General features: G+C 40.7%; 3 protein-coding genes across 4 annotated transcripts; 2 read left to right on the top strand and 1 right to left on the bottom strand.

Annotated features, from left to right (window-relative positions):
* The first annotated feature begins 69,786 nt into the window (after positions 1 to 69,786).
* On the top strand, positions 69,787 to 88,159 carry LOC140734408 (endothelin receptor type B-like). Its single transcript, XM_073058313.1, has 8 exons — positions 69,787 to 69,938; positions 76,086 to 76,614; positions 79,305 to 79,417; positions 80,396 to 80,600; positions 82,742 to 82,891; positions 83,904 to 84,037; positions 85,646 to 85,754; positions 87,080 to 88,159. The coding sequence occupies exons 2-8, from the start codon at positions 76,159 to 76,161 to the stop codon at positions 87,224 to 87,226; spliced, it is 1,314 nt and encodes a 437-aa protein (XP_072914414.1). The 5' UTR covers positions 69,787 to 69,938; positions 76,086 to 76,158; the 3' UTR covers positions 87,227 to 88,159.
* Positions 88,160 to 88,885: 726 nt separating this feature from the next.
* Positions 88,886 to 118,021, bottom strand: polr1d (RNA polymerase I and III subunit D). 2 transcript variants are annotated; one of them, XM_073058316.1, is made up of 5 exons: positions 117,907 to 118,021; positions 115,906 to 116,003; positions 111,749 to 111,825; positions 101,709 to 101,791; positions 88,886 to 89,006 (listed from the first exon to the last, which is right to left on the bottom strand). In XM_073058316.1, exons 1-5 carry the CDS (start codon positions 117,952 to 117,954, stop codon positions 88,950 to 88,952), a joined length of 363 nt encoding a protein of 120 aa, XP_072914417.1. In that variant the 5' UTR covers positions 117,955 to 118,021; the 3' UTR covers positions 88,886 to 88,949. The 2 variants fall into 2 exon arrangements, with proteins under 2 accessions (XP_072914417.1, XP_072914415.1); XM_073058314.1 differs by lacking the exon at positions 117,907 to 118,021 and adding an exon at positions 117,642 to 117,710.
* A 729-nt stretch (positions 118,022 to 118,750) lies between these two features.
* Positions 118,751 to 137,254, top strand: sybl1 (synaptobrevin-like 1). Its single transcript, XM_073058312.1, has 8 exons — positions 118,751 to 118,853; positions 122,971 to 123,134; positions 127,173 to 127,230; positions 127,609 to 127,746; positions 131,301 to 131,391; positions 133,089 to 133,156; positions 133,851 to 133,943; positions 135,018 to 137,254. Exons 2-8 carry the CDS (start codon positions 122,989 to 122,991, stop codon positions 135,081 to 135,083), a joined length of 660 nt encoding a protein of 219 aa, XP_072914413.1. The 5' UTR covers positions 118,751 to 118,853; positions 122,971 to 122,988; the 3' UTR covers positions 135,084 to 137,254.
* Positions 137,255 to 144,179: the final 6,925 nt, after the last annotated feature.

Raw genomic sequence — 144,179 nt, 5'->3', positions numbered from 1 at the left:
TAGCCGGATTCTAGTGGGACTACCATTACCTCCAAGTTCCTTTTGTAGTCCTGATAAAGAAAAATAGGTCATAAGGTCAATAGGTCAATATTCTGCAACTTCCCACTTAACAGTATTGCAGGAGTATCCATGCTACAAAATAAAATCAGGCACTATGACTAAGCACGGTGCATCCCCCGCCAATAAACTCAATCTATGGGTGTTCAACACATTTTGCCAACAGAAGATCAGTGAAAGATACCACCTGCCCCAGTAGTTTGCCACTTTCACCGTCGCAGACATCAGATCAGCCTTCCTGAGGCTTATCCCATGGCTCTGCTGGTGGGAGTACTTGCAGACACCTTTAACTTCTCCCTACTCCAGTCTGAGGCTCCCACTGGCTTTATCACCCTGGTGCCAGAACGAAATAAAGTAACGTTTCTTAATGACTACTGCCTAGTGGCTCTAATATCTATCAGTATTAAGTACTTTGAGAGGCTGGCCAACAAATATATCAACCAGACAACCTCCACCCCTCACCCACCCTGCAGTCTGTTACTGAATCAGAATCAGAATCAGGTTTATTATCACTGACATGTGACATGAAATTTGTTAACTTAGCAGCAGCAGTTCAATGCAGTACATAATCTAGCAGAGAGGGAAAAAAATAATAAATAAAATAAAACATCATAATAAATAAACAAGTAAATCAATTACGTACATTGAATAGATATTTTAAAAATCTGCACAAATAGGAATACTGTATATTAAAAAAGGTGAGGTAGTGTCCAAAGCTTCAATGTCCTTTTAGGAATCAGATGGCAGAGGGGAAGAAGCTGTTCCTGAATCGCTGAGTGTGTGCCTTCAGGCTTCTGTACCTCCTCCCTGATGGTAACAGTGAGAAAAGGGCATGCCCTGGGTGCTGGTGTTCCTTTCTGAGACACCGCTCCCTAAAGATGTCCTGCGTACTTTGTAGACTAGTGCCCAAGATGGAGCTGACTAGATTTACAACCTTCTGCAACTTCTTTCAGTCCTGTGCAGTAGCCCCTCCATACCAGACAGTGATTCAGCCTGTCAGAATGCTCTCCACGGTACAACTATAGAAGTTTTTGAGTGTATTTGTTCACATGCCAAATCTCTTCAAACTCCTAATAAAGTATAGCTGCTGTCTTACCTTCTTTATGACTACATCAAAATGTTGGGACCAGGTTAGATATTCAGAGATCTTGACACCCAGGAACTTGAAGCTGGTCACTCTCTCCACTTCTGATCCCTCTATGAGGATTGGTATGTGTTCCTTTATCTTACCCTTCTTGAAGTCCACAATCAGCTCTTTCATCTTACTGACGTCGAGTGCAAGGTTGCTGCTGCAGCATATCTCACTCCTGTACGCCCTCTCATCAACACCTGAGACTCTACCAACACTGGTTGTATCATCAGCAAATTCGTAGGCATATTTAAGCTATGCCAAGCCACACAGTCATATGTATACAGAGAGTCGAGCAGTGGGCTAAGCACACACCCCTGAAGTGCACCAGTGTTGATCGTCAGTGAGGAGGAGCTGTTATCACTAATCCACACAGACTGTGGTCTTCTGATTAGGACGTCGAGGATCCAGTTGCAGAGGGAGGTACAGAGGCCCAGGTTCTGCAACTTCTCAATCAGGATTGTGGGTATGATGGTATTAAATGCTGAGCTATAGTCAATGAACAGCATCCTGACATAGGTGTTTGTGTTGTCTAGGTAGTCTAAAGGCATGTGGAGAGCCATTGAGATTGCGTCTGCCATTGTGGCGATAGGCAAATTGCAATGGGTCCAGGTCCTTGCTGAGGCAGGAGTTCAGTGTAGTCATGACCAACCTCTCAAAACATTTCATCACTGTCAATGTGAGTGCTACCAGGTGATTGTCATTAAGGCAGCCCACATTATTCTTCTTTGTTAACCTGAAAAAGGTTAACATCTCTGTAACAAATGGATAACAAAAGCACTTATATTCCCTAGTTTATTGATTGTAGCTCCATTTTCAAAACCATAACTCCAATGAATTAATTTCCAAATTCCTAATACTCTATGCCCTCTCTACAACTGGATCCTTGGCTTCCTGACCAAAAGACCACAATCAGTAAGGATAAACAACAAAACTGCAATACGATTATCCTCAATACTGGTGTCCCTCAAGGCTGCATTTTCAGCCCCTTACTATACACCCTATGTACTCACCTCATGTTTGCGGCTAAATTCTGTTTACAAGTTTGCACCATCATAATGGGCTGGATTCAAACAACAAGAGACTCAGTACAGAGGGAGATAGAGAACCTGGTGGTGTCAAGATAACAAACTTTCCCTCAATGTCAGCTAAATGAAGGAGCTGGTCACTGACTTCAAGAAGCAGGGTGGATTATCAATGTTTATATAAGTGATGCTGAGATGGAGATGGTGGAGATCTTAAAATTGGGTGTGACAATTGGTCCTGGTCCAGCCACGTTGATGCTACAACTATTGCCTCTACTTCCACATAAGGCTATGGAAATTTAGCATTCCCAGATATGCCACATTTGGCAAGGCAGCATGGCAGTATAGCAGTTAGTGCAATGTTTTAACAGAAATTAGCAATCAGGGTTCAACTCCCGTCTCTGTCTGTAAGGAGTCTGTATGATCTTCCTGTGGTTCTCCTTTGACTGCTCCAGTTAAGTCCCACATTCCAAAGATGTACAGGTTAGGAATAGCAAATTGGCACCAAAAGCATGGCGACAGACACGGGCTGCCCTCAGCACATTCTTGGACTGTAGTGGTCATTGATGCAAATGATATATGTCACTAATTGTTTTCATGAACCTATGACAAATAAAGCAAATCTCCATTTTATGGCTTTCGAAAATATTTACAGATGTATCAGAGAAAGCATCCTATCCAGATGCATCCCAGCTTGGAATGGCAATTGCCCTGCTGAAGATCACAAGAGACTTGTAAAGAATTGTGAACACAGCCCAGTCTGTCACACAAACCATTCTCCCTTTCACAGACTCTGTCCACACTTGCTACTGCCTTGGAAAAGCAGCCAACATATTCATTTCTCCTCTCTGCCTATGTGGCTGTGGTACATCCAGGTGGGGTGCATTATTTAGCACATCTGTAAAAACTGATGAGAGTCATTCTCCTATTTTCCCCTCCCCCTCCACTGGGCAGAAGATACAAAGGTTTGAAAGCACATGCCACAATGCTCAAGAACTGGATCCTTGAACGGACTTCTCATCTGCTGAAAGATGAACCCAGTATCCAAATCTACTTCAATGAGGATCTTGCACTTTATTTGTGTATCTGCACTGTAACTGTAACACTACATTCTGCATTCTGTTTTCCAGTTCACTACCTCAACATACTTACCTATAGAAATATCTGCATGGAAGGCACAGAAACAAAAGTTTTTCATTGTGTCTTATTTTATGTGACAACAGTAAACCAATTCCAATTCTGCACAAAACCATGCAAACGGTTCATTTGAGAAGCCAAATCACCATAACATTCTCAAGGGTAATAATGAAGAGTGGGCAGTAAATACTGGTCTTGCCCTGAGATTGGCGACCATTACCTAACTCTCTATTTAAGAACACCGAAATCCTTTCTCTCGCTGCTGTTTATATCCTTAATTTAAAATTGCAGCTTCAGGTTCTAAGAAGTATCTGTGAACTGAACTAGATCAATAAGAGTTCAAGAAGGATATCTTAAACACTTTATGTCTGATATTCATGCACAGCTCCTAATGCTTTTAAGTTAAAGCATTCCTTCTTAACTTCACCAAGAGGCTACAAAAACTATCATATTTCCTAAAGTATATGCAGGTTAGTTCTCAGTTGACATTAGCCATTATGCACAGAGCAGTATAGAAAAATAGCAAGTCTCATAGTGAGCCTTCAAATTGCTGAAAGAAATACAAAAAAAACTGCCCATGGAACAAGGCCAAACAGCTGTGGCACAATGGGTGGTGACTGGCAAAATGATCCTGGCAGACAGCAGTGGGTCACATGCTTCGTACTTCTGACCCTTTTTATTCCAAGCTGACTTTCTGAAACAGACAACCTAGTGTATGAGAGAGTCAGGCCAGAGAGCAACACCACTCTCACATGTACTCAAACATCAATTACACGCGTGACTAATGTGCACAGCGTACTTGAACTCAATAGTTTGCTATATCTTTGTTTCAGATGCCTTGTCCTGTGTTGTCCAGCAAAAAGAAATAAGCTAATTAGTGTACACTGAATTGTGTATGAATGATTTATTTATTCTTTCAGACTTCAGTAACATATCAATAGAGGTCCTTACTAACACACTCCAATAAGTGTCCGAGAAATGAACTTTCTTGGCCATTTTGTTATGGGTCAATCTTGCCATACACTTGCAAAGAAGCCAGAAGCTGTCTGAAGACCAGAAACAGAATTGCAGGAACAGAGGCGCACAGTACTGCCTTTGGAGAAATCAGAGCAAAGTGACAGATGCAGAATGTTAAACAGAACATGGGAAGTACCTCACAGGAACAGGCCCATTGGCACAATATATCTTCACCAAGTATAATGCCAAATAAAAAGTAAATTTCATTTGCCTGCATATGATCCACATTCCTCAATTCTCTGAATATTCTTCTGTCTAACAGCCTCTTAATTACCACTGTCATATCTGTTTACACTGCTACCCCCGGCAGCTCACCGCAGATATTTACCATTCTTGGTGTAAGGAACTTTCCCACACATGTCCTCTCCCCATCTCACTTCATGTTCTCTATCACTGAGAAAAAGATTTTGTCTACCCTGGCTAAGACTATCATAATTTTGTAAACTTCTATCAGATCTCTCCTCAACCTCTGACAGATAGAGAAAACAACCCAAGTTTTTACAATCTATCCTTACAGCCTCTATTGTCACTACGTGGAATCACTGATCTCAGCAAGGCTGATATACACACGGTAACAGAGAGTTTAGTTAAGTATTATGTGAAACGAATCCAAGTTGTTCAGTCTGCTTCTCCACAGGTTTCTGCTGTTTGGAGCGATCCTGGTGACTGACTGGATCCTGGTAAAGAAGCCACACAAGAAACCACAGGGCACTTGATGGGAAGGACCTTATCAAGTGTTGCTGATTACCAACTCAACAGTAAAAGATGAAGGAAAGAGTAAATGGATACTCGCTAGCCACTACAAGTGAGATGCAGTCGTGCCAGATAGAGACAACAAGCACTGAAGTTAATGTGCTAGTAACCTCTGACTCAGTTCCTACACTGCTGAACTACTGTGAGCAAATCACTAACAAGCTGACAGACTGATATCAAAGTCATTAACTACAGGATAGGATATTTACTCCAAAGTTGTTTGTTGTTGTATGTTGATCACTCTTCCTTACTCACAATGTGCTAATTGAGAAGACTCATAATGTGTTCTTACAAGTATCGGATGACTATCAAAGTTCAAAGTAAATTTGTTATTAAAGTACATATACTACCTTGAGATTCATACTCTTGCAGGCATTCATAGCAGAGCATAGAAATACAATAAAATCAGTGAAAACCTATACACAAAGACTGACAAATAATCAATGTGTAATAGAAGATCAACTATGCAAAGACAAAATAAAACATAAATAAGAAATAGTGAGAGCATGAGTTGTACAGTCCTTGAAAGTGAGTCCATAAGTTGTGAAATTATCTCTGCTGGTTCAGGAGCCTGATGTTATAAGGTAATAACTGTTCCTGAACCTGGCGGTGTGGGACCTAGGGCTCCTGTACCTCTTTCCTGTTCACAGCAGCGAGAAGAGACCATGTCCTGGATGGTGGGGGTCCTTGAAGATGGATGCTGTTTTCTTGTGGCAGTGTTCCTTGTAGGTGTGCTCAATAGTGGCGAGAGCTTTGCTTATGGTGGACTGGGCTTTGTCTATCACACTTTTCCATTCTTGCCATTGGCATTTCCACACCAGGCCATGATGCAACCAGTCAAGATGCTCTCCACTGAGTATCTATAGAAGTTTGTCAAAGCTTTCAAAGACTTGCTAAATCTGCTCAAGCTTCTGAAAAAGTAAAGGCACTATCATGCATTCTTTGTAATAGCACTTACATTCTGGTCCCAGGACCAATCTTCTGAATTGGTAAAGTCAAGGAATTTAAAGTTACAGACCTTCTCCACCTCCAATCCCTTAACAAGGACTGCATGAATTCACAGATCCTGTTAATGCCTCTAACTGTTGGAAATGTCAGTATTTATCAGGCACTTAAAAATACTCACCAATGCTAGCCATTCCTGTAGATCCAGAACAAATATGTCCTTAAAGCATTATCACCATCCAGCAATAGTGACATCATATGCCTGATTCACTACTCTCAAGGAAGGTATAAGTGCATAATGATCATGCCCCTCACACAACATCTTGAACCACATCATCTGAGCCACCATAATCAGCATGACCTAGTGAGTTATATCAAGTCTGATCCTACTCACACTTTTTCTAAGTTTATCGCTATGCCTACACCTATTGTTTGTGACAAAGCTATTAAATCCTTTCCAGTGTTCACTATAAAAGCCGCCTTTTGCGTGAGTTCAGGAAGTAATCTCCCAGTAGGGCATAGTTTATCAGTTATACTTTACATTGTGCTAAATGGAATAATGTTTACTGACAACATCCACCAACAGAATATTACAGTTCAACAAGATCCTAGTCAGTCAATAAGAAATGGTTTATGTTCAGGGAATAACACACGTTTTATGTGCAGAAATTGACTTTCTATCTCTCTCCCCCACATAATTGGTTTCCATCTTGTTATTTGGGTTATGTTTTTCCTGCGGTGAGACATACACAAACTTTATCTTTTCATCCTGAATCGAGATATAAGCAGAACCATTCAGAAGGAATTCATTTTGTGGCAACTTTACTGTTACATGGTGTTGAAAGAACTGTAAGAGAAACTTAGAGTAAGGTATGATACAGCTGGTGCTTTACAGAAAGTAACAACAGAAATGGCTGCAACGCGTAAGATCATATCATAATCATATGGCATATGATCTTCTCCTAGCAGCTAAGGGAGTGCAGTTATGGGTGAGGAGAGTTATGCTATACTTACATACTTATGAGTCTGAATACATAATTGATTCAGCTGATCATATCCAGAAGGTACATCAATCTGATGGATGGGATTTCTTCAACTGGAGTCAATCAAAGCGAGAAATCCGGGGTTACTCACTACTACAAATTATAATAACTGTCCAGGTGTGCCTTAACATCTTAATTACTTGTACAAAAGCCATCATTAATAAAGCTGCACAAACTCATGTGGGTGTACTTACTCATAGTGGGTATTCATAAGGACAGACATAAGGATGATTGATCTGTCTAGGACATAATTGTATGAATACCCTTTGATGTTTTCATAACTCCAAGTAAATTTTTGATTGTTTTCACTTGACACAGGTACAGCAAATTTTTCTGCTTCTGAATTTTCAGATGTAATGACCTAAATGTATGATTTAGAATCAAAAGTGGAATGTTGAACTAGAATCTAAAATTGTTAATTTTCTTGTAGTTTATTGTGCATATATTTATATATAATCACCTATGTGAATTTTCAGTAATTGTCATTTAGCTAATTCCATGTTTTCCAGAAGTTTCTCTGCAGGCTGGCTCATGCCACTGAACCAGACTATTTCATAGGTTTCTTCTTATCAATGGAATGTCCTTTATCTGTCTAGTTTAAATTAGGTTTTAGTACAAAATGACCACAACTTTGTTTTTCTTTGTTCTTTTCATTGTTTGATCTTTGTTCTTATAACACCTGATAATATGGTCATTACCAACTATTTTTTGTCCCTCGTTCTTCTGAAGAGCCATTGGATCATTACATCATTAGATCCAATACTCGTAAACCTCTTCCGCACACATTTCAAAGCCTCCAACATACTTTGGAGACACCAGAAATGCACACAATACTCCTAACCAAAGTTTTATATACAGTAGCTGAAAAATGACTTTGCTTCTTTTACAATCAATGCCCCAACCAATGAGTTCAAGCATGTCATTCACCTTCTTTACCATCCTAACTACTTCCATGGCCACTGTCATGGAGCTATGGAGATGAACCCCAATATCCTCCTCTACGACAATGCAGTTATGGTTCCTGCCATTAACTGTATACCTTCTACTTTCTTTTGACCTCCCAAAGCATAACACCTTATAGTTGCTCTTATTAAACTTCATCGGCTATTTCTCTGTACATATCTATATACAGTATATATCAAAAATGTTAAATTAAATAGGCAGTGCTAAAAAAACCAGAATGGGTTCAATGTCCATTCAGAAATCAGATGGCAGAAGGGAAGAAGCTGCTCCTGAATCATTGAATGTGTTCCTTCAGGCTCCTGTGCCTTCTCCCTGATCATAGCAAAGAGGAGAGAGCACGTCCAGGGTGATGGGGGTCATTTTTGAGACATCACTCCTTGAAAATATCCTGAATGCTGGGAGGCTGGCGCCCATGATAGAGATGACAGAGTTTACAACATTCTGGAGCTTATTTCGATCCCTTACAGTGCCACACCCCCCTCCCCCCATACCAGAAGGTGATTCACTCAGTCAGAATCCTTTCCATGGTACATCTGTTGTGCAGTCCCATTCAGACGTAAAGATTTAATCACTATTTCTTACTCTTGTGGGATAACATCTCTCCTGACAAAGGATGGGAGTGGTGGTCACTCTGCTTGGCTAACAAACAATCTCAGTTTCTGGGGCCTCCTCCATGGTGACTGTAGGAGTTAACTCTGGCATTGTGGGAAGCGGTGCTGACAGCTCAGGACACCATTCTTCTGGATGTGTTGGCATTGTGTCTGATAAGCTTCAAACGGTTTCAAAGGTACATTTAATGTCAGAGAAATGTATACAATATACATCCTGAAATTCTCTTTCTTCGGAAACATCCATGAAAACAGAGGAGTGTCCCAAAGAATGAATGACAGTTAAATGTTAGAACCCCGAAGCCTCCCCCAGCTCCTCCCTCCCACACATAAGCAGCAGCAAAGCAACGACCCCCCCACCAGCAAAAAAGCATCGACAGCCCCCCCCCCCCCCCGAGCACTCAAGCATGCAGCAAAGCATCAATAAAGACACAGGCTTGCAGTGCCCCAAAGACTATTCATTCACCCAGTGATTCGACACACCACAGGCTCTCTCTCTCCCTAATAAGGGAAAAAGAGGTGTCCCTGTTTCGCAGCGAGAGGGGAGACATAACAAACAGCTAGCTGATTTATGACGTTAAAAGTCTGTTGCATCGCTTCTTCCGAGCTCTGTGCCCAAAGAACTCAGGTCTCTGGACACACAGCCAGCAGCCAGCTTGCTGCTTACGATCTTCCATCTCCCACGACACACCAATTTCCTGCAGTGGCACCAACCTCGAATCCACCCGCCTCCAGAGCCATGAAACCCCAGAACCCTGAAGGTGCACTGGTCTTCTAGGCCGCACCTTTGGCATATCGAATAGCGGCCAGTCGCGAGACCCCAAGAGTGAGCCCCATTCCCGCAAAGAACTGGTCAGCATGCAACTCCAGGTCAGGGTCTTCAAAAGAACCCTGAAAGGGAAAAATGGAGATATTAAAGAGAGAAATAGAGCTGTTTCCGAAGATGCAAGCAAAGGAGTCACTGTTAGGCAATATCGTTCTCCTAAGCTCCTTCTCCCTAAACCAGATGAAGTGGATCATAATGTGTCAGTACAGTGTTTGACTTCACCATTTCCTTTACCTTTTGGAAAGCCTCCTCGCACTGCTTCCTTCATTGCCATTTCTTCAAGATCTGCAGTAATGAGATAAATGGGTGGAGCACAGTAGTCCAGTTGGCAGGAACTTGTTAAAGTAATTGACAAATCCAAAAAAGGAGCACAACTATGTCATGTCCTTTGGCCTTGGGACATCCACTACTGCTTGAATTTTCCCAGAACACTTGCATTATTCTTGTGGGTCAATGGTGTGGCCACAGTAAGTGATGTCGGTTTAAAGAATTCACTCTTGTCATGTTATGGTTAAGTCCGTTATCTTCTAATCTTTTAAACACTGAGATATTGGATATATTGCTTGTCATCTTCACTGCTAACAATGATGTCATCCAAATAACACTGAGTGCCTGGGCAGCATTGCAGCACCTGGTCCATTGCTTTCTGCTAGAGTGCAGGTCAGATGTTACTCTAAAAATAAGCCTATTATAGCAATAAAGCCCTTTATGAGTGTTTATGGTGAGAAACACCATCTGTAGGTAGGCCTCGGTTAAGTCCATTTTGCTGATGTACATTCCTCCAGAAGGTTTGCAAAGATACCCTCTATCCTGCACAGAGTGTATTGATCTACTTTCAGTACTTGGTTGATGGTGACCTTAAAGTAACCAGAGATTCTGACAGACCCATTCTTCTTGGCTACTGAGACCATTGGCATTGCCCAAGGGCTCCACTAAACATTGGAAAGAATTCCTTCTGCCTCCATGCCATCTAGATCACTGATTACATAAGGAACTGGAAGGGTTTTGCAGAATTTCATTTTCATTTGCCACTACTTTTCCAATGCCATTCTTGAACACTGCTGTGGCATCACCCAGTACTTTTCTTATTTTGCTTGCAGTTGACACTATTATAGAGGATCTGGAATGCAAATGGAGGATGGATCTCCAACCACATTGTAGTTGTCTCAGCCAATCACATGCCCACAACACTGGCCCTCTATTTTTTTTACCACACACAAGCCCAATATTGGCTGTTGGTTGTTGTATTTCAGTGTTAAAAATGTCATTTTATTAGGAGCTATCCTTTCTCCAGTGTAAGTTCTTAGTTGGATATTTGCAGGCTTTAGTTCAGTATCCTTGAAATACAATTCAAACTCTATTTGTGGAATGACTGAAACAACTGAATCAACATCCAATTGTATTTTAATTAATTTGTCATTAATTTCTGATGTAAACCATATTTGCTTGCCTAGTATTAGTTTTCATATTGTAAATCTCAAGGTTACCCAATCCTCTGCCATTATCAGATTTTTCATCAACAGAATACAGATTAGTACTCTTTTTGAAATCACAACTTGACTCTTTAGCTTTATGTCTTCCCTGTACAGTCCATTTGTGCCAGACATGTTCTTTGTATGTCTTCTACTTCGTTGCATTTCTGCAAGCATATCTTTTAAATATGCAGTGGTCATGCGTATGTGAGATCTGCCACAATGGTAACACAAATATTTTGGCTAGGGTAGTTTCTGTTTAGACATCGCAATTTTGATAACATTCACTTTCATTCCTGACTACAACTCAATTGTATCTCTGCAGTTTCCATTAGTACAGCTATTTCAACTGCTCTCCTAACTATGCTTCAGTTAGGAGCCATTTTGAATGCTTTCATGTAATATTCCACAAACTAAATGTTCTCTCAGTGCATCATTAAGCGCATTATCAAACTGACAATGCTCAGACAACTTCCTCAATTCAGCCATATAAGCTGAATGGACTCCTTTCCTTTTGCTTCTGCTTATGAATCCTAAAGTGTTCTACAATCAGCAATGGTTTGGTTCTAAATATTCCTGCATTACCTTCACAATATCAGCAAAGCTCATTTCAGCTGGCTTGGTTGCAGCAGTCAAACTCCTAAGCAAATTGTATGCCTTTAAAGACAATGCACTCAGCATGGCGCGTGGCCTAGTGGGCAAGGTATCAGACTAGTAACCTGAAGGTCACTGGTTCGAGCCTCAGCTGAGGCAGCGTGTTTGTGTCCTTGAGCAAGGCACTTAACAACACATTGCTCTGCGACGTGACTGGTGCCAAGCTGCATGGGTCCTAGTGCCCTTCCCTTGGACAACATCGGTGGCGTGGAGAGGGGAAGGCCTGCAGCTTGGGCAACTGCCGGTCTCCCATACAACCCTGCCCAGGCCTGCACCCTGGAAACTCCAGGCGCAGATCCATAGTCTCTCGACACCGATGGATGTCACCAAACTCAGCAAAAGTGGTAATTATTTCTCATTGGTTATTCCATTTGCTTTAAAACGCTGCTCAATCCATTCAGTATGCAATATCCATTTATCTCTTGTGCGATGGAACGTGTCTACCTTTCTGATGTAGCCAGCCATTTCTGCTTTTACTATTGTTATCATATGGTACTCACTGGTTTTGAACCTATGAATTTGTCTGTTCTCTGCCCTTGCTTAAACTCAACTCTGTTCTCTCTCCATTCCAAAGAGACAGGTTCTGTGCTGCTTGGTTTTTAACTCAAACGTCTCACTGCACTTCAACAGGTAGGTAGTCGTCTTGAGTTCAGTTAAAATTTCTTTGCCACTGTTATGCTTTGTAACTTCAAGGCATAAAACTAATTGCAAGAAAAAGCAAGGAGCCAAGAGAACAGGCCTTAGTTTTGTTTTTATATTTTACGCAAATATCATGTGGTAACATCATGGCAAATGCAATTCATGTATCTTTACATATAACCCATATGAATTATTTAAAAGAAAATGAGTGCTTAATCAAACAATATATTTACAATATTACTGAAATATTAAATCTACAACTCAGAAATCAGGAGGTAACACATTTGGGAGAAGGCATAGAATGCCTGCACAGAAACAGATGAAACATTTCTGCAGCCTCAATATTTGGCATTCACGCACATGCTGATATGAAGCAATGAAACTAATATTGCTACAACAGGAATGCCAAATTCTTTTAGGCAATACACTCTGATTAAATGATGGAGATTTAACTCTCTGGTTAGAAAGCTAGCATGCAAGCAAATATGGTGGGGCATATTTCTATCACATTTAAATCAATACGCATTATAGTGAAATTGTCATCAGTTATTTTATATAGATGAGTCACTTAAATTCATAACTTCCTGAGACTGATTACATTTCTGATCCTCAGTAATTCCCAAAAAGTCCAAATTGAGCAATGGAACCCATAACATGAGTCACACAAACTATTTGGACCTCATTCACTGATCAGGGATCTAGAAGATAACTCAAGCAAATATTCTAATTAGACCAAGATGTAGCTACATCTTTTTTGTTTTGTCTAAGTTAAATGTCAGTACTCCACTAAGTACCTTTTTTATTAACTGGGAAACACTTGGCTTGTGTGGCCATGGTATCTAGCTGCATAATTTGTCGTCAGCTTCAATGTTGTAGATAGCAATTCAAGTGTTGAATACAAATTTATTATTTGATTGTTTGCCTAGTGCAGTTGATTGCAATGTAATTGATTAGATGTGGGAAAATGTCCCTCCCCGATTTAACCTCCTTCCTTATGCCTCTCGTCTGGGGGTTCTGCTCTGTCACTTACAGACAACAGAGTGCAGAAATGCACTCTAACTGATTTTGCCTTTCTATACTCACCCACGTTAAATAGTGATTAACTGTAATTTATCTTCACTTTTATTAATGAATAGCATTCTCTGCTGGATGTCTGCAGATTGCCTAGCAACTCCTTATCAAAAACGCGTTCTCCATTGCAGATGCTCGGGGGATGCTGGTGTTATCTTGTGGAGAAGGTACAAACATATTTTATTTCGATTTCTTTCTTTGCTAAATTGGCAAAGAAATAAACTAATTTTTAAGGCCAAACTGTAATCTCTATACACAACACAATATAGAAAAACCAAAAAAAAATGTATCAGATGTGCGATAGAACACCATCAAAAATTATATGAACATAAAGCACAATTGGTATTTCACTCAAAATGTTCTGGAACCTGAAGTTTTTGAGCGTATTTGTTGACATACCAAATCTCTTCAAACTCCTACACTGATATACAGGAGGTCACACCGGGAGCACCGAACATCTTGCAGATGCCCCCATTCCCATTCTGATACGTCCAGCCATGGTACACTTATCCTTGCAAGCGGAACAAGTGCTACACCTGCCCCTACACCTCCTCCCTCACCAGCATTCAGGGCATAAACAGTCCTTCGGCGTGAGGTGGCACTTCACCTGAGAGTCTGTTGGGGTCATATACCGTGTTCGGTGCTCCCAGTGTGGCCTCCTGTATATCGGTGAGGCCCGACGCAGATTGGGAGACCACTTCGCCGAGCACCTATGCTCCATCCACCAGAAAAAGCAAGATCTCCCAGTGGCCACCCGTTTTAATTGCACTTCCTATTCCTATTCCAACATGTCCATCCATGGCCTCCTCCACTGTCGTGATGAGGCCACACTTAGGTTGGAGGAACAACACCTTATATTACGGTTGGGTAGCCTCCAACCTGATGGCATGAACATCAATTACTCAAAATTCTGGTAAGGCCTCCCACCATCCCCCCTTCATCATTTCCCATCCCCTTTTCCCTCTCTCACCTTATCCCTTGCCCGCCCGTTGCCTCCCTCTGGTGCTCTTCCCCTCCACCCTTTTCTATCTTCCATGGCCTTCTGTCTCTTTCACCAATCAACTTCCCAGCTACTTACTTCACCCTTCTCCCTCTAGGTTTCACCTATCAGAATCAGGTTTATTATCACTGGCATGTGACATGAAATTTGTTAACTTAGCAGCAGCAGTACAATGCTGCAGAGAAAAAAATAAAAATAATAGAAATAAATAAAATAAAAATAATAATGATAAATAAACAAGTGATATTGTATATTGAATAGATTACGTATATTGAATAGATTTTTTTTAACGTGCAAAAACAGATATACCGTATATTAAAAAAAGTGAGGTAGTGTCCAAAGCTTCAATGTCCATTTAGAAATCAGATGAGAGGGGAAGTAGCTGTTCCTGAATCACTGAGTGTGTACCTTCCGGCTTCTGTACCTCCTACCTGATGGTAGCAGTGAGAAAAGAGAATGCCCTAGGTGCTGGAGGTCCTTAATAATGGACACTGACTTTCTGAGACATCCCTCCCTAAAGATGTCCTGGGTACTTTGTAGGCAAGTGCCCAAGATGGAGGTGACTAGATTTACAAACCTTCTGCAGCTTCTTTCGGTCCTGTGCAGTAGCCCCTCCATACCAGACATCCTGTCAAAATGTTCTCCACAGTACAACTATAGAAGTTTTTGAGTGTATTTGTTGACATGCCAAATCTCTTCAAACTCCTAATAAAATATCACCTCGCACAACACGCTGGAGGAACTCAGAAGGTCGGGCAGCATTCGTGGAAACAAACAGCCAACATTTCGAGCCGAGACCCTTCATCCAAGAAAATATCACCTTATGTTTCTCTTTCCCCTCCACCCACCTTTTAAATCCACTCCCTAGCTTTTGTCTCCTGTCCTGCCGAAGGGTTTCGACCTGAAATGTCAACTGGACTCTTTTCCTAGATGCTGCCTGGCCTGCTGAGTTCCTCCAGAATTTTGTGTGTGCTGCTCGGATTTCCAGCATCTGCGGATTTGTGGAGCAAGTAGAACCTTATCCAACAATGGTCTTCATGATGATTCTGGACAGGGTTTAGCCCTGAGTCTCAGTTATGAGTGGCTATCCTCAGAATCATTCACTTCACACCAAACAGAGAGTAAGGCATTACTGCAACAGTAACATCTGTGGCAGGGTTACATAACTTGTTCTGTCAAAGCCAGTGAATGCCTTTTATGAAAGCATGGGGGCATACTTACTTCTGAGTGTTCAGACTAAAGGGAAGAGAGGGGCAAGATTTCTACAACAATTTAATACTTTGTAGGGTACCTAAGCAGATGTCACAGTGTGGAGGGGCAAGGGTGCTGGGGGAGGACACAAACACGTTTTGTAAGGTTAACTAAATAGAGTTTATTACTATTTACAAGGAGAGCCGTGGCACAAGGATAGAACAGAGAGAAATCAAGGAGAGCAAAGAGGAAGCGGGAATAGGCGTAATGGACGAGGACTGAGGCCCGGGACTAGGCTGGGACTCAGGGTCTGGGGGCTAGGACTTGGAGCACGGGGATCAGAGCCAGAACTCGGAACATGGACCTTGGAGCCAGAACTTGATACTTGGAACACCAGAGCCAGGACTGGAGCACAGGAACACAGAACACAGAGCCCGGACCCCTCCTTGGGGTCAGGACGTAGGGCCGGGGCTTTACACAGAGTCAGGACCCCTCCTTGGGGACAGGACGTAGGGCCGGGGCTTTACACAGAGTCAGGACCCCTCCTTGGGGACAGGACGTAGGGCCGGGGCTTTACACAGAGTCAGGACCCCTCCTTGGGGACAGGACGTAGGGCCGGGGCTTTACACAGAGTCAGGACCCCTCCTCGGGGCTTTACACAGAGTCAGGACCCCTCCTTGGGGACAGGACGTAGGGCCGGGGCTTTACACAGAGTCAGGACCCCTCCTCGGGGCTTTACACAGAGTCAGGACCCCTCCTTGGGGACAGGACGTAGGGCCGGGGCTTTACACAGAGTCAGGACCCCTCCTTGGGAACAGGACGTAGGGCCGGGGCTTTACACAGAGTCAGGACCCCTCCTTGGGGACAGGACGTAGGGCCGGGGCTTTACACAGAGTCAGGACCCCTCCTTGGGGACAGGACGTAGGGCCGGGGCTTTACACAGAGTCGGGACCCCTCCTTGGGGACAGGACATAGGGCTGGGGCTTTACACAGAGTCAGGACCCCTCCTTGGGGACAGGACGTAGGGCCGGGGCTTTACACAGAGTCAGGACCCCTCCTCGGGGCTTTACACAGAGTCAGGACCCCTCCTTGGGGACAGGACGTAGGGCCGGGGCTTTACATAGAGTCAGGACCCCTCCTTGGGAACAGGACGTAGGGCCGGGGCTTTACACAGAGTCAGGACCCCTCCTTGGGGACAGGACGTAGGGCCGGGGCTTTACACAGAGTCAGGACCCCTCCTCGGGGCTTTACACAGAGTCAGGACCCCTCCTTGGGGACAGGACGTAGGGCCAGGGCTTTACACAGAGTCAGGACCCCTCCTTGGGGACAGGACGTAGGGCCGGGGCTTTACACAGAGTCGGGACCCCTCCTTGGGGACAGGACGTAGGGCCGGGGCTTTACACAGAGTCGGGACCCCTCCTTGGGGACAGGACGTAGGGCCGGGGCTTTACACAGAGTCAGGACCCCTCCTTGGGGACAGGACGTAGGGCCGGGGCTTTACACAGAGTCGGGACCCCTCCTTGGGGACAGGACGTAGGGCCGGGGCTTTACACAGAGTCAGGACCCCTCCTTGGGGACAGGACGTAGGGCCGGGACTTTACACAGAGTCAGGACCCCTCCTTGGGGACAGGACGTAGGGCCGGGGCTTTACACAGAGTCGGGACCCCTCCTTGGGGACAGGACGTAGGGCCGGGACTCATACACGGAACACAAATGACAATCCATTCGAGTAGCGGCAAATGGCCTGCCTACTGTGTTGGATACAAGACCACACAACAATGGACAGTACTATAACTAGGCCCAAGTTTGCTCCAAGCAGCGGGAGCTCTTGACCCACCCTGACGGGTTAACCTTGCCCGGACCTGATCTGGCAAGGGAAGGCGGCTTGCGGGCACTTGCTTCAGGAGGAGACTTGGCTCGCTCCGGCAAGAAACTTAGTTGGCTCTGGCTAGATGACTTTGGCTCGCACTGGCTTCGGTAACTTCGTTAACGCTCCATAACGCTCTCGCACTGAACCACTGAAGCCGGAGACTTATAAACTGCCAGTTCGGTCGAGAGTAAATTGCCTTTAATCACCAAGCCCAAGGGACATGGGAAAACAGGGAATTAAAGGGAAACAAGGAGTCAACGGTAACACAAACTAGGTAAATTTAAAGGAAACCCAATCCGGACCATGACAGCAAAGTGTTTGTATATATGGCAATGAACAACCTGCTGAAGGATTTCAGCATGTCAAGCAGCAGCTTTGGAGGCAAATGGACTGTCAACATTTTGGGTTGAGACCCTGCATCTCACAGGATGTGTACAGAAGTGAGATAAATCAGTTGGCTGAGTAGGGTCGCAATAACAACCTAGTGCTCAACGTTCGCAAGGTCAAGGAATTTGTTGTGGAATTCAGCAAGGGGAAGTAGGGAGAACACAAGACAGTCTTCACTGAGGTGGAAAGAGTTCCTGGGTGTCAACATAAGACCATAATATATAGAGCCATCAAGTCTGCTCCCCCATCTCATCATGGCTGATCCATTTCCCTCTCAGCCCCAATCTCCTGCCTTCTCCCCGAATCCCTTCATGCCCTGAATAATCAAGAATCTATCAACCTCTGCCTTAAATGACCACAATGACCTGACCTCCACAGCTGCCTGTGGTAATGAATTCCACAGGTTCACCACTCTCTGGCTAAAGAAATTCCTCCTCATTTCTGTTCTATATGTACGTTCCTCTATTCTGAGGCTGTGTCCTCTGGTCTTAGACTGTCCCACCATAGGAAACATCCTCTCCACACATCCACTGTATTGAGGCCTTTCAACATTCAATAGGTTTCAATGAAATCCCCCTTCATTCTTCTGAATTCTAGTGAGTACAGCCCCAGAGCCTTCAAACATTCTTCATATGATAAGCCTTCCAATTCCAGCATCATTTTTGTGAACCTCCTTTAAACCCTCTCCAATGTCAGCACATCCTTTCTTAAATAAGGGACCCAAAACTGCTCACAATACTTCAAGTGAGGCCTTATAAAGAATTAACTTTACATCCTTGCTTTTATAAGACCATAAAACCAAATATAGTAGCAGAATTAGGCCATTTGGCCTGTCAAGTCTGCGCCTCAATTTCATCATGGCTGATCCATTTTCCCTCTTAACCCCAATCTCCCACCTTCTCCCTGTATCTCTTCATACCCTGACTAATCAAGAATTTATCAACCTCTGCTTTAAATATCAAGTCAAGTCAAATCAAATCAAGTTTACTGTGATTTAACTATATACACGTATAATGTCAAATGTGACGTTGCTCTGAACCAAGGTTTAAGCGTTGTAGTATACGTAACACACAAAACACACAACTTATGACAGTAAGGATGAAATCTACAGATGGATTACACATAAGTAAACAAAGTAAAGTGCATAAATTAAATATTGAAGGCCACATAACAAATTAACTAGTGACACTTTGAATGCGATGCACCAGGGAGTTCAGAAGCCTAATGGCCTGAGGGAAGAAACTGTTTCCCATCCTGACCGTTCTTGTCTTTATCAGAGCATCTGACTTTCCTGCCTCGTGGTAGAAGGTCAAAGGGGATGCTGGAAGGATCCTTGATACTATACAGGGCCCTGCGTACACAGCACTCCCGAGGAGGAACCTCACTTGCCTCAGTTTCCTTAGGAAGTAAAAGCATTTTCCCCTACACTATCATGCTATTCTATCTTGGGGTCAATAGAATCATTGGATCTTTGCAAAGCAAAATAAAGCCTTCCTGACAAAAAGAAGTTCACAACTGGAAAGAATGGCTTTGTTTACCTGATTCATCTGACCCCTTTATAAACCACGCATTACCGAATCACAGATACAAGAGATAATCAAACTGTGAATGAAAAATAGTCACCATAATTACAAGCTGGTAAAGTCAGGAGAGTCAGGAGGCAGTGTTTAAGTATGGTCACAATGCCTAGGGGAAATCTTGGAGCTGGTCTCTAAAATAATATCCTTATGCTTTACAACAAAGGCAGAGATAATCAATAAGCATGAAGCAAGACCTAATACTTGTATGTGGGCCTCAATGCTTTCTAAATGATAAACTTGTACAGCAGCTGAATGCCCCAAGGAGCTGGAGAGTTATATCAATATCACAACAAAGCAGAACACCATTCCATGCTTTCAAACTGTAATACAAGCTCCAAATCTCAGTATAATTATCTGTCTGTTTTACAACTTCACATAAAAAATAAAATTTAGTCTCGGGTACTAAATGAATGCTCAATTTGTTCTCACCCAATAAGAAGACAAAATTTATATTCCACTTCAGTAACTGCAACGGATGCCCAGATATGCACCCAATATTTCAGCTCTAACATACTCAATACCTCCCACAAATTTAATACAAAATGTTTGCTCATTTTATTGAGCAATAATCAATACCCAGAAAACCTGACTGGCAATCTGAAAACATAACATGCAGCTGCTAAAAATCTAAAGACAAAGACAAAACACTGGAATTATGTTAGTTTGGATGAATGGCATTCAATCTGAAATTCATAAACACCAGAGATTCTGCTGACGATGGAAATCTGGAATTATAGACAAAATGGTGGAGGAACTCAGCAGGCCAGGCAGCATCTATGGAGGGGAATCTACGGAGGAGTTGCTATTTCAGGCCAAGATCCTTCATCAGGACTGGAAATGAAGGAGTAAGAAACCAGAATAAGAAGGTGGGGAGAGGAGAAGGAGTACAAGCTGGCAGGTGACAGGTTAAACCAGGTGAGGGAGAAGGTGGTTAGGTGGGGAAAGGATGAAATGGAATTAATCCATCATCTATGTCCCTTCAAGAAAAGGTAAATAATTTTCATATCTAGACTTCCATATGACACTTAGCAGACATCTCTAGTAAATACTTACATACAACATTCACCTTTACATATGCAATCTATAGTATCCTCAAAGAGCCTGAATTTTATTTATTTACATTTGTCTAATTTGTTGGAGATAACTTGGAAAATGTGTAGCTTGGGTGGTTTATGCTTGGGCTGAGTTGTTCTCCGATCTTGGCAATCCACTTCAAACGTTTTATCCTCAGTGCACAGTGCTTGCCTAATTTGTACATAGACCATTAGGCTAAATGGACACATGGACTTCTATGGAACCCTGGTTTCCCAAACGCTCAGTGAGTGTTAGAATGAATTCAGATGGTGCTTCAGGCATTCACGAATCACAAGGTTTATTGCTCCCTCAATGTGGAATCTGTGGTCAACCATGAGACACATAGAGCATTATGTTCTATTATGAGCATCACACTTTAGGAGAAATAGAATCACTTTGGGGGAGCGTGGAGAATCACAATTACACCATGAGTTCTCCGAGGATAAGAGAATTGAGTTATGTGGAGAAACTAGCAATCTCTTGTTGAAATTAGGTATCGCCTTTCTTTTCTCTCTTTATACTCAGTGTCTGATCTGTGGAGTTTTCCCAGTATTTTCAATTTTCATTGTTTTCTTCTATCATTCTTTTACTAAAAATAGATTTAACACTGGATTCTTTATGTTAGATCTGTAACATACTGAATAATATAAGAAATCAGTTCTGGGTGTTTTTTTTAGATCATCCCTATTTTGAGCATCAACATCTGTAGGTTAATTATCCTCAACATTAATAATAACTTAGTTCTACAAACTTTTCTAACCTGCTGACAAAACTCTTCCCCATTATTTTCTTGTTGTGCTTAACGCATTCCGATACATACTCCTTTACAGTTTCTTCCTGAATTGAAATCAAAAAGAACTAGCTTGAAAGACAGGTCATGTGCTTTTAATCTCTATGTAACTAAATGTCAAAGTTTTATAAGTAAACAGAAAAGCATAGCCCTGCAAAAGGATGCAGCCTATGAAATTCAACCTAGCACCTCGTAAACATTAGCACAATGCAGTTGAAGCACAAGATGCACACAGAGTGACATCATTCATCATTTGATGCTTGTTTGGAGCATTGTGATGAGAAATTGAGCACTTTTTTGTTGTGGAAAAATCACATGTTTTCATCAGCACTATTTAAAGGCAACTCAACCACTTGACAAGTCCATCTGCACCCTGCTGCAAGTGTTTCTAGTGACGTCTTGTTGATTCTTAAGGATAATGCAAGTGCCCACAGAGACTTGGGTGATATACACTGTTCATCTATTTATCTGTTCTATTGTCTCACAGTTATTGATGTTTCTGTTTACTTTGCAGAACAAGATGCAGCCATAGAAGTTTGGATAGGTATGGAGGACTGTAGTCCGAGTGCAGGTAGATGGGACTAAGATGGCAAAGTCTAGGGGGGCCAAAGGGCCTTATTCTGCACTGCAATGCTCTATAACTCTATGATACTGTAGGTATCAGAGGCAGGACGTGTGTGCCATGAGACCTCCAAAAAAGAGAGCTCCTGTGCCAGATACCGTTTCTCACATGTACTCCCGAAGGTTCACTCTTAACTCCAGCTCTTCAAAGAGCATTATATCTAAAGGCTAATATCTTCCAAGTCACTCTGCGACCTCTGCACAAACAGATGGTCAGCTCTGTCCAGGGTGGTTCATCATCACCTAATGTTCCTTGCTTTAAGTCATTCCACATAACATTGGCTTTTCTACACCATATTTCCTATTTTGTTGAGCAGTAGGCAATTCATTGGCACTCTCTGCAAAGGGTAGGGAACTTTATCCACTCTTCTTTGAGCACATGCCACCAGTTCATCATTTACTTATGAGGCCTATTTTCAGGACGTAATAATGTACTCAGGTGATGCTTTAAGCTACAATGAAATACAATATCAGCACCTCTTCAACATAAAAAATGTGATCAGCCATGAGTTCAAAATAAAATCTCACAACCAATTCCATGTATCCCGGAAGTTTGAAAAACGGTTTTGCTTTTAGGTAATCCACAGAGCCTGCCATATTCCTGTCATCTTTCCATATAAAAGCCTGGATCTAGAAAGGCGGAGGTGTGTAAAGAGTTCATTCGGACTAGCACCAGTCTCATAGTTTCTCTTTCTTTCTGTGCTTCAAATAATGCATCTAAGCACTTTAAACTGATTGTTCCAGATCAAACAGGAGTCTATTGGAGGTCCTCAAAATCTAGTTCCAGTGTATACATCATTCTGAGGATACTATGGGGGGGGATGACACTTCATCATTTACTTCATTCTTCATAACCTTCCCATGAAGAGAGTTCAGTCTTTTCCTGATTCTCTACAACAGAGAAGGAAGTGAAAGAGGAGCATTTGGTAAAAAACAGCTTTACATTTGGCAGAGGAGGAAAAAGTTATCCCAATATTCACATTTTGTCTGCCTCAATCGAATTCTCTGGAGATTTTCCGGAGAACCCAAGAGGTACATCCAAGTGAAATGGGAATGAATGGGTAAATGATGGATTAGCAAATCAGCTTTCACTAAAGGGCCAGCAGGTCAGAGGTTTTATAACCTGGGATGGGTAAAAACAGGGGGGAAGGGGTGAAGTAAAGAGTTGGAAAGTTGACTGGTGAAAGAAATACAGGGCTGGAGAAGAGGGAATCTGATAGGAGAGGGAATCTGATAGGAGAGGACAGAAGGCCATGGAAGAAACAGAAGGGTGAGGGGCACTAGAGGGAGGTTATAAGGTGAGAGAGGGAAATGGGAATAGGGAAAGGGCGAAGGAGAGGAAGAGGGGAATTACCAGAAGTTCAAGAAATCGATATTCATGACATCAGATTGGAGGCTACCCATACAGAATATAATGTGTTTCTCCTCCAACCTAAGTGTGGCCTGATCATGACAGTACAGGAGGCTATGGACTGACATGTTGGAATGGGATTGGGAAATGGAATTAAAATGGATGGTGACTGAGAGATCCTGGTTTTTCTGGCGAATGGAGCATAGGTGCTCAACGAAGCGGTCTCTTAATCTACACCAGGTCTCACCAATATACAGGCCGCCACAAGGGGAGCACCAGACACAATAGATGACCCCAACAGACTCACAGGTGAAGAGTTGCCTCACCTGGAAGGACCAGTAAAGGGGGTTTCTTCTTTTTCTTTGTTACTGCGTATTTTAATCAAAATGGCTTTTTTGTTTTGTTAAAAGTAGGACTGCTTCTTTGTTGCGAGAGAGTGCTGGAAGCTTGTTTGGGTTAAAATTTACTGATAACGAGAATAGTATTCCTTTGTTAACCAATTGGGATTAATGTTGTTCGAGTTCAGACTAGCGCTGACGAAATGGTGGTGGGACCATGGGTTGTCCATACTGTTTGGAGAGTGAGGAGTGACAGGTTGGGATGTTTCAGCAGTGGTAGGCTCCGCCCAGTTGTTGGAATAATGTCCAGTCCTAAAGGGGCAGAGGCGTGGGCAGAGCGGACCTCTCAGTTGTTGGGTGAGTGGCAGTGCTTGGCTGAGGGAAAGCGACAGGGATTGGTTGGAAGTTTGAGTAAGCGGGCTGGTGGCATTGTTAGAACTGTTGGATACAATTACCTCGGGGTGACAGCTGTCAGTTATGTGAAAGTGTGGGAAAATGCGTGTGGTTCGACTGGAAGTCAAATGCCGCAGCTGGGGGGGCTTGTGGCAGGAGGTTGGTGGAAAGTTTTTAGGGTATCTTTTTTGGCTAGGGGGGCAGATAAATTGCTTGCAGTGCCAGGGGGATCTGTCAAGGGGATCAGCTCCTCCCTCAGTAGTTCAGTTGATTCGAGAGGTGTCGGGAAACTTAGAGGAGGCCCAGTGGGGGAACAGCTTGGGGTCTCTGGGGGAGCACGTTCCCAGCAATGTACCAAGGAACTCCCGAAAGGAACAGACCCTATTCCTGAAGGCTTAGAGAGACCACGTACTCTGGTGTCATTACGGATGGATGGAAGCCACGTTAAAGCCATCCTCAACACCGGGGCACAGGTCAAGTTGCTGTACAGTTTGTTTTACAACCGTTATTGGAAGCATTTACCCTTGACGACATTGAGGGCATTGGAGATTTGGGGTACCAGTGCCGGTGGTTATTCAGACGACGGTTATTGGTCAGAGAAAATGGAGTTCTCAGAGGCCAATGTGGGGGTGCCTGAGGTTCGTGAATCATTAATGCTGATGTGTCCGGATACTGTTGAGACGGGAAGTGTTTCAGTTCTGGAGAGGACCAATACCCTGCTGATGGGCTTGGGGGCCTGCCCGGAGGAGGCGGGTGAGAGCTGTTTGGAGGCATTGTCGATGCACCCAGAGTTTCGAGCTGCTTGTGCAGACGTGTGTAGAGCATTGGGCCGGTACCGAATTTAAACGAGAGCCGGTGGTGGTACGGCCTGGGGGAAGTATCTGAGGGTGAGACCCTCTTAGCAGACGCTGCGAAATACCACGAGGGAGGGGTGTTGACCGCTGAAGACACCTCGGTGAGAGAGAGATTGCGGCGACTGGCCCCTACAGCCGTGGGAGATGTAGGCAGCGTATGTGTAGATTATATTGCGCTGAAGAGGCGCACTGTCAGTGACCAGAATACGGTCCTGAGGGTCGAAGAGGTGATGGCCCATCTGAGTGATGCAAAGTGGTTTAAGGTGCTGGATCTGAGGAGTGGATGTTGCCAGATCCCGATGAGTGGGGCCGACAAGGAGAAGATGGCCGTTATAAGTTCCCTAGGATTCTTCCGGTCTGAAAAGATGCCACAGGGCATATCCGGAGCCCTTGCAACCTTCCTGCGGGGCATGTGGAAGACAATGGGGGATGTGGAGGTGTTTGGAGTTTTGGCGTATGTGGATGATCTCCTGGTATTTGGATTTGCCTCGGGAGAATATGAAGTGAGGTTGTTGCAGGAGCGGCTGAGAACGACAGAGTTAGAGTGTTCTCTGGACACGTGCCAGGGCTGGCGAAGGTCGCAGCTCGTGTGTGACTGTCTCTACGGAATCAAGTTTGAAATGAAGACGGAGAGACTGGAGAGAGTGATCTGGAACCAGTGGGAAGACTTACAAGTTGGAGAAAACAAAGAAAGTTGTCTGACTGAGGGCAACAGCAAACTGAGAACCTGGAGAGGGGAGTTTGCAGAGGTGAAGAGATTGCGGACAAATCTCGGAAGAGGGAAGTGGAAGCTTGAAGGGAACCTGAAGATGACCATCGACAGTTCAAATTAAGTGCAAAGCCTGAAAGTTGATCTGGAAGAAGTCATGAGGAAGAAAAAGCTGGAGATAAGAGCAGTAAATACTGAACTGGAGGCTGACCAATCTTTAACTGCTGCTTTTCAGGTCGGGGTGGAAGAAGCTGTTGGAGTAACTGCGTCCCAGTTTGGCGGGGCTGAAGGCTGCTCCCCCTAGACGAGAATGAGCTGAGTGAGCCAGGGGGGTTACAGACCGTTTGGGACCCTGAATGGTAGTGAGAGAGGAGACGTAGGGACAGGTATAACACAATCCGTTTGTAAGGATAAATGCCAGGAGGGAGATCAGTGGGGAGGATGAATGGACAAGGGAGTTGGGTAGGGAACAATCCCCGTAGAAAGCAAAACGTGGGGGAAGGGGAAGATGTGTTTGATGCTGGGATCCCATTGAAGATGGTATAAGTTCTGGAGAATTATATGCTAGACGCAGAGGATGGTGGGGTGATAGATGAGGAAGAGGAACCATATCCCTGGTGGTGTGGCAGGAGGATGGGGTAAAAGCATATGCGCGTGAAATGGAAGAGATGCAGTTGAGGGCAGTGTTGATGGTGGAGGAAGGAAAGTCCCAGTTGAAATCACCACCCATTAACAACGTATATTCATTTAAATCCGGCAATAAAGCAAATACATTTTTTAAAAAAGAAGTAACATCTACATTAGGTCCATATAGGTTAACCAGAACAATTTTTCTATTACAAATTGCTCCTTTAACAATTAAAAATCTACCATTAATATCTGACACAATGTCTTCTTAGATAAATAAAATATTAGATTTAATAAAAATAGATACTCCTTTTGTTTTATTTTGACAAGTAGCATGAAATTGAAGGTCCTTCCACATTTTAAAAAATCTATTTTGATTGCCTATCTTGGTATGCATTTCTTGAGCAAAAATTATGTCGGGTTGGAATCGATTAATAATTATAAAAGTCTTCTTTCGCTTAATAGGATGATTCCAACCACATACGTTCCAACTTATAACATTCATCAGTTTAGTTACCATAAAAAATTTTAAATTTTATTTAACATATAAATACATGCATACCAGTGCGGGCTAATCAAAACTGGCATTGATAAGTATAACCATATACAAAACATGCATGCTCCAGAACTCCGTAATGGGAAAAAAAATACAAAAAAAAACTAAAATTAATCTTACAGTTAATCCTATAAATCAAAACTAACCCTAATCCTCCCACCACCCCAAAAAGCCTGAAATTCGGCAAAAAAAAAGCCAAAATGCATCCCCATAGAGTAAAAAAGAGAGCGACTCCGCGAGCTGCCCATTTTATAATAGTAGTTTTTAAAAGCTTTCCTTAATTCCTCCCCCCAATTACAAAGAAAACAACATACGGCCCTACAATAGAAAAGCCCTGCAAAGGAAAAAAATATTTTGCTAAATATAAAAAGCCAAACACTACAAAGCAACACACCACCATATCAAGTCATGTTAACTGGTTCTTCTGCCCACTTACAGGCCTTGCTTCTAACTGATATATATGCAATTTAAATATCAACTTGCTTTAATGCCTTCCATTACATTACAGAGTAGTATTGTGCTGGAACAATGGACACTGGTAAGGCTAGGAAATCATTAAAACATGGAACAAATTCCCAGCTGAAATGGCTAATACAAGAGGGCACAATTTTACGGTGATCAGAAGAAAGTATAGGGATCTTAGAGATGATTTTTTCAGTCATAGACCAGTGGGTATGTGGAAAGATCTGCCATGGGTACTCATAGAGGCAGACGCAGTAAGGACATTTAAGAAGCTCCTAGAGTACAGTTAGACGAGAAGCTAGACTGGACTGCCAACACAGATGCCTTGTGCAGGAAGGCACAGAGTCGACTGTACTTCCTTAAAAGGTTGGCGTCATTCAATGTCTGTAGTGAGATGCTGAAGATGTTCTATAGGTCAGTTGTGGAGAGCGCCCTCTTCTTTGTGGTGGCGTGTTGGGGAGGAAGCATTAAGAAGAGGGACGCCTCACGTCTTAATAAGCTGGTAAGGAAGGCGGGCTCTGTCGTGGGCAAAGTACTGGAGAGTTTAACATCGGCAGCTGAGCGAAGGGCGCTGAGTAGGCTACGGTCAATTATGGATAACTCTGAACATCCTCTACATAGCACCATCCAGAGACAGAGAAGCAGTTTCAGCGACAGGTTACTATCGATGCAATGCTCCTCAGACAGGATGAAGAGGTCAATACTCCCCAATGCCATTAGGCTTTACAATTCAACTGCCAGGACTTAAGAACTTTTTAAAAGCTATTATTAATGCTTTTTGAGATAGTGATTTAGATGCATATCATATCTTTTTTACTGAGTTAAGTATTGTATTGTATGTTATTAGTTTTGCGACAACAAGTGTATGGGACATTGGAAAAAAGTTGAATTTCCCCATGGGGATGAATAAAGTATCTATCTATCTATCTATCTAATGAAAGATGAATAGAATTCTCTACAGGACAGAAGCATTAGATTAATCATTAAGTAAATTGAAAGGTGAGCAGAACATCATGGGCCAAAGGGCCTGTACTGTGCAGTTTTTCTCTACAACATCTGGCTCCCCATATCCAGCATAAAAGTTCAGAGAAAAAACATGTTTATACTTAATCCTTAAAAACAAGCTGGGGAAACACAGAAACAACCTCCAAAGATGCCAAAACAATAAAATTAAACAAAGAGAAAAATGCTATGTAATCTCTAGTGAAGAAAAATCAGCACCATTTTCCATTTAACTGACCCGCCCAATGAAAAACTGTTTTTTAAAAAAACTAATTATCTATCGACTAAGCACTCCCAACTATATAAGAAAAAGACCTTATGAACTATGGAAACTATCACTTAATTAATGAAAAAAGGAGGATAAAAACAAATAATCAAACAATCTGTCCGTTGTGTTAATTCGCTCAGTAGACCAAATAGATTTCAGAAAAGTCATTCATCATTCACATCAAAAAGTTCACTTCTTCTTTAAATGGTCGATCGATCAAAGGACATCTTAAGCAAATCAGTAATATTCAAAGCTTATCTTCTTTCTGAATTAACAATTATTCAGCAGACCTAAAACCATTCAAACCTCGGCTACAACCGGAATAGAGTTAACATAATCCAATGCCTCTTTGGGGTCCAGAAAAACAGGTGGAGTCGAATCTTTGGGAAATAATTTTAATCAGGCTGGATATTGAAGTGATGGGAATAATCCCTTATCATAGGCTATCTTCATGGTTGGAACGAATTTAGACCGCAGGTCCATAACTTCCCATGGATAATCTTCATAAAAACAAATCTCGGAACCTTTAAATTTAAAAACTCTGTGCTTCCTTGCATATTTTATGATTTGGTCTTTAACTTTAAAATGAAGGAAACAGACCAAAACTGACCTTGGTTTATCCCAGTCCCGAGATTTCGGAGTGAAAATTCTATGCACTCTTTCGATGTCGGGAGGTTGAGGAAAAATATCCGGAATCAGAGATTGAAACAAGTTAGCAAAATAGTCTATAAATCTCCAATCTCAGATCCTTCCTTCAATCCAACAATTCGAATATTATTCCGACGAAATCTTGCTTCCAAAATGATAATCTTATGTTGAGACTTTTCCATGCCAGCCAAAATCTCCGCGATTTGACGCTTTGCATCTTCAGGGGCAAAGTTCAGAATTCAGGGAAATAATATTTTCCTGCACAAATTGAAAACTCTCTCATAACGACTTCATCTCAGAAGAGGTAGCATCAAGTTTTACCATGTTGTTGTCTATTTTCTTGTCGAGACCCATCAGCGAATGTTCTAGACACTCAGCCCAAGCTGGTGTTTCCTCTGATTTTTTCCCCTTTCCATTGCTGGATTCAGGAAGCCGCTTTTCACTTCTTAAAGATTGTGACACAGTAACAACTATTACCCTCTAAGATCCGACAAATAAAAGTTAAAAATTCAAAATTTAAACTGGGGAAGAGGAAGAATCTGTGTGTCACTCCATTAGACAGTAGGCGGAGTCTCCCCCACTTCCCATTCCTATTCCAACATGTCCATCCATGGCCTCCTCTGCTGTCACGAATAGGCCACACTCAGATTGGAGGAGCAACACCTTATATTGCATATGGGTAGCCTCCAACCTGATGGCATGAACACCAATTTCTCAAACTTCCAGTAATGCCTCCTCCTCCTCCTCCTCTTCTTCTCTATTCCCCATCTCTTATCTGTCTCTCACTTATCTCCTTGCCCGCCCATTGCCTCCCTTTGGTGCTCCTCCCCTTTTTCTTTCTCCCAAGGCCTTCAGTTATTTCCTACTAGATTCCCCCTTCTCCAACCCTGTATCTCTTTCACCAATCAACTTCCCAACTCTTTACTTCACCCCTCCCCCTCCTGATTTCACCTGTCACCTTGTGCTTCACCCTCCCCTCCCCTCACCCTCCACATCTTTTTTTCTCCAGTCCTGCTGAAGGGTCTTGACCTGAAACATCTTCTCCATAGATGCTGCCTGGCCTGCTGAGGCCCTCCAGTATTTTGTGTTTGTTACTTTTTACTATAGACTTTATCTCGCATGAGTTAAGAATTTGAAGAAGTACTCTTCAATCTCCATTTGTCTGCATGAGTGAGCTCCACCGATACTGACGAAGCTCAACGTGGTCCATGGTAATGAAAATCAGAAGCTAAAACAAAAAAAAATGCTGCAGAGACTTAACAATTCCCCTTTTCAGCTTTTATCTCTCTTATCCCCTGCAGACAAGTCCCACTATCTTACCGTTATACAGTCCCAGCTGAGAACTGTCCTCACAAGGCCATTTTGACTCATCCTAACCTAGACTTCCCTTTTGTTCTACGCATCCATCCCCAACCTTCCCTCCTACTGAAAACCTATGTGCGTCTCCAGCGAAGGATCACAGACCCGAAACGTTGATTGTTCCTTTCTCCACAGATGTACAGACTTTGAATCTTTGCAGCCCGGCATTTTCTGTTGTTATCTAAGATGCATTGCCCCAACACACTGATGCAATCACTAAGAAGGCATGCCAGTAGCTATATTTCATTAGGAGTTTGAGGAGATAAGGCATGTCAACAAAGAGTCTTAAAAATTTCTATAGGTGTACATTCTAACTGGCTGTGTTACAGCTGGATATGCAGGCTCCAGTGCAGGGGACCACAAGAGGTTGCAAAAGGAGATACACTCAGGCAGATCCATAATGGGTGCAACCCTCCCCACCATCAAGGAAAGATTCAAGAGGGAATCCCTTAAGATGGCAGCATCCATCACAGGGGCCCCTCACCATGCAGAAATGCCCTATTCTTGTTACTGCCATCAGGAAGGAGGTACAGGAGCCTAAAGACCTATACTCAATATTCAGAAACAGCTTTTACTCCTCCACCATCAGATTTCTGAATAGTCCATGAATCTTTAAATACCAATTTGTTTGATTTTTGCATTATATTTTGCAATGTAATTTTATGTCTTTGCACTATACTGCTGCTGCAAAACAACAAATTTTGCCTCATCCAAGTCAGTGAAAATAAACCTGATTCTGATTTTGATCCTAATGTAGGCATTTCATTGGCACTCCATTTGCCTCTCTGTGCATTTACTCATTCCAATGCAATAGGTACAATCTATAAAATGAACTATAGTATTCACTTAGACTATTCCAGTAGGATCAGCTAATCATGATATCTACCACCAAGAACATGGAAGGGGGACAAAGTGGAAATAATCAGAATCATAATCAAAACCAGCTACTCCAAGTTACACAATAACTTGTTTGCAAATACGCACTCTATCTGTTCCTACATTGTTGTTGGATCTAAATCCTGTACTTCTCCGTGCAATAACCTTTTGAGAATACCTTGTTATAACTCAAGAGATTAATTCAGCATCACTACCTGGAGGACAATGTGAGATGGGAAGTAAATGTTGACCTTACCAGCAGCAGCATATCCTGCAAAATGAATAAGTATAAATCCTTTGTAACAAAGTAAATGGAATCATTTCCTTAACTAGAAATGAATCTACAGTTCAGATGATTCTGACTTTACGCTGAGTATCATCATCAAGATTTATGTTTAAAGTTCGAAGTAAGTTTATTATCAAAGTATATACATGTCACCATATACAACCCTGAGGTTCATTTTCCTTCAGGCATACTCAATAAATCCATAGAATAATAACCATAAAGAATCAATGAATGACCGCACCAATTTGGGTATTCAACCAGTGTGCGAAAGACAACAAACTGGAAATATTAAAAGAAATTAATAATAATAATAATAATAATAATAATAATAATAATAATAATAAATAGATAGATAGATAGATAGATAGATAGATAGATAAATAAATAAACAAGCAAGCAATAAGTATCAAGAACATGTGATGAAGCATCCTTGAAAGTGAGTCCATTGGTTGTGGGAACGTTCCAGTGATGGGGCAAGTGAAGTTATCCTCTTTAGTCCAAGTGCCTGATTGTTGAGGGGTGGTATTACCAGAATTTCTCAACGTACACAGAAAAGTTCTTTAGTTGAATCAAGGTGTTTAATTGATCCTTAGCAAGATAATGAATAATGATAAAAGGTGATGTCTATCATCAAGGATCCCCACTATCCAAGTCATACCCCCTTCTCTCTGCTACTATTGGGCAGGAGGTACAGAAGCCTGAAGTTTCACACCACCAGGTTCAGGAGCAACAACTTTTTTACAACCATCAGGTTCTCGAACAGCCTGTACAACCTTAATCCTACCTCAACAATGGAACCCTATGAACCACTTCTTGCACTCTCATGGACTTGTCTCTGATTTTGTGCTGTGATTTTCCTCACTGTCTTGTATACTTTGTGTTTTGTGTGTTGTCTGAATCTACATGCCTGTAATGCTGCCACAAACAAGTTTTTCCATTGTTCCTGTATTTCACCATCAGATTTCTGAATGGACATTGAACACATGAACACTACCTCAATACTTTTTTCTCTCTTCTGACAGTAATTTATTTAATTTAACTTTATATATATATATATACTTAATGTAATTTACAGTTGTTATTATTATGTGCTTCTTGCAGGATGAACAAAAAATACAGATAATTGCTTTTCAAATATGATTTACCTTCACATCTTCTAATCATCTACATTTCTTGAAAGTGAACGGCATAAATTTAGTTAACCACAGAATCATCTTATAATGACAAATTTCACAAACACTGAATCACTGGGGTGTACTTATTCAAAGTGCCAAAAGATCCTCTGTCCCATATGGCTCATGCTGAAATCCAGCATACGTGTCTTTTTTTACAGTTTTGTTTGTCATATTATTGGAAAGACTTCATTATATTGTAAAAAGTGAACAGAAAATTTAGCAAGATGGTTGATTACAGGGAGAGGTTGGATAGCCTCCGACTTTATTCCTCGGAGCACAGAAGCTTGAGGGATGAATTGTACAGGTGTATAAAATCATATGTGGCATAGATAGGGCAAACATTCACAATCTCTTTTTTCCCCAAGAAAGGGAAGCTAAAACCCAGAGGTTAAAGGGGAGGGGTAAAAGATTCTTGAGGAACCTGAGGGAGAATTTCTCACAGGGGGTGGTGCATATATAAGTTGCTAGAGATGATGGTTTAGGCAGATACAATAACAAAATTTAAAAGCTTTTGGATAAGTGATTTGATGGGAAATAGGCCAAATGCAAACAAATGGGATTCACTTGTGGGCACTATTGTTGGCATTGATGAGTTGGTCTGACGGGCATGTCGCCATTTTGCATTACTCCCTGAACAACTGAGGATCAAAAATTGCCCCTTTTAGTCTCTTTCCAGAGTCATAATTGGAGAACAGGAATCCCTTGCACCAAATCCTCTCCATACAGAGGATTTTAGCTCCCTTTTTAATAGAAGACATCAGCATTTACTTGCATCATAAATATGGCCATTAACCTTGGGAGCCATCAAATCTAACAGATCAAATTCTGTTAATTGAATACAACTGATGTAATAGATAACAATGATGAACAGTAGATGTGAAAGGAATAGTTGACTGGATAGCTAATGGAGTAGCTGATGTTGAATTAAATACTAGATAATTTTATACAAGAAGAAATACCCTTGCTTCCACTCATTCTTCAAGTTTCCAATTCTTTCCTGCAGCCCTTTTTGGGCTTTTCATTAGCAGGTTGTCTATTATGTAACAAACATAAGATTATTTCATTTGACTTGATGGCTACTCCAGACACAAACCAACTTCTACAAAGTTTCAACACAATGCAAATTTTTCAAGTATTCTTTAGTTGGTTGAAAATTTTAGAGAGGCCCTGCTATGCTCACGTATATGCAGATTGTGATTTATTCGGTCACATGTGTGACAAATTTTTTCTAATGTAGTTAACAGTTATTCATAAACAGGATATTGTGAATTTATAGTTCAATTTCTCCTCTGGGATAGGAATCTATCTTTAACAACCCTGCAAAATTGAAGCCTGATATTTTCTCTAAATTTTAAACTTTATAGAATGCAAACCATATTAGCTTTATAATTCCCAAACAAAAACATTATTGTATACAGTAAGTTTGTGAAAAGAAGTGAATTTGCAAATTAAAAAACAAGCATTGATGTTTAAAGATAAAGAAATAAGATTTCAGCTCTCCATCAATCATATTCTGAGGAGACATTAGCATAAGAATATCATTAAAGATCTAGGATATTATGAATAATTTTAAAATTTCTTTTCTCAAGGACTGGAAGCAGAAATGATGCAGTAATAATAATAATAACAATAATAAATAATAACTTTATTTATATAGCATCTTTCATACATTAAGATGCAGGCTCAAAGTGCTTTACATAGATTGTAAAGATAAATCAATATAGTTGTTATAGTATAAGACAAAATTAAAAATCATAGCTACAGACAAAATTATATACATTAAAATTTAATTGAATATACCAAATTATGTAAATGTAATCAATATCAATAAGCATTAAGCGATCCTATGAATAGGCCACAGTAAAAAAGTAGGTTTTTAGAAGTGTTTTGAGATGTTCCACAATACTAGACAGGCGTACAGTATCTCATTCGGTAGAGTATTCTAGATTTTTGGTACATAACAGCAAAAGGCCGCATCATCAGTTCTTCTCTGCTCAGCTCCAGGAACACTGAGCAAACCATATTTGTGGATCTAAGATTACAATTAGATATGTGAGGGGATAGACACTCTTAAATATATGGAGGAGCTAGATTATTCAGAGCCTAATATACAATTAAGAGTATTTAAAATTGATCATAAAGGACATAGGCAGCCAGGGTAATGATGCCAAAACAAGTGAAATGTGCTCAGATTTTCTTTTTTTGGTTAAGATTCTTACTGCTGCATTTTGAACAATCTGCAGCTAATTTCTATATTTCTTAGGCAGTCCTGAAAATGGTGCATTACAGTGGTCTAATCTGCTAAAGATAAAAGCACAAAGGAAGAAACAGGCTACCTCATCAGAAAGAACAGCGGGAAAAATTTGCCAGTATTATCAATTATCATCTACACTAGTCAGCTTAGAGTAACTCTGGGATGCAAATTTAGTTGTGAACATTGGGTGGTCTGCCATAAATTAGCAGAAGGAAGAGGCATATAAAGTGGGAAAATGCACTTAAGCGGAAGTTATGCTGATATCAGCAATTGACTACTAAGTGTTTGGACAATGATAGCAGGATCCTACCATGAAAAGAAATATGTCTGAGCTGATATTCAAATGCTGTCTCCGAAAAGTCATTACAAAATTATGTAGCAGATGGCAGGGCTAATTGCCAAGGGGAAAACCAATTGCTATTCTTCAGAATAAAACTGGAGACATTGCTTCAACAATGCAAAGTAGCTGAGATAAGTGGCAAATGCATTAACCTCTGCTTATATTGCATGGGTGATGGAAGTCTAGTAGCGTGGCTTCACTCCAATGACTGGTATTCAGGCCTGATGTGATTGATAGGCCAAATGAGGAAAATATCCATTAGATTCCAAGATCATCAAAGAGAATGCGTAGAATGTTCAATGTACTCCCTCTCTCCAAGAGGGAGAAATATTGCAAACTCAATAAGTCTACGTTTTTGGGAAAAAACAGATATCATCATTTCACCATTGACAATGCTTTCAACGAACATATCTGAAAGTTGCCATTTCTTCACTCAGTCCCCTCAGATACATCCAGAGGCAGAAAACTCTCAACTGGTGAAGGATGTAGAAGTGTAATGGCTTCTTTGTAATGTGTCACTGCTAAGGCTAATGTAATGGCTTCTCTGTAATGTTCACTGCTGAGGTAATGGTTTCTCTGTAGCAGCAATGTTTGGGGTTGGCTAGAGATAACGGGGTTTTGGAATGCAGGGGTTAGCCAATGAGGAAATGTTGTTCTTTCTTGTGTGTCTGGGAGCCGGATTTTTCGCGGTCTTTTGTCGAGGAGAGATGAAGAGAGAAGACACAAATGGAGAGATCTGGTAGACTGCCGGACAGGGTGGACTCGGAGCGAGGGTCCGAGGGGCAGCGATGATTGAAGGAGGATTGGCGAAGGGGAAACTGTGAGCTCCAACTTTGTGCACAGACTGTTTAATATTAAATCTTACATTTGGGCCCTTTTCCTTTTATATTTTCTTTCTCTACTAACCATATAGTCAAAGTAAGAGTTACAAAGCTTAATCATTTAATCGCAAATGAGGGGTGATTGATAAGTTTGTGGCCTAAGGTAGAAGACGTCAATTTTAGAAAACCTAGCACAGTTATTTTTCAACATAGTCCCCTCCTACATTTACACACTTAGTCCAGCAATCGTCGAGCATACGGATCTTGGATCTCCAGAAACAGTCCACAGCATGGGTGTTTGATAAGTTCATGGCCTAAGGTAGAAGGAGATGAGTTATACAGCTCTCGTTACATGCAGATGCAGTTCAACTCTTTGAGTGATAATGCAGAAAGTTTGAAGTTAATAACTCATCTCCTTCTACCTTAGGCCATGAACTTATCAATCACCTCCATGAGCTATTAACTGATGAGTTATTAACTTCAAACTTTCTTCATAATCGCTCAGGGTGTGGGAGAACTCAGGCAGCAGGGTACAGTCCTCGGTAGTAGTCCCCTGCAGTGAAGTGACCACAGACAGCCTACCCCAGGAAGTGGTAGAGGAGACTGCAGCAGAGTTGAGAACGGAGATACGTCGCCTGTTATCAGCGGGTGTGACCCCCCCCCATGTGATGGAGCTGATTGGGGGGGGGGGATTCCCCAAGGGAATGAACAACGTGGAGGGCTGCTGGCAACAAGTGTCATGCCAGAAGGAGAGTGAGCCCCCGGGTGCCTCAGCAGGGAGATTCATTGGGCAACTTAGAGGGGACACAGTGAGGGAACGGCCTGGTATCTCTTGGGGAACACGATCCCAGCAATGTACCAAGGAACCCTCGAAAGCAAAAGACCCTATTCCTGAAGGCTTAGTGGGACCACACTCCAGTGTGTCACTACGGATAGAGGGTATTTACACTAAAGCCATACTTGAAACGAGATCGCAGGTCACGTTACTGTACCATTCGTTTTACAACCGTTACCTTTGACACCATTCAATGCACTGGAAATTTGGGGTCTCAGATTTGGTGATTATCCATACGAGTTTTTTGTCAATGAAACTGGACTTCTCAGAGGCCGATGTGAGAGTGTCTGAGGTTCTTGATACAGTGGTTTGTCTGGACCCTGTCGAGACGGGCGGCGTCTCAGTTCTAGTGGGGACCAACACCCCTCTTGTGAGGAGGCTCATGGGGGCCTGCAAGGTGAGAGTTTTTTTGGGGACATTGTCCGTGCACCCAGTGTTTCGAGCTGCTTTTGAGGAAGTGCGTGGCAGCAGTGGGCCAGATACTGAATTCAAACGACGGACTGTGTTGTTCACCCAGTTGAAGCCAATGGGAGAGTGATGGGGCCTCCCAAATTTCCCAGAGTGCCTGAGGGCAAAGCCTTCTTAGCGGACACTCCGGAAGACCACAAGGGGGAGTCAGGATTTCCTGCTGGGCTACTGGTGAGGCCCAAATTGCAGAAGCCCTCAGTTGTACAGGTGAGCAGGATAGCAGTGATCGTCAGGAACACTACGAAGAGGGAAGTCACCTTCAAGCGGGGGTGCCCCTGGTGCATTTGTTCCCAGTGATGGTAATGTCTAGCGCCGGGGAGAAACTGTTGGAAAAGGGGGGAAAGTTGACCGCTGAGTCACTCAACTGCGGGGACTCCCCGGTGCCTCCAGGTTGGAAAAGGAGGCTGGTAGAGAAGATGTTGAAGCTGGAAGGTGTCTATTCCATTGGCGAGTTTGATGTCAGTTGTTCCAAGAACACTCGTCACACTATCTGGGTGACCGAGGACACCCCATTTAGAGAGAGGTCGCGGCGACTGGCCCCCGCAGACGTGGAAGACTTCTGGCAGCATTTGTGTAAGTTGGAGGAAGCTGGGATCATCACTGAGTCCTGAAGCCCCTAGTTGTAGTGGCCCTGAAGAAGAACGGGAAGGTACGGATGTGTGTGGTCTATAGGACTTTGTACAGGTGCACTGTCCCTGATCAGTATACGGTCCTGAGGGTCGAAGATGCGCTGGCCTGCCTGAGTGGCACGAAGTGGTTCAGTGTGCTGGATTTGAGGAGTGGATATTACCAAATACCGATGAGTGAGGCCAACAAAGAGAAGACGACATTTATATGTCCCCTGGGATTCTTCCCGTTTGAAAGGATGCCCCAGGGCATATCGGGAGCCCCTGCAACCTTCCAGCAGGTTATGGAGAAGACGGTGGGAGATATGAATTTGCTTGAGGTGTTGGTGTATTTGGATGACCTTGTAGTATTTGGATCCACCTTGGAAGACCATGAAGCGAGGCTACTGAAGGTGCTCGGCTGCCTGAAAGCTGAAGGGTTAAAACTTTCCCTGGACAAGTGCCAGTCCTGCCGAACGTCTGTTAGCTATGTCCGACACATAATCTCACGGAATGGAGTAGCTACAGACCCGGTTAAGATAGAAGCAGTGACCACTTGGCCGAGGCCCCAGACTGTGAGCGCTCTGTGCTCGTTCCTTGGGTTCTGTGGTTATTATTGGAGATTTGTGAAGGGCTACACCAAGGTGAGTCACCCCTTGAATCAGCTTCTGTGTGGGTACCCTCCTTGGGGAAGAAAGGGAGGGGGGAAAAGGACAGGAGGGTGGAGAATATCTTAACCCGTTGGAGCCCTTTGGACAGAGGTGGGATGTCAAATGTGAGGTGGCCTTTCAGTCACTGAAGGAGTTGCTGACCCAGGCACCGGTGCTGGATTTTGCGGACCCTTGATTGCCGTATGTACTGCACACAGATGCCAGCCGAGAGGGGTTAGGGGCTGTCCTGTATCAGGATCAGGGCACCGGGTTGAGGCCTGTGGCGTTTGTCAGCTGGAGTTTGTCGCCCTCTGAGAGAAACTATTCCACGCACAAGTTGGAATTTCTGGCGTTGAAATGGACGGTGGTGGATAAGCTGAGTGACTATCTCTACGTGGCCAAGTTTGAGGTGAGGACGGACAACAACACCCTAACGTATATCCTGTCCTCGGCAAAAATGGATGTCACAGGCCATCGGTGGTTGGTAGCGTTGTCTGCCTATGACTTCAGCCTGAAGTACCGGCCGGGGAGCCGTAAAGTTGATGCTGATGCTTTGTTAAGATGAGTGCATGAGGGACTGGTCAGGGATAAGGTGTGAGAGAGCGTTCACGCCCCTGGGGTGAAGGCCCTGTGTCAGTTTGCAGAGGAAAAGGAGAGACCGGATCGAGCAGTGGATCAATTGGTGGCTTCTGATGACGCTGTCCTCCAAGTTTACTGTCACCTGACTGCTCTGAAGACCAATCAGCTGCCGGAATTCAGCTCTGGGGAAGTGGCTGCTGCTCAGAGAGATGATCCGGGCACTGGCACTATTTGGTCCGTGGTCGAAAAGGGAGACATGGCTCAGGCGGAGAAGACAAAACACGTTTCGGTGCCTCCATTACTAAAAGAATGGCCTCGGTTGGAGTTGAAGAACCAGATCTTATACCGGGTCACGTCACACCCGGACCGACCCCGGCATTGCCTGCTGGTTCTGCCCAAGGAGTATCGTAGGATTGCGTTGAAGTTACTTCATGATGATTCTGGACATTTGGGGGTGGAAAAGACCTATACATTGCTCAGAGACCGGTTTTACTGGCCCCGGATGAAGTCAGAGGTCGAAGAATACTGCAAGTCATGCATTCGATGCGTACGGCGGAAGACACTGCCTATGCGGGCAGCTCCCTTGTCCCACCTGCAGAGTGTGGGGCCTCTGGACCTGGTGTGTATGGATTTCTTGTCAATAGAACCCGATGCCAGCAACACGGCGAATGTCTTGGTCATCACCGACCACTACACCAGATATGCTCAGGCTTTTCCTACTAAAGACCAGAGGACGACTCCAGTGGCAAAAGTGTCATGGGAGAAGTATTTCATTTATTATGGCCTTCCCAGGCGAATACATAGTGACCAGGGATGGGACTTCGAGAGCAGACTCATCTATGAGTTACTGGGCATGTTTGGAGTCGAGAAGCCGAGGACCACGCCCTATCACCCACTGGGTGATCCCCAGCCTGAGAGGTTTAATCGGACCTTGCTGGACATGCTTGGAGCCCTGGAGATCAGCAAGAAGAGCAGGTGGAGTCAATATATTGGGCATCCAGTTCATTGTTACAACTGTATCCGAAATGAAGCTACTGGGTACTCGCCATATTATCTGATATTTGGGCATGAAGCGAGGTTGCCCACTGACCTTTGTTTTGGGACAGACGAGGGTGACTTACCACTGAAGCCTTATCTGAAGTACGTGTCTGATACGAGAAGAGAGCTGAAAAGGGCTTCTGAATTGGCTGGGGTCGCGGCCACGAAGCAGAATCGTGGAAATAAGAGGAGGTATGATCCGAAGGTGAGGTTCTCCCAATTCCTGCCGGGAGACAGAGTTCTCATAAAGAATTTGGGGCTACCTGGAAAGCACAAGATGGCTGACCGCTGGGCGGCCACGCCCTATGTGGTGGAGAGTCAGATGCCAAACCTACCAGTTTTCCGGGTGAAACTAGAGGAGGGGAATAGGCCTGTCAAGATTCTCCATCGGAACCACCTGTTGCCCCAGGACAAGGGTGCAGGTAGACCCAGAGCCTGACTTGGAGACTACACCTAGTAAAAAGGACTCTACGAAAACGCAGGGCGATTGCAGGGCCTACAGCAGGACAGGCTGGGCTGGACCCCACCCCGGAGAGGGATACTGATTCAGAGGATGATGATCTGGATGTGCGGTACATGCTGCATTTTGCTAACTCCCCATTGATTGAGGAAGAGACTCCTGGCCCTTCTCCCACTGAGTCAGGTAAAGTGTGGGGGGGGGGGCTATCTGTGGGCAGCCTGGGTTAGAGCAGGACCCTGAAGGAGAGGAAGCAGGGCCTGAACACAGGACAGAGGGCTCCGAGTTGCAGGGAGGCACGAGTGATAGATCGGAGAAGGACTCACCAAGCAGACCCAAAGTATCCCCAGTAGCGTCTGAGCCTGAAGAGTTAGGTGAGGAGGTATGGAGGTCTCAGAGAATTAGGAAACCACCAGATAGGTTGGCCTATGTAGCGCCTGGGGAACAGGGCGTGATTCCTACTGTCTTGGGGAGCTATGTCACTGCCTTTTGCACTTGAATTGGGCTTTGTGTTTTGCAGGAAGGGTTGGCGAATTATCTCAATGTCATAAGGGCATGACTAAATTCAGTAGGGGGAGAATGTAATGGCTTCTTTGTAATGTGTCATGGCTAAGGCTAATGTCATGGCTTCTCTGTAATGTTCACTGCTGAGGTAATGGTTTCTCTGTAGCAGCAATGTTTGGGGTTGGCTAGAGATAACGGGGCTTTGGAATGCAGGGGTTAGCCAATGAGGAAATGTTGTTCTTTCTTGTGTGTCCGGGAGCCAGGTTTTTTCGCGGTCTTTTGTCGAGGAGAGGTGAAGAGAGAAGACACGAATGGAGAGATTTGGTAGACCGCCGGACAGGGTGGACTCGGAGCGAGGGTCCGGGGGCAGCGACGATCGAAGGAGGATCGGCAAAGGGGAAACTGTGAGCTCCAACTTTGTGCACAGACTGTTTAATATTAAATCTTATGACTTGGGCCCTTTTCCTTTTATATTTTGTTTCTCTACTAACTATATAGTCAAAGTAAGAGTTACAAAGTTTAATCATTTAATCACATATTATGTACTGTTTGTTATTTCAGGATACTGATTATTAACAGGGGACACTTTGCGCAGCTTCCACGCAAACAAGATTTCTTAAGTTTGGCCAGGCAGGGGGTTATCACCCCCTATATTAAGCCGCTAGGCAAAGCAAGTGTTACAGAAGTATAAGGGCCCAAACTACAGACAGATATATTTATTTACAACCAAAAATTAGCAAGCATCATACTGTTCCTAATAATTATTTGAGGTTAGGCAATTTAATTCATATATATTAATGAAAGTTACTTTGTGCATTATTATTATGAATGATCAGTTCCAAATCATTGCTGCCTGCGTCCTAATTAACACTGCTCAATAGCCCAATTTAATTTACCTAAATTAGCTCCAACTTCCAGACCATCTTAATCCTGGGCTCATTCAGGATTTGACAATGCTAAGTAATGACCATCTCTGTTCTTAGAGTTTCATAATCAGATGAAGGAGTCTGCCGCTTATCTGAACAAGGCTTCTTGAGTTCTACAATAACAACCTGCAGCTTTTTGTTCCCCCAAAATGTATTGAAGTGTCATAAGTGCCTCAGCAGCATAATTAAAGAATGACTTATTGCCAAGCCAAAACATACAACCATGAGACCTAGGAGCAGAATTAGGGCATCCAGCCCATCAAGTCTGCTCCACCATTCCAATCACGGCTTACCTCTGAACTCCATTCTACTGCCTTCTCCCCATCCCTATGACTCAAGACCCTATCAACATACACCTTAAAATACCCAATGACCCAGTGACTTGGCCTGCAGTCATCTGTGGCAATGAATTCCACAGATTCACCACCCTCTGGCTAAAGAAATCTTTTCTCATCTCTGTTCTAAATGGATGCTCCTCTATCCTGAGGCTATATTCTCCCTCACTATAGGAAATATCCTCTCTGCATCCACTTTGTCTAGGCCTTTCAATATTAGATAGGTTTCAATGATATCCCACCTCATTCTTCTAAACTCCAGAGAGTACAGGCCCAGAGGCATTAAACACTCCTCATATATTAACCCTTTCATTCCTAGGATCATTCTCGTGAACTGCTCTGGACCCTCTCCAATGCCAGCACATCTTTTCTTAGATAAGAGAACCAATGCTGGTCACAATACTACAAGTGTGATCTGACCAATGACTTATAAAGCCTCAACATTACATACTTGCTTTTGTACTCTAGTCCTCTTGAAATGATGCTTACATTGCATTTACCTTCCTTACCACTGATGAACCTGCAAGTTAATCTTCAGGGAATCCTGCACGAAGACTCCCAAATCCCCTTTGTACCTCCGATTTTTAAACATTTTCTCCTCATTTAGAAAATAGTCCACGTCTTTATTTCTTCTACTAAAGTGTATGACCAAAGCTTCCCTACACTATATTCTATTATCATTTGTAACTCCAGAAACTAATCAGAAGGAGAACACAGGAGCTGGGACATATGTGTCTACTTCGTTTTTACTTTAGTGAGGTGCAAATATGACGTGGTGGCATAATGTCCTATGCCGTGCATGGACTTTTACATATAACCTGTAATGAATTATGTAAACAACTGAGAGTGCTGAATCAGAAAATATATTTACAATATTACTCAAATATTAAATACACGACACTCCTCCCTGCTTAGCTATAAACTCCAACTCAATATAAAATGCATCTCAACTGATATACATTTAAAAGTGACTCTGCTTGGCAGGAGAGGCTTTTAGCTCTGTAACAATTTAAGGTCTGAAGCCTCCTCAGTGGTGATTGCAGGAGCTACTCTGGACGGCAGGAAATGGTTCTGACAACTTTGAACATCATTCTTCCATAATATTGACTCTACTCTCCTCACCTGATCAATGTGTCACCTCCAGATGTAATCCACTGTGTAGGAGAGTGGTCCAGTTCTGGACTTAATATTTCCAAGTATCCATGTCAGGACTCTTGTCCAGGAGTGAAATGTCAAACCTGTTATTTGCCTTCGCTGTTTGTCCTGCGTACTCCTGAGAGTGGGTTTGAGGAGATCCAAAGGGGCGACCCAGGAACAGCTCAACTGATGTGGAGTGTGTTGCACTGCGAAATGCAAAGAGGAAATTTGCAAACTTCTGATTCAGTATCAATGTAGAATGTTGTGCTGACATTGCTCGCAGTGCGCTCTTTAGACTCTGGACAAACTTTTCCATCAAGCCATTTGTAACTGGGTGGTACAGTGCAGATGTCATATTACTTCTATTTGTTAGTTTTCACAATGCAAATCTCAAGGCTACTCAGTCCTGTGTCACTTTAATTATCAGATATTTTCATGAACAGCATGCAGATTAGTGCTCTTTTTGAAAATGCAACTTGATATTTTATCTTTTTCTCTTCGCTGCACAGTCCATTTACTTTTGTCTGCTTGGCATACTCTTTGTACGTGTCCTACTTTGCTGCATTTTCTGCAAATTTTGCCTTTAAACCTCCATTGGTCTGCTGCATGTGAGCCCCCACCACAATGGCAAAACTATTTATCTGGGCAGGCAAGTTTCTGTTCAGACACTGCAATTTTGCTCCAGCTCACTTTCATTCCGAACTTCAATTCAACTGCAACTCTCAGCTGTTTCCATTAATACTGCAATTTCAACTGTTCTTTTACATATGAGTTGTGTCTCAGTTAGGAGCCATTTTTTAATGCTTTCTTGTAAGATTCCCCAAACTAAACAATTTCTCAGTTCATCATTAAACCCACTACTGAACTGACCTAAAAACCTAAAGCATTCTGCAATCAAGAATGGTTTTGGTTCTAAATATTCCTGCTTTACATTCACTTTATCAGCAAAACTCATGTGGATTGGTTTGGTTGGAACAGTTAAACTTCCATCAATTGCACCCAGCAAAACTGGCACTCATTTCTCATCAGCTATTCCATTTGCTTCAGAATACTGCGCAATTCATCCAGGATACAAGATCCAGTTATCTATGATGCAATCAAACATGTCAATCTTTCCAAGCCAGCCAATTCTGGTTTATGATTATTATCATTCTATACTCACTGTTTATGAACCCATGAATTTCATCAATTTTCTGCCTTTTTTAACTCAACCACCTCTGTCCCCGTCTGAGGAAAAAAAAAGTTGCTGCACTTGTTTTTAACTCGAATATTTCTGTCCCCTCTGAAGAAGAAAAGTGCTGCACTTCAGCAGGTAGATAATTGTCTTGGGTTTATTTTAAAACTTATTCATTGCCACTGTTAAGTTTTGTGACTCCAGAAACTATTTGAAAGAAAAACATGGGAGCTGGGAAATGTGTGCCTACTTCATTTTTACCTCAATGAGGCATGCACTTCAGATGTGGTGGCATAGTAACTTATGCAATTCACATACTTTTACATATAACCTGTAGAGAATGCTAAATCAAACATTACTCAAATATTACTGAAATAGTAAATACACATATGCCATCTGCTACTTCTTTGTCATTTCTCCCAGTCTGTCAAAGTCCTTCTGCAGAACCCCTTCTTCCTCAACACTACCTGCCCCTTCATCTATCTTCATATCATCTGTAAACGGCCACAAAACCATCAAATCCTTCATCCAAATCATTGACATACAAAGTGAAAAAAGCAGTCCCAACTTTGCACCCTGCAGAACACCACTAGCCACTGGCAACCAACCAGAAATGACTCTCTTTATTCCCACTTTTTGCTTCCTGCCAGTCTGCCAATCTTCGATCCATGCTAGTATCTTTCCTGTAGTACCATGGGCTTTTATCTTCTTAAGCAGCCTCATATGCAGCACCTTGTCAATGGCCTTCTGAAAATCCAAATAAACAAAATCCTCTGACTCTCCTTAGTCTATCTTCCCTGTTATTTTCTTGAAGAATTCCAACAGATTTGTCAGGCAAGATTTCCCCTTAAGGAAACCATGCTGACTTTGGACTACTTTATCATTTGCCTCCAAGTACCCCAAAACCTCATCCTTAATTAACAGACTTGAATATCTTTCCAACAACTGAAGTCAAGCTAACTGACCTATAATTTCCCTTCTTCTGCCTCCCTCCCTTCTTTAAGAGTGGAGTGAAACTTTTAACTTTTCAGTCCACCAGAATCACTCCAGAATCTAATTATTCTTGAAAGATCACTACTAAGGCCTCCACAGTCTCTTCAGCTACCTCTTTCAGTGGCCTGGGTGTAGTCCATCTGGTCCAAGTGACTTGTCTACATTCAGACTTTTCAGCTCCCCAAGCACCTTCTCCTTAGTAATAGCAATGACACTAACGTCTGCTCCCAACACTCTCACTTTTCTGGCATTCTGCTAGTGACTTCCACAGCGAAAACTGGGGCAAAATACTTATTAAGTTTGTCCGGCATTGCTTTGTCCCTGTTAGCAACTCTACCTTATAGATGTTTAAAAGATTTGTATAACGCTCAAGTTATCAAGGGGTTATCTAGAGGAGAGAAAGATATAGGAGAGACTGGAAAGGAAATGTCTAAGCTTAACGTCCTATACAGGTGCCAGTTAATATGTCCAGCAGGGGTTCACAACCTGTGGTCATGGATCCCTTCTTTAATGGTATTGGCCCATGGCATAAAGAAAGTTTTGAAAATCCTTATGTAGGGGAGGTGGTGTATGCATAACGTGATGTGCGACTAAGGACGACCAGGGACAGGTAGGGGACGAAGAAATCCCGCAGGTGGCCGATGGGAGGCTTTTTCACGGACACAAATAGAACATGCAGAGACATAGAAACGGGTATCCACCTCCATGGAAGGCCACCAAAAGTGTCTTTTCAGGAGAGCCAGTATCCGATCACTCCCGGTGTGGCAGGCGAACCGAGGTGTCTGCCCCCACTGGAGAACCTGAGATCTGACAGAATCGGGCACAAAAAGGCGATTGGCGGGTCCATTGCCTGGGTCAGGGTCATCCTGTTGGGCTTCCTTTACTATGGACTCAATCTCCAAGTGAGGGTTGCCACCACACAGGATGGTGGGAGGATGGTCTCTGGGCTGGAAGTATCCTCCTTGGAGTTGTATTGGCGGGAGAGCGCGTCCAGATTCCCGTTCTTGGACCCTGGACGGTATGTGAGGGAAAACTTGAACCATCCAAAAAATAATGCCAAACAGATCTGGCGGGAGTTCAAACGTTTGGCGGTCTGAATATATCCCAGGTTCTTATGATCAGTCCAAACAATAAACGGGTGTTCCGCCCCCTCCAGCCAGTACCTCCACTCCTCCAATGCTAGCTTGACCGCCAGTAGTTCCCGATTCCCCACGTCGTAATTCTGCTCGGCGAAGGACAGTCAGCGAGAACAGAAGGCACAGGGATGAAGCTTTTCATCCGGACTTGATCGTTGAGACAGGACTGCTCCTATCCTGAAGTCAGAGGCATCAACCTCAACAATGAATTGACGGGAGGGGTCCGGTTGGACCAGGATGGAAGCGGTTGTGAAACACCTCTTCAGGTCAGTGAATGCCGAATCAGCCTCGGGGTCCCAACAAAAAGGTGTTGTAGGCGAGGTAAGTCGGGTAAGGGGCTCCACCACCTGACTGTAATCCCTGATAAATCGGCGATAGAAGTTTGCAAAACCCATAAACCGTTGAAGTTGCTTGCGGGTCGTGGGTCTGGGCCATTCTTCCACTGGCCAGATCTTCTCGGGATCTGCCCTCACCTGCCCTCACCTGCCTGCTCTCGATGATGTAGTCCAGGAAGCTGACCGAAGGGACGTGTAACTCACATTTCTCCACCTTCACAAATAACTTGTTCTCCCACAGTCTCTGGAGGACTAGACGGACGTGGCTGGGGGCTGCTAGAAAATATTAAGATATCACCTATGTAGACCAGCACAAAGTGATTAATAAAGTCTCTCAGCACATCATTGATTAGGCTTGAAAAACGGCGGGGGCATTGGTGAGGCCAAACGGCATGACCAAGTATTCGAAGTGGCCCAAAGGTGTATTAAAGGCCGTCTTCCACTCGTCTCCCTCCCTCATTTTGACTAGATGGTATGTGCTACGAAGGTCCAACTTCAAGAAGATGGTGGCTCCGTGAAGTGGTTCAAATGCCGAGTTAATGAGGGGTAGTGGGTACTTACTTTTAATTGTTACATTGTTTAGGCCTCGGTAATCAATACAGGGACAGAGCGACCCAGCCTTCTTCTCTACAAAGAAGAAACTGACGCCCACCAGGGAGGATGAGGGTCGAATAATGTCCGCCGTGAGAGATTCACTAATGTATTTCTCCATGGCCTCTCTCTCAGGACGGGACAAGTTATACCAGCGACTGGTAGGTAACGAGGCCCCAGGGAAAAGGTCGATAGTGCAGTCATACGGGTGGTGTGGAGGCAGGGAAAGAGCCCGTCGTTTGCTGAATACCTGTCCCAGGTTGTGGTATTTGGCAGGGACTCCAGACAAGTCGAGGGGTTCCAGGACAGGCGGGGTCGCAGTAGCCTCCCTACTGCCGACTGCAGACAGGTGGCGTGGCAAAACAGGCTCCAGTTGGCTATCCTCCCCGTAGACCAGTTGATGTAGGGGTTGTGGTGGTTCAACCAGGGGTACCCTAGAACTACAGGGGCTTGAGGAGAATGGATTAGATTAAATTGTACCTTCTCTTGATGGTTTCCAGACAGAGTCAAGGTCAGGGGTGGCGTACAGTGGGTGACCCAATCTGCAGTTTTCCGTCCAGTGACCGGGCCTCCAGAGGGGTACTTAACGGCTCCCGAGGTATTCCGGCTTGGGAGGCTACATCCTCATGTTGCAGATTTCCCTTGGCACCGGAATCCACCAAGTCGGATAGGGACAGGGACTGTTGTCGATAGTCCATGGTAGCTGGGACCTGCATCCGTATATGGGGGACTGAAGGGAGTATCATCTGGCTCACCAGGATCCCCCTTTCAACTGGTGCCCTCCCTTTTGGCCACAAAGGACAGGTGTCCCGGCTAGCCGCAATAGTAACAATCCTCAGCTCTCCACCTCCAAAGTCGTTCAGCAGGGGAGAGATGGTTCTGTCTCAGCTGCATCGGTTCTTCCCCCAGGGTGGTGAGGACAGTCGGAGTAGGAGCTATACTTGGAACAGTTGGGGAAGGGAGGCTGGCTGAAGATGGTAAAACGGGCCGTGGGATGACCCGAGGAGCGGGGCGACTGGTCTTTTCTCTCAGACACTCTTGCAGTCGATTACCTAGCCTGGTGGCTGGAGAGATCAGAGAGTCCAGGCTGTCTGCATCCTCCCTCGATGCCAATTCATCTTTTATCTTATCTGAGAGGCCCTGTCGGAAAACTTCCCGTAGAGCCTCATCATTCCAGCCAGAGTTGGCCGCTAATGTTTGGAACTCCATGGAGTATTTTTGCTACGCTTCATGAACCCTGACAGAGTTAGCAAGCGCTTAGCGGCACCCTTACCATGAATGGGCTGTTCAAAGACCTTCCTCATTTCGGAGATGAAGGAGGGGAAGGAGGAACAGACCTCTGGTCAGTTGTCCCAGATCGCGGTGGCCAATGCCAAGGCGTCCCCTCGTAACAGCCCCATGATGTATGCAATCTTTGATCTGTCCGAGGTGTATGTACGTGGCTGTTGCTCAAAGACCAAACAGCATTGTAATAAGAAGGCCCAGCGCTTCCCTAGGTCCCCAGTGCAGGGTTCCGGTTCGGATACATACAGCTCTCGAGGGGATTGTGTTGCCGATCCAAGAGGCATCGCCATCCCAGGCTGCGTGGTTTGGTCAGTCAGGGTTCTTGGAAGGGACGGAGTAAGGGAAGCGGATACCCGGTCAACCTGCTCACTGACCTTCTTCGCATTTGTGGACAGCGCACGAAGGTTTTCCATGACCCCTCTGAGCAATTGGTCGTGGGCGCCCAGTAGGTAGCCCTGGCTGCCGAGAGTCTGTTCCACGGGGTCCGTGTCCACTGGGTTTATTCTTGGCCAGTTCGTTCTGTTGTAGGGACGAGGCAGAGGATGAATCCAAGTGTGGAGGCAGAGTCGTGAGGCGTTAGCACCGTCACAAGCGGGGAACCGGTATCCAGGAGAGTCTTTACACAGAGACAGGGTTTACATAGAGTATCCAGGAAATGATGCGGAGCTTAGAACTGACAGTCCTAAGGAATCAGGAAACGAGTTTACTCACACTAGAGTCGACCAACGAACTGGCAAAGCGTGGCTGTGACGCTCAAATTTTACCCTATGTTCGCTAATGGGAACCAGGTGTGCTGTAATTAGTGGAACTGGGGATGACTGGAATTCAGACAAGGGGATTAAGGGTTAAGGAGATATTAGCAAGATGGGGAATTGCCAGATGGGACCATGACAACTGCTGCCATGACACTATCTCTGATTAACCTCTTTTGCCTCCCTCCCTATCCTTTCTGAACCATCTAAAGCCGGGCAGTTGAAGCAGCTATTCCTGCCCCTGCACCATCCAAATCTCTGCAATGGCCACAACATCATAGCTCCAAGTGCTGATCCATGCTCTAAGCTCATCTGCTTTATTCATAATACTCCTCGCATTAAAATAAACATATCTAAAATCATCGGACTGAGCACGTCCCTTTTCTATCACCTGTCTATCCTCCCTTTTGCACTGTCTCCAAACTTTCTCTATTTGTGAGCCAACCTCCTTTTCCTCCGTCACTTCAGTTCGGTTCCCACCCCCCAGCAATTCTAATTTAAACTCTCCCCAGTAGCCTCAGCAAACCTTCCCGCCACGATATTGGTCCCCCTGGGATTCGTGCAACCCGTTCTTTTTGTACAGGTCATACCTGCCCCAGAAGAGGTCCCAATGATCCAGAAATCTGAATCCCTGCCCCCTGCTCCAATCCCTCAGCCATGCATTTATCCTCCACCTCATTCTATTCCTATACTCACTATCACGTGGCACAGACAGTAATCCCGAGATTACTACCTTTGAGGTCCTGCTTTTCAACTTCCTTCCTAACTCCCTGTAGTCTGTTTTCAGGACCTCCTCCCTTTTCCTACCTATGTCGTTGGTACCAATATTTACCGCAACCTCTGGATGTTCTCCTTCCCAGTTCAAGATATCGTGGACACGATCAGAAACACCCTAGACCCTGGCACCTGAGAGGCAAACCACCATCCGTATTTCTTTCCTGCGTCCACAGAATCACCTGTCTGACCCCCTAATTATAGAGTCCCCCATCACTACTGCCATCCTTCTGAGCCACAGGGCCAGACTCTGTGCCAGAGGCACGACCTATGTTGCTTCCCCCAGGTAGGCCGTCCCCCACAACAGTACTCAAGCAGGAGTATTTCTTGTTAAGGGGGACAGCCACTGGGGCACTCTCTAGCACCTGCTTCTTGCCCTTCCCTCTCCTGACTGTTACCCACTTCTCTGTCTCCTGGGGTCCTGGGGTGACTACCTGCCTATAGCTCCTCTCTATCACCTCCTCACTCTCCCTGACCAGACAAATGTCTTCGAGCTGCAGCTCCAGTTCCCTAACACGGTCTCTAAGGAGAAGCAGCTCGACGCACCTGGTGCAGATGTGGCCATCAGAGAGGCCGGGAGTCTCCAGGACCTCCCACATCTGACACCGAGCACAGAAAAACAGCCTCACACACATACTCTCTGTCTGTACTTTAAACAGACAACCTACCTGGCCTCCACCCGTTATCGCCAAAGCCCCGCTGAGCCAAAGCCTTCCTACTCTGTCTCCCTCTACTCTGTCGCCCACTCCTCCGACGCCCACTCTGTAAATCTGTCTTCCTTGTAAACTCTCCCGCTGTTCTCACTGGCTGGCTCCACGCACTTGCACAGTCGTGACCCGTTCAAACTGCTGAAGAAATAACCGTCACCTTTTCAACTCTGCTCACTTGTAAACTCTTCCGCTGTTCTCACTGGCTGGCTCCACACGCTTGTGCAGCATTGCTAAAGTCCATGTAAAATCAGTGAAAATTCTACTCCTAGCCAGACTATGAAAAATTAAATTGAATAGACCGATAAAACAGGATCTGTGTTTGGAATGTATGATTAACTTGCACCTAATTTATCTGTTGATCCTTAGCAATATGCTTTCAATGACTGGATAGTCATAACTATCCAGATGTAATGGCCTCTTACTTCTTCTCACTTGCCTATCACCTTCCCCTGGATCTCCTCCTCCTTCCTGTTCTCCTATGGTTCACTCTCCTCTGTCACCAGATTCCTTCTTCTCCAGGCCTTTATCTTTTCCATCCGACTGACTTCACCGACCAAATTCTAGCTATCCTCCTTTCCCACCCCCAACCTTTTTATTCTGGGACCTTCCCCCTTTCTTTCCAGTCTCAGCCCAAAACGTTGACTGCTTATCATTTCCATAGATGCTGTCTGACCTGCTGAGTTCCTCCGGCATTTTGTGTGTGTTACAGTAATATGTTGTAAGAACTTATCCTTGGGCGCTGGTATAAGTGTTGCCCTTTTGAAGCAGGTGGGAGTTTCTGAATACAGCAATGAGAGATTGGAAATATCTTTGAACACCCTCCCCAGTTGGTTGGCACAGGTTTACAGAGTCCTACCAGGTACTCCATCAGGCCCTTCACCTTAAGAGGGCTCACCCTCTTGACATACAGTAAGTATTGGTATAGCTCCAAAAATACTCAAAAATTTCTACAGATGTACCATGGAGAGCATTCTAACTGGCTGCACCACCGTCTGGTATTGGGGGACGGGGGGACGGGGGGTGGCATGCTCCTGCACAGGATCAAAGTAAGCTGCAGAGAGTTGTAAACTTAGTCAGCTCCTTCATTCAGGGCATCTTCAAGGATCCATGCTTCAAAAAGACGACATTTATCATTAAGGATCCCTATCACCCAGGACATGCCTTGTTCTCATTGCTACCATCAGAAAGGAGGTACAGAGTGTGAAGGCACACACACATCAGTTCAGGGACAGCTTCTTCCCCTCTGCCATCTGATTTCTGAATGGACATTGAACCCATGAACACTACCTCACTACTTTTTTATTTTTATTTTTTGCACTACTTATTTACTTCAAATATTATATATAAATACACACATACATTTACTGGAATTCATTTTTTTATTATTTCTCTGTTATTGTGTGTAGCATTGTACTGCTGCCGCAAAGTGAACAAATTTCACAGTATACTCTGGTAATATTAAACCTGATTCCATTTACCATTCTTAACACATCATTGTTTGATTCCGTTTCTGAAGTGGTTCAAGTTCAAATTAGTCAGCAGTGACTAAAGGCAGCCTTCTTCGCTAAATTTAAAATGTCATCTTAAAGATCTTTGAAGTATGCTGGAAGCCAGGGCAGCTGAAACAGCACATGATCCTGCACTCAAACCAAACCTGAATATCCAAAGCAAACATTAAAGCAACGATGAAAAAGGCAACGTTGAAAGAGAGAATATTAATATTGAAAGAGAGAATATTAATATGCAGCAGCCTCTCCAGACTCTGGATTGGGGATTGCCAAACGTTATGTGGATTTTCTATTGTAGTCTGTTTTGTCATATGCTTTTGTGATATCATTCTGGGGGAACGTTGTCTCATTTTTTAACTGCATTGCATTTGTGGTTTCTAAATGACAATAAACTGAATCTGAATCTGAAAAAAAAAAAAGAAAAAGAAAAAGAAAAAGGCAACGGTTGAAGTCAACATGAGGAGCAAGTCCAGCAATGTGAATGTATCACAGGAAAATGTCCGATGAACTTTGAATTTGAGAATGCAGGGAGGAGGTACAGAGGAGTTCTAGGAGAAATTATTATCAAAAGGACGTGGTACTAACTGCATGGTGATATATAGCCCTGGGTAGAGATTCCTGAGCTGTTATAGTGCAAATGTTGTACCCGATGACAGATGATTTGAGGACAGAGAATGTGTCATGATGGACAAGTCAAGTAATTACAGACTTAATAGCAGTGGGGAGGGGATCAATGGAAAAATCTGAGTCACACAATTAGCCTACACTTAGAGAGGTAAGGATTGATCAGGAATATTCCGTATGACTTTGTTAAAGGAGGAACCTATCTGACAAATTTAATTGAATTTTTTGAGTAGGTGACAAGTGTGTCAAAAGGGATAGCATGGTTGATTTAGTCTTCAGTGAGGCCTTTGACAAGATCCCATATGGGAGATTAGTCTAAAGGTAAGAGACCAAGGGATCCAGGGCAATTTGGCAAACTGGATACGAAAATAGGTTGGTGAAAGGAGATACAGGATGATGGTCACGAGCTAGTTTTACAATTGAAAGTAGTGTTCAGGGTGAAGGGCGGGAATTGGCAATGGGATATGTGCTATTTGTTCCATGCATTTAACAATCAGAATGTGAATGCAGAAGTTATGATTAGTAAACCTGTAGATGGCACTAAGATAGGTAAACAACTAAGATGTTGTTGATAGGTACAAATCTGATCAACTACATAATTGTATTGATAAATTGTTAAGAACGACAGAGAAATGGCAGATGTAGTTCAATCTTGAAAAAATGTGAGGTGAAATATTTTGGGAGGACTGATGAAGCTAGGATGTACATGCAAAATCAGAAGCACTGAGGAACACGGGCAGCTTGATGTACAAATCCAACATCCTGAAGTCAGCAGCACAAATAAAAAAGGTGGTTAAGAGTGCGTATGGGACTCTTTCCCTCATTAGCTGCAGCATGTATATAAATTATTAGTTAAGGCACAACCAGAGAACGATGTATAGTTGTAGTTGACATACAAGGATAGGTAGCAACTACAGAGAGTGACAAATTCAGCCAACCCTTCATGGGCATCAGCCTCCCCACCATCTTAAAAAAGCAACGTCTTGAAGAAGTGACATCCATCATTAAGGACCACTACCTCCCAGGACTCTTCTAGTACCACCATCAAATAGGAAGTATAGGAGACTGAAGACAAGTATTCATCATTTTAGGAACAGATTCTTCCCCTCGGTCAGTAGATTTCTGAACTAATAATGAACCCATGAACACTACTTCTCTATTTTGGGCTCCTTTTGCAGTACAGTACTTATTTAATTTTTAATATATATTTCTCATTGTGATTTATAGCATTCATGCATTGCATTGTACTGCTGCCATAAAAGAACAAATTTCATAACAGTTTCAGTAATAATAAACCTGACCCTGGTTTGGAAAGATGTAACCCGTCTGGATGGATTGCAGAGGAGATTCACCAGAGTATTGCCTAGAATGGGGCATTTCATCTATGAGGAAAGACTGGATAAGAGGGTTGTTTTTTCACTGAGGGCTTTCTCAATGAAAGTACATGCAAGTATGAGGAACATAATAGCGAGAATTTCCATCCTCAGCAGGGTAACATTCTGAGGAATCGAGCAAAGCAGCAGTAACATATTGTGGATCAGAGAGGGCCAGAGGGAGAGAAGATAGTCGTCCCACAGCTGGGTGACCAAATCATGGTAGCTTTCGCTCCCAGGTGGATAGGACGACAGAAGGTGCTCCAGACAAATGACGTCTGTGTTTATGTACAGACCCAGAGAGGCAGCCAGCGGAGACACTGGACTCCAGTTAAAACTTGTCAAACACCTTCTTGTCACCCTCACAGACAGAACAAGGGATCAAGTCTACCCACCCAGTAACGGTGTCATCGCAGAGAATCTAAGTGCTGAGCGCCAGGCTGCTGTGTCATGTCTGACCACACCTGATGGAAGTAAACCCACTGATCAAAGAGAACAGAAACACAAATGCAGGGGGAGGGGGAGGGAGAGGGAGAGAGGGAGAGCATGTCAGCGAGCTGTGACTAAAGTTTAAAGTATAACAATAACTGTACTGGAGGCTGATTCTCGGAGGAAGATGATCCGTTTTATAGATTCGAATAGAGGTTGGGGAAGGTAGATGGGAAGGGATCCACTTTAAGGCAGAGATATCAAGTTCCACAACCTCGAGAAAGGGAGAAGAAATCTCACAGAGTTGGAAGGCAGCTACCCCAGCTGAGTGGGGAGCCAACACAAACAAGCTGAGCCCTTTCAGTGGTTGGACCAGCGATCGGAAGGATTGCCCAGGAGGGTGTGCCACTGGGGCAGGGTATTCGAATAGAGACCACACAAAAAGCCTGGATAGAACCATAGAACCACAGAACATTACAGCACAGAAACAGGCCTTTTGGCCCTTCTTGGCTGTGCCGAACCATTCTTCTACCTAGTCCCACTGACCTGCACCTGGGCCATATCCCTCCAAACCCCTCTCATCCATTGTTGGTTGTCAAGACCATTCCGATAATTTCCTGTCATGGCATGGAAAATGAACAGTTGCCAATGAATCTGAAAGGAAGTTCCCTTGCTGTGGTGCTACCCACAGATTAACTGCTGACAGCCACTACTGAAAGCTTTAGCTATCAGAGACTGAAGGGGCAAAGAGGATGCGATCAAATTTCTGGAAGTTTTTATTGCCATTTTGTAGATAACCAATTAGGGACGTTAGATAGAGTAGATATAGGTATACAAAGGTTGGTAATTGGGGAAGGGATCTGAAGTGAAGGGCATTTTTGTTGCCCTGCTTAATCAGATCCTCCTTAAAGTAGGGCCTTTCTGGGACAGATTTCTCTCCAGGAGCCGGGGGGGGGGGGGGGGGTGTACATTAGGGAGTATGTGAATATAGCAGATGTTAATTTAAACAAGAACCAGGCTTCAGTTCTTATTGTAAGTATAAGTAAATTCAGGAAGCTTGCAATTAGCCTTCATTTTTTTTTAGTAAATTGAAGTTAAAAGCACGAACTGCTCCACAGTCTAAAGGATTGTACCTTTGTATATGCAAAGGCCAAACATTAAGGCAATGCATCAAACCAAGCAACATGGCTAAGTTACCGGTACCTCAAAGCACTGGAGAGACGGTACCAATGACATCACTGTCATGTTCTCCAAATCCTTTGCCAGGCTAAGGAAACCAATGTCAACATCCTTTTTTCAACTCTTTGTTCCCATCATCAAGATTCTCATTACATCCATCAGCTCCGATGGGTGGGCTGCGTCATTCTCATACCTGCAACACTCTTAAAACACACGCTATTTCTAAACCTGCCTTGAAAAAACATGTAAATTTCTTCAGTGACGTGGGAATCTCTTACCCATAGCCACTCAAAATGGAAAGAGGCTACCCTGTAGCACGCTGAGTACCTTAAGTCTCTTCATTGAAAGAATGAAGAAGCCATGCAAAAACACCAGAAGGAAGTCACTCAAACACTCACTCTATCAAGTCTCATTCCTCTCTATATCAAAGTCTACTGATCCCACACTGGCTTCATCACTTGCCGCAGATATGAAATGGAAGCAAGTCATTCTTGACGTTTAAGGACAGCACGTGTGAAGCTCATCCAAAGAATACCTTAAAAAAGATAAAACTCTCTCAAGTAGCAACCTATTTGAGATAATGCCTCAAACTTAAGGTTTCCAATAAAATATTTAATAAATAAATTGTCTGATTGTATAATTTTTCACAAAATAGAACATCCACATATTCAGATAACTCATCTGACATGAAATGGGGATTAGATTTAAGCATTACAATATTTATTACAAAACCGCTTTTGTGATAAGATTACTAAATGTAGTCCTATGACTGGTGTGATAAAGGATGTCTGATTTTGTTAAATGTAATCAGAGTGTTTAAACAATGCTCCCTTTGTGTTAGTAGTAATAAACTCAATCCTATGACTGTAACAACTACAAGAAAGCTTCATAAATTGATTTCATGGAGCGTTGTTTCTTTATAATAAACCATTCAAGAAGGATTACTATCAATACATCTATCAAATATTTATTACTGGAAGCAAAGTGTGTTAGGTTCTGTTGAGTAAACGTATTGCACTGAGATATGTACAAATTTTAAATATATTCTCTTTATATTTAGTGCATATAGGAAATCGATCTATAGCTAACTAATGACCACAAAGATATAGTACATTGAGGAAACCAGCTTTACTGAAAGGACAGATTTGCAAGGGAAAGGATGAATTCTTCCTGACAATGAACAAATACTTACATGTTTAGTTGTTTAGTTCCCAGAGAGCCCAACTCAATCATCTCACTGAAAGGCAATTATGGAATCCTTTCAAACATTTACATTATAAGTGAGGATCCTTATTCTGTTTGAGCAGAGTCTCTTTGTATATACTGTAAGTTGAGTTCAAGATGATTTTGTTGAGGGGGAAATGCCAGTGGCTAACCTGTAATTTGATGTTTGTGACAATGCATACTGATACCTGGTTGTTGAACCTGACTCATGGGGAGATGCTGAAAAACTTCCATTTATAGAACTTCTCTCAGGACCATCTTAAAATTCTTTATGGCCCAATTCGCATTTCAAGTACTGCAACATCGACTAAGCATCAGAAGTGTAACAGCATCAATCGTATAAACTGGTCATTTTGGTTCCAAATTGGTACGCCAGGCCACAATTTTCCAAAAACTAGCTAAAAATGAAGTATAAAATCATCAAGGCTCAGTTTTAACACCAGCCCTTTGCCCGTATATTGCTTATTTCTGTGTACATGCTTTAGTTGAAAGATAGGTATCATCACTGGCCCAGATGTATTCAGATTTTCTAAGGAATAATGAGTGAAGTGAATAGATCAGAGAAACCCCAACCACAAAACTTCTCCAGAAGCCTCCAGCAGCTGACAAAATTCCTCACTCCCTGTTGATGGCTGTCAAAGCTATCAAATATCTTTAAACAATTAAAATATTAAAAATAAAATATACTGAAAAGGCTTAAGATTTAAAACATGGATGACATTTCTTTAAAATTTTGGTTATTTGTACCCTCTTTTTTCCCCTCAATCCCCACTAAAATGAATAAGCTCATGGATCCTGCATCAGGTACACCAAGAGTAGATTCCTCAGCATTCTGGTAAGATTTTTTTCAATCTCAAAACCTTATGATGCAGTGCAACTGTGGGATGCTGAGAAAAGGTTACAAACCCACATTATAAAAAAATCATCTGGTTTTTATTTTATCAAAAAAAAAGCTTCAGCAAGATGAAAAAAGATGTCTTGCAAGAAGTACTACAAGTAAATAAATAAATAAATAATAAATAAACCACAGCATTTATTCTACACAAGTAGTTCACACAACTAGGAAGGGCATAAATACTACCCAATCTGTGTTAGTGAGGTTTATTATGAAATAAATAACAACAGTTAAAGGACTCCCTACTTATCAAATTATACCATGTGACGTTTACATCCAATTCCAGTGCTCATTTCATCATCCTATCCAACAGAAGCATCAAATATGTTGTGGACCATGACTACTGGAGTGTCAGCATCGATTATTTGTACAGGAACACAGAACAGTCTGACACACAGACCACATCTTTGTACTACTTAATCAAAACTAACACTGACTCAGTGCATGTGAATGGAATAAAAATTCAGCAGATTTGTTATTTCTTCACCAAATTATTGATAACAATCTGAAACCTAAAGGCTGGCACTGGAATCTAGAAAACAAGAAGAGCTCGGTAGGTCAAGTGGCACCTGTGAAAGCAGAAGATACACAGTGACATTTCATGTTCAGACCGTGCATCGAGTTGAGAGGGAAGAGGAAAGAGTGCCAGGATATCGAGCTATGGGGGGGGGGGGTGCTGCTGGGTGCTGAAAGGTGTTAAGTATGACTAGTTGGCGAGTGGATGGTGGATAGGTGCAACCAGATGAGTGGAGGATTAGGAAAAGCTGAATGAATAGAGATGAATAGAAGGTGGACAAGTGATCATAATTTGTTTCGTAGAGGGTAGTAGTGGTGTCGAACGGGGAAATGTGGGGAAAAAAGGCTCAATTACATTTCATGAGCTCTAGTTGTTATAAGGTGCTCTTTAAAGCTATTATAATTGATCAACCAGAAAAGAACACTATGACAGTTATAATGTTTGGACATAGAAGAATGCCCGCAACATAATGCCTCTATTTGCTAGATGTATGGTCCACAAAGGGCTTAGTCAGACACTTTGTTGCATATTTAAAGCTAGCCATGCCAACTCTAACACAACTTTGGAGAACTTTCCACCAAAGTTTATTAGATAAGTTAGAACAATGGGAAAAGCCCATTACAATTATGGCAGAAAAGGCTACCTGACATTCAGCTAAAGGGCAGCACCTCCAGCAAAACCACACTTTAGTTGATAATAGGTTCACATTCAATCCAGCTCAGAGTAGGTGTTGAAGTACTGGGGTGTAAGCTGAACCAATAATCAACTAAACTATGGGCAAGAGTTTCACCGACAATCTAAGCCCAGACAAAATTCAGAGGTTCATAGAGTTATACAGCTCAGAAATAGGTCCTTCACCCAAATCATCTATGCTGACAATGGTAGCTACCTACACTAATCAGATCGGCCTGCATTTGTCCCATTTCAGTGTAAACTTTCTCTACCTATGTACCAAATGGCTTTTCACCTTGCTACCACCACTTCCTCTAACACAGGGGTCACCAACCTTTTTTGCACTGTAGACCGGTTTAATATTGACAATATTCCTGCAGACCGGCCAATGGGGGGGGGGGTGGTGTGGGGGTTTTGAGTGTATAAAATCATTGCAACACACCAGTGAGAAGACAAGGTAAGGGCCAGAGGCCCCCATACTGGGGCCGCGGCAGTTGCAGTCCAGAGAAACCCCCCCCCGTCCCCGTCCCCGGTCGGTAGGTAGGATCTATCAGCCAACAAAAGTTTGGCTCGAGGGATGACTTCCAGTAGATCGCAGCGAGGCAGCTGCTCTGCTACTTATGAAGCCCTGAACCCGAATTAGGTCATTTGCGAATATTTTAGGACTGGGTTCCCCACGAATATTCGGTGTGCTAAACAAGTTTAGAGGCGGCGCCCATCTGTCCGCACTCCAGGCCAGTAGCAACGGCACTTCTCGCCAGCCGCGCGCCCAAGGCCAACCAGTGATCCCTGACACTAGGGTATTACTGCGTTTAGGCGACTGATGACCTCGCGTGCATTCAAGTTCAACAGTGGGTGTGACAGGGAATGAGGAAAGGTGCAGCTGACTCATATCGTTTCATATCGCCAAATCATATCGTTCCTTTGCGGTCCAGTGGTTGGGGACAACTGCTCTAACACAGCTCATTCCACATATCCATCATTCTGTGTGAGAAATTTGACTATCAGATCCCCTTTCAATATGTCCACTTTCACCTTAAATCCACACCTATTTGGACTCCCCTACTCTGCATTCATACAGATACTTAGATATAATTTTACTTCATTCTTCACATCAATAAATTGGCTGCTTTAACAGAAATGTGGCCAGAATAAAGCAAAATTCTAAAAAACCTTGTTCTCCAACAATTCCTCCAACTGCAGCAAAACATTTCTCTTCCTAAACTCCAGTTTGGCTTATTGCTTACAGATATTATTGCTTTCAGTAAAGCAGTGATTGCAAAAGATCATATAAAACTAGGTCAACTTCTATTAGATATTGTGGTGCACACCTATATGATAAAAATATTCAGAGTGACTCACGGCATTTGAGATAATTTGCCAATTCAGACTGTTTTTCAAGAAACTTCCTGTTCTATATAACTTTTAATTTTCTGCACAGTCCATCTTCTCTGATATTAGGTCCAAACATTCAGCTGCTTTTCTCACTAAATTAATTTTTTCTCCATCGTTTGATAGAAAAAAAAATTAAATCCAAAACTTCAAAAAGCCCTTTAGCTTAAAAATGGGAGCTTTTACAAGAATTACTCCTTGTAATAGTGATCAGGGAGGCACAGAGAGAATCTGCAATTACAGGTAAATACCTTCATTGTCTCAACAGAAGAACATATGAACTTACACAACCAGTATCTGTGTGCACACCAACTAAGTTTTCCTGAACTTCCACGAACGGTCAAAGAACAGAAAAGATATTACCAGTTAAAAAGTAGTTTTCTGCTGCAAGCAATGTAACGTGTGGAGCTATTTCTTTTAGAGTAATGATGCCACTGCTGAGCACAACGTATTGATCTATGTATTGTTCGCTCTCTTGCTTGCTGCAATATTAATACACCAGTTAAAGCCATCTCCCACATACGTGCTTCTATTTAATTCACAACAAATAATGCACAGACACAACAAATTGGCAACGAGTACAATCCTGAATATTAGAAAATATCATGAACTGCACCGACATTTACAAGACAAAACAGCGAGAATTAAACGGCACGGGAAAGCCGTCACAGCTGCTGTCAAACACGTGAGTACAGTGCATAGTAAGAGTGAAAGATGTGCTGAATCTAAAGTGAAAGTAATGTGGCAATGGCTTCAGTCTGGGAAGTTGACAAATTTGATAGTGCTAATGAAGGCTGGGAGTTGTACATCGAGAGGGTTAAACTGTATTGTAACACGAACAATGTGGATGAGCAAAGAAAGCTTGATGTGTCTGGTTTAAAACTGACACTGGAGCTGGGATCAAGGTCAGCTTTGTCTATGATTCCAGAGGCTGACTACAACAGACTGTTTTCTAAGGAACCATTAAAGCTCAGTGATGCTAAAGACCTACACAAGTGAAAAAGTGTCTCCCAAAGGCAAACTGAAAGTGAAGGTGACATATGGAGGCCAAATGCAACAGTTAGAGCTTTATGTGTTGAACAGTGGAGGGCCAGCACTTTTCAGAAATAAATGGTTGAGAAAAATCCAACTTGGCTCTCAATCAAAGCTCTCATGTGGCATCAACAGGCAACTGCAGCCAAATGGTAGCACTAACCAGAGGCTGGCACAGCTGCTTAATGCTAATCAGAAGGTATTTGAGGAGGGAATGGATAAACATGCTGCCCCCATCCTGAAGACTATCTTCACCAGAAATGGCTTACGAGAACAAATTGTGAGTGGCAACGGACCACAACACACGTCAGAAGAATTCCAACTGTTCGTGAAGTAAAATAAACCAGACATTTCAAGTCATTTCCTTACCACCCAGCAATAAATGGGTTAGCTGAAAGGTTTATCCAAACCTTGAAGGAGTCCACTAAAGTGATGGACAAGGAGGACATCTCTCTACAGCATTGTCTTTTTGTGTATCAGAACTCTGCCATGCAACGACAAATCAATCACCTACAATGCTGCGCATGAACAGGAATCTGAGATCTTGCATGGACCTCCTGAAACCAGATCTACAGAGGAAAGTGCAAAATAAACAGGTCAGCCAGTTGCCAAGTGAAGCAACAAGAACATTGTTGATGTGTGACAAAAACATTGTCGTTGACACCTGCCAAACCTGATGTCACTCCACAGGTCTAGAGTTTCTATCCTGAAAGAAACAGCGTCATCCAAAAAACTGAATCATCAGAACTGTGAAGCTAGTTATGGACAGTTATTGTGAAAGCATGTTCATTTGGAATATGAAAGGGAAGTTGAATGTTTTGTACATATACAGCTTTATGTTGTATTAATCTAAAGGGGGAGGAAGTGTAATGTATGGATCTATTTCTTTTAGAGCAATGACCCCCCCTTTAGCAGTACGTATTGATCTGTTGTCTATGCATGCACACTGTTCTCTCTCTCGTTGCAATGTGAGTACACCAGTTAAAGCCATCTCCCAAGTGCGTGCTTTTATTTAATTAATAAGTACAGTGGTGCTATAAAGTTTGTGAACCCTATAGAATTTTCTCTTTTTCTGTAGAAATATGACCTAAAATGTGATCAGATCTTCACATAAGTCCTAAAACTAGAACACAACTAAATAACACAAAAGAACATTATACAGTACTTGTTCATTTATTTATTGAGAAAAAATTATCCAATATTACATGTATTTGTTGGGAAAAAATATATGAACCTCTGCAGTAATGCCTTCAACAAAAGCCATTTGGAGTCAGGTGTTCTAATCAATGAGATTAGATTGGAGGTTTGGGTTGTAGAGATGCCCTGCTCTATATTAAAAAAAGACACACCATGTCAGGTTGCTGACAGAGCCTGCTCTTCTCAAGAAAGATCTGTTTATGTGCACCATCCCTCAATCAAAACAATTTTCAGAGGACCTTAGAAGAAGAATTGTAGAGATGCGGGAAGCTGGAAAAGGCTACAAAAGCATTTCTAAAGACATGAGTGATCATCAGTCCACAGTAAGAGAAATTGTTTACAAATGGAGGAAATTCAGCACTAGGACTTCTGCTGGCAGCTTGTTCCACACTCTGTCCATCCTGTGAGTGAAGAGGATGTTGCCCTTAAACGTTTCACCATTCACCCTTAACTCATGACCTCTACTTCTAGTCTCATCCAATCTCAGTGGAAAAAGTCTGCTTGCATTTACCCCATCTGTACACCTCATAATTTTGTAGACCTCTATCAAATCTCCCCTCATACTCCTGCACTCCAGGGATTAAAGTCCAACCTATTCACTCTTCCCCTATAACTCAGGTCCTGCAACATCCTTGTAAATTTACTCTGCACTCATTCAATCTTATTGATATCTTTCCTGTAGCAGGTGACCAGAACTGCACACAATACTCCAAATTAGGTGTCAACATCACTTTATACAACTTCAACATAACACCCAATTCCTGTACTCACTACTGTGATTTATGAAGGTCAATGTGCCACAATCTTTCCTTGCAACTCTATCCAGCTGTAACACCATTTTCAAAGTATTCTCCATATCTCTCTGTCCTTCCATATTCCTCAGTGCCCAAAAGCTCTCCATGTAAATCAGTGCAAAACCTCACATATGTCTGCATTAAATTCTATGTGCCATTTTTCAGCCCATTTTTCTAGCTGGTTTGATAGCCTTCCTCATTGTCCACTACACTTCCAATCTTGGTGTCATCCGCAAATTTGCTAAATTCCGTTTACCACACTATCATCCAGTTCATTGATATAGATGACTGATGTTATATTTCTAATCCAATTTTTCAGCTTTCTACTTCTGTGCCTTTAAATGAAACCTTAACAGCTTATTTTCAACATGTTATAACAAAGGGAATAAGTTATTTGTTTGGTGTTAAGGAAACAAGCTGCATTTTCAGAAAGGCTCCATCTGGGGACCCTTAAACTAATTCCACTAGTGATGGTGATACCACCCAAGAGAGCATTCATCAGTGCAAACACGAGGAAATCTGCAGATGCAGTAAATTCAAGCAACACACACAAAATGTTGGTATAATGCAGCATCTATAGGAAGACGTACAATCGATGTTTCGGGCCGAGACCCTTCGTCAGGACTCCTGCCAAAGGGTCTTGGCCCGAAACATCGACTGTACATCTTCCTATAGATGCTACCTGGCCTGCTGCGTTCCACCAGCATTTTGTGTGTGTTGCTTGAACATTCATCAGAGTAGTTTTTGGCAGATCTCTTAATTGGAGAGTAGAGTGGGAATAAATGATAAGGCTGAGAACAGGTTAGGAATAAAGGATGAAAACTGCCTCTATAGAGAATATAGCAAAACTAATTTCCATAAGCTAGCTATTACCACTCGCACTGAAGTTCTTCAGCAAATCTGTTCAGGATTGCACCCTGCAGCCCCAGAGCACAGCCATCCCCGGAAATTATAGAAGCTTTCCGAGGGATAATGGAGAACTGGATGTGGTGTTGCAAAGAAAACTGGAATATTAGCCAGCAGACACTGAGCCATAGTTGGCTTGTGTGAGCATTGAAGTTGGGGGATTAGTCCTGTCCGGGAAAAGGCACCCTGCAAATTCTTTGCCAAGCATTGCGCAGATTGGGTGGTGGCAAGGAGAGAGTTTAAAGCATAAGGCCTAATCTGGGGGGACACAGGGGTAAGTGGATTGTGAGAAAGGTGACGAGGAACGAGGATGCCATCACTCTTCACAGATTTGTGCATGCCGCTGCTTCAGCAGTGGCCCTTTCAGGTAAGAGCAGAACAATCCCCCTAACAGAGGTAAGACCTTGCTTTTCCTGTTCCTTTTCCTCAGTTTATTAATAGAGATACAGCATAGTAACAGGTCCTTCCAGACCAAACAGCCCATCCTGCCCAATTACACCCATGTGATCAGTTTACTGACTAACCCATACTGTGGGAGGTCAGGGAGGAGATTGCTGAGCCTCTGGCAATGATCTTTGAATCATTAATGGGGACAGGAGAGGTTCCGGAGGATTGGAGGGTTGCAGATGTTGTTCCCTTATTCAAGAAAGGGAGTGGAGATAGCCCCAAGAAATTATAAGTCAGTGAGTCTTACCTCAGTGGTTGGTAAGTTGATGGAAAAGATTCACCGAGGCAGGATTTATGAACATTTGGAGAGGCATAATATGATTAGCAGTAGTCAGCATGGCTTTGTCAAAGGCAGGTTGTGCCTTATGAGCCTGATTGAATTTTTTGTGGATGTGACTAAACACATTGATGAAGGAAGAGCAGTAGATGTAGTGTATATGGATTTCAGCAAGGCATTTGATAAGGTACCCCATGCAAAGCTTATTGAGAAAGTAAGGAGGCATGGGATCCAAGGGGACATTGCTTTGTGGATCCAGAACTGGCTTGCCCACAGAAGGCGAAGAGTGGTTGTAGATGGGTCATATTCTGCATGGAGGTCGGTCACCAGTGGTGTGCCTCAGGGATCTGATCTGGGACCCCTAGTCTTTGTGATTTTTATAAGTGACCTGGATGAGGAAGTGGAGGGATGCGTTACCAAGTTTGCTGATGACACAAAGGTTGGAGGTGTTGTGGATAGTGTGGAAGGCTGTCAAAAGTTACAGCGGGACATTGAGTGGATGCAAAACTGGACTGAGAAGTGGCAGATGGAGTTCAACCCAGGTAAGTATAAAGTGGTTCATTTTGGTAGGTTAAATATGATGGCAGAATATAATATTAATGGTAAGACTCTTGGCTGTGTGGAGGATCAGAGGGATCTTGGGGTCTAAGTCCATAGGACGCTCAAAGCAGCTGCGCAGGTTGACACTGTGGTTAAGAAGGCATACAGTGTATTGGCCTTCATTAATCATGGAATTAAATTTAGGAGCTGAGAGGTAATGTTGCAGCTATATAGGTCCCTGGTTAGACCCCACTTGGAGTACTGTGCTCAGTTCTGGTCACCTCACTACAGGAAGGATGTGGAAGCCATAGAAAGGGTGCAGAGGAGATTTACTAGGATGTTGCCTGGATTGGGGAGCATGCCTTATGAAAGCAGGTTGTGAACTCAGCCTTTTCTCCTTGGAGCGACAGAGGATGAGAGGTGACCTGACAGAGATGTATAAGATGATAAGAGGCATTGGTCGTGTGGATAGTCAGAGGCTTTTTCCCAGGGCTGAAATGGTTGCCACAAGAGGACACAGGTTTAAGGTGCTGGGGAGTCGGTACAGAGGAGATGTCAGGAGTAAGTTTTTTTACTCAGAGCGGAGAGTGCTTGGAATGGGCTGCCAGCAACGGTGGTGGAGGTGGATACGATAGGGTCTTTTGAGAGACTTTAGGATAGGTACATGGAGCTTAGAGAAATAGAGGGCTATGGGTAAGCCTAGTAATTTCCAAGGTAGGGACATGTTCGGCTCAACTTTGTGGGCCGAAGGGCCTGTATTGTGCTGTAGGTTTTCTATGTTTCTATGTTTGGTGGGACAAAACCAGAGGAAACAGAGAGAACGTAGAAACTCTTTATGGATTCCTTATAATCTACATACTTTGTTATAGTTTGGCAACTTATTACCTGCACTTTTACTATAATTTGTAACAATTTATTCTGCATTCTGTTATTGATTTCCCTTGTATTACTGTTGTAATGAAATAATCTGTATGGATAGTATATAATACAAAATTTTGCACTCTACCTTGCCACATGTGACAGTAATCATTCGATTTACCAACTCGAGCTCCTGCCATTAACGTGCTTTCTGATGCCAATGACTTGGATCATTTGCATAATCATTTGCATAAATGTCTACAGGTTTGATCACCTCCTCTACAAATACTTCCAGAATGTCACTAGAAATCCCTTCTGCCATTCTTCTCTCATTCCCAGGACATTTTCAACTCACTGTAGACTTCCATAGTGTGCCTGCTGGCCATACATAGTGCCCCTAAAATTTAATTTTAGGATTCCTACTCATCTATGAAGCCAATTAAAGACACACTGAGCACTGACTGCACATTGGCCCGTTTCCTTAAGATGCCTTGCTGTGTGCATTACATGAAACAGATGGAGGATAACTGTGTATCACAATACCCAAGTTTGTTTTCCAGACCCATCCGATTTAACCCTCATTGTGTTTTGTAGAGTTTCTCAGGAAGTTATTCATTAACTCTAATGTACCAAATCCCACAAAAGTCGCATTGGGTAAAGAGATGCAAACTGCAACTGAATTAAAAGAAATTTTAAAATGTCATGACATCCTGTACCACACCCATTTTCTCTTGTTTCAAAATAGTGGCTTATGAACAGTATTTAAGAGGAATTATCTGAACCTTTGCCCAACATTTTCATCAACACCTTTTAGCCACCTTTAATTAGTCTAGCAGGCTTGTATGAAAAATAACATGGGACCCATTCCTTAATTTTTTAACTCTTTAATTTGCTGTTTAAAGTTAGCAATGTCTGTTGGTGCAGGATATACGTAGACATAATTAGCCCAAAGTGATTATTCCTAATTGGTTCATTAGTATGAAAGGAAGCTAATTACCATAAATATTTCAAATATCGATGTTTGCATTGGCACAGATATGAACAGAGTAAGTATTATTCAATATTTTAAGCATTTTATCTCTACCCCAGTCAAGTAATCATTCCAGAGATTAAGATGCTGCTCTATGATTGTCTATAGCAGTTTTGCATCAGTGGAATGTTGGTGTTTGACTTTCAAGACTATATTTTTGAAGTGCAAAGGACAAGGAAGCTAACAATAGAAATATAAAGTTCTGCTTTGAAACCACAGACACTCAGTTATTAAAAAGAGAGAGAAGCAAGGACAATTGTTTGGTTTAGAGTGATAGGGAACCTCAGATCAAGTTACCCAACAGAACTGGTGCAAACTGATCAGCATAGGACTGTTGTCAGCACCATGCTATTACCTGGGATAGAAATTTAATAACTTGTCTGACTTGTTATTGTCTTCCATTAGTTCAATGCACTATCTGGTATAACTTCCAGACTGATATTTACCAGGAATTACAAGTGAATACTGCGACCCATGCTTACTGTACATTACAATACCCAATAACACAAAAATAGCATTCTTAATTAGCAACTGGAAATGCACTGTATGTCCTGACTTTGCGGTTTGATATTGTTTCGTGTTTGGTGCTGAACAGACCCTCAGTCTTTTGGGATTCAAAGCATGTTAGACTGGACCATCAGTATTTTATTTATTCTTTTGGTTAGTATTCATCCTTTACTTTCTGATTGAATTAAAACACCGACTGGATTTTCAGTACAGTTAATATAAAGGTTTACTATTAGATTTAAAATTAGTTTAGGATTTTCATGTCTCATTACATTTGTGAACTAAATTCACAATACCAGCAATATGCATTATAATATTTATGCTACTAATTTTTTAATTATTTGTACTTTAAAATAATTTGAGCAGTGTAACATTCAAAAACAAACATCCTACATTTCTACACCCACCTTGGTAGATCAACATGCCACTTGAACGCAATAGTTTTAGATCGAAAATGTGAAGGCAGTAAAATTAGTTTCTAAACACAGAAATGATAAAGCATTTTTTCTAGTTATTAGGCAGTCTCGTGCATCTGCTATTAAAGTTTTCTCTTTGGGGAGGGAAGGAGAGTAATCTCGAATCTCATCTCCACCTAACACATAAAATCAGAAAGCATCTTTTATTATAGTTTAAAACTTCTGAGATTATTAATACACTTTAATTGGATATAGAACAATTTATTACAATATATAATTTATAGTGTATTAAAATCAAATTTAGATTCATTAAAATGCGGCTGCAGGCAATGTCAAGTACAACAGTGGACAGTCCATTTCTGTAGCCTGTTGCTGGTGAGAAGTCACTCACTCCAGAACAGTCCGATACTGCTTAGCTATTGGTGCCAATAGTCTCGGCCCCAAGACAGAGGAAATGAAGTCTATAAAATCTCCACGGTGCTCCACATTATACACAGCCTATTCTCAGAGAAGCACACTGAAAGGAAGTGCCTTAAAAAATATATATCCGCAGCACTGCAAGGACCGTCTGCCCTTGATATTATTAAGTGATGTGAAACACACTTGTCTGGAATCGGCGGAGTATCAGAAATTTTCCATCAGTTTTATCGCCCATCTGAAGAAAGAGGTAAACTTTTTTAAATTATCAATTAACAGATTTCCTTTAGATATGAAGAAAGTCTGTTATGAAAGAAAAGTGAAACTAAATATATAAAGAAAAAAGTTACGTCAAATAATAATTTGGATAATCAGACTTACTGGTGTAGGTCACTCAAATGAAAATAGAATAGAAACAGTAAAAGGAGCCAATAAACTGCACTGAGGATTCTAATATTGTGCATTTTTACCAATATTCATCTTGTGAACAAGTCAAGAACCCTGTGACTAAAATCTCTTTTGGTACAGCGTAATAACTAAGTCTGGTAATTCACAAATTAGATTGGATAGGAGGTTCCTCGAGATTATAAATAATATTTTAATGGTTTTAATAGAGATTTTTGATTTATAATTTGTGAGAATATTGAAATTAAACCGGTCATCAATCCAGCTTTTATGAGGAATGCTCTGAAAGCTGCTCACATCCTACCTCCATAAGCTTAACAAAGTACAGTCAGAATTATAGAGATCAGAATCAGATTTAATATCGCTGGCATATGTCATGAAATTTGTTAACTTAATGGCAGCAGTACAATAAAATACGTGATAAATAGAGGACAAAATGAGTTACATTAAGCATATATGCGTCTATTAAAGTTAAAATAAGTAGTGCAAAGTAACAGAAATAAAAATAGTAGAGGGGTAGTGTTCATGGGTTCAATGTCCATTTAGGAATCAGATGACAGAGGGGAAGATGCTGTACCTGAATCACTGAGTGTGTGCCTTCAGCCTTCTGTACCTCCTTCCTGACAGTAACAGTGTCATGAGGACACATCATAGGTGATGGAGATCCTAAATGATGGAAGTCGCCTTCCTAAGGTACTGTTCATTGAAGATGCCCTGGATACTATGGAGGCTGGTACTCATGATAGAGCAGACTAATTTTACAAGTTCCTGCAACTTATTTCAATCTTATGCAGTAGCATCCCCATACCAGATGGCGATGCAGCCAGTCGGAAGTAACAGAAGTTTTCAAGTGTTTTAGTTGACAAACCAAATCTCCTCAATATATAGCCACTGTCGCACCTTCTTTATAGCTGCATCAATATGTTGCGTCCAGGTCAGGTCCTCAGAGATATTACACCCATTGGCATGGTGATGGGAGGAACAGTGCTAAAGCTGAACGATCACGTAGTAACAGCCACAAACGGGTGCAGCACAAATTATCTACATGGTACTGAATTTGTGGTAGCAGGGCATTTAATAGTATCAGACTTTCATTAGCCCCTGCGCTCAACTCAAAGACAATTTTACCCATAATGTATAATCTGATAGCAGAGCAGTGAGGCAAACAAACATAAAAACAGAACATCAACCTGACCTCTCATTTAAAAATAAGATTCAAGAATTGCGAAATAAATTGTTAACTGAGGATGAGGGCAATGTAATTCATGTTAAATAATGTACAGAAAGGAAAATATGAAATATTGATTAAGTGAATATAAAAAAACTAAACACTTAAAATCTTTTTGGAAAATTCAAAACTTGGTCTATATGCCACATCTTCTACAGTTAATTTTCAGAATAGAAAGAATGATAAAAAGAAATCACCTTGTTGTTAAATAAATACTCATACTTCTAATTACTAGCTTTAAATATCATTGAGGAGCTCAGTTCAAAACCATTGGATGTATATTGCAAGTGCATTATATTGACCTAGATTTCTGAATAGAAGCATTACAATTATTTTTCTTCATGTTTGCCTCAAGATTTTATTATGGGTTTGCGCTCCTACTCTGCAATGAGACAAATCAGATTAATGCACTGCCCTCTATAGTAGATCCATATGAATAGCACAAACAAATGTATTGGTGCATGCAAGGGGTTAGTAGTTAAATTATTCTGTATCAATTTCTTTAGAGGTGAAAATATATCGGCTACTGCTTGGTACTGCTTCAAAGTAAAGAATCAAAGCCCCTTTAAATTCTGGCTAATATATTTTACATTCCACAGAGGATTCCATAAGGTTTAATAAAATGCTTTTGAAATATACTGTATGCTCCTCTGCCAAAACTGCTCACTATCCTAAGATAACCTCAGAATGAAGAGATAGCCATTGGTGTCACTTGCTCCATCAGAGTCTTTGGTCCTTTTCCCTGGCTACCTCTTCCCTGAGAGTACAGACTGTTCACAGATTATTGTCAAAAAGATTGTGAATAACCATCTAGTATCTTTACACAAAATATTCTGCAGATGCTGCAAATCCAGAGTAGTCCACAGAAAATGCTGAAGGAACTCAGCAGAGCAGGCGGTATATACAGAGAGCAATAAAAAGTCAATGTTTTGGGCCAAGACCTGTCATCACGACTCTTTCATCCTGACTTCAGCATCCTTTGCTGCTTTATCCCTCCCTAATTAACCCAAACAAACTTCTCTCAAGTGCCTTGTCAGTTATCACTCACAACTCAGATCCTTTTCTGGATCCACTTTCAGCCTGCTTTCCCCAAGCTCATCCTGTGTACAAATCCTTTTGCCTGCCCTCTTAAGCCTATTCCCACCAAACCAGAAACCATTTGACTTCCCCTCACATTCTGCCCACTGTGTTTGCTAGTTCAGTAATTCTGATACCTATTCTTTTCTTCAAAAAAAAGTTTCAGTGTGCTATTAAACTACTGTTCTATCTTCAGCTTCCCTTTCTTTTCCACATAAAATTATTTCCAATCAAAACTTTGGCCTTACCACAGTACCGAACTAGCCCTTACCAGAGACACCAATGGTGCATGGAACAGTGCTCAGATGCACCCATGGAGACATTTAAGATTTAGAAACCTCCTGATGAGTCTAAACAAAAATCTCTGGGAATTCCAGACACAAACACTTTTCCAAGATAAGACCAGATTTTTGGATATATAATATACAAGTGACCAAGTACTTCCATTGACATTTCTCAAAAGGCCCTTTTTTCTTGGAACTTACTCTACCTTAGAAAAGCACTGATCTACTCATGGAAACTGCAGAAGAGTTAGCAGCATCAATAGCTGGCATTGCTGAATTGCTACTCCATGACGAAGAGCTCAAGATGCACATAGTAATTAGTAATGCTGGGAGAATACATTCAACAGACTGCCTCTGGGATCTGTGCTGGCTCCAACCCAGTAAAACCTCTGAAACCACAACCTTCCACAAGACCAACCATGGAAATTTAACTAGACCGATGATATCTGCCAGAAAAAATTCAGAATTCTTCTAAAGGTATATAATATTCATCAAGCAGAAACATCACAAAACTCACCAACTTCTGCCAGACATAACACAGTCAGTCAAAATAATTCCAGTATTTTCCACTGTTCTAATTGCGAGAGGTTCTCATACCTGGCCAAATGATAAAACCCCTAGGGGTGATGATATTTCTGACTCTGAGCTACTGCACCAATCTGAAGATGACGACATCAAGAATCAAGACATCAACCCTTAGAATAGGAGCTCATGCCATCCAATACTCTGTAGTAGATTACTGTGGACTAGAGTAGATCCACCAAAATTGCTGATGTGTATTATCTCAGTAATTTGGTGACACTTCACAAGGGCCCTAATCCTCTACAACTTTGCACCACTTTATATACAACTGGAAGTTGTAAATAAGAGGCTACTGGAGAAGAACTGTGCCATTCTAAGTCTGTTGCAATATAATGTTGTCTATTATCCACCAACTGCTGATCTACCATCATAATTCACTGAGGTTCAGATGCTGACCAGCGTTACACCAGTGGACAAACTCAGTGCAAGAAATGGAGTTTGATAATCACCACCAAAAAGCTGTGAAGTTTCCCACAGTCTGCTCACTTGGCACCAATCTGACATGCCATCAACATGTCTTGTCAAGTAGATTCAAGATCTTTATTACAACACACATAGTACAGTATCTGACTACAAGAACCTCTTATGTCCATAAAATGTAATGAATAACTCCACTACAATGCAAGTGCCAACTGTGCAAGTCAAAGTCACAGAGTTAGCAAACCTAACAGCCAACTTTCAGAACTGCTGTGAAGTGGCAATCAAGGCTCAGTCAACTACACTCACAGTAGGGTTAAATAAATTCATATGTATAATGAAAGAGCAGATTCAGCATCTATCCCTCTTATATCTATATTACCTACTGTTTTAAACAAGAATAAAGCAAAGACAACAGGTAGTAATTATTTTAAATTCTCTTGGGATTGAATAACATTTTTTTGCGATAAATATGCTTTCAGTCGATGTCATAAGAAAATTGCATTTTCTGAAATCCTGGTAACATGGTGCAGATCCACTAAAATGTGTTAATTCACTACTCAACATAAAATATTAATTGTAGAATAAAATAGAACCAAAGAAGATTTTTGATTACATATTTGCACTAGTAAATTGGTAATCAAAAGCACCAACAATGGTTAATACTTTTCAGAAGGAATCAAGAGGTCACAGGTTTAAAATCCATTTTAGAGGTTGAGTATCTGCGCTGAGGCTGTCAGCAACAGAGAATGATGCACTATTGGGAGTCCTAGTCCTGACGAAGGGTCTCGGCCCAAAACATTGACTGTACTTCTTCCTATAGATGCTGCCTGGCCTGCTGCGTTCCACCAGCATTTTGTGTGTGTCACTGTTGGGGGTAACAGCTTTAAGTTGAAGCAAATCATCTGCTTATTGGGTAGATGCATGAGATCTCACCACATTTATTCAAAGATTAGTGGAGTTCTCCAGGTATCTCAGCAGCCTTGAACAACTATCACAGAAATTGGGTTATTTGATTCTCATGTGCCTGTTAATGTGCTCTCACTCTGGGCAAACAGCTATTTTCCCTTATGTTACTACAGTGTCTGCAATGGACATAACAGCATACTATTAGGTCTAAGTCTCACTTCTTGTTGATTAAGGAAAAATGTTTTTTCAGTATCCTAAAATTCTGAGCTATATACTGTACATGCAAGTATTATAAGAGAAAAAAACAATACTTGCACTTAAAATACTTACGCTTTAGTAGGTGCTGGTGAGACTAAATCTGCAGTACTGTGTTCAATACTGATTTCCATTTTCTAGGATGGATGTTGACACACAGAAAGCAGTTCAGAGTAGGCTTACAAGATTAATACCTGGAATGAGAGATTGCCTTGCAATAGATGTTTGTACAGTTTAGTTTAGCAGAGTATAGGGTGTTTAATTGAGGGATCTTGATGAATCGGAATTGGTGAGTATGCCTCTCCTGGGGGAGAAAGACTAGAACTTTGGGTCACCATTTTAAGATGAGAGGTTGCCCATTTAAGGCAGAGATTAGACTATAGTTTTCTCGTGAAAGGCTGCGAGTCTTTCTCAAAGGCTGGGCCAGAGTCTTTGAATATTTTTTAAGACAAGTGTTAATGGATTTTTGAATAGTTAAGGAATGAAAGCTAACCAAGGGTAGATGATAATTCAAAGTCAAGATCACTGTCAGGTCAGCACAAATTAGTTAAATGATAGGGGTTCCTAATGTAGCCCTTAGTATAGTGATTAATGATTTTAATAATACAGGAAGGAATTCATTGTTGGCACAAAATGCAAAGAGCTTGAAACAAAGTAGATCAAAAAACTGAATGACAATAACAATGCAGCAGTATAATTTATATTTCAGGTTTTGAGCCAGAAAGCAACACAATAACGTCATTTAATTCATATGAGGGAACTAATTAGAAAGTGATCAGTGCCTTGGAACTGAACTCCAAATTCTGCAGCCAAGATAAATTTACAAATCTCTTTATATATTGACAAGTTGATATTCAGAGTTGCTGGGGTTGAAGATTAATCTGACTACTGCAGCATGAAGTGGTAATACAGGATTAGTTAATCATGGAGACTTACAGAAATTAGAAAACCTAAATATTTCATATTTAGCATCAACTAATTTTGATTATAGAAAATATAAGATGAAATCTAAAGTAGTACAAAATCATTTACATGAACTGTCCTTATGTGAATGTTTATGATGTTAGACAATCACAAATGAACAAAATTATTTGCTGTTAAATACTGGTTCTAATATAAGAGATGAGTCAGTAAAATACCAAGGCGCTCTACATCCCATTTTTTTCTAAAAATATCTGAGCATAAGAAAAGGAAATATCTTGTAAAGTATTTTTCTCTTCTGTGTTTTTCATGTATTTAGATCCCTGTAGAAGACATCTTCACTGCCACCAGCTTAAGCACATCCAGTAATTGTGCCTGTTTCCAGTTTTCAAATGGCCACTATGGTGGTTTTCTCACTTCTATTCACCTGCCTGAATGTCATCACTCATGGGCAAGATATGCCTTTCAAAAATACAACCAACAGGAATTTTATTACAGAAAATCTAAAGCCAAGCAGAACTTTGTCTTCAAACTCATCAAGACCTACTGCAATTCTGCTGTACACAAATGGATATCAAAATCTAAGTAAGAGACCCTCTGAGAAAGCACCTGGGTCTTCAACTCCTCCACTGTGTGTTAAGCAAACAGAGATACAACATGCCTTCAAATACATCAATTCTATGGTCTCCTGCATGATCTTTGTGGTGGGAATCATTGGCAATTGCACACTACTCCGAATCATCTACAAGAACAAATGCATGAGAAATGGGCCAAATGTCTTGATTGCTAGTCTAGCACTTGGAGATCTGCTCTACATCCTCATAGACATCCCAATTACTGTTTACAAGGTACTATGGAAATAGAGATGGGACAAAAGCATGGCTTTGATTTACAAGGAGAATGGACAGGTTTTATAATGTGATTAGACTTTCTTAGCAAGATAAGGGTGTGTGTGTATTCAATAGATAAATCAGGTGTTCTTTAAAAAAAGTAAGAGCTGATCTATGCAAAGAAAGGAAATTGATAAGGTGCAATTGCAAAAGAGCATATATCTTTCCCTTCCACAATAAAGTTTAAATGTTGTAATTAGTCCCTAGAGATGGTCTGGTTGGAATACAGTGAAACTGTGTTAATCACAAAACTGAAAACATGCAGTATATAAACCCAGTGACACATATGAAACACCCTTGGAATCAAAATTAACAGATCAAATAGATTTATTTACACTAGGTCTAAACTAGCTGAATTAAAATCAAATTTAATTCAATAGATCAAGCTAATGCTACACTTCAAACAGAACTTGCTAGCTTAATAAGACAGTAGTACAAGAACTTACATGGCTGACTTATGGGTATTCAGCTTTTTAATCAAATCTAGTTTCTGGGAGAGGGTATGTATGTGCATACCACTAATGAAACAAAAACATTGCAAAACTGACTATTGAATATTTCTTAGTTAATTCAGGAATTCACCCTTGCATGTCAAAGCATTGTCACTAATGCTCTCTTCTTTTACACTGTGGCTCTCTATCACAAGTCCATGTCTTTTCATACATATCCTACATGCTGCTCTTCATTACACTATTACACTCAGCAAAGCCTCCACTTTGACATTCCTCAAATTACTGTCCATCTTTGCCATATTAAATTTCAGGTGTATTGAAATCCCTACAAAATATCAGCAAGACAGCAACTACAAGCATCTCTTCTCCAGTCCATTGATTTTGTCAGCTACCATCTCATCTAGGCTCAAATGTATATCCAGTATCCTGCTTGACACAAAAAAGAGGAAATGCTGGAAGAACTCAGCCAATCAAGCAGCATCTCTTGAAAAAGAAACCAGTTAATACTTCAAGTCAAACACCCTTCATCAGAACTGAGAAAAAGCAAGCTAGTCTAAGTAACTGAGAAGGTGGGAGAGGGCAATGGGTGGAAATAGCATGAAATGATTGGCAGTCTTTGAATAAAGCTCTTTCATCTGTGTAAAATGCTGCTAATAATGTAAACTCATTGATGATGTATAGTGTGGTCTACTGAGATTTGCTGAGCAGGCCAAAATATAAAATATGAAAAAAAATGGGAGAGGAATGGCAAATGACTACTTCTAGGACAGGCAGAAAAAAATGTTACCTGAAGTTGAAGAATTCAATATTGAGCTTTGCCAACTGCAATGTGCACAGATTAACAATGAGGGGTTGTTTCAGATTCCAGCATTTGCAATAGTATTTATTTTTCCAGCATTCTGCCTATGAATTCAGTATCCTTCTACACATTCTGTTTCAAAAATTATTTCAATGCACTCAAAAGCTGAAGGAAATCAATTGGTTAGCAGCATCTATGGAAATGAACAATCCACATTTTGAGCTGAGACCCTTCATCAGGATGAAGGGTCCTGATGAAGGTTCTTGGCCAGAAAAATTGACTGTTCTTTTCCCTCCATAAGTACCACCTGACCCACTGAATTCCTCCAGCATTTGTGTGTGTTCTTCCAGTTTCCAACATCTCTCCTGTCTCTTGTCATTGAAAATCAATTTTCCACTTCTAAAAGTAGCTGGAGCTTTTCTTTACCTGTCATCAAAATCTGCTCCAGCTTGAGACTTGATCACTTCGATACTTTTCTTGGTAACTTCCCTCAACACCTTGAGACATCAATCATCAGAATACCATAATTCAAAATGCTACACATCAGAGCAGATTTTGGTCTCGTCATTTATTGGCTTTCTCTATCCTAAAGAAAGCCATTTTCACTTTTCTACAGCAACCCCTGCAACCCCTCCTGTCACATCCTATGGAAAGTGTCTTACTCCTACTATCCAAATCAACTTTACTCCCCCAAATAATAAGCTGCCACCTTCTGAATCTCCCTCCATTAATATAATTGTAAGTTGGTAAGCTTTTGCAAGAAGTATTGTAAGAAAGAAATTTCACTTAGGAAGAGAATTATCTGGAAACAAATGAAATATTTAAGTATATTGTTACATGGAACTTTACCTTTTCAAATAAGTCATATTGAAAAATTACAATCAAAGCATATTGACACAAAATTTAAATCATTTGAAAAAAATGTACTGCTTCTAGTTGTTACTAATTGCATATATTTACTGTTAATATAACTGCAGCTAAATGAAAATTTTAAGAACAATCATCAGTGTGTATTTTTTTTTCCTTTCTCTGTGCACACTGGGGGGGGGGGGGGGTTGGTCTTCAATTTATTGGGTTCTTTAGGATTTATTGCTTTGTGACTGCCTGTAAGCAAACAAATCTCAAGGTTGTATAATTTGTACATTCTTTGATAATAAGTGTACTTTGAATCAGTAATATAGCCAGAATGTCATCAAGCTAATCATCTATGAGCAAGTTATCACACTTAAATTTTCATTGTAAACACTCCTTATACATCTACTCTGCAGAACAGCTATGCAACACTGGCAGCATCTTGACCATACAGTAACATCCTGGATGTATTGACTGTTTACTCAATATAAAAATTAACTATATTTCTAATTTCTTATAGCATCCAATCTTTTTTTTTAAAATAGCTGCTGGCAGTAGACTGGCCTTTTGGAGTGGAAGTATGCAAATTTGTACCATTTATTCAGAAGGCATCTGTTGGCATCACAGTCCTCAGTCTTTGTGCACTGAGCATTGACAGGTATAGCACATTCATAAACTTTATTTTTTATTTACATGTTATTCACACAATTAATACATGGAAGATACATACATTACATTGTGATCACTTGCTTCATCATCTATTGCAAAATTAAGTTAAACAGGCATCTTTAAACTGAACAGCTTATACAAAAATATTATATCATAAACAAATTCTGTCCATGTTAAGGAGTATACTCAATTCCAGATATTAGATTGGGATGCTCAGGATCAAGTTAATCATTTTAAGCAGACTCCCAAATTATTTTTCCAAATATTAATTACTCACCTTTGTGAATAAATATAGCTCATCAAAGATGACAAGTTCCAGGTCTATCAAAAAAATACAACTTCAGTAAAATAGAACAATTGTTCTTATTCAGTGCAGTATTTCTTTAGTAGTTCCTACAACATAATTCTATACCCCATGTTATCCATCTTTTGTGAAATATACTGAAAACACAGTGTGACAGTAAAGAATACTGTACAATTTTCACTTATGTTGGGGAAATAACATTTACACAGATCATGTATGCAAATCAACTACTCTATGTAATAGAGCACATTTATTTTAGAGAAGAAGTAATGAAAGCTGAACGTGCAATACACTGAACTGTGGACTTTGTGTTAGACTGCTGTGGACTGAAAGTTGAGAGGACCATGTAATATTTGCTAAGTACAAATTAAGGTGTTGAATTATGTAGGAAACCATTTAATGTGCTGGAAAAACACAGGGCTTGTTTTTCTGCTTGTAATATTAGTGAAACTGTTTTGTGTTCATCACAAAATTGAATGGAACAATGATGCAAGCACATGTACAGTTAAGCTTAAAAACAAAATATTTTAGCAGATAGAAATTATCTTGAGCGAGTTGATACTTCTCTTCCTTTGAAATGAGTGTCATTTTATTTGCAGTCACAACTGAGAATAATAAAGTATCTCAATGAGAAGTTTTTAATCTTTCATTTTTTTTAAAAAGGTACCGAGCAGTGGCCTCTTGGAGTCGTATCCAGGGCATTGGCATTCCCTTAAAAAAAGCCTTAGAAGTGACAGCTATTTGGCTGGTTTCTGTTGTCTTAGCAATTCCAGAAGCTATAGGGTTCAATATGGTTTCAATTAAGTATCGAGGAGAAGAACTCAAAGTGTGTCTGCTTCACCTATCCCAGCCATCAGAATTCATGGAGGTAAGAGTCACTGTAAATTATTTTCAAATTTTGATACCAGGTTTCAAAGGTACCGCTATTCGAAGGTACAGCTTTCCTAGGAAACGGTTCGTAAGCCGGAAGGCCGTAAAATGAAGAAGCTATTACCATTTATTTATATAGGAAAAAATTTGTGAGCATTCGCAGACCCAAAAAAAAACCTACCAAATCATGCCAAATAACACATAAAACCTAAAATAACAGTAATATCTAGTAAAAGCAGGAATTATGCGATAAATACACAGCCTACATAATGTAGGAATAATACTTTTCCACAATTATTGCAGCACTGTCTCACGCAAGCGCTCTCGGCAGAAGCACTCTTTCCAGTAACCTTTAAGCTATGAAGCTGCCAAATCGTACTAAACAACACATAAAAATACACAGCCTATATAAAGTAGAAATAATGTATGTACAGTGTAGCTTCACTTACTTACTGGATCGGGAAGACAGCGAGCACACTGATAATGGGGTGTTAGACTGAGATTATGCCTGCCCGCCTGCCTTGATGTCGAAGGTCGAGTTTCGTCGTCTGCCGTGGCTGATGTGGAAGGCTTGAAAAACGACAGTATGCTTGACTGCTTAGCCTCACGCATTTTTCTATCATACAGTTCTTTGTAAGCATTCAAACCATCCTGAAAATATGCCCTACGTACCCTTTCAAAATTAAAGTCATACTTTTCTGCAATCAGTGCAGCGTTGTCAATCGCAGCTAAAATCTCACGCAATTGCTTCACGTTCAGTTCCTGGACGACTTCACTTTCGGGCCGTTCGCAGTAGCGTTCGGTTTTAATTGTTATCCTTTCCTCTTCATCAGCTTTTTATCTGTCAGTTCTTGGTCATGGGATGCCAAAACCTCTTCAACATCACCTTCGTTAACTTCCACAAACCCTTAGCCAAACTCACTATATCCTTACTTCGTTCACCACGATCGAAACGCTTTATTATGTCTAGTTTTACGCTAAGTGTAACACCTTTACGCGCTCTTTTAGGCTTTTCCGATACCTTAGAACTCATCTTGCTAACGGATGCCCAAAATAAATCGACATAAAGCAGATGCTCACAGGCACGTGTTTAAGCAATGGCGACTAGAATGCAGTTCCGGGGGAGGAGCTTGGCTGCTCGGGGTGCGTGCTGCCTTTTTTTGTAACAGTGAAAGCACCTTGTGTTAGCGAAAACGGGTAACTAATGTAGGTCTTTCGTAACAGCGAGGTGACGTTCGAAAAACAGGCGACACCTGTATCCAAATCCTGCATCAATCCAGACAAGACCGCGCCTTCAATTTGGAAACAAGGAATTAAAACACATTACATTTAGGTAGTCGAGAGTCAGTGTGCAAATGCTTCTCCAAACTATAAACACTACGTTTGATTTTGTTATTTCTTTATTGGTTAGGTTCAACATTGGCCGACAGAATGTGACAAATGGTCCTTTCATTTTTCATAGTGGTACTGTACACACCCAAAATCTCTTCTCTGTTTCCCAGAATGGAAAGTGATTGTGAATAAACTCCCAATCAATTTATGATATTCTAGAAATTTATTCAGGTGCTTTCAGACAAACTTCAAGCATACCTGAATCATCCACATCCAGCAATTCGATATGCGATCTCTGTGCAACGTTTGTAACCTTACTGGAAAAACCAGTCTGCATGTCCCAGAATCATGCTGTCAAAACTGCTCAGGTCAGAGTGCTTATCTATGCAAATACCATTACTTACCCTTCCATCAGGCATCCTGCCCAACGTGCTGATTTGATCAGGCAGGGCTCAACTATCCTGCCTACAGACAAAACCATCATTTATTTCAAAGACCTACCATACTGTGCAAAAGTCTTAGGCACAAAGCAGGTTCATAATTACTCAAATGTCATAAAATCTGTTTTTTGCAGCAGTAATACAGTACAACACATAAAATTATTACAGAGGTGTGTGTGCATCTATCTATCTAGGCAGGCTTACTGAACATTCTCAACTGATGTCCCACACAGTGACCAAAACTAAATTACAAACTTTTTTTTACTCAAGAGCATAAAGGTAGTTTCATGATTCCAATAATAGATTGCAGTTCAGATAGCTGTTGCTTACTCATTATAAGCTCATACAATTTGTGCTACTTTAACAGTTTTACAAGAATGTGAAAGATTGGTGGCTCTTCGGCTTTTACTTCTGCCTGCCTCTGGCTTGCACTGGTATATTCTACACTCTCATGACTTGTGAAATGCTGAGTAGAAGGAATGGGATGCGAATTGCTCTCAATGATCATATAAAGCAGGTAAGACAATTACAACAGAAGAAACAGTAGAAAGAACAAAGACTAGAGTAAGCATATCTAAAAGTTTCAGAACCCTCCAAAACCAAGAGCCTGGAACTGTTTACCTTTATAGGTTTTTGGGCCAGATCCAGTGTTCTTTCACCACACTGGAAGTCGAGCAACTTTTAGTTTTTTAACGAGATATGTTTGGTTAATAATATATAGCCAACAGACAATCTGATAAATTGTGATGAGTGAGAAACCTAACTCCTGTTACCCAGTTTCTTTCCCTATCACCTGTCTAAGCCCTGTGACCAATTTCTTTCCCATCCCCTACATGGGTCCATCTACCCATGCACAATCCACGGAGCCTTCTAGCCCCTCCCCCACTGGTTCCATCTGCCCATCGTCCCCTCTCCTTCTATTTCCATTTATCTTTTTCCTTGCTTACAATATTCCAGAGTATCACCTTTAAGTCTCTGAAACTACCTTCACCCTCCACTCTCCAAACCTGGGTGTACCTACTCACCATCCCGCTCCCCACCTGATTTCATCTACCAGCTCTTGCATCACCTCACTCACTTATCTCTTTATACTGGCTGTCCTCCCTGGAGAAGAGCTGATGCAGCATCTCACACCAAAGTGTACATTATCCCTCAGTCTCTACAGATGTGGTTGAGTTGTTTGTTTGCTTTTAGCTGTCTAATCAAGAACACTCTGAAACCACAACATATCCATCAATTAAAATGCCATAACAAACTTCTCCACTCAAAATTCTTTAACGCCTTGGCATCCCCTCAGTACAAAGATATTCTTAGGTGTAGCCACAGTCTAGTTATACAGTGGCTGGGATTGTAATTTTAATACGGTTTGTCCTCCATATACAAGAACAATTCAGAACTTACATTCATCTAATGACTATTCGCATCAATAAACACTATATTCTCATCGTGTGTTTAGACATTACTTTAGAATGTATCTATCTGACATGAAGAAATTATCACATTGTTCATTGTTCTTTAACATTTCTCAGCGACGTGAGGTAGCCAAGACTGTCTTCTGTCTGGTGGTTATCTTTGCCATGTGTTGGCTCCCACTGCATTTAAGCAGAATCTTGAAAAAAACTATTTATGATGAGCAAGATCCCAATAGATGTGAACTACTCAGGTAAGTTTCTGGCGTCTTTAAAAAGATTATCTCACTTCTGCTTTGTCAGACACAATGAATCTTGGGTTTCTCAGTTCAGGCATAGAACTGATAACAAACAATAATCAAACACAGGTCCTCCCCAAGTTACAATTACCTGATTATGTGCAGCCCATACATATGAATGATAACTGGGAGACCTGCAGAATGGATTCACTGGCTGCTAGGTTCTTCTGCCAAGTAGGAGCTCAGTTAATGGCAATACCTGAATGTGTAAGTTAAATGCCCTGTTTAACAATACGTTGCCCTTGGTTAGCCTATGTTTTTTTTTTCATTTAATATTTTGCTAGGCTGCCAAATTTCTGACTTGTGAGATGTTCAGATAATGAGCAGTTCTCAGAAATGGAATCTGCTGTAATCTGGGAAGGACCTGTAAAAGCAAAACTACACTTATATATACTATCAAGTGTTTCCTACACTAAATTTCAAATTAAGATGCATTCCAGATTTGCATTCCACACTTATAAAATACATAAAATGTGAAATTAATTGCAATTGTTTCCTTTCTGTAGCAACTGTGACTCACTTTAAAGCAGTCTTTACAACTCATGTTCTCAATGTTATTTTTGTTTGCAGTTTATCTTTATGCTGCATTTTGGGATTCAGCAGTCTTGGTTTATGAATAGTTTTTTGTAAAATTCTATTGTATATCTTTTTCTCCTGTAAATGCCTGCAAGAAAATGAATCTCAAGGCACCATATGGTAACACATCCATACACTGATAATAAATGTTCTTTGAAATTTGAACCCAGTGTTAAACATGTACTTCCTTAATTAGTAAAGTCACTGTTCCCAAATTAGAATAAGATATTTCCATATTTCTTGCTGCAAAATAATATAAAAATTAGATTGCTAACCAAAATACACTTGACCAATATATCATATATTTAAGATATATTGAATAAAATATGAGTTTAAAATAATTACAGGACAGTGAACTATAATTCTGAATTGTACAACTGTGCGGTCCCTAAACCTGATGATAGAGTGAAAATGCCCCTGCCCATCTGCAAGACCAATAAGTTCCAGTATTGTTCACAAAAATAAATGCCTCCAAGTGCCATTCTTCTTTGCACTGCCAAATGCAATCTGTTAAAGAGTGGCTTTATATCCAAAAAGCTGAAGATTTCTACAGTGTTATTGTCTACAGATCATTTTGCTAGATTTATACAAAACAAGTTCCATATGTTCTCCAGCAATTCAAGACTCTCCCCTTATTGGCCTGATCTACCGGTTTGTACTTCTGTACTTTTTTTAAATTACCTGTTCAGAATAGGAACTCTTCACTTGGTTTATAGTTTGATACAAGATAACAAATGTGTTATTTAAAAAATGGAAATTCTTCACTGTAATAGGATGTAGCACAATAACCATTTGTCACGTTCTCATAGATATAATGGTAAGCAATCATAAATGAGTAAATATCCAAGTCCTTTTTCTGAAGCAATGAAAATAAACTCAAAACTGTCCATTAAATTAACATTTCTGGCACTAAGATACATATAAAAAGTAATGCCAAAAAAAGCTTCAACTTGTAATGCAATTGATTATTGCACCATTTTTGTTCAGTTTTCTCCTAGTTCTAGATTATATTGGGATTAATATGGCATCTCTAAACTCCTGCATAAATCCTGTGGCATTATACTTTGTCAGTCAAAAGTTCAAGAACTGCTTCAAGGTAAGTTTGCACAAATGTCAAACCAAATATTTTATTCTCATTGTAAATTTTCACAGAATACAGAACTTTCTTTAGGACGATGGACTGCAGTGCGGACCAGATTTGGGGTCCTGATTATACTGCAGTAAAGCTCAACCAGAAAAATGGATGCATGCAACAGGACCTTCAGTAACCAGGAAAGATCAGAGTTCAAAGAGCACTCAATTCAAAAACCAAAATCATTGTATTTTTTTTAAACCAGAAAATTGGTGGGGGCGCAACATACTCTGGAGATCACCATTCACAAACCCAGTTTATATTCCTCTCAAGAATGAAGAGGAAACCTTTATCTGGAATCAGATGGCCCAGCTTCACCAAAGTATATGGCTTAATGGTTCTGATTCTTATCTTACATACAGAACTTTCTTCACAGTTACAAATCCCATCACAATCCCAAAATTACTGACCTTCAGTACAGCTCCTATTGATGTTAAACTTCTGCCCCTCCACTGTTCTTGACTTATATGAAGCACTTTGCCTTTTTTCTGTATCAAAGCAACTCTCCATTCTTGAGGAATCAACATTCAATCTTCTTGTCCAATTCTTCTATCATCTTACCCTTCAATTCAGTCTTAATCTATTCCAGCCATAACCCCAGCACACCCTTGGTTGCTACTCACCAGTTTATAAATGAATATTTTCTGACCACTTACTCACTTTTAATGCACTTCCAGCTCCATCACCTCCATTATATCACTGTAGTCATTCACCATCAACTTCTATCCTTCAAATTGTGCAAAACTACTATCTATGTTGTATATTCTGCACACTCATCTCATTCAGAAGTGGCCTTCTTGACATCCCTTTATACAAACTGCATTTAAAACAAATACCATTATTTACAAATCCCCAACTGTGCAAGCATTTGTAATTTCATAATTTCGTGCAGTCCTCCAACTCTAACCATTTCAAATTTCCTTATCTTCCTGTCATGTCTGGATTATGAGTTTTGTCAAATTGGTCCCATTCTTCCAAACTTCTCTACATTGTCAAATTACAAAAATCTTTTCAGAACATATTGTTTGTTAATTTTATTTTGTCCCTTAAATGCAAGTTCACTGTTGATGCAAAATTTGCAGATTCAGCACTGACAATTTCTAATCAAAACCTTTTACAATACAATTAGGAAGAGAAAAAAAGGAAAAAGAACTATGTACCTTCAAGCTACTGATAAAAAAAGATAAAAGGCTGAATAAAATGCTTTCTCCACCTTTTGAGAAGGAAATGTGTTAAAAGTGTGTTTTAGGGTTGGCTTGCTGCTAATTTATTTTCATGTTGCCCTCCAGTCCTGCTTGTGCTGTTGGTGTCAACAGTCGACTCTGAGTAGATCAATGGAAGAGAAAATGGCTGTAGTCAAATGGAAAGCTACCAGCCATGCAAATGGTCTGGATCGGAGCAGTTCACGCTTCAGTAACAAATATAGCTCATCCTGAACTTTTCTGTAGTTAAAAGAAGGAAAGCACCACCTGGTTCTCCACTGCCATATAAACAGTTTCATACCTGTATATAAAAGGTATCATATTTTGTAAATTCTAAAGCACGTGTCTGCCTGTATATTGACAGCCTTTGGATGTTCGTAGTAATGATTAGAAACAGAAATCAGCTTTTTGTCTACAATATTTCACTGTAAAAGTGTATCTTTAGTTCATTACAGGGCTTATTGCCAAAGTGAACATCAACTAATGTACAAATAAATTATCCTCTGAGTTAAAGACTAATTATGAAAAGAAATTGAAAATTATGGTTATAAGTTTTACTAAAATAGGAACTTTAAGCACTACTGATTTCACAAAAAGTAGGAAAGATGTCCAACTGTAACTATGCACTAATTCTTCCCTTTGCACTTGAAACACATGCCCAAATTTTGAGGGAAACACATTTGTCTTCCTTAAATATTCTTAGTAAGTTGTGTAACACACAATCAGTTGTATGGCAGTATTTCTGCACTAGACCATTGTTATTTTGTTCCCATTTGGGAGATCTCCGAATCTGTTTAATGATTAAATCTTAATTCTGTATTTTTGTCTAAATAGTAAGAGTCAGTGCCTGCTATTATTAGGGAGATGTATGTCAATAATTCTCCCTATTCACAGGTTGCTTACACTTTCAATAAGAATCATTTCATTTATGATCGACATATAAAGAGAAATTCAGTTTCTGGTCATAAATATAGCTATCAATTATGTATTACGGATAAAATTACAAGATTTAATTTAAAAAACAAAGATAAAACAGACATAAGATACTCGTACTTTTAAGGGCAAAGTAAACTTCCGTAGCTATAAAGTAAGAATAAACAGTAACACCAGGAACAGGCAAAAGAAAAAAAGATACTTTGTAAGCAATAAAATTAATTGATTGATTAATTGATTGATTAATTAATTAGAATGATTTGTTAATTTGTTCAATTTCACCCTCATTAACTTAAATACCCTTATGACAATGTGGAAAGAGTTTGGATAATACAGATTTAATTATGCACTCTGCATAATAATGCACAAAACACCAAGGGAGAGCATTTTAATATCCCAAATATTGTTTTGATCTCAAGGCCTGGTAACTAGTTTCACTTCAGAGTCTTATTTATGAGATTTTCCTTGCCAGCCTTCAGTTTTCAAAGATGTTTCATTAATTAACCATTAGTGGCTTTACTGAGTAAAACTATATACATAACATTCAAACAACACACACAAAATGCCAGTGGAACACAGCAGGCCAGGCAGCATCTATAAGGAGAAGCACTGTCGACGTTTTGGGCCGAGACCCTTTGTTGTTTGAATTTCCAGCATCTGCAGATTTCCTCGTGTTTGCTCACATAACATTCATGTCCTTTCTTTAACCTGTGCACATTATACAATACACTGGTCAAGTAGCAACTGATGGCTAACAAAAACATATTGCATCAATGAAACTGTAAAGCTCAAGCACAAATAAAAGGCATGGGATACACTCTTCACCAATGCTACTTGCGCAGTTGGAACTGCAAAATTAGTGCTGAGCTAAACTAAATACTTACTCACTTAATCCAGAGGTTTTGTTCCATCCAAGTGACATGGCAGAGATTCAATAAGCATCATATTATGCAAGCAAAATATCTCGTAATTTTTTATGTTTATTTTTCAAAATATATAAATGTACAGTATTATGTATGTTGTATCAAAATTGATCCATTGCTTCTTGTTTATGCTGCTCTTTGTGTTCCTTTATACTGTCCTGAAAGAAGAAATTATTCATCAGTGATGTGACAGTGGATGAATGTTTTATTGCAAGCAGACATTCTAAGAAAGTATATTTTCATATTATTGCATTCAAGTTGGAAAAAATAAGCATGTCTTAAGTAGTATATTTAAAGTATATAGCCTCAACTGTGGGTTAGTTACTTTAAATACTTTTGGTTTCATTTATCAGCAATTATATGTCAAACATATTATAGATTCTCGTTATGCATTATAAAGTTAATAACACAATCTTATTTAAATTGAAAGTCTATTGTTTTATTTTTGCTCGTTGTGGTGTTGTTTTTCCAAATCTAACTCTGAAACAAAGATGTCCAGATATTCTCTTGGTTGCTACAGTGAACTAATAACTATTTTAGTTAAAGATTTGATAGAGGCAACCAAAATTATGAGGAGAATAGACAAGGTAAATGCAAGCAGGCTGTTTTCCACTAAGATTAGGTGAGTAGGTGAGACTACAACTAGAGGTTATGGGTTAAGGGTGAAAGGTGAAATGTTTAAGGGGAACATGTGGAAGAATGTCTTCACTCAGAGGACCATGAGAGTGTGTAACAAGCTGACAGAGCAAGTGGTGGATGCAGATTCGATTTTAACATTTAAGAGAAGTGTGGATAGATACTGGACATGGATGGTAGGGGTATAGAGGACTATGGTCTGGGTGCATGTCAATGGGACTTGGCAGATTAACGGTTCAGTACAGACCAGAAGGGCTGAAGGTCCTGTTTCTGTGCTGTAGAATTCTATGACATTTAAGAAGAAGTGCTGTAAGAAAGGAGGGTGATGGGGTGGGAGTGATTAAGTGAATGGTTCCAGCAAAATACCACCACGTCATTACATTGGAATAAGACCAGTTTTCCCAGAATGTTGCTACAACTCGAGAGACTGAGTTATGGAGGGAGGCCGAGCAGATTAGGTCTTTCTTCCTTGGAGCATAGGGAATCGAGGGGTGTCCTTGTAGGGACGTGTAAAATCCTTGATAAATTGCTTTATTATTGTCACATGCAATGCAAGACAAGCCTTTTGTTGTAGCATAGCTCAAAAAGTGAATAGGCAGGCAACGCAGAGTACTTCTCTGGCCCTTCCCCTCAATAATAAGTATACCCCTTTAGATACTGTTGGAGGGAAATGATCTACCATGGGAAAGCCACAACAACTAGGTCTCTGGCACTAAATCTGGCTCTGTGGGTCAGAAGCAAAGAGGGAGGAGTGCAGTGATGATAGGAATTCAACAGTTAGAGGAACAGACAGGAGATTCTGCGGATGTAAAAGAGACACCCCAATGGTATGTTGCCTCCCAGGTGCCAGGGTCCAGGATGTCTCAGATCGGGTCCACAGCATTCTAAAGGGGGAGGGTGAGCAGCCTGAAGTCATAGAAACATAGAAAATAGGTGCAAGAATAGGCCATTCGGCCCTACGAGCCTGCACCGCCATTCAGTATGATCTCCATACCCCCTGATCCCTTTAGCCACAAGGGCCATATCTAACTTCCTCTTAAATATAGCCAATGGACCGGCCTCAACTGTTTCCTGTGGCAGAGAATTCCACAGATTCACCACTCTCTGTGTGAAGAAGTTTTTCCTCATCTCGGTCCTAAAAGGCTTCCCCTTTATCCTTAAACTATGACCCCTCGTTCTGGACTTCCCCAACATCGGAAACAATCTTCCTGCATCTAGCCTGTCCAATCCCTTTAGAATTTTATACGTTTCAATAAGATCCCCCCCTCAATCTTCTAAATTCCAGTGAGTATAAGCCTAGTCGATCCAGTCTTTCTTCATATGAAAGTCCTGCCATCCCAGGAATCAATCTGGTGAACCTTCTTTGTACTCCCTCTATGGCAAGAATGTCTTTCCTCAGATTAGGGGACCAAAACTGCACACAATATTCTAGGTGCAGTCTCACCAAGGCCTTGTACAACTGCAGTAGAACCTCCCTGCTCCTGTACTCAAATCCTTTTGCTATGAATGCCAACATACCATTTGCCTTTTTCACCGCCTGCTGTACCTGCGTGCCCACCTTCAATGACTGGTGTACAATGACACCCAGGTCTCGTTGCATCTCCCCTTTTCCTAATCGGCCACCGTTCAGATAATAATCTGTTTTCCTGTTCTTGCAACCAAAGTGGATAACCTCACATTTATCCACATTAAATTGGATGATACATTTGATACTAATCATGATACATTTTGATACTAATGATGTTAGCATGACTAATGCATGATACTAATGACGTTGGTAGGAAAAGGGATGAGGTCCTGAAGTGAGAATATAGGGAGCTAGGTAGAAACTTGAAAAGCAGGACCTACTCCCACTGAACTCTCCCACACCCACAGCTCTGCATCCATCCCTGAACTAATACTGTTGCCTCACTCTGTCCCAACAACCGTGCCATTCCACAAGCTACTTACAAGCCCCACATAATTCCCACCACCCTTTGTCAAAGGCAATCTAAGCCAATTGCCCAAATCACTTCCTACAGCCCCAAACTAATCCCACTACCCCGTTCTCTACCTACAGCTCTGTGTCAGTCCCCAAACCAGTCCAACTGCCCCGCTCCCTCACAACTGTTCTGTGTCAGTCCCCAAACTAATAACACAAAACCTTCCCTCTCCAGGCAGCACCTAAAACACATTCCACTATCCTGCTTCCTCCCCACAGCACTAAATTGGTGTCTAAATAATGACAGTACCCCACTCTATTTCCAAAAACACTGTCAGTTCATTCCCCAATCTAATCCCACCATCCTGCACTCTCTTCTCACAGTTCTGTAATTGTAATGACTAATACCACTCCCCACTCTCTCTCAACAACCCTGTGTTCAGCCAAAACCTAATCTCCTTGCCTCACACTCTCCCTACAAACTCATGCCCCCAAAGAAATCCATCTACCCCATACTTTCCCAAGAGCCCTGAGTCCATCATCAAACTAATCTCGCTGCTTGGCTCTATCGACACAGTCCAGTCTTCGTCCCTTAACTAGTGACAGCGCCTCACTCTATTTCCAAATTCATCCAACTACTCCCAGCGTCCCACTATCACCTCACAACATTGTGGTGGTCCCCAAAATAATTCAACACCTGCACTCCCCCTAAGGTACACCTGTCCTCCCACTCTCTCTCCAGAGCCATGTCGATCACCAAGCTAGTATAACTGCAGGGAGAGTGCAGGGCAGTGGGTTGGTTCGTGGTCTGGTGCAGGACTGTGGACAGAAGGTTGGAGTGGGAGGTATTTGGGGACTGGCATGGGCATGTGGGAAGAGACTGGTGCATTTGGATTGGCTTGGAGACTGAAACAGGGACATCCCTAGTACTTGACATTTCTATTCTCTGGAAAGAGACTGTCTACTCTATCTACACCTCATATAATTTTATAAACCTCTATCAGGTCTCCCCTCAGCCTCAGACAGTTCAGATAATATAATCCAAGAGTGTTGCACCTTTTCTTGTATATAATCCAGGCAGCATCCTGCTGAATTGTTTTTGTACCCACGCTAAAGCCTTCCTATAATGGGGCGACCAGAACATTACACAATGTATTTTATGCACTTTCTGATTTTGTTCTGCATTTGCTGTTTTATGGAACATAGCCCAATTTAAACTTTGAACTCAGGGTAGGATGATAAACTGTCCTAAAAGAAAATTGCTTCACGTACCTCAGATACTTTGTAAGCCTCATCCATGAAGCCCACAACACTAATCCCATTTATCAGCCATTCTGTAACTTTCTGTGACTTGGCTCCTCTAGTCACAGTATGAGCATGACAGTATGTATTGCCACCACCTACTTTGACAAAAAAGTTCCAGACTGCAACCACTTTCCAGGTGAAAGGCTTTTTCCTCAGATTTCTTCTAACTCTTAAACATCTTCCATTTGCTTTAGTTGTTTTTTTACTAGAGGGAAAAGTTTTGCACTATACACCCTATCAATACCCCTCACAATTTTGTAAAGGGAAATAGAGCTAGTTGAGAGCTTCAAAATCTTAGGTGTAAAGATGGCCAACCTCTTCTGCTGGTACAGCCACGTTGATGCTACAGCCAAGAAAATGAACTTGCACCCCTACTTTCTCCCATCCCCGATGACTTTCACCATTGTTCACAAATGCACCACAGAAATCATCCGAAACGGATGCATCACAGTTTGATATGGCAATTACTATGCTCCAGACCCAAGACACTACAAAGCCCTTCACACAAACCATTTTATCCTCCCTTCCACTGACTCTGTCTGCACTTCCTAATGCCTCAGAAAAGCAACCAACATACTCACGAACCACTTCCAGTTCAATCATTCTCTTTTTCCTCCTCCCATCGGGCAGAAGTTTATAAAATCTTACATCACCAGACTCAATGACTGCTTCTAATTCAGTTATCATCTCTCATGCACTATAAGATGAATCTTGATCTCCTAATCTACCTCGAGATAGCCCTTGCACTTTGTTTACTGACTTATAGTGTGCTGCACTTTCTCTGTATTTTGTTTCTTTTACTGCTTCAGGGTACATATGCATGGAATGCCTATCTGGATGGCAAACCAAAAAAAAAGCTTTTCATTGAATCGCAGTAAACATGACAATGAGAAAACAACATTCACAAACACGAATCAGTTCATCCCTTTGCCAAAAGGATTACTTTACCCAAGCTTTATATTGAAATTATTTAGTATAGTGATACATTAATAAGCAACTATTTACAACAAAATTGTTCACAGTAAGGCATCTCTCCTAAGCTTGAAGTGTCAGCAAACTTTAGGTCCTCCATCAGCTGTCACTGCCATGGGTTTCAATTGGCTGCCTTCCAGGTTTTTGAACTCACTAAGGTGCATTGAAAGAAAGTTACGATGCCTGGGGGATCTTACTTGGATGCTGCTCCCTTTCTCGATTGATGGGAAAGCTTGATTACTGATCACAGAGTCTGTCGGGGGGAGGAGTTAATCAAAAACGATCTCTTTTAAAAGGTGTTGATTACTTTTTGATATGTTTTCTCAGCCTGGCAGGGAGTGGTGGCAGAAATGTCCTCACTCTCTGTATCTGGATGGGTCTTGAGATCTATATCAAACCACTGGTCTTCCAGGGCTGGCTCTGAATTAGGTAACATAATACTCAACAGAAATGCCTGTGACATGGTCAACAAAGGCTGCCATTCTCCTTGTTTACTACTAACTGCAGTGCAAGCAGCGAAACATTGCTTTCCACTTGGCTGTTCAGAAACTCCATCTTTCCGGCTCCACGCACCACATCCCTAGATACCACAGCCTCCATCTGAATCTCATACTGGTCCTAACTTTCATGTACCTCACCTTCAGGAGATCTGGGCTTCTGTAGGTTGTAATCCGCCAGTTTAAATGGAATGTAATACATTGGTCAAATAAATTTCTCACACCACAATGCTGATACATTCATCTCAACAATGAAAGGGCACGGGGACAGATTTAGGGCAAATTGGGGTATAATCAAAATGCTCACATAAACATATTGGTTGCCCTCCCAGTTGAGACTAACAGCAGGCACCAAAGAACAAAAAATTTTTCTCAAAGATCAGGTAAGCATGAAGACAGTATGTACAAAATGGCAACTATTGATACCTTGACAACAGCAAGCAATGCCACATTACTTCAAACCTGGCAGAGTGACTCATCACAACCCAAGGGGGATGGGTACAGCTTTCCCCAAAAGGGAGGGAGGGAGGGAGGGAAATAGGAGAGAGAGTCAGGGAGTCAAGCAATTCTGAGGCACCATACCCAAACTCAGGATGTGTCAAAGGTCAGTTGCAAAAAAACCAAAGCATTTTCTTGAACAGTCACTAACGTAACATTGGAACACATTTGTAAACCAGGGAAGTTACAAAGTATGAGACAGAGACCAAACAAACTGATAGCATAGGTTATAAGCAAAAGGGTAGATCCAACACCCACTCTTTCTAACACAAATCTCGTCATAATAAACAAATTCCTAACAATTAACACTGACTCTCACCCAAGCCACAACCTATAACCATCACCCCAATGTCCAAGTACTAACCACGTCTCTGATCACAGCTGTAACTTGTTAATATAACCTTAATCCCCATTTCTGACCCAGAGCTGACCTGTAGAACTAACTCATCCCCAGCACTAAATGCTGATTTATACCTCAATTTATAACAATAACCCTCACAACTAATTCAACTTCTGATTCTGACCCATACACTAACCTTACTTGTGTTACCTGGATTTTCAGAAAGTTTTTGACAAGGTGCTGCACATTAGATTGCTAAACAAGATAAAAATCCATGGTATTATGGGAAAGATACTAGTATGGATAGAAGATTGGCTGACTGGCAAGAGGCAAAGAAGGAAATAAAAGGGGCCTTTACTGGTTGTCTGTCAATGACTAGTGCTGTTCCACAGAGGTTGGTGTTGGGGCTGCTTCTTTTCACCGTCTATGTCAATGATTTGGATAACGAAATTGATGGCTTTGTGGCCAAGTTTACAGAAGATACAAAGATAAGTGGAGAGGCAGGTAGTGTTGAGGAAGCAGGGAGTCTGCAGAAGGACTTAGGCAAATGAGAATAAAAGAAGAGGCAGATGGAATACAGTGTAGTGATGTATATGGTCATGCAGTTTGGTAAAAGGAATAAAGACACAGACTACTTTCTAAATGGGGAGAAAATTCAAAACATAGAGGTAAAAAGGGGCACATGAGTCCATGTGCAGGATCCCCTAAAGGTTAATTTGCAGGTTGAGTCAGTGATAAGGAAGAATGTTAGCATTCAGTTTGAGGACTAAAATATAAAGGCAAGGATGTAATGCTGAGGCTTTATAAGGCATTGGTCAGAGCACATGGAGTATTGTGAGCAGTTTTGGACCCATCTCAGAAAAGATCTGCTGGCATTGGAGAAGGTCCAGAGGAAGTTCATGAGAATGATTCTGCGAACAAAAGGTTTAAAGAACAAAGAGCATTGGATTGCTCTGGGTCTATACTCACTGGAGCTTAGAAAAATGAGGGTGGATCCCATTGAAACCTATCAAATATTGAAAGGCTTAGATAGAGGGGACAAGGACAGGGAGTTTCCTGTCGTGGGAGAGTACCAGCGGGTACAACCTCAGAATAGAGGGACATCCCTTCCAAACAGAGATGACAAGGAATTTTTTTAGCCAGAGGATGGTGAATCTATGAAATTAATTTCCACAGTCAGCTGTGGAGGCCAAATCATTGGGTCTATTTAAAGTGGAGCCGAAAGGTTCTTGATTAGGAAGGACATCAGTTACACAAAAAGATAGGAGGATGCAGTTCAGATAGCTAATAAATCAGCCATGATGGAATGGTGGAGCAGACTCAACAGGCTGAATAACCTAATTCTGCTCCATGTCTTATATGGTCTTATGGGTTAATTTTCTCCAAGTCTCTCCGAAAAGAATATTGCAAGTAGAATAACATCATCCAGTCCAAGGATGGTACAAGTGTTACATGATGCATTCCAGAATGAACTTAGTCACATTTCCATAGTGACCCAGAAGTAGTTTATACCATACTTCACTCAGGTAAAGTCACTTTCAGAAAGTCACTGACCACCATCAAGGAAATTCCCATTTTCTGAAGATCCACAAAGATATATAAAATCGGAAAGTAAATAATGTTAATAAAAGACATAGAAGTACTCTTTCTTGAGTACTTCTTGGACATCTTGAAATTTCAGAGCCTTGCATACCCTGAATACCCTCAGTAACTTTAAGTGTTAGTCACTGAGATATTGATGCCAACAACTAATTAATGGGTAAACTGCATAACTGCAAATTCAACAATGCAGAATTGAGTAGGGAGGTCTCAACTCAACTGGACTAAGCCAACCAAGATGCCCATCTAACCTAGCCCCACTTACTCACATTTGGCCCTTTTCATCCGTGTAGCTGTCCAACTGTCTTTGAAATATTATTACAAACCCCATTTCCAGAAAAGTTGGTATATTTTCCAAAATGCAATAAAAACAAAAATCTGTGATATGTTAATTCACGTGAACCTTTATTTAACTGACAAAAGTACAAAGAAAAGATTTTCAATAGTTTTACTGACCAACTTAATTGTATTTTGTAAATATACACAAATTTAGAATTTGATGGCTGCAGCACACTCAACAAAAGTTGGGACAGAGGCATGTTTACCATTGTGTTACATCACCTTTCCTTTTAATAACACTTTTTAATCGTTTTGGAACTGAGGATACTAATTGTAGTAGATTTGCAATCGGAAATTTTGGCCATTCTTGCTTGATATAAGACTTCAGCTGCTCAACAGTCCGTGGTCTCTGTTGTCTGATTCTCCTCTTCATGATGCGCCATACATTTTCAATAGGAGATAGATCTGGACTGGCAGCAGGCCAGTCAAGCACACGCACTCTGTGTCTACAAAGCCACGCTGTTGTAGCCCGTGCAGAATGTGGTCTGGCATTGTCCTGCTGAAATAAGCATGGACATCCCGGGAAGAGACGTCGCCTTGATGGCAACAGATATCTCTCTAAAATCCTAATATATACCTCAGAGTCAATGGTACCTTCACATACATGCAACTCACCCATGCCGTGGGCACTGATGCACCCCCATACCATCACAGATGCTGGCTTTTGCACCTTTCGCTGATAACAATCAGGATGGTGGTTTTCATCTGTGGCACAGAGAACTCGACGCCCATTTTCCGAAAACTAGCTGAAATGTGGACTCATCTGACCACAGCACACGGTTCCAGTCTTTCTGTCCTCTGAGATGAGCTCAGGTCCAGAGAACTCGCCGGCGTTTCTGCATAGAGTTGATGTATGGCTTCCTCCTTGTGTAATGCAGTTTCAAGTTGCATTTCTGGATGCAGCGACGGACTGTGTTAAGTGACAATGGTTTTCCGAAGTACTCCCGAGCCCAGGTGGCTATAATTGTCACAGTAGCATGACGGTTTCTTAGGCAGTGCCGTCTGAGGGTTCGAAGATCATGCACATTCAACAGTGGTTTCCGACCTTGCCCTTTACGCACTGAGATGTCTCTGAATTCTCTGAATCTTTTCACAATATTATGTACTGTAGATGTTGAAAGACCTAAATTCTCTGCAATCTTGTGTTGGGAAATGTTCCTTTTGAACTGACTAACAATTCTCTCACGAATTTTGGCACAAAGGGGTGAGCCACGACCCATCCTTGCTTGCAAAGACTGAGCCTTTGATGGACGCTACTTTTATACCCAGTCATGATACATCACCTGCTACCAATTAGCCTGATTAATGTGGAGTCTTCCAAACCGGTGTTACTTGAATATTCTGTGCACTTTTCAATCTTATTTTAACTCTGTCCCAACTTTTGTTGAGTGTGTTGCAGCCATCAAATTCTAAATTTATGTATATTTACAAAATACAATTAAGTTGGTCAGTAAAACTATTGAAAATCTTTTCTTTGTACTTTTGTCAGTTAAATAAAGGTTCACGTGAATTAACATCACAGATTTTTGTTTTTATTGCATTTTGGAAAATATCCCAACTTTTCTGGAAATGAGGTTTGTAATATACTTGCCTCACCTCTTTCTCTGGTAGCTCATTCCATATACGGACCACACTCTATGTGAAGAAGTTGCTCTTCAGTTGCCTGTCTTTCCCATCTGACCTTAAACCTAAACCTTCTTGTTCCATGAAAACCCTAGGAAAAAGACTATATGTCTCAAATATTAACGCAATATTCCAAATGTGACCTCACCAATGCCTTCTACAACTGCAACATAATATCCCACATTCTAAACTCAATGCTCTGATTAATGAAGGCCACTGTGACAAAATCCTTCATCACCACCCTGTGAAGCTACTTTTAGAGAACCATGCACTTCTAATCCTAGGTCTCTCTGTTCTACAACACACCCGAGGGCCCTGCCATTCACTGTGAATGTCCTACCTTGATTTGTCTCCCCATAATGTAAGACCGTGCACTTATCCGAATTAAGCTCCATTTGCTGTTCTTCAACTCACTCACCTATTCTGCTGTAATTCTTGATAACAATATTTAATTTCTCTGACACGCCTATTTTAGTATAACCTGCAAACTTACTAACCATGCCCAGTACATTCACATCAAAAATTATAGATATAGTTAACAAATAACAATGGGCCTAGTAACAACCCCCAAGGCTCAACTCCAGTCTCATAAACAACCTCTCACTTTCACCCTCTGCTTCCTACCATCAAGGCAATTATGTACTCAATTAGCTAACTCTCCCTAGACCCCATAACTTTCCATAGCAGCCTACCAGGCAGAACCTTATCATAGGCCTTACTGTAGCCCAGCTGTTCACAGACTGGGTCCATGGATCCCTTGCTTAATGGTATTGGTCAATGGCATAAAAAGTTTGGGAATTGCTGCTGTGGTTCATATAAACTTCATCTACTGCCCTGCTCTTATCAACCTTCCTGATGACTTCTTCATAAAAATAAGCAAACAAATACACGAGACATGATCTCCCACACACAAAGCATGCTGACTATCCCTAATCAACCCTGTCTTCCCAAATGCATGTATACCTTATCCCTCAGAATACCCTCCAGTAACTTAGCTATCAAACTGGCCGATAGTTCTAGGTTTTTAGCTGCAGCCATTCTTAACTGAGAGCACACTAGGTGATACGCCACATCCCTCCAGTCACATGGCACATCACCTCTGGCTAACGATCTGCGTAACTCTCAGTCAGAGCTCCTGCAATTTCTTCTTTAGGTTTCCAGTGTTCTCGGGCAAACTGGATCAGGGCCCAGAAATTTATTAATCTTCCTATCAGTACCTCCTCTGCTGTAATGTGGACATTATATCCAAGACATCCCGATCAATTATGTCAAGTTCCATAGTCTTCAAGTCTTTCTCCATGATAAAACAGAGGAAAAATATTCATTGAAGACTTGCTCATCTTCTGCAGTTCTACATGATGATTTCCACTTAGGTCTTTGAGGGGCCAAAATCCCTAGTTATTCTTTTTACCCTAATACAAAATCTCTTTGGATTCTCCTTTATCTTCTTGCCAAAGCTATCCCCCTTTCTGCCCTTCTGATTATACTCTTCCAGGGATTAATTTGATCCCAGCTGCCTATACCTAACACATGCCTCCTTTTTCCTGACCGAGCCTCAGTCTCCCTTGTTATCCAGGGTCTCCTAATCATGACATCTTTGCTCTTCCCTCTAACAACCACATGTGGATCTTGAACTTTAAATCTCTAATTTTCTAAATATCCCTTTGCTTGCAAACAACCTGCTCTAATCAACCTTTGCAAGTTCTTATCTAATACCATCAAAATTTATTCAATACCAATTAAATTTTCCCACTTTAGAATTTTGACTGTGAAGTAAATATGCCCCTTTCCAGAACTACAGTCACTGATCCCAAAGTGTACCACCTCTGACACTTCAGTCATTTGCCCTGCTCCATATCCTAAGAGTGGATCCACCTTTGCCCTCTTCCTAGTAGGTCTATGTATCTATTTGCTGAGGAAACTTTCTGAACACACTAAACAAACTCTACCTCATGTTCCCCTCCTCCACCTTTATCCTGTCTATAGCACCTGTAACCTAGATATTTATTGTAGCTGCCAGTTCTGTCCTTCCCTTAACCATGTTTCTATGACGGCTATAATATTGAGTCCCATGTAGCCTTTTATGTTCTGAACTCTTCAGTCTTACATGTCAAGCCTCTTGATTTGAAATAAATGCAATTTAATCCAACAGCCTTTCCCTGTTCCCTGACATGCTACTGCCAGCCCATATCTACTGCACAGGACTGAAAGAAGCCGCAGAGGATTGTAAATGTAGTCAGCTCCATCTTGGGTACTAGTGTACAAAGTATCCAGGACATCCTCAAGGAGCAATGTCTCAGAAAGGCAGCGTCCATTAATAAGGAACACCAGCACCCAGGGCATGCCCTTTTCTCACTGTTACCATCAGGGAGGAGGTACAGAAGCCTGAAGGCAGACACTCAGCGATTCAGGAACAGCTTCTTCCCCTCTGCCATCTGATTCCTAAATGGACATTGAACCCTTGGACACTACCTCACTTTTTAAAAAATACATAGTATTTCTGTTTTTTGCCTATTTTTAATCTATTCAATATATGTATACTGTATAAAGTACACTGAATTAGATTTACTTATTATTATTTTATTTCTTCTATATTATGTATTGCATTGAACTGCTGCCGCTAAGTTATCAAATTTCACGTCACAAGCTGGTGATAATAAACCTGATTCTGATTCTGAACTCACTGTTGAATTCTATATCAACATCCAGCTTCACATATGCTTCACTGTTGCTTTGGATCCCAAACCCTGCCAATCTCATTTAAGCACTCCCCAGTAGCTCTAGTAAATCTGCCCACCAGGATATTAGTCCCCTTCCAATTTCAGGTGCAACCTAGCAACCCATCCTGCTTGTACAACTTACCTCTGCCCCATAAAAGATAACAATAGTCCAAAAATTCCTGCCCTTGCATCTTTTTGCCAAAGCCTCTTAAATCGAAGCCTAACAACAAACTCAGTACTTCGATCTCAGATAGAACTACTCTCAAGCTGGCTGCTCCACTAGAGTCTGGCTCCCCTTTTTTCAAATCTAGCTCTCATCTTAACAGCTGTTTTTCAAAACTCCTGTACTCCTCCTCTTTACAGTTCCACACTCCCTTTAGAGAATGATTAGTTAAAAGAATGAGACTCACCTCAAATGTATTTAATACATGTTGACATACAGTCATTAGTTCATTGAGACCTCTACGAAAAGGCTCTATAGATGGAATTCCCCCTGGAAGAGTTCACAACACAGTAATTAACTCTTACATGCTCTCTTAGCATTTAAGTAGCAGAACACAAGAACACAATATGAACAAGAACTGGCCTCCAGGCTGGAGGAACTCAGCAGGACAGAAAGCATCTATAGGAAAGAGTAAACAGTCGACGTTTCAGACCGAAACCTTTCACCATCCCTTGTAACATCTGTACCAGATCTCCATGCCCCTCAATTCTTCGATCTTTCAAATATTTATCTATGTCCACATTAAATATATCTAATGATCTTCTAAAGATTTGCTGCTTTGGGATCAGTCAACTATATTACACAATAGTAACACATTTCTTTACCAACTTGCTATGACAAAGGAATGAGGCAGTTCCCGTAAAAGCAATCTCATCAGTCCCATTCCCCTTTTCTCATTTTCCTGTAATTCTGTAATTTATTCTTTTAAACATACCAAATCCCCTTTGACTCTTTTGCCACAATTCTATTTCAGAACTTCTCACAATTTGTGCAATTCAAATCACTCCAAGCTTTCACAACTTATCAAATATTTTAACTCTGCTCATTTTTTTCAGAATTATAATATTAAAAGCTTTAAATTCAGTTTTGTGGATAGCATTCCCATGTCACTGTTCAACTATAGGATGCTCTGTTTGCTGTAAGGGCTTTCTACTATCAAGACTAATTAGAAATACATTTTATAATAGGGAGTCACCTCACTTAATACAAAAGAGGCAGAACAAATTTTTGCTCAGAGGGTTGCAATTCTTTAGAAGCCTTTTCTGTAAAGAGCTATGGGAGCAGGAGGTTTAATATTCTTAAAGCAGAGATGGATACTTGATAAACAAAGGAGGAAAGGGTTAAAGTGGGGGGATGGAAATGCAGACTCAAGGTTGTAATGTGATTAGTATGATGTTAATTGGTAAAATAGGCTTGAGGGGTCGTGACGTAACTCTGCTCCTAATTCATATAACCACATGCATCTTTGGGAAGAAAAATCCATCTTTGTACTATAACCTTCTGGGATGCTGAACCTAACATTTAGATTCCAGCATAACAGTCGGGCACCAACTAGTCCGAAATCAGCAGAACTATAAACTATATGAAACTATTTGATATTTGGTGTAACTGACAATAATGCCATCTGAATTTCAAAAAAAAACAAAAAGGATACAATAGTTCATGTCAATTGCATTTTATATAATTTACTTAAAAAAATAATTCAAAATATACGAAAGGGTACAATCAGAATTAAGTTGACTATCATGAAATTTGTTGAATTGTGGCAGCGGTACAGCGCAATAGATAAAAATTGCTATATGTTACAATAAATAAATAAATAGTGCAAAAGAGGGATACAGAGATTGTGTTAATGGTTGATTAACCATTCAGAAATTTGATGGTGGAGGGGAAGTGTAGGTCTTCAGGCTCCTGTACCTCCTTCCTGATGGTAGTAGTGAGAAGAGGGCATGTCTACATGGTGAGGGCCCTTAATGATGGCTGCTGTCTACTGAAGCATTGCCTCTTGAAGATGTACTCGGTGATGGGGAGGGTTATGCCCAGGACAGAGTTGGCTGAGTTGACAACCCTCTGCAGGTTTTGGAGTCTCCATACCAGCTGCTGAAGCATGCAGCCAGACTGCTCTTTACTATACATCTAATCTCCTTAAACTCATAATGAAGTAGAGCCATTGGCATGCCTTCTTCATACTGCATCAATGTGTTGGGCCCAGGATAGATCCTCTAAGATATTGACACCCAGGAACTTGAAGCTGCTCACCCTTCTACTGCTAACCCATCAAAAAGAAAACTAGTGTATGCTCTCCCGACTTCCCCTGCTTGAAGTCCACAATCATTTTGTTGTTTTGCTGACCTCGAGTCTGATGTTGTTGTTGAGACATCACTTAACCAGCCAATCTCTTTCCCTCCTATACATCACATCACCATCAAATTCTTTCCTCAAATTTCCACTTATATTCAAACAAAACAGAGCATATTCGTTCACAGCTGATCCAAGCACAGTCAGGTTCAGAAAGAGGTATTTCATTTCTGTGTATCATCGACTGACTGACCAAATAAGGCCCTAAATATCATTTGTGGCTCGGGGAAAGAAAAGTACTTTGTGAAGTCAACATAGAAAACACAGAAAACCTACAACATAATACAGGCCCTTCGGCCCACAAAGTTGTGCCGAACATGTCCCTACCTTAGAAATTACTAGAGTTACCCATAGCCCTCTATTTTTCTAAACTCCATGTACCTATCCAAAAGTCTCTTAAAAGACCCTATCGTATCTGCCTCCACCACCGTTGCCGGCAGCCCATTCCACACACTCACCACTCTCTACGCAAAAAACTTACCCCTGACATCACCTCTGTACCTACTCCCAAGCACCTTTTAAACCTGTGTCCTCTTGTGGCAGCCATTTCAGTCCAGGGAAAAAGCCTCTGACTATCCACACGATCAATGCCTCTCATCATCTTATACACCTCTATCAGGTCACCTCTCATCCTCCGTCGCTCCAAGGAGAAAAGGCCGAGTTCACTCAACCTGCTTTCATAACATGCTCCCCAATCCAGGCAACATCCTTGTAAATCTCTTCTGCACCCTTTCTATGGTTTCCACATCCTTCCTGTAGTGAGGCAACCAAAACTGAGCACAGTACTCCAAGTAGGATCTGACCGGGGTCCTATATAGCTGCAACATTACCTCTCGGCTCCTAAATTTAATTACATGATTGATGAAGGCCCATACACCGTATGCCTTTTTAACCACAGAGTCAACTTGTGCAGCTGGTTTGAGAGTCCTATGGACTCGGACCCCAAGATCCCTCTGATCCTCCACACTGCCAAGAGTCATACCATTAAAACTATATTCTACCATCATATTTGACCTACCAAAATGAACCACTTCACACTTAACTGGGTTGACTCCATCTGCCACTTCTCAGCCCAGTTTTGCATCCTATCAATGTCCCACTGTAACCTCTGACAGCCCTTCACACTATCCACATCTCCAACCTTTGTATCATCAGCAAACTTACTAACCCATCCCTCCACTTCCTCATCCAGATCATTTATAAAAATCACGAAGAGTAAGAGTCCCAGAACAGATCCCGGAGGCACACTACTGGTCACCGACCTTCATGCAGAAAGATGCTTAATCTAATGAAAGATTAGAGAGTTGGAAAATAAATAACAAACAAAAGCTTATAGTTCATTACATTCTATGCTTACTTCAAATTGGATCAAATGTAAATGCCCTTACCAGTTTGATCATTTGCTTAGAAACTAAAGTGGTGCCGATTCTGCCATATGTATCATCATCAGTACCAAGTACAAATAAAGTTAAGTTCTGAACTATTCTTTAATGCAGAAGCTTGTAATTTTATTTCAATGCACATAATCATTTTCTCAAATCCAACCCCCTCAGTATTTACACTAATTAGTATTCAAAGGTTTTTAAACTTAAGCCATCTGTGTATCTTTCAGACTGAAACAGAAACAGAATTGTGGCCTCAGGATTTACCTACAAATTTTATGAAACAAGCATGTCAATTTCTATCTTTAAAAATAAATTCAGTGCACAAAATGGTTAAGCAAAATTGCATTGTAAGGTATTGTATTGGATCACATCTACAATGGAGTCAGTCTCAGCATTGTTACTGATTTTTCTAAACTCACCCAGAATGAAGCAACAACTGCGCAATCAAAGTACTTTAGCATTGATGGGATAGGATGAAAGAAAAATTGATCTCAGGAGGGTATATTTTCCAAGAAAGAAATTGGAACTATCACATATTAGTGATATTTTGGATAAAGATTTGTACTGCAGAGTAGCTGCATTAGAGAACACTGGAAAACAGATCTCATTGACACTTGGGAGTCAAGATTCACTAAGGGTTAAACACATGCAAAGAGTTAATGCAGCCTGGTTAGGCTGGAATAATTGGCGGTGAAAGAAGCAAGCAGCTGGTGCAAGGGGGAGGACTTCATATGCAAATTGAAAATACTGAACTGAATCTATTGATGTTAAGTTGGAAATAGCGGTAGGTCATCTGGTAAATTCTATCAAAAGAGTACTCTGATAGCAGAGAGAACTCAAAGAATCAAGAGTAGCTTTCATGTTCTAATCAAACATTAGCCAAATACAAATAGACACTGATCCCCTATCTGTGAATGCTGTTGATTATGTGATAACCTTGGAATATTCTAGAGATCACTATTTGAGGGTGGGAATAGGGATGTATGAGCATAATTCTCATAGGCAAGTATGAATTAAAACAGAAAGGCACGGCAATTTTATCAGAGATTGGCACTAGTAAAAATGTGATGGAAGATGAAGTTAGGGTCAACCTAATAAAATTGTGCAGTTTTCAGGAGGAATTTTTTCATAGAAACTCCAATACACAAAATGCTGGAGGAACTTAGTGCATCAGGCAGCATCTATGCCATGGAGTGAAATGGACAATCAATATTTCGGGTCAAGACTGTTAATCAGGACTGGAAAGAAAGAGGAGAAATAGCCAGTATAAAATGTGGGACAGGGAAGGGATGGAGCAAGAGCTGAAAGATGGAATAAGCAACACACGGTACAGAAACAGGTCACTAGGCCCAGTGCTACACTCATTCCTAACTTTGCAAGTCTCTCCCCTCCATGTACCTATCCAAATACCTCTTAAATCTTGCAATTGTACCAACCTTGACCACTTCCCCGGCAGCTTGGTCCAGGTACTCACTACCCTCTGTGTAAAAGAAGTTACTCTCAATTCTCTCCTCTCTTACCTATGCCCTCCAGTTTTGGAGTCCTCAGTCCTGGGGAGAAAACTATGACTGCCCATCTTATCCATATATATCATGATTTTATGAACTTCTGTGGGCTCACCTCATATTCTCCTGTGCTCCAACAAATAAAGATACAGAATGGCCAACCTCTCCAAATAATTCAGGTCCTCTAGTCAAGGCAGCATCCTCATAAATCTCTTCTGCTCCCTCTTCAGCTTAACAATATCTTTCCTATTACAGGAGGATGAAAACTGTACACAACTCAGTTGGCATTGATGGATCCAGGTGATGGGGATGATAGGCAAATGAGGGGAGTGGAGAGTGGGAATGTTGTAAGAAGCGGAGGTGATAGGTGGAAGTGACAATGAGCCAAAAAAGATGGTATCTGATAGAAGAGCACAGTGGGCTTCCCTTCCTTATAACTCCACTTATGAAATCTAAAGCATTCTGCAATCAACAATGTTTTTGGTTCTAATTTTTCTGCATTACTTTCACTATACCAGCAAAGCTCATTTCAGCTGGTTTGGTTGGAGAAGTCAAGTTTGGAAGTAAAGTGTATGCCTTTAAACCCAATGCACTCAGCAAAATTGGTACTTATTTCTCATTGGCTATTTCATTTGATTCAGAATACTATTCAATTAGCTCAGTATACACAAGCCAATTACCTGTTGAGTAACAGAACATGTCTATCTTTCTGATATATTATAGCCAGCCAATTCTGTTCTTTTTTTTAAATAAAAGATCATCACCTGATACTCGCTCTTTATAAACTTGTGAATTCTTCCATTTTCTGCCTTTTTTTAAAACTCCATCATGACTTCCCTTCCAAAAACGTGTACTACACTGCTTTTTTTTTTAAAACTTGATCATCCTAACTGCGCTTGTTTACAAACTTGAATAGCTCGTTGTGCTTTAACAGGTCAGTACCTATCTCAGGTTAGTTTTTTTAAAAAATACCTCATCACCACTGTTAAATTTTTTTAACTTCAATTGACTAAACTAATTCAAAGGAAAAGAAGAGAAGGGAGATGCGAGTCTTAGTTTCTTCTTTACTTTGAGTGAGATGCACACGTTTCACATGGAAGCATGATGACATGGGAAATTCACGTTTTTATACACATCTTAATGAATTATGCAAATAAACAAGAATGCTTAATCTATTACATATACACAAAGATTACTCAAATATTATTGAAATATTAAATACACAACATTCTTCTCTTCTCCTCAGCTGCTTATCACCTCCCCTGGTGTCCCTCCTCCTCCCCTTTCTCCAATAGTCCACTCTACTCTGTTAGATTTCTTCTTTGCCTTTTAGCTTTTCCACCCATCACCTCCCAGCTTGTCACCTCATCCCCTCCCCCACCTACCTACTTTCCCCCTCACCTGGCTTCAATTATCGCCTTCTAGCTTGTACTCCTTCCCTGCCCCCCCACCTAATTTTGGCTTCTTCCCCCTTCCAAGTACAAATGGTTTAAATTATTACAAAAAGGACCTCAAGTAAAGTCGTTGCTTTTTATTGTCATTTCGACCATAAACTGCTGGTACAGTACGCAGTAAAAATGAAACAACGTTCCTCCAGGACCATGGTGCTACATGAGAGAAAGCAGGTACAGGGTTCTGAGTTGGAAGAGAAAGCAGGTACAGGGTTCTGAGTTGGATGATCAGCCATAATCATACTGAATGGCGGTGCAGGCTCGCAGGACCGAATGACCTACTCCTGCACCTATTTTCTATGTTTCTATGAAACAACACAAAACTACACTAGACTACAGACCTATACAGGATTACATAAAGTGCACAAGACAGTGCAGAGCAGTACAATAATTAATAAATAAATAATCAATAAACAAGACAATAGGCACAGTAGAGGACAAATTTCAATATAATAAATGATGTCGATGTCAGTCTAGACTCTGGGTATTGAGGGGTCTGGTGGCTTGGAGGAAGAAACCGTTGCACAGTCTGGTCATGAGAGACCGAATGCTTTGATACCTTTTCCCAGATGGCAGAAGGGAGAAGAGTTTGTATGAGGGGTGCGTGGGGTCCTTCACAATGCTGTTAGCTTTGCGGGTGCAACGTGTGGTGTAAATGTCTGTAATGGCAGGAAGAGAGACCCCTATGATCTTCTCAGCTGATCTCACTATCCGCTGCAGAGTCTTGCGAACCGAGACGGTGCGATTCCCAAACCAGGCAGTGATGCAGCTGCTCAGGATGCTTTCAATACATCCTCTGTATAATGTGGTGAGGATGGGAGATGGACTTTTCTCAGCCTTCCCAGAAAATAGAAACGCTACTGGGCTTTCTTGGCTATGGAGCTGGTGTTGAGGGACCAGGTGAGATTCTCCGCCAGGTGAACACCAAGAAATTTGGTGCTCTTAACGATCTCAGCGGAGGAGCCGTCAATGTTCAGCAGAGAGTGGTCACTCCGTGCTCTCCTGAAGTCAACAACCATCTCTTTTGTTTTGTTCACATTCAGAGACAGGTTGTTGGCTCTGCACCAGTCCGTTAGCCGCTGCACCTCCTCTCTGTATGCTGACTCATCGCTCTTGCTGCTGAGCCCCACCATGGTCATGTCATCGGCAAACCTGATGATGCAATTCAAGTTGTACTGAGCACTATACTGAGAGGCAGATATATTTTGCAAGATGTTAATAACAATGGCATCTAAAAGGAACCAGGGTTTAAACAGACTGAAGACTAAACCCAGATTGGAAATAAAGGGAAACTGCAGAGGATCATGGTTTCATGAACAGGTGGTTTTGAGGTATCCTAGTTCAACAAGAATATAAGCTTATTAGTAGGATATTATACTGTTGCAATTCACATCGTAGTATAAACCCTTCACAAAGTTGAAGAGAATATAAAATTGAAATTTTAGAAAACTATAATATATTTGAAATCCAAATATAAAAGTCAACAAGTACCATCACTTGAGCCCTGATGAAGGGTCTCGGCCTGAAGCATCAACTGTTTATTCAATTCCATAGATGCTACCTGACCTGCAACATTTTGTATGTGTTACTCTGGATTTGCAGCATCTGCAGAATCTTTGTGTTTATGAAGTATCATCACTGCAAGCTCCAACCTCGTGCATTTGAAAAGTCAGTCAATAATTAACAAGCTGCACAAATTTCTCAGATTTCCAAGTCATGAGGGCATAGTTCCATGAAAAAGATAGCAATAGACTTCAAAAAGATAAAGTTCAATTGACAGAATGGTCAGATAATATCTGTGGCTGATGAAACGTAAATTTTAAAGTATTGCAAAGTGTTACATTTTGATAGGAAGATTGAGAAAATTCATTTACAAATTAAAAGGCATCATTGTAAAAGGGGTACAGGAAACAGATCTGTATCTATTTGTGTATAGTTCATTGGAAGTGGAAGGACAGATTTAATAAGTAGTTAAAAAAATCATGCAAATTCCAAGACTTTTAAAACAGCCATAGCTTACAAAAGGATTTACAGGGCCTTAGCACAACTATTGTGTCCAGTTTTGGATGACATACTTTAGGAAAGATTTAAAAGCTTCAGAGAGTATGCAGAAAGAGTTTTAATAAAATTATTCCAGGAATGAGGAATATTGACAAGGTACCTTCTTGGATTAGAGTTTGCAAAATGATCAAATAGAGGTATCTAAAATCATGAAGAGAATGGACAGATAAACTAGAAGGAAGTGGTCTCCTTTGGTGGAAGGAAAATAGAATGAAGGTGTTTGGGGAAAGAAACAAATATGACATGAGGAAAAACCTTTTTCTTTAATAAACACATCAAGCAGTTTGAATCTGTAATGTGGTGCTGGGTTAATAGTAGAGCAGATTCAATGAAACCTTATAATTATCTAAAAGGAAAGAACATGAGATTGTTGCTAGAGACCAGTGATTTCAAGAGGCTGGATTGTTTTTGCATACTGCTGGTAAAGACTCAATGGGCCAATTTACTTCCTTCCTCATCAGATCCATTCTGTGATTCTGTTTGTCGAAATGGAATCCAGTTAACTGGGGCACACCAGGACCGATACATTTTGGCATTAGAATATTACCAACTCTGCTACAATACTACAAAACTGTGTATTAGTTCCTAATAGTTATTGAAGGAGGAGTTCATCCAGTGTACGCTGCCGTATCCTTTTGATTGATTGTAAATGAACTAAATTATGCAGGCACCTAGTGCAAATAATGGACTGCCTTCATACATTGCCTTCGGTGATAGCATCTTTAAATCTTAATTGTCATTGTAATATTCAAGATGATTGTCGATAACTTCTAATTCTTTGTAATTCCTAACTGGAAGAAGTAGTGAAATCATTTCATTTTCACTCAGCCATTTCTGGCATCTCCATCCTGAATGCTTGGAACTGCAGTGAGCAAAACAGTTCTGAATTTTGTTACTGCTTATTTCTCACCAACTATCAGTGACAAACTGTGCTGCCTGTAAAAGGTTAATCCTTGCTCTTCAAAACTGACTGCTTTTTGAATCGGCATCCATTGGCCCAAATAGATAAAATCATAAGCACACGCAACTGACGCTATTTAAACACTGTCCACTCTAAGTATGGCATAGTGCCTAACAGCCACACACTTGCACATGACTGGAAAATTCAGCAAAAGTTTCCTGTCCCAATTAAGTGACATAGTGTCTCAAATAAACGAAAGGAATCCTAACGATTTTCTTGATTCATTTTTGTTCTTTAAGTGTTCTCCCAAATAAGCGGCTGTCCCAATTAACCGAAATCCATTGTACAAGGAGTGATTGATAAGTTTATGGCTTAAGGTAGAAGGAGTCAATTTTAGAAAACCTAGCACATTTATTTTTCAACATAGTCCCCTCCTACATTTACACACTTGGTCCAGCAATCGTGGAGCAAACGGATCTTGGACCTCCAGGAAGTGGCCACAGCAGGGGTGATTGATAAGGTAGAAGGAAATGAGTTATTACCTTCAAACTTTCTGCATAATCACTCAAAGAGTTGAACTGCATGTGCATGTAAACAGAGCTGTATAACTCATCTCCTTCTACCTTAGGCCACGAACTTATCAATCACCCTTCGTACTTATATATAGATTGTAATCGTACTTTACTTGAGTGAGATAACACTGAATACAAGTCAGAAAAATAAAACAATACAAAATATGTGGAAAAACTCTAAAGCAGTTTATAGAAATTGTATACAGGAATTACCTCTTGTTTGAATTCTAAAGTTAATTTTGCTTTCTGATGGATGAGTGATGCTGTAGCCACAAAATTCTACCTCTGGGCTGAAACAAAAACCAACACTTGTATTAAAATATCAACATACTGTACATTGTACAAAACAATTTGCAACCAGACTCTCAAATGACTCAGTATGCTAAAGGTCTTTTGCAAAAGATAATCTCACTTTGACTTAAGTATTTTTGTTTATTAATTTTTGTTCATAGACTTTCTGTACAAATTCCAAAAGTGAAATACAGTCAAACTCTTTTCTAGTGATTTAATCATAGTGAAGACAGAGAACCATCACTATAAATATATAGTGAAAAATTAAAATCAAGAGTGAAAAAAAACATGAAGAACTTTTTTATTTAAAAATCATAGCTCACTAAACGGGGACAGCCTAATGCGGTGGCATGGTAGCTCAGTGGTTAGCACAATGCCTTACAGTACCAGCGATCCAGCTTCAATTCCTGCCACTGTCTGTAAGGAATCTGTACACATGTGTTTCCACCAGGTGCTCAGGTTTCCTCCCACAGTCCAAAACCATACCAGTGGGTAGGTTAATTAGTCACTGTAAATTGTCCCATGATTAGGCTAGGGTTACATCAGGTGTTGCTGGGCAGTGCAGCTGGAAGGGCCGATTCTCAATAGAGTAAAATTTTAAAAAACTTTAACTTCCACTTCCAATCCAAAATTCAATTATCTTTTCCTATACCATTTGCCCAATAACACTTCCTTGACTGAACAATAGCCACACTTCTTCCCAAAGGTTTTTGCTAATACACTTCCCACTCATTTATGTCACTTGGAACCATAAACAGCTCATAAAGAAAGTGTATCAACCATGTGGAAATAAAACAAAATGTAGTAATTGAGTTGACAATAAGAATATAAAATGTCAACAATAAAACATTCAATGGTCAGGATTTGGCAATCAACACCAAAAAAGAATCGGTTACCTCAGTAATAGCTTTGGAACACTGGGTTCTTGTTACCAAACATTCTTTCCGGCACAAAACTCTTAAGATAAGTGTCATTACCTTTAGCATACAAGGCATTTCAACTAACCAACTAGAATAATCTTTACTTGCTCAGGCAACATCCAAAACAGGAAAATTAAACCAATAAATAAATTTGGATATAAATTATGTGCAGAAATACAATGGCATTCAGACAGGAGGCTGACAGAGAGGGGGTGGCATAAAAAACAGACCTCCGGCACTAATTACAGGGAATGAGATAGTGCACTTATAAAAATCAGTTTTTCAAAGCCAAAGCTGTTCCACAATTATACTTATGGTACATTAAAAATTAATTTACTTAAGAGTCAGAGTCACAGTGCAATACAGCACAGAGACAACTTCTTTGGCCCAAGCAGACCATGCTGACAATGGTGCCCACTCAGCTAGTCCCAGTTTCCTGTTTTACACTTTTCCTTACTTTTCAATATACGAACTATAAATTTGTTCCAACCATTGTAAGTGTGGAACTAGTGTTCCAGAACAACATGATTATACCAGTGGAGTTAATTCAATAGTGAAGCTATCAGTGTGAAGTTCAACAGCACAATCTGGTTTCTACATTTGGTGACGATATCCGACATTGCTGTTTGATTTACGCTATTCTAACAAGAATGCTCATTGCTCATTGTTACTATTACATTCATTTTCTAACTAACATATTAAGCACAGAATACAGTATATTCTTGATTTTAATTATTTTTAAATTAAACTTGCAAAGTCAAATGCTACCGTCTTGATTCTCTTTCCAAACAGTGAAGAGTGAATATTTTATTGAAGTAGTTCCACGAACCCAACAAGACTTCTACAGACTGTAGAGGGGTGTACTTGGGTTCCAGTGGTTTCTGTGAGTTCAGAGCTGATAGCTCTGCTGGACTTCTTCCAATTTAGAAGGGACTTCAGTTTAATGTATCTCTCGTCTGTTACACTTTCCGTTTCCTACCACTGCATTTCTGGTCCTCAACCTTGCCCTTTGTGCTTCTTCAGAAGAGCTTCAACAGCACATCTCGAAACTCCTGTATGCCACAAAATTTCTGTTTGGGAGAGACCCTGCTGATGCAGGACGACCACCTTGTGTCTTGTTGCTATGCTCACTCTTGCCATCTTGTAAGAATTAATGGTTTGAAGATTAAATTGTTGTTTATGCCACACTGTCACCTCTTAGTTTGATTGTCCTTCATCCAGTTTGATTCCTTCTACGCCCGTTTCTGCTTCAGTTAATCAGTTTCATTCAACTCATTATGTCATTGATTATTAGCATCCTGTTTGTTATCTTTGTTCAATCATGCACTGGGCTACAAAGAGAGTTAGGTGCAAGAAAGTTTGTGAACTCTGTAGAATTTCCTCTACTTCTGCATAAATATGACCTAAAATGTGATCAGTTCTTCATGTAAATCCTAAAACTAGTTAAAGAGAGCTCAATTAACTAAATAACACAGAAATTACACTTGTTCATTTACTTATTGGGAGAAATTATCCAATATTACATCTATTTGTTGGAAAAAAGTAAGCAACCTCTGGGGTAACGCCTTCTACAAAAGCTACTTGGAATCAGGTGTTCCAGTCAATGAGATGAGATTGGAGGTTTAGGTTGTAGAGATGGCTGCTCTATTAAAAAAATAGGGAGTCAGGTTGCTGACAGAGCTTTCTCTTCTCAAGAAAGATCTGTTTATGTGCAATCAATAAATCAAAACAGCTTTCAGAGGACCTTAGAAGAATTGTAGAGATGCATGAAGCTGAAAAGGGCTACAAAAGCATTTCTAAAGACCCAAATGTTCATCAGTCCACAGTAAGAGAAATAGTCTACAAATGGTGGGAACTCAGTACTGTTGCTACTCTCCCTAGGAGTGGGCGTCCTGCAAAGATCACACCAAGAGCACAACAGGCAGTGTTGAAGAAGGTGAAAAAGAATCTAAGTCTAACAGCAAAAGACCTAAAGAAATCACTAGAACTTGATTAAGTCTCTGTCCACGTGTCCAAATAAAACTTTGCTGCACGTCTCAAGTTTGCAAAAGACCATCTGGATGTTCTACAATGCTTCTAGGACAATGTTCTGTGGACAGATGAGACAAAAGTCAAACTATTTAGCAAAAAATGCACACTTCTATGTTTGGAGGAGAAAGGGCATTGCACACCAACACCAAAACCACATCCCAACTGTGTAGCACGGTGGAAGGAGCATCATGGTTTGGGGCTGCTTTGCTGCCTGAGTGTCTGGACAGCTTGCAATCATTGAGGGAACAATGAATTCAAAATTGTATCAAGACATTTTACAGGAGAATGTCAGGGTAGTAGTCCATTAACAGAATCTTAATAGAGGTTGGATAATGCAACAAAACAATGCTCCAAAAGACAAGAGTAAATCAAAAACAGAATCGTTTAAGAAGGATAAAATTCATGTTTTGGAAAAGCCGAGTCAGTGTCCTGACCTTAATTCTATAGAAATCTTGTGGAAGGGCCTAAAGCAAGCAGTCCATGCAAGGAAGCCCACTAACATCCCAGAGTTGAAGTAGTTTTGTAGGAAGGAATGGCCTAAACCTCCTCCAGGCCGATGTGCAGGACAGATCAACAGTTACCAGAAACATTAGCTTGAAGTTATTGTTGTACAAGGGGGTCACAACTGTTACTGAAAGCACAGGTTCACATACTTTTTCCACCAAATGCATATAATATTGGATCATTTTTAATAAATAAATGAACAAGTATAACATTTTTCTCTTATTTATTTAATTGGGTTCTCTTTATCTAGTTTTAGGACTTACATAAAGAACTGATCACATTTTTAGGTCATACTTATGCAGAAATAAGAGAAAATTCTACAGGGTTCACTAACTTTCTAACACCACTATATATACCTACAAAGTAATTAAGTTCTTTATTTGAAAAAGTGGCCTATTGCTTAATATATTACTTACTTTAACAAAATACAAACAATACCCTGTCACATTTAATTTTTTGGAAAATGAATGTTTGGAAATCAAAAATTTGTTCTTTTCTAAGGAAGAGACAAAAAATAAACATCTAAAACAACACATATATTAAAAATCTAGGGTGCCTAAACTTTTGACGATACTATATGTCTGACAGTGGCTTGGATTATTTAACAAAGGAAAATCTACCTACTTCTTCATAATCATATATCGTAGGGAATTCCCAAGAGTGTGGTCCTCATCATGCAATATAAAGGTAACACTTGATTCATCACAGCCTTCTGCCTGTACCTGAAAGAAATGGAGATTGTGATATCAACAATAAACCCTGAACACACAATGATACTGATTCTTAACTCCCACTACCCATAAGGGAAAAAGCAAAAGATTGTTCAGTTGCAAGGTGTCAGCAATGAACTCCAGGTCTCTTCTTGAAAATATTAGTACTGGGGTCTTTCTGTAATCCTAAGGTTATTGTGCTGTTCCAGATTCAGTAAGATCTCAAATCCTGCATCCTTTTGTCTCTGCAATTTTACCATCTGTTACTATGATGTCTCTTATTTTTCAACATCATCAATTGTATCACCATCTAGTTATTGGTGCCAAAAAAAGATTTTCTGGAGAATTTTCTAGAGAATTCTCCTTCCAACCAACTGTATAATTTACAGTAGCCAATTAACTTATCAACCAGTATGACTTTGGAACATGGGAAGAATTCGTGCAATCTCATGCGGTCAAAAGGAAAAAAGGTAAACTGCACACAGATGGCACGAGAGGTTGGGATCAAACCAAGGTTGCTGGAGATGCAAGGCAGCAGCATAAATTGCAGTGCTATCATGTCATGGAAGAGTATGTGGCTCCACGTTAACCACTTCAGAACCCACAAAACACAAGTGGAAGTAAGCCACACTTCAACTAGAGAGGAGAGAGTAAGGGGGAGAATAAAAACAAAACATGAAAAGTCATACAAAGATGAGAAAAACTGCAGATGCTGTTAATCCAAGCTCACACACGAACTGCGGGAGGAAGTCAGCAGGCCAGGCAGCATCTATAGAAAAGAGTAAACAATTGACGTTTCGGACTGAGACCTTCATCAGGACTCTCACAAAGGGTCTCAGCCCAAAACGTCAACTGTTTACTCTTTTCCATAGATTCTGCCTGACCTGCTGAGTTCCTCCAGCAGCTTGTCTGTGTGCTATGAAAAGTCATACTTTTGCTTTGCTTCAATCCCTTTACCCTACTCCGCATTCAACATTGCACCATCTTATTTTCCCAAAGCAGCAATACCAACATCTATATCACCATTTCCTATCAACATTACCTCTGCTACATTTATTTGAATAAACTTATAGAAGTATACAGTGCACGAACTCCATTTGCCTGCGTTATGTCTGTATCCATCTACGGCTTTCCTGTACAAGTAGCTGTCCAAATACCTTTTAAAACATGTAATTGCATAAAATATATAACACTACAGCACAGTACGGACCCTTTGGCCCACAATGTTGTGCTTAGCTATATGAACCTACTCCACTACCAACAAACCCTTCACTCCTACACAGCTCTTCCTCTTTTTCTCCCGTTGTCCCTTTTTCTTACATCCTTGTGCCTACCTGAGTCTTTTAAATGTCCCTATGGTACAGTCACTAACACCACACCTAGCAAAGCATCCTATGAAATAATGGAAATCTAAAATACAACAGGAATATTCAGCTAGTTAACCCTCATCTAAGCAGATAGAAGCAAGATAAATCGCCGGACAAAATGAAACATCAGCTATTTACTTCATTACAAACGTTGCCGTGCACATTGAATACCTCCAATTATCTACGATTGTTTCTTAAATATAAACGTGCAGGAACTTGGTAACTGCAGAACAAGAAAGAATACAAGACAGCCATTAAAAGATCAAACCTAACTTTTCCTTACCCAAAATAATGGTAAAAATGTGGAATTAATTCCCACGTCAAACAAATAGTAATCCTGCATTAAAGGGAAGAGGTGTCTACGGAAGAGGAATAAAAGGGGAGTATCAACACCAAGATGGACTGGTAGGGCCAAATGGCCTACATCAATATTATCAATTTCGACTAGCTATTAACTCAGAAAAAAATACTCCCCCTACAAGCGTATAGTTAAACTACAAATAGCCTACACGCAAGTTTTTTTTCAATTAATGCAATATTATTCTCACCACTTCTAACACCGGTTTTTTCAACCCCTCCGCCGTTGCCATGCTCATCCGAACCAGTCTCGAGTCGGCGCACACGTTCTATGTCATGACAGATGATCCACATGCATGCTGGGAGTTGTAGTCTGAAATAGTCTGAAATAAACAAACTCCTGAACTCTCTGACAACACACTCAAAATGCTGGTGGAACACAGCAGGTCCTGAAGAAGGGGCTCGGCCCGAAACGTCGACAGTGCTTCTCCTTACAGGTGCTGCTTGGCCTGCTGTGTTCCACCAACATTTTGTGTGTGTTGTTTGAATTTCCAGCATCTGTAGATTCTCGTGCCTGAACTCTCTGAGAATCTTTTCCACTCAATTGATGCTGTGTAACGTTAAACTCAATTTCTATTGTCCTGAAATATTTTTCCCGTGGATAGCTTTCTTGTTCCTATAAATATCCAACTGATATCGGGGGAAAAATCAGACTCTGAAAACACTTAGCGGATCTGGCAGCACTAAGGAAATACAAGCTGCCAGCACTTCTGACAAATCTGAAACGTTCGCTCGTTTTTCACTTTCCAGCAATGCCACTCGACTTGCTGAATATTTCCATCACTTTTGCTTTTATATCAGAATTCCAGCATTTGCAGCTGTTTTGATTTCCAGAAACAAATAGAAGTTCCTTGTGCTCAAGTATTAACTCTCTATAGATGCTGTTGAATATCTCGGTTCTTTTCTGAGATATCTTTCATCTGCTGCTTTTATTTTCTTTCTCTTTAATAGCTGTTTGCTCAAAACACACTTCCCACGTCCTCTGTCCTGCGCCGCCCGGATTGGCTGGACGTCCGCACATGCGCAGTGGGTGGAAGCGGCGCCGGCATATATGCCGCGAGCAGCGTGCACCTGACCGGAAGTGTCTGCAGAGGGAGTTGCTTCAGCACAACAGGGCCTCGGGTAGGAGACGGTTCAGGTAGGTCGTTTGCGGAAAGCGGACCTAATTAGTAGGCATTGTCACAACAATTTATGTGAAGCTAATGTAAGGTGTAAGGTTTCTTTCGCTTTTTTTTTAATGGAAAATTCCTGTTAGGCTCGATACCGTTAAGTTTCCAATCTGTGAAGTAATTTAAGTACAGGATGTTAGAGGTGTAATCATTTGGTTAAAGCGTTCTTCTCCCTAAGGAATTGTTTTTATTTTTGGTTCAGAAATTATTTTTTTGCATGTTTAATCTCTATCACATATGGTTCAGAAGTGAAAATATTATCTGGACAGGTAATGAATAGGAAGGTCTGCATCAGACGCTGGATTTTATACACAAATTGGTCATAAGCAAAGACTTAAGTGCTGTGTATAACTTACTTTGGACCGGATAGTGCAACTACTTGTTGAGCTAAGTAACATGATACTGGCCATTATTGTGAATATGAGAGTCAAAGCTGGATCTACGTTTAATTTGACACTAAGTAAATAGCTTGTTATAGTCTTAAATGTGGGCAAAATGCATGTTCTTTATTCTTTATTGCCTTGTTCTGCATATCTCCAATTGCCTCTGACTCCATAACCCACGCTTGCCTTCTAAGCAATCTCACTCTTTCTATGTTCCTAATCAATGCCTTTTACTGTGAGATACCTCATTCTAAAATTCTGTGCCATAATCTTAATTTTTGAACTTCATGCCTACATCTTTCAGGAAACTAACCTTTACCAAAGATTTGGTTAAGCCTTCCTTGACTAGGCACTTCACCTTCTTATATCATAAGACCATAATATATAGGAGCAGAATTAGGCCATTTGGCTCATTGAGTCTGTTCTGCCACTTGATGGCTGATCCCATTTATCTCTCAGCCCCAATCTCCTGCCTTCTCCCTGTATCCCTTCATGCCCTGACCAATCAAGAATCTATCAACCTCTGCCTTAAATACACATAGAGACTTGGTCTCCATAGCTTCCTGTATCAAAGAATTCCACAGATTCACAACTCTAGCTAAAGAAATTCTTCCTCATCTCAGTTCTAAAAGAGCACCCTTCTTTTCTGAGAATACGTACACAACACTGGAAGAACTCAGCAGGTCAGGCAGCATCCGTGAGAAAAGAGTAGCCAATGTTTCGGGCTGAGACCCTTCATCAGGAAGACCCTTCGTTTCTGAAGCTTTGGCCTCCGATCTTAGACTCTCCCATCATAGGAAGCATCTTCTCCACATCCACGCTATCAAGGCCTTTCACTATTTGAAAGGGTTCAATGAGGTCACCCCTCATTCTGAATTCTAGTAAATACAAGCACAGAGCCATCAAATCCTCTTCATATGACAAGTCATTCAATCCTGGAATCACTTTCATGATCCTCCTTTGAACGCTCTCTAGTTTCAGCACATCCTTTCTAAGATAAGGTGCCCAAATCTGCTCACAATACTCTGTAAGACCACACTGGTGCTTAAAGATTCAACATTATATCCTTGTGTTTATATTCTAGTCCTCTTGAAATGAGTGCTAGCAATACATCTGCCTTCCTCACCACAAACTCAACCTGAAAATTAACCTTTAGGGCATCCTGCACAGGGACTCCCAAGAAGACTGTTGCAACAGACATCCAGTTCATCTGCCATTTCGTTATCCCCCATTGCTACTTCTCCAGAATCTTTTTCCAGCAGTCTGATATCCACTTTGTATTGGATGAGACTTTTGGTATCTCTAAAATTATTGGTTAGTTTATTTTTGTATTCTGTCTTTACCTTAATGACATTTTAGTTGTCTTTAGTTGGTACTTAAAAGCTTTCCACTAATATTTGCTCTATTATATGCCCTCTCTTTGGCTTTTATGTGGCTTTGACTTGTTTGCCATGGTTATGTCATCTTTCCTTTAGAATACTTTCTTTTTGGGATGTATATATCCTGTGCTTTCTCAATTGCTTCCAGAAATTCCAGCCATTGCTGCTCTGCTGTCATCCCAGCCAGTGTTCTTTTCCAATTTTTCTGGCCAACTCCTCTCTCATGCCGCTGTAATTCCCTTTACTCTACTGTAATACTGATACATCTGACTTCAGCTTCTCCCTCTCCTTCAGGGTGAATTCAATCATATGAACATTGCCCTTAAGGGTTCTTTTACCTTCAGCTCTCTATTTGATTGCATTTTTTAACCAACAGAGCAACGTCCCTTTTGCCTTCCTTCCTATCATTTGGATCCAACGTGTATCCTCTCAGCTGCAATCTTTCAGCCATGATTCAGTGATGCTACAACATGCCTGCCAATTTGTAACTGTGCTGCAAGTTCATCTACCTTATTCCATATAATGTGTGCATTCAAATACAACCCCTTCAGTTCTGTACTCACCCTTTTCTATTTTGTCCGCCTTTTACGTTGCAGCTCATCCCGCTGACTACAATTTTGCCCTATCAGCAGTCTCTCCCCACTACACATTGTCTCTGTTTTTAAACCAACTATGTCACCTTCAGCACTATTATCCACTTTTCCTATGAGACTTCTTGCTTTGAAATATAGGCAGCTCAGGACACTAGCTGCACCATGGTCAACTTTGTGGTTTTACCACAATCTACCTCCGCAAACTGTTCTGGCACCCCAGTTCCCATCCCTCTGCAACTTTAAACCCCGCCTAAAGCATTAACAAACCTTTCCCGCTAGGGTATTAATCCCCCTCCAGTTAAGATGCAAACTGTCCCTTCTGTACAGGTCCCATTTTCCCTGCAAGAGTTCAATGATTCAAAAATCTTAAGCCCTCCTTCCTACACCAACATCTTAGCCACGTATTAAACTATATAATCTTCCTAGTTTTAGCCTCACCAGCAGGGTAGCAATCCTGAGTGCTCAATGGAGGGCGCAGATGCTTTTTGTTGTTGGGGGGGGGTGGTTTGTTGCTTTGCTGTTGCTTATGTGTGGGAGCGGGTAGCTGGGGGGGCTCTATGGTTCTAACATTTAATTGTCATTCATTCATTCTTTGGGTACTCCTGTTTTCGTGGATGTTTGCAAAGAAAAAGAATTTCACATTGTATGTTCTATACATTTCTCTAACATTAAATGTACCTATTGAAATTCCCAATGCAGAACCTTGTTACTCATCCTACCCATGTCATTGGTCCCTACATGGAAGGGCATTGGTCCCTCCTTACCAATTGGTCCCAGGGAGGTTCTACTGCAGTTGTACAAGGCCTTGGTGAGACCGCACCTAGAATATTCTGTGCAGTTTTGGTCCCCTAATCTGAGGAAAGACATTCTTGCCATAGAGGGAGTATAGAGAAGGTTCACCAGATTGATTCCTGGGATGGCAGGACTTTCATATGAAGAAAGACTGGATCGACTGGGCTTATACTCACTGGAATTTAGAAGATTGAGGGGGGATCTTATTGAAACGTATAAAGTTCTAAAGGGATTGGACAGGCTAGATGCAGGAAGATTATTTCCAATGCTGGGGAAGTCCAGAACGAGGGGTCATAGTTTAAGGATAAAGGGGAAGCCTTTTAGGACCGAGATGAGGAAAAACTTCTTCACACAGAGTGGTGAATCTGTGGAATTCTCTGCCACAGGAAACAGTTGAGGCCGATTCATTGGCTATATTTAAGAGGAAGTTAGATATGGCCCTTGTGGCTAAAGGGATCAGGGGGTATGGAGAAAAAGCAGGTACAGGGTTCTGAGTTGGATGATCAGCCATGATCATACTGAATGGCGGTGCAGGCTCGAAGGGCCGAATGGCCTACTCCTGCACCTATTTTCTATGTTTCTAGAACTTCTAGCTGTTCACTCTTCTACTTAAGAAGAGCTGAAGAATTAATGTTTTATTTCTTGGTTTTTTTTGAATCACGTTATGATTTGCTTTTCATAGGAACTCCATTAATGAGATTCTAGTAGACTACTAATGTGTAGATGAAGATCAGTATTAAATACAATTTTTTTTTCTTTCATATGCTGGTTTTGAAATTTCTCCAAGTCCAATATGTTTGTCATATTTGCACACCTGAGTGGGCATGTACTGAGATTTTTAAAAATGTAAATACTGATCTGAGTTAAGAGTGATTGTAGGTGGATTTGATCTTTGTTGTGCAAGGATCTGCTATATAATTTCTGTCTTGTATTTTGCAGCACCTTTTAAGAGGAGCTATGGCTATCCTGTTTGCAGTGGTTGCAAGAGGCACTACAATACTTGCAAAAAATGCCTTGTGTGGAGGAAATTTTTTGGAAGTAACTGAGCAGATTCTGTCGAAAATCCCATCAGAAAATAATAAATTGACCTACTCCCATGGAAAGTAAGTGCCAACATTTTGCTCTGAGGAGGGTGCTTGTACTAGGATCATCAGTTGAGAGGGTGATAATACGTGAAAGCTTTTCACTTCTGAATTGTGTGTACATACTGGAAATTTGCTTCTTTGTGAACATCATTTTGCATAAGTCACAGTTCATTTTAAGTCACTACTTATCTCTGGGATTAATTTCTTCAATCCTGTCTTGACTAAGATTGCCTTAGTTTTATATACTCGTGTTCATGTAGTCAGGGGTAATGAGATGATTCATGACCATTAAGTTAATATATATATTTATTTTGCTCAGGCAGCAATTATAGAAAGAGAAACAGTCAATGTTTTGGGTTCAAGACCCTTTAACAGCATGAAATGTTAAGTTTCTGCCACTGTTACTTCTTGATCTAACTGTTTCTAGCATTATTTGTTTTTTTTAAAACTTGCTCATGTAGGAAGTCTTTCTTCTTTCCAACATGCTTTACTTGTGAAGGTGGGGTTTTTGAGTGCTTCCCCATTTTAGTCAGCTAGTAGCTGCAGGCCCTGATAACACAGACGGATACATTCAACATCTCTCTGGAACAGTTCATTAACCCCTCAGTTTTCAAGGCAGCAACCATAATTCTGGTGCTAAAGAAGATGCCAGCAACCTGCTTAAATCCTCTAGAATTAACAGCAACCACAAGGAAATGCTCGATTGAGTGACCCATCATGGAGCACATTAAAGCCTTTCTCCTAGCTACGTGGGATCCTTTCCACTTATCACTAGAATCGAATCACTGATATGCCATTGCCTATGCTCTTCACTCTGTCTATCCTACCTGGAAAATGGGGTCTCACATGCCAGCTTGTTTATAGGCTTTAGTTTGGCATTTAACACAGTCATGCCTAAGAAACTGTTGGGAAACTGTCCTTGCTGGGTGTCAGCAGCAATGCCTCTGGTCCCATTACAATGAGCACTGGCTGTGCTCAGCCCACTGCTTTTCATATTGCTGATGCATGACTGTTGCAGGATTCAGCTCAAACCGTGTCAAGTTTGCAGATGACACAACAGTGTTTGGCCTCATCAACAACAATGATGAGTCAGAGTACGGAGGAAGTGGAGTGGCTAGTGGACTGATATGATAACAGCAGGCCAAGTCTGAACATGGAGAAGACCAAAGAAATTATTGCAGACTTTACAAAAGTGCAGATGAACCATCCCCTCTGCGCATATGATTTCTCCATAGACAGTTACCGTAGATGTCGGATTATAAGCCGCTACTTTTTTCCCACATTTTGAACAGCTTTGAACACTGCGGCCTTTACTACGGTACGGCTAATGCATGATTTTTTTTCATGCCGCCAAAAACATTTTGCCTCGTAACAGTAGACCAATAAAATTGATGAGTAGTTCACAGAGGTCCAATGAAATTGTACGATAAATCAAGCGCACTTTCACAATTAAATTATTGTAAATCAGTCATTTGTACTCACCCTCATCAACATGGAAAACACTCGAAGAAAAGCATTGTGCTGCCTTTATGGCAGTTATTTAGTTTATAATATTTTCGCTTAGTAATTCATTTGTTAGTTAAAGTTAGAAGTGTTTTAACTATATTTGTTTTCTGTACTACATCCCGGGATGCTATGACGTCACACCCGGTTTCGCCGCGTCTTGTGGGAAATACCGATTTGCGATAAACGGGAAGGTGGGGGGCGAGCAGCGGAGCCAAAACGCTGCTTTTAAGTTAAAGGCGATCAATAACTTTTCCTGGTAGGCTGCAGTATATATATTTTTTACCAGTCGTTAGGAGATATTGGAATGTTGTTCAGTAAAAAAGTATACGCAACGTATATTTAAAAGTAGTCGCGTTACAGGCACGGTTCGAAAAAAAGCATTTGCAATATGTATTTGTTTATGTTACCATATGGATTTAATTAAAAGTTTAAAAAATCCTCACGTGTAATATCTTTCTGTGTAAATATCTCATATTACAAAGTGGGACACCTGCGGCCGAAAATCCGGTGCGGCCTAAAATCCGGTGCGGCTTGTACAAGTACAAAATTGATTTTATTTCTAAAATTAGAGCCAGCGGCTTTTAATCAGGTGCGCTCTGTAGTGCGAAATCTACGGTAAGTGCACCAAGTTCCTGGGAGTTCACATCACAGGTTATCTCACCTGGTCCTTCAATATCACCTCTGAATTCGAAGGCACAGCAGCGCCTCCACTTCCTGAGGAGATTGAGGCAAGCGAGGCTTCCTCTCTTCTCCTCCCACTCCCCCCACCCGCAATTTTTACTGAATTTTACAGGGGTACTATTGGGTACATCCTGGCAAGCTGTAACTCCATCTGCTATGGGAGCAGTAGTGCATTTGAAATGTCACTATAATTTGTACTGTACCCTACTGTATTTATGCACTTTACTTTCTTTATGTGTAATTAATTTTAAATTTAACTTGCTTTCCTAAGGTTATGTGTGCTTTACACACTGGTCTAGAAAAACATTGTCTCATTTGACACTACATGTTTATATAGTTAAACGACAATAAACTTGACTTGGTTTAAGATTCAGTTATAAAGCTTAAATTTCTGTTCTGCGGCATTGGTGTTATTTAGTGAGACACCATCCTTTATCTAAACCTTACAAATGAGCTAAAATCAGAAGTATGTTGTTTGTGAAAGGAACAAGGGTTAAAACGCCAAATGTTATTAGAGATGAGTACAGCCAGACTCTGAAGAGGCATAGGCATGTATTTTTCATGTTCCTTTTCCTACTTCAGCTCATCTGTGTCTTTTGCCATGTTTCTACTGAACATGCTGCATCTATGCAATGAATCCAAGTTAATTTTTAATGAGCACCAGGAAAGATAAACTTTTTCATCTGAACTCATCCGAATGCTTGATATCACCATTTAAACTTTTTTACACAATCTGTTGTGGAAGGAGTATTAGCTATTTTGGGACAGACTCTAAGGGAAAATGATAAAATTTGGTTGTTTGTAAAATGTCTAACCAGAATGGTTGGAATAACAACGAGCAGTTTGTGATAGTGAATAATAAAAACAGAATAATTGAAATGCTCAGCAGGTCAGGCAGCATCTGCTGAGCTGAATCTCTACTGAAATATTTGATGTTTTTCACCTCATGCTGGTCAACCTGGGTAGTTTGACTAATTTTCTATTTATTTTTAGGCTTCCAGCATTTTTAGTCTTTAGTATTGCTGAGAGCCTGTGTTATTTGATTCACCAGAACATTGCTTTTGTAGCTGGTCCACTTCTAATATTGTAATCTTAGTGGAGTCCCTGCCATTGTTTGGTCTATCACTAGAGCCATTGTAATTTGCACATGGAAATTTAACTACATGCAGTTCTTTGCTCATCTATTGTATCACCTGTTCATATTTTTTTCCGAATTCTATCCTCATTGATTTCAATTGAATGTCAGAAACTTTATTTGAATTTGCTGTTTCGTGCTATATGAATTTGCTTCTGCTCATTAACTGTTTCCAAACAAGTGCTGGTGTGCCACAATGATTTTGAATTTTTTAAATCAAATTGATTTTGAATGTTTTGCTGCTTAATGCTTCTGAGCTATTTGAACATGTTTCCCATTATGTATCCTGCTTCCGTGGGATGGGTGGGGGAGAACAGAATAATGGAGGAGTGGTGGTTATTCTTCCCTCTCCCAACCTCCTTCCACCATCAAATATTTATTTTAAGTTGTTTCTCTGAAAGTATTTCACACTCCTTTCTCTGCCATCAAAGTCCCAAGCCCCCAAACTCATTTCTGACTGCATCGGCAATATTCATAGACATATTCCTTATTTTCTGCATAACTCTGCAACTCTTGCTTTATTGGCAAAGTATTTTGGAGGCAATTTACAACGTTTAGATCAACTACAATGTTCTACAGTTAGTGATCTGTTACATAAATGTTGTATTTCTACTATTTCCCTCAGCTATCACACTGCAAGTCGTTAATTACAACATGTTAGTATCATTGCTAAATTTTTGTAACCTGCTTAATTAGCCAGTTTTGCATGCCAACGGTTTTCTTCTCTTCCACAGTTATCTATTTCATTATATTTGCCAAGATAGAATAATATACCTGTGTATCACAGATGATGTAAGTATAATTTTTAAAGAAGTCTCCTTTTGGGGGGAATTTGTGACTGGTTAAATGTGTTATGTGTGAAATATATTACAACCAATGCATGTGGGATACATGTGTTCACTTCTGGTGAAACCATTAGTTGGTTGTGTAGTTATTTTGGCTGTTACAAACTGTTTTTTTTATCTTGATATTACTGTTAAATACTGAACATTTTTAAATGTCCTGGCTGACTTTCATTAATGTTGAAGGAAAGGTTCTTCCTTTAGTTGGTGTTGCAAAAGGATTAATGTTGCTTCACTACAGGACAGCTGTAGTGTCCTTTTTAAACGTTTTTGTTTTCAATGCTTAGAGTTTCATTTAAGATGTTGAAACTATTCACTTTGTTTTAAGGATTTTGAACGATCAAGAGCATTTACCTTTCTAAATGAAATAAAGAAACGATTTCAGACCACATATGGTTCAAGGGCACAAACTGCATTGCCTTACGCAATGAACAGTGAATTTTCCAGTGTTTTGGCTGCACAAATGGTGAGTGTATGTCCACCTTCTGTAATCTTTCAGAAACTAGTAAAGGACGATGGTATGTCAATTGAGAAATAGTCTGATTGGGGGGGAAACTGAATACTCAGTCTATTTAAAACATGGATGTGCTTTATCATCCAGTATCTAACTGTCATTTATTCCATTTTATCCATTCTTGTTATTGGCTAAATAATCCCTCTGGATCGACGATGATTTGTTTTTGCCCCAGTTCTGTGGGATCTGAGATTGCTGATGAGGCCAATGTGGGAGTTGCAAAATCTACCATATATTGAGCAGGAGGTTCTCAAGGCAAGCAGGCGATTAGCTGGCAAGGTGGTGCACTCCTTCCAGTTGCATAGACTTCATGCTCCCAAAAAAAGGGCTTGAGGTTCTCCATGCCATCTTCCTTGGGCATTGAGGGGGCCGGGCGACACGGTTGTTGGATGGGCTTTGGTTATTCTAGCAGTCAAAGTACTTATCCTGGATAATTTTGCTGAGGTAATGGGAGTGGAGGCAGGCCCTGATGATCTCCAAAGTGGCTACAGAGATGGTGGATTCTCTTGGTACTGTCTTTCAAAATACAATGTTCTGGAATGTTTTCATGCAGACTGGAGGATAGCAAATCTTCCTCCACTAAGGAAGAAAAATGGTAATCTGTTAGTCTAACATCCATGGTAGAAAGATTGTTGAAATCTATAATAAGCAATTAATACACAGAAAATATTACAATTTAGCATTGTGAATGTGGATGTATGTCTAATTAATTGGAATTCACTGGAGACAGATCTACCAGAAGAAAATGAGGGGATTCAGTGAGTATGGTGAATTTGGACTTTCAGGAGGCTTTCAATAAAATCTGACATGGCTAATATAGTTAAAGCACCTGATATTTGGGATATTGTATTAGCTTGGACTGATTTGGTTAACTGGAAGAATAACTGCATCTCACTTGAAATGCAAGTTAGAAATGTTGAGGTATCAGAGGTTAGTGCTTGGGTCCTGTTAGCAATCTATGGCAACAATTTGGACGAGGAGGTCAAATTTTTAAATTCGCTGATGGTATGGAATCATATGTGAATGATGGTAGTGATGAGGATGCAAATATGCTTCAGGAGGATATAGATAAACCAAGTGAGCGGGCATCACCATGACATATTGTGGGGGGGGGGGGGGGCAACGGAGGTTATCCACATCAGTTTAAAACAAAATTGATCTGCCTGTCAGTCAGTCTTCTGTCCATGTTAGTATCTTTCCTGCAATACCATGGGCTGTTGTTTAGTAGCCTCATATGCAGCATCTTGTCAAAGGTATAATTTAGATGTGGCCAAATTCATGAATGACCAGGGCTCTTGTGTAGTGTCTAGACTTATTGTCTAGTGCTGTACATTCAAAGTGAGACCAAATACCTATTGCCTCTGAGAGTTGTGTGCTTTATAGAGAATCAGCAGTCAACATATAACTTCTCCCATTCTATGCATTGTCTCTTTTCTCCCACTTCCACTGGATGGCAGATGCAGAAACTTGAAAGCACACACCATTAAACTCAAGGATGGCTACTATCCCACTGTTATCAGACTATTAAATGAACACCTTGCTTTTAACCCAACCATCTAGCTCATCCTGACCCTTGTATCTTTATTATCCACCTAAACTGCACTTTCTGTAACTAATACTATATTCTGCATTCTGTTTTTTGCTCTTTGGTTTGCATGCCATTCATACAGATTTCAAAACGCAAGTTTTTCATTTTATTGGTACAAGTCCAAATTGTTACTCTGCTCTTAATGTATTACTTGGATCTTGAGTTTAATGACAGCTATTGTCAATACATTTGACCATTACATTGTGGGTAGGCCTGTACGTATTTTAAGGAGAATGCAATGGACTTGGGGAAGTTGGGTATTGCATTAATAGTGAGATGAAATAAATTGTGGAGGTTGAGTATTAAACAAGATGTCATTGAGGGGGGTTGGGAAATTGCAGACAGGAAAGGGGTAATGATTTGCTCATGGAGTTGGAAAATGTGCTGTTAGAAACCAACCTGTTCAATAGTTACTTTTGTTTGCTTTATTTCAGTAAATAGTCTAGAGGGCATTGAACTACCTACATTGAAGTTGTTTGAACTTCCCCAATAACATTTCAGTAAAATGTCAGGTTATCTTTTAAATATATTGTTACGTATCCTGTAACTGGATCACTTACCAGCAAAGATAGAGAGGTCCGTTGAAGTCTGATGGCACTATTTTTTAGAAGTTTTTATTTATAAAGGGGCACAAAAGTAAGGTTAATACAAACATTCAGATAACATACGTCGTCAATACTCAATCTAAAGCGCAGGTATAGTAATAATCAATAAGAAATAAGCTCTATCGTTGTCTAGGGGTAATATATATTGTCCGATGTAAATATAAAAGTCTCTCGAGGTCACTGCAGTTCCACCAGCTGCCGTCTTTTGGGTGTCGCGGTGGTGCACTTTGTTGGAGGGAGAGAGAGAGAGATAGGTATAGAATGGAACAGTTACCCGGCGGGTTTTCCAACCTTTATGAGTTCGATCCGTCGGAGTCTCGTTGGGGGGGGCGTGGCCGTTCACTTGTGGCCTCTCCTGTAGCTAAAGCCGTTCTTCCGTGGTGAGGTCGCCAATCCCAGGCAAGGAAAGGACGCACACGAGCCCCCCCACCGGCTGTCGCTATTAAACGCTGTCACAGGATTTCTAGCGTGTCTTCTGGTGTGTCTCGGGGCCGTCTTTACAACCCCTCTTTTATCTGGACTCACGGTGTCTCAGATGTCAATCAGGTTGGGATGATGCAATCTCTCTCCGTCTCTCCACCCACGTTGCCCTGAGGGTATACACGTAGTACAGTTCCCAATTCACAAAGGTGTCTCCAAGAGACAATGACCACAGTCGCCAGCTTTTGCCTCGCCGTGAAACGAGGGACACCGCACGTATCTTTCTCTTCTCTTGGGTCATTGACCCCGCCTTCACTAGGGCTCTTGCGATTCTCACAAAGGAGGGGGCTGGGATCATAACAATATATTCTAGTAAAGTTTTCTAAAACTGCACAGATATAAAAATACAACACATAAAATGCTGGAGCAGCTCAGCAAGTCAGACAGCATCTATGGAAATGAATAAACAGTCAACGTTTTGGGCTGAGACCATTCGTTGTCCTGATGGAGAACCTCAGCCTGAAACGGTGACTGTTTATGCATTTCTATAGATCCTGGCTAACCTGAGGTCCCCCAGCATTTTATGTTGTTGCTCTGGATTTACAACATCTACAGACTTACTTGCGTTTAGGCATAAAGTTGAGACTTTTACTGATGACTTGCACTCTGCACTGATTTTTTTATTAACCTTTTTAATGAAGAAACAATTCTTTGCCTTGAGCAGTGTGAGAGGGTCTAATCAAGGTTGATGTTGCATTTAAATTTTGTCAGCATTTATTCACAATGGTTCTCGCCGTACTCTTTAAAACAACTGGTTAAATGTAGGTTACTTGAATGTCATGGATACAAATCTGAGTGTTTGATGGTATTGAATTTGTCACATCTGATTTCAGAAACACTTATCGGAAAACAAGAACTCTGACCGTATTTTGGAGACTCAGACCCAAGTAGACGAGTTGAAAGGAATCATGGTCCGAAATATTGGTATGTATGAATATAGAGAGCATTAGTCTTTGTTTTGAAAATCTAGCTTATTTTAATTCTCATGCTAACACCCAGTAATAGGTGCTTAGAAGCAGTTGCTATTATTATTAACATCTCAGAAATATTCCTAAAGCTGGAACTCTAAAGAGCAGCATAACTTATTGTGAAGTGATCCATGGATACTGCCAGTCTGTGGCACTGTCATGTGGTATCATGTAACACTGTAATCAGCTGCTACTGCATATGTGCTATATAACATTGACTCTTAATTGATTTTCATAGTATTAAAATAGCATTGAAATGTATTGAACTGATCCATGTTCTCATCAGTAACTGCTTCCAAATATTTTTGGATAGAAAATGCTGGAAATACTTTGTAGGCTGTACAATATAAATGCAGATGGGAATATGGGGTTTAATTTTCAATTTGATAATCATTCAGTAATTTTTGAGAATTGTCTATTTGAAATGTTAACAGTTTCCTTCATCCCATTGATGAAACCGGAGTTTTTTCATTTCACAATGACAATGTGTGACTCTTTGCTCTCAGATTTGATGTTTTATTCCTTTATTTTCAGTTACTATTCCCACAAAATACTACTTGGCTAAAGATTTTAATAATCAGTGAGCAGCTTGTATTCTACTGGTATATGTATAAAAACAAGACTATGGAGTATTATGACCACATCTAAACAATTGAAACTATTTACTTTCCTATTGCTTAATTTTATTGACCTCGAAAGAGACCTGGCCTTATTTTTAAAATGCATGAATGATGCGTGCTTTCTTTGAACAAATCTTCAGTAAACGTTTAGTTCAGGGAATTTGTAAATATGAGGGGGAGGGGCAAATAAAGAAACTACTCCTAAATTTCTGACATTTATCTTTGATTCATTGCTGATATCCCAAGTTCAACAATTGAATCCATATGTATGCACCATAAGTAAGACTAACATGTACTGCTCACCCCTAAATGACCTTGAGAAACTAGTGGTAAACTACCACTTCTAGTTGTTGCTTTCCTTCTGGTGAAGTCAATTGTGGTAATATCTATAGGGTTTTGCACCCTTTGGGCAGACCATGACTCTTTTTATGTCATGTCACACTGACCCAAGTTTGTGTAGAGCATTATACATCCCCTACCAATGGCACTCCTATTTTTCTCACTTTTTCCAGTAGAATCCTGTTTAACATGGTGAATTTGATAAGGCAGTCTTTGAATACGTTAGAGTAATTATGTGATGCACTTCCACGGTCTCTGCTGCTTCCAAATTTGTTATTTTGTCACCTCTAAGCTCCTTCCTGCTGTATCCCCACAAATCCCCTCACATTTTTAATTTCCATCAGTCTGTAACACGTTTGTTCCAGTGCACCCATCGGTGACCCATGTTACTTCCCACATTACCAGCAGGTTGAATGTTAGTCTTCCTTCTCAAATCCATCTTCATGCTTGTCTTGCTGTAACTTTGCAATTCCTGCTGAATAGTTCAATTTTCTCCTATTGCATCCACTAAGTGTTGTAAATCTGAACTCTTCACAGCATTTAAAGCAAACTAGTTGAATTTGAAATCTGTTAATATCAAAATTTAGTTGTAAACCACCTTGTGGATAAGGGCATAAAAGATTCTGTTCAAACATGTTAATTGATTTAATTAATCTCATGTCACCTCATGACCTTGCAATTTTCCTGTATACAGATTTGGTGGCACAAAGAGGAGAAAAACTGGAATTGCTAATTGACAAAACTGATAATTTAGTGGATGCTGTAAGTATTCAGTACTTTGTAGCTAGCACTAAAATACAAAATTAACATTTGATCAGATTTATCTGGTCAAGATCTTGAAAAACCCATTTAGAGTTGAGAAAGGCAGAGGTGTAGCGAGAGGGGGATAAATATTCATCCTCTAATATCATAATGTGATCTAACAGCATGTGCATGTTGCATTCAGTTTGGAATAGATGAATACAATGCCCAAATGTTAGTTTGGACTTTAATCCTACTGTTAAGACAAATTCCTACCTCATATTGGCCTTTTAATTAAAGGGGGGGGGGGGCAGATTGGAATGTAACATGTGATCATTGGCTTGGAAAAAGTTAATTTTCATTAATGAATCCTTTTATTTTGCCAGTCACCTGAAGCTTGTCTGAGATGCCAAGAATTATCTCAGTGTAGTTAGCTACCACCTCTGGCATCAATTTAAATTTTTGGCTTGGTATCAACAGATCTTCCCTTGAGCTTTAGGAATCTTTGTGGCCAGAAAGCTTAGGTGGAGTGAGGGGTGTGGGGAATTGTAGCTACTAGATTCTACCTTCTAGGTTTGTCTGATCATTGCCTTTCTAATTAATATCTAAATAGTGAAGATGAAGAATTTTTTCTTGTAAAATGTACATGTTAATGGAATTTTTTTTTGCATTGAGTTTCTTAGAATCAATTAAATGCAAATGTTTTTATTTGTAGTCAGTCACATTTAAAACCACCAGCAGAAACCTAGCCAGAGCAATGTGCATGAAAAACCTCAAGCTGACCATTGTTGTTGTGATTGTAGCAATTGTAAGTATTTCTCAATTGTTTATCATGTAGTTCCTTGGATTACCATGTTAATGAATTCTCACTCCTTGATAAATGCTTCCATCTGTAATTTAAGTCATCTCCAGCCTGCTGACTGAGGTGGTTGGAGTTTAGGGGGTAAGTTTAGTTTCTCAGCTGCATTGCTTAGCTTTTAATGATTCCTTATCCCTTTGTGGCTCATTGAATTATTGGCGAAAGGAAAGGTTTAATTTGAATTGAGTCAGCTAGAAGTTCAGTTTCAAATGACCAAATAAAGGAAGAAATCTGCACTTGGCAAACTGAAATTGACTGAAGAGCCTCTTCCATAAATACAGGATGTTCTGAGTTCATAAAACATAATATCAATGCACATTTTCTATCTTTGGTGCTTTTTCTTGGTGTAATTGGTTTCTTTACCTTTTAAATTGAATTTATGGGGAGAACTTCAACATTTTATGCTCTGTTGACAAGGTGTTAATTGTAATTTGCATGTTCCCATTGAGAAACTCCACTATTCTGTCTAAAATGGTTGTTTTCAAATGCAACCTCAATGAGTGCACAAAATAGTATAATTTATATTGATGTCCCCCCCCCCCCTTTGATTTGGGTTATTTTGAACTATCAATGTTTTAATTCCTCCAAACAAGGGTTAGTGTTTAAAGAATGAAGCAGTGAAAAATAAATAATGGCATCAATCATGTGAAGTATCAGTGAGCTTATTTGTTTGTACTATCAACAGATTTGCATATGTAATAGAAGTATTAGTGGTGCTGAAAGATTTCAATTATTCAATGTTAAACCATTTAAGTACCAATAGAAGACCTGTTCAGGCTATTTGGCTTAAGACTTGAAGGAGCTATAGTATAAATCATTAATACCACAATGCAGTGGTGTATGTCATTCAAAAATATAGTGAACAATTTGTGGCTATTTGTTTTCCTACTTTTGGCTTCACCAAGGTGTTGCTCATCTGTATTGTTTAGCAAAAACCAAAAGCTGGGCAGTGTATGGGGGATGGGGGGAGGGAACCTGTGATTAAAACTTGCATTTTTATCGGTGAAATATTTTGTATTGCAGGTTGTCATTTACATCATAGTTTCAGCAGCTTGTGGCGGCCTCTCATGGCCAACCTGCGTGAACTAGGAACCCATTTTATTAGTTGGAGGGAAAATCTGAAAAAAAAAGTTTTAACCACTGCACGAGGATTTCATTAGAGATCTATGTGTAATAGTTCATCTCAGCCTCCAAATATTATGCATTTAAAAGGCTCTAGTTTCTGCTTGCCTTATTTCTGACATTTTTATACTTTTCATATTAATTGAAGAACTTGCTGCATTAAAACTGAAACACAAATCCATATTTTATTCAGTGACTGAAATAAAATTGTAACTTTTTTTTAAGTAGTTCATTTTGAATCAATCGGTTTAGCACTTTTCTAAAATGGTGTTGCATATTGTCACCCTCCTTTTGAATAGCACTGAGATAATTAGGATCTGTTGTTTTCCCTTGCACCACCTCTTCCTCCACCATCACTTTTGCCCAGTAAAATCTGATGCAAAATCTTGAATTATCTGGATGGAAATGGATAATGATAATATTTCTCAGCCTTCAAGAGGGTGCTAACTATTTGGTCACGTCTAACTACAAAATGGGGAACCATATTGCTAAATAGCTTTGTTTCACAATTGGGAAAATGTATATAAAGTGTTGCATATCTTCAGAAACAGTTATAAAGCATTTAGAACTATTAGCAGTCATTTTAGTTGTAAATTAATGGCAATTGTTACTAGCCTAATGTAAAAATGTAAATTTCTTATGCCAATCACATAGCCAGTATTTATGTACAGGACACCAGCAAAGTATAACAGGTGTAATACAAGTACTGTAGTGATTGTGTACACAGCTTAATTGTAATGCTGCTGAATGCAGAGCTTTTGCTAACTGAACTTGTTTGTAAATTTTTTTACGGTCTACATTGTGTACTTGTTTGTGCTGTTTTGATCCTTGTTTAGGCAATGACAGTGCCAATGTTTAAAATAAACTTTGAACCTGAACTAGCTTCAATCTTTCTAGAATGACTTCAGGATGCAGTTTTTGCATGTTTCTGGACTGAAAAGGTATAAAATTCCATTTTGTAACAATGAAAGAAGTTCTTGTCAATACAAATCACTGACCTTTCAGTGGATGGAGAACATCCAAGTGCTTGTACTTTTATTGATATTTTGGTTTGGGGGGAGGGGAGGAGTGGGAGACTGCCTCTCCCTCTAAGATCTAGGTTTGCAGCATTTTCAATGAAGATCACTAATTTTCCTATGCCCTTGGGAGTGAAAAGTCTGGGTGGTTGTGGATAGGAACAATTTTGTTTGCATGTGGATAAAATGAGCAACCTGAGTTGGCTCCGAGCTAAACTTTGCTTATTATAATTCCATTCCCATTGCATAAATTAACACTGCTGTAATTCCATCAGATCTCAGATTATAAAAAGGACCTTTATTAGATCATTAATTTATATCAACAAAATACTTTTGTTTATTGCTATTCCAATCAATGAGTAAATACATTGGAGGAAATGGTTAATTGATCCATGTTGGGCTCAGAAATGTGTATATTGTTTTGTATCCAGTTTAAAATAACAATTCTCAAACTCTTGGTCCATACTTTAGAAGCATTGCTTGAGAGCTTTGCCAAGTATAAATAATAAAGCTGCAACTGTTTTCTGAACACTTTCCACAATACCTTGAGCTTGTATATTAGCCGCATGTTTAAGAACACTCTCCTTTTTGAGTCATAGGCTATGTCACAATTTGTGAATGAGCAGTCTTATCTTTGCCTTTTAATGAGCACAAATTTACATAGAGGGGTTAGAAATCTCACGGCAAGAATATTATTTAAATCACTAGCTGTTATTTGTTTTACCCAGATTCGAGCTCTGGTTCCTCTTTATACTTCTGAATAGATTTCAAATAGGGTGTAGAGCTAAAGAACCTGAGTATAAAGCATTTTTAAATTATAGGATAATGTGTTCATGCTATTATACTTTAAATATTCTGTCATTTGTGTCATCATGAATTTACTATTAGCAAAAAAAACTATTGCATCTCCCATCCCACACCAGCCTTAAAGGATAAGAATTCAGGTTGCTGTCCAAGTTATAAAATTGCACAAAATGTGAATGTATTAAATGAAATTCTAGAATCTTACTATTGTTAACATATTAGGTCACAGTTGTAATATATAAATTGTTTCCGCTCTGTATAAGATGCTGTTGCACTTTGCATTGTATCAGATGGTAAAAATAAATTATTTAAACATAACAGTTTGTTTTGTCACATTTTTGGTAAAACAAATGAATTAACAAAATACAATTGCAGCCAATGTCAATGTAAACATGACTGTACAGCACATTTCACCGGAGAATTTGTTTCAAGTGTTGTCCAGTGCTACTGTCATTGAAACATTACCAATTAACATTTCAATGTTTTCACTGGGTGCCAGGGTAGCATAGCAGTTAATGTGGTGCTATTACAGCTTGGGTCATTGGGGTTTCATTCCAGTTCCATTTGTAAGGAGTCATCTGTGGAAAGTGTGGTTTACCTTGGGCATTCAAGTTTCATCCTGCAGTCCAAAGACCCACTGGGTAGGTTAATTATTTTGTAAATTGGCCTTTGATTAGGTTAAGGTTAAATCAGGGTTGCTGGAGCAGCATGGCTCAAAGGGCTGGAAAGGCCTATACTGTGCTGTATATGTATATCATCATTATGTGCTGTATCATACGGTGTAGGTGATCATGGTCTTCCTTCTCTATCCATGACCATGATTGTTCTTGACAAGTTTTTCTACTGAAATGGTTTGCCATTGCCTTCTGGGGTAGTGTCTTTAAAGGTGGGTGACCACAGCCATCATCATACTCTTCAGAGGCTGTCTAATTAGTGTCAGTGGTTGTATAACCAGGACTTGTGATATGCACCAGCTGCTCCCGTGGCTTCATGTGACCCTGATTGATGGCTAAGCAGGTGCTACACCTTGCCCAAGGGTGACCTGCAGGTTAGTGGAGGGAAGGAGCACCTTGCACATCCTTCGGTAGGAATGTATCTCCACCCTGCCACATATGAATAACATAACTTTTAATATACTGATTAAATACATTTGAAATTCTGCACTAATCAGTGACATTGAATGTTTAGGTTTTTGTGTTTAAGACTATGTGGTCTGCTGTTGAAAGGGGTTATAATTTAAATTGTAGAATGTATGATCATTGTGGAATTATCAATTTTAATGTGTGGTTAATATTTAGGTGCTTAAGTTTTGAGTAATTGAGCTACTTTAAGTTGTCTATTTAAATGATAAACCAATTTCATTGGGTCTGTAATGCGGCATCAATATGATTGCAGTTTTGCTTAATGCTCTGACCTCTGGATGCCTGTTTACATGGCTTAAAAGATCTCTACAATCCTCAGTGTGCAAATTGTTTATAACAAGCTTCAAATTTTAAAAATCATTTTGTAAGGAGACCTGTACCCAATTGTGTGGCTGGTGGCTTAAAAATTTGTTCAGTTCATGATGCCATGTCAAATTTCCCTTAAGCTGAAGATGTTTAAAATTGCATTGAAAGGTTTAACTTTTGGCTTCTGTATATATTTGTTCATGTGCTTATTTTGCAACTTTTGCCTCAAAAACTTCATTCTGTGGCACATTGGCATCACATTGATTTTTTTTATATACCTCATATACCGTCTGGGTAGTCTCCAGCCCCCTTGGTACGAACATCGAATTCTCCAACTTCCGGTAATTCCCTCTCCCTTCCCCCATCCCACCTTCACTGTCTCCTAGCTGCCTATCACCTCTCACGATGCTGCTGCTTTCTACTACCCATAGTGCTTTCCCCTTGCATTCCCTTCTTCACCTCTCCTGCCTATCCATTCCCTGTTTCCCCTCCCCCACCCCTTGATCTTTCCTCAGATTAGTTTTCCACCCTCCCCCCACCTTCTTTATGGGGCCCTGCCCCCTCCTTCAGTCCTGACGAAGGGTCTGAGCCCGAAATGTTGACTGCTCAATTCAACAGATGCTGCCCGACCTGCTGAGTTCATCCAGCTTGTTTGTACGTGTTGACATTGATTTTTATATTGGTGGCTTGTTTAAATTCAGTTTGAGTAATAACAGTAGAAAATTTATGCCTTTCTGAGTAAGGTGCCAAATAAAAATATTAATTGCAGTTCATCAATATTTAAAGTTGCTGTAAGAATTAGAAACATACAAAACCTACAGAACAATACAGGCCCTTTGGCCCACAAAGTTGTGCTGAATATGTCCCTACAGTAGAAATTACTAGGCTTACCTATAGCCCTCTATTTTTCTAAGCTCCATGTACCCACGTAAAATCCTCTTAAAGGACCCTATCATATCCGCCTCTATCATCGTTGCCGGCAGCCCATTCCACACACTCACCACTGAGTTTTTTTTTTAAAAACTTGCCCCTAACATCTCATTACCTACTCCCCAACACTTTAAACCTGTGTCCTCTTGTGGCAACCATTTCAGCCCTGGAAAAAAGCCTCTGACTATCCACACGATCAATACCTCTCATCTTGTACACCTCTATCAGGTCACTTCTCATCGCTCCAAGGAGAAAAGGCTGAGTTCACTCCAACTAATCTCATAAGGCATGCTCCCTAATCCAGACAACATCCTTGTAAATCTCCTCTGCACCCTTTCCATGACTTCCACATCCTTCCTGTAGTGAGGTGACCAGAACTGAGCTCAGTATTCCAACTGGGGTCCGATCTAGATCCTAACTAGCTGCAATATTACCTCTCAGCTCCTAAATTCAATTCCATGATTGATGAAGGCCAATACACCATATACCTTCTTAACCAGAGTCAATATGTACAGCTGCTTTGAGTGTCCTATGGACTCGGACCCGAAGATGTCTCTGATCCTCCACACTGCCAAGAGTCTTACCATTAATACTATATTCTGTCATCATACTTGTCCTACCAAAATGAACCTCTTCACACTTATCTGGGTTGAACTCCATCTGCCACTGCTTAGCCCAGTTTTGCATCCTATCAATGTCCCACTGTAACCTCTGCCAGCCCCCCATACTATCCATGACACCTCCATCCTTTGTGTCACAAGCAAACTTACTAACCCATCCCTTTACATCCTCATCCAGGTCATTTATAAAAATCACAAAGAGTAAAGGTCCCAGAGCAGATCCCTGAGGCACTCCACTGGTGATTGACCTCTGCAGAATATGACCCATCTACAACATCTTGCCCTTCTGTGGGCAAGCCAGTTCTGGATCCACAAAGCAATGTCCCCTTGGATTCCATGCCTCCTCACTTTCTCAGTAAGCCTTGCATGGGATACCTTATCAAATGCCTTGCTGAAATCCATATATGCTACATCTACTGCTCTTCCTTCATCAATGTGTTTAGTTACATCCTCAAAAAATTCAATCAGGCTCATAAGGCGTGACCTGCCTTTTACAAAGCTATACTGACTACTCCTAATCATATTATATCTCTCCAAATGTTCATAAATCCTACCTCTCAGGATTTTCTCCATCAACTTACCAACCACTGAGGTAAGATGCACTGGTCTATAATTTCCTGGGCTATCTCTACTCTTCCTTGAATAAAGGAACAACATCCGCAACCCTCCAATCCTCCGGAACCTCTCCCATCTCCATTGATGATGCAAGGATCATCGTCAGAGGCTCAGCAATCTCCTCCCACAGTAGCCTGGGGTACATTTTGTCTGGTCCCACGGCTTATCCAACTTGATGCTTTTCAAAAGCTCCAGCACATCCTCTTTCTTAATATCTACATGCTCAAGCTTTTCAGTCTGCTGCAAGTCATCACTACAATCACTAAGATCCTTTTCCATAGTGAATACTGAAGTAAAGTACTCATTAAGTACCTCTGCTGTCTCCTCCGGTTCCATACACACTTTCCCACTGTTATACTTGATAGGTCCTATTCTTTCACATTTTATCCTCTTGCTCTTCACATATTTGTAGAATGCCTTGGGATTTTCCTTAATTCTGCCCGCCAAGGCTTTTACATGGCTACTTCTGGCTCTCCTAATTTCCTTCTTAAGCTCCTTCCTAGTAGCCTTATAATCTTTTAGGTCTCTAACATTACCTAGCTCTCTGAACCTTTCATAAACATTTTTCTTGACTAGATTTATTACAGCCTTTGTACACCACGGTTCCTGTACCCTACCATAACTTCCCTGACTCAGTGGAATGCACTATACAGAACTACACAAATATCCCCTGAATATTTGCCATATTTCTTCTGTACTTTTCCCTGAGAACATCTGTTTCCAATTTAAGCTTCCAATTTCCATCCTGATAGCCTCATAATTCCCCTTACTCCAATTAAACGCTTTTCTAACTTGTCTGTTCCTATCTCTCTCAAATGCTATTGAAGGAGAAAGTGATCATAATTCTATCTCCAAAATGCTCTCTCACTGAGAAATCTGCCACCTGACCAGGTTTATTTCCCTATACCAAATCAAGAACAGCCAGTCCTCTTGTGGGCTTATCTACATACTGTGTCAAGAAACCTTCCTGAACACACCTAACAAACTCTACCCCTTGCTCTAGGGAGATGCCGATCAATATTTGGGAAATTAAAATCTCCCATCATAGCTCTTATTATTACACCTTTCCCGGATCTGTTTCCCTATCTGCTCCTTGATATCCCTGTTACTATTAGGCAGCCTATAAAAAACACAGTAAAGTTATTGACCCTTTCCTGTTCCTAACCTCTGAGACTCTGTGGACAATCCCTCCATGGCATTCACCTTTTCTGCAGCTGTGACACCATCTCTGATCAACAGTGCCAAGCCCCCACCTCTTTTGCCTCCCTCTCTGTCCTTTCTGAAACATCTGAAACATCTTTAAAAACATTTTTTTTATCAGTTCCTTAGCAATTCCACCAAGTTAAACTTGGAGCAAAGTGAAACTGACGTTGAAATGTCCTAGTTGTAGGCTAAAAGTTTCTGGATCTAAGAGCTAATGGAAAAATGCTCACTTAGAATTAGAATGCAGGAAAATATAGTGGAGATAGAGGGGACTGACAGGAAGAGAAGTCCTTAATATCATTTTAGGAGCTATGTGTTCATTTTCTGTCTGCATTGTATTTTGTAGAATGTTTATGGTAATCTGTAATATATGGGTTGGGAGTATGGTAGAGGCAAATGAGTAGTTGCGTATACAAGCTTTGTCTTGTCTTAGCCTAATTGGTTAGAGACAGCTAGGAATGATTTTTTTTGTTGACCACTTAAATTTGCTAATATTTACCAACCAGATCACTTAGCATGCTTACTTTGTTAATTTGAATGCTTATGCTATTGGACTTCAACTTAAACCGTTATATTTCTAACTTAGTTTTGTTAGATTTTTATTGCTACAAGATTGTTTGTCTTTGCTGGTTTCATAATAAAGGATCGAACATACCTTTTATCAATTTGGAAATTCATTATTTGGAAGCAGTGTTGAGTACCCTGGCTAAGTGTCTCAGCAGTTTTATCGACAAAAAAGTGATAGTTATACCAAACGAACACCAATCTAGAGCCAAAGATTGCCTTGGACCCATTCAAAATTGGAATCACAACAGTGACAACATGTCAGAAACAGGAGCAGCTTGCAGCAGGATTATCTGTGACCTTTTGTTGGCTCGTGCTGTCTTTATGATTTAAAGAGTTTTAAATGGTCAGTACTGCCTGCCTATTGAGGACAATTGCTTGATCATGTGGTGTTTGCCTAAGTTTTCATTGCTTTGTTTTATTGAAGTGCTGAAATTTTCTTGTTGCCAATATTTGAATTGAAGGCTGCGTTAAGTCTGCTGTAAGTGCTGTGAATGTGTGGGCAGTTAGTTTGACCACATTTATTAAATCTAATATCATCAGTGCTGCAGGCAAATGAGTTAATTGCATTACACAACTAGAGAAAGTAACACGGGTGTATCAAAGCATGGACTTGCTGCCAATGACCCTGCAAATGAAAGATTAAAGCTAAGGCTAATCCAACTGAAAGTCTTTAAAAGGTGTATGAAACAAACGTGAACAAAATTAAGTTTAATACCATCAATTAGTGGTCTTGCGAAAATCAAATGCCTTAAGTGTAATCTCATCATGAGGACTTGACTAATTGCTGTGAAACTGTCGCTAAGCAACATCACAGCTAATCTCATTATTTCCCAAAGCCAAACAAGAAAAAACAGAGCTAAGGTTTTTAAACATTGATCATCATTGCAGTGCATTGATAGAGGATACAAAACAATGGTTGAACCAAACGTGTTCCAGCGAAGGTCACTTTGCTGTAACATGTGACTGTTTCACGTTCCATCAATGTTTCTCAAATTCCAAAGCATTAGACAATGTCTAATGTCAGCACTTGAAACTCTGCTGCAGGAAGAAAATCCTTATCTACTACCTCTGCATGCATTAAAATAGGCTTATTTCAGTGTACTAATTGCACATGAGCAATTATTGAAAAACAAATGTGTTGGAGGAGCAAGATAGCATCTACAGAAAAGGAAAGAACAGATTAAGTTGGAGGAAATTACTGCTGCATATATGGCTAAAGTTAATGTGCTAAGGGCTTCAAGTACAGTGAGTGTTAAGTGTTCCAGCAGGGCAGCCCTATTGTGAGTTTGAAAAGGCACAAAAAAATACAAACACCCAATGACAAGCTCACTTATTCATTCCTCATTTGTCTGTGAAACATAAACAAGACCCTCCAGAGATAGGTCTGGGTGTCTACTATCAGCCTGCATGAATGAGGTACTCTGAGCCTGTCATGTCCAACAGCTCAAAGTGCTCACGGAAGCACTCTTGTTTTAAGTGATGGAGGTCAAAATTGTAATATTGATATTATGAGGAAGCAAAATAAAACAGCAACCTTATTGGTACAACAGCACATTTCATCTTTGCCTAAAAGATTCAAATTTTCAATGGAGATTTATTGCTGTATCGTGTTTTCATGAGGGTTTTTGTAAGCAGTGAAAGCAAGAATGACAGTTCCAGTGACTGCCTTTATTTCCATGAACAGTACACTAGAGGTCACCCTAGAGTACTTGTCTGAAGTTGCCAGCATGCTGAGCCTAAGAAAGGATATCAAATAGTTAAGGTTTCACTGCAGGAAAATTTTGGTAAAGAACAGAAATTGCATCCGCCTACATTCAAAAGGCTCGTGTACCTAACAAATGTAAAGATGTGAAAACTCTT

This window comes from Hemitrygon akajei, chromosome 10, assembly GCF_048418815.1.
Source record: "Hemitrygon akajei chromosome 10, sHemAka1.3, whole genome shotgun sequence".
Taxonomy (NCBI): Eukaryota; Metazoa; Chordata; class Chondrichthyes; order Myliobatiformes; family Dasyatidae; genus Hemitrygon; species Hemitrygon akajei.
The sequence above is the reverse complement of the archived record's forward strand: the minus strand, read 5'-3'. Positions and strand labels throughout refer to the sequence as shown.

Excerpts from the sequence above, each read along its gene's own strand:
- LOC140734408 (XM_073058313.1), top strand. The coding sequence starts at position 76,159 with ATGGCCACTATGGTGGTTTTCTCACTTCTATTCACCTGCCTGAATGTC. Across the intron at positions 84,038-85,645 it reads AATAGATGTGAACTACTCAG|TTTTCTCCTAGTTCTAGATT; the intron begins GTAAGTTTCTGG and ends ATTTTTGTTCAG. Across the intron at positions 85,755-87,079 it reads AGTTCAAGAACTGCTTCAAG|TCCTGCTTGTGCTGTTGGTG; the intron begins GTAAGTTTGCAC and ends GTTGCCCTCCAG.
- polr1d (XM_073058314.1), bottom strand. The coding sequence starts at position 117,701 with ATGCAGGATTACTATTTGTTTGACGTGGGAATTAATTCCACATTTTTA. Across the intron at positions 111,826-115,905 it reads CGATATATGATTATGAAGAA|CCCAGAGGTAGAATTTTGTG; the intron begins GTAGGTAGATTT and ends TTTTTGTTTCAG. Across the intron at positions 89,007-101,708 it reads ATGTATTAAATACATTTGAG|GACAGTATAAAGGAACACAA; the intron begins GTGAGTCTCATT and ends TTCTTCTTTCAG.
- sybl1 (XM_073058312.1), top strand. The coding sequence starts at position 122,989 with ATGGCTATCCTGTTTGCAGTGGTTGCAAGAGGCACTACAATACTTGCA. Across the intron at positions 127,231-127,608 it reads ACCTGTGTATCACAGATGAT|GATTTTGAACGATCAAGAGC; the intron begins GTAAGTATAATT and ends CTTTGTTTTAAG. Across the intron at positions 133,944-135,017 it reads TTGTTGTGATTGTAGCAATT|GTTGTCATTTACATCATAGT; the intron begins GTAAGTATTTCT and ends TTTGTATTGCAG.